Source organism: Xenopus laevis, chromosome 8S (genome assembly GCF_017654675.1).
Source record: "Xenopus laevis strain J_2021 chromosome 8S, Xenopus_laevis_v10.1, whole genome shotgun sequence".
NCBI classification, from domain to species: domain Eukaryota; kingdom Metazoa; phylum Chordata; class Amphibia; order Anura; family Pipidae; genus Xenopus; species Xenopus laevis.
In genome coordinates, this window is record NC_054386.1 from 3,726,576 (window position 1) to 3,851,438 (window position 124,863).

General features: G+C 40.8%; 6 protein-coding genes across 10 annotated transcripts; 2 read left to right on the forward strand and 4 right to left on the reverse strand.

Annotated features, from left to right (window-relative positions):
• Positions 1-19,476: 19,476 nt before the first annotated feature.
• On the reverse strand, positions 19,477-23,256 carry chst9l.1.S (carbohydrate sulfotransferase 9-like gene 1 S homeolog). Its single transcript, XM_018233819.2, has 2 exons — positions 22,424-23,256; positions 19,477-20,567 (listed from the first exon to the last, which is right to left on the reverse strand). Exons 1-2 carry the CDS (start codon positions 22,500-22,502, stop codon positions 19,747-19,749), a joined length of 900 nt encoding a protein of 299 aa, XP_018089308.1. The 5' UTR covers positions 22,503-23,256; the 3' UTR covers positions 19,477-19,746.
• Positions 23,257-31,746: 8,490 nt separating this feature from the next.
• On the reverse strand, positions 31,747-58,408 carry rab15.S (RAB15, member RAS oncogene family S homeolog). 3 transcript variants are annotated; one of them, XM_018231921.2, is made up of 7 exons: positions 57,410-58,398; positions 53,871-53,931; positions 50,377-50,437; positions 48,215-48,292; positions 45,799-45,888; positions 33,906-33,971; positions 31,747-32,132 (listed from the first exon to the last, which is right to left on the reverse strand). In XM_018231921.2, the coding sequence occupies exons 1-7, from the start codon at positions 57,531-57,533 to the stop codon at positions 31,974-31,976; spliced, it is 639 nt and encodes a 212-aa protein (XP_018087410.1). In that variant the 5' UTR covers positions 57,534-58,398; the 3' UTR covers positions 31,747-31,973. The 3 variants fall into 3 exon arrangements, with proteins under 3 accessions (XP_018087410.1, XP_041430593.1, XP_041430592.1); XM_041574659.1 differs by lacking the exon at positions 57,410-58,398 and adding an exon at positions 54,668-54,694; XM_041574658.1 differs by lacking the exons at positions 31,747-32,132; positions 33,906-33,971 and adding an exon at positions 40,525-41,516 and having other exon boundaries at positions 57,410-58,408.
• A 3,309-nt stretch (positions 58,409-61,717) lies between these two features.
• fntb.S (farnesyltransferase, CAAX box, beta S homeolog) lies at positions 61,718-79,497 on the forward strand. 2 transcript variants are annotated; one of them, XM_018232224.2, is made up of 12 exons: positions 61,718-61,883; positions 63,983-64,047; positions 66,408-66,480; positions 69,311-69,402; positions 69,607-69,753; positions 70,810-70,893; positions 72,213-72,299; positions 72,524-72,653; positions 73,969-74,101; positions 77,253-77,364; positions 77,446-77,560; positions 79,085-79,497. In XM_018232224.2, the coding sequence occupies exons 1-12, from the start codon at positions 61,785-61,787 to the stop codon at positions 79,190-79,192; spliced, it is 1,245 nt and encodes a 414-aa protein (XP_018087713.1). In that variant the 5' UTR covers positions 61,718-61,784; the 3' UTR covers positions 79,193-79,497. The 2 variants fall into 2 exon arrangements, with proteins under 2 accessions (XP_018087713.1, XP_018087714.1); XM_018232225.2 differs by lacking the exon at positions 61,718-61,883 and adding an exon at positions 62,612-62,938.
• Positions 79,498-81,841: 2,344 nt separating this feature from the next.
• Positions 81,842-90,774, reverse strand: churc1.S (churchill domain containing 1 S homeolog). The gene is given in 4 exon segments (NM_001085739.1): positions 81,842-82,919; positions 86,056-86,126; positions 87,878-88,013; positions 90,648-90,774. Coding segments are annotated over 4 exon segments (339 nt in total). The 5' UTR covers positions 90,687-90,774; the 3' UTR covers positions 81,842-82,826.
• Positions 90,775-96,100: 5,326 nt separating this feature from the next.
• On the reverse strand, positions 96,101-101,165 carry gpx2.S (glutathione peroxidase 2 S homeolog). Its single transcript, NM_001353523.2, has 2 exons — positions 100,403-101,165; positions 96,101-98,040 (listed from the first exon to the last, which is right to left on the reverse strand). The coding sequence occupies exons 1-2, from the start codon at positions 100,622-100,624 to the stop codon at positions 97,690-97,692; spliced, it is 573 nt and encodes a 190-aa protein (NP_001340452.1). The 5' UTR covers positions 100,625-101,165; the 3' UTR covers positions 96,101-97,689.
• Positions 101,166-106,426: 5,261 nt separating this feature from the next.
• On the forward strand, positions 106,427-112,016 carry srsf5.S (serine/arginine-rich splicing factor 5 S homeolog). 2 transcript variants are annotated; one of them, XM_018231970.1, is made up of 8 exons: positions 106,427-106,607; positions 107,145-107,294; positions 108,904-108,974; positions 109,062-109,193; positions 109,668-109,734; positions 110,712-110,785; positions 111,021-111,131; positions 111,383-112,016. In XM_018231970.1, the coding sequence occupies exons 2-8, from the start codon at positions 107,169-107,171 to the stop codon at positions 111,642-111,644; spliced, it is 843 nt and encodes a 280-aa protein (XP_018087459.1). In that variant the 5' UTR covers positions 106,427-106,607; positions 107,145-107,168; the 3' UTR covers positions 111,645-112,016. The 2 variants fall into 2 exon arrangements, with proteins under 2 accessions (XP_018087459.1, XP_018087461.1); XM_018231972.1 differs by lacking the exon at positions 106,427-106,607 and adding an exon at positions 106,656-106,763.
• The last annotated feature ends 12,847 nt before the right edge of the window (positions 112,017-124,863 follow it).

Consider the following 124,863-nt stretch of genomic DNA (forward strand, 5'->3'; position numbering starts at 1 on the left):
TTTGAGGGGAGAGGGCCCGAGAGGGGGGCCCAGGTGCCCATCCTGTAGAAGGGCTTGCCGGCGAGTAGTTACGCCACTATCCAGAAAACAGATACCACATTATGATATGGAGGCTCCATTTCTCTTGCCCCGCCGTCAAGTGCAGGAGTGAAGTAGTGCGCCTCTTAATGTTAATTCATTCCCAACTTGAGTTCCACACTGCGCCTTTTCCCAGATTTAAAATCTCCCTGGAGCCTACTTGCCCCCCATCCGTCCCCATGAATCCAGTTCAGCTTGTATTCAGCAGAGTGTATTCATGAAGTCATATGCAGATCTTTGTTCTCCAACAATGAGAATAACCTTTATGAGGGTATAATAATATTTCTGTTGTATAGTTCACCCTTGCTTTTGCAGAGCTCTCTACAAAATTATTTTACCTCTAATCTTCCTAATCTCCTCCTGTGGTCAGTCATTCTGTGCGATATGTAATAATTCTGTTGAATTGATGACCAGTGGAGTAACTAGTAGCCTTTAACCTAGGACATGTAAAGGCAAGAAATTAATGAAAAAGAAACATATCTCTAATATACTTTAATTAAAAAATGTCTACCGTTTTTATAAGAAACCTGACTGTATTCAGTGAAATTCTCCCTTCATTTATTGCTGTGGATAGGAATTGTCAGATGGTCCCTAACTGCTCTGCAGGGAAACAATCATACTTATGAACAGCAGGGGGAGCCCCCGCCTTACTTCCCAGCCATGCAGAACTCAAGCAGCTTTGTTTGTTTCCCTGTAGAGCAGTCGGCGACTGTGTAGAGATTTGTATTGGATTTTATTTTTGCCTTTACATCCCCTTTACTGTTTGCAACTCCAGCTGCAGGGACAAAGATCATGGAGCCAGATTTAAACAGATAAACTGGGATTCTATTTGGAGGATTATTTTGCTGCAGCCACTGGTTCTGCAGAGTTGGAGAAAGTTTGTATTAAACAATACAAAAACTATAAAATCCACATTAGATTACATGACAACACAGGACCCAGTGCAGTCTGTATATTCTGATTATTAATCAGTCTTGTTGTATCGACTTCTGGCAGATATTATTTGAATTGTGCTGTTTTGATCATTTATGATGATCCCTAAGCAGCCCAGATCACACTGAGCATGTGCACAGTCTTGGTCTTGCAAAGATGTATAACAAAGTTACAAGATGGTGACCCCTTGTGGCCAACTTTGAAAGCATAAATCATTTGTTTGATTAGGCTTGTGGTGCAGTAAGTTCATGTTTATGTTTAGTATACAAAATACAGCATTTCTAGCCTTATTCTATTTTAGACTTTACTTCCCCTTTAATTTGGATGTGGACCCCTTTCCTTGCCATACCACACCCACACCCCTCTCTGTGTCATTTTCATAATCCCCAACCCTTTCTTCCAACACAAACGCACTGTAGCCCTAACACTGAGATTTTTCCTATGAAATTTTGTGTCCATAGAATGAAGACCTATACATCCCATGTAGATACTCCCCTGCTAATGGCTAGATATCCAGAGAGTTAACCATAGGGAAGCTTTATTCTTCCTAGTTAGACTTCAAATGAACAGTGTGGCACATAGGACAAAGCTGTAAACACTGCCCAAGAGAATATAAGTTATGTCAATGCATAACAAATTGGCAGTTCCACTTGAACCATTACAGTGCTCTCCAGTAGACCATACCCCAAGATATGTTGAACTCCATTTAAAAGGACTGCGTGTCAATCATTTTTGCAAAGTGCTCAGTGTCGGACTGGCCCACCAGGATACCAGGAAAACTCCCGGCGGGCCCAGGTGTCAGTGGCCCCTCATGCTGCTAAACATTTGGCCTATTTCATGGCCATTACCGATTTCTATGAGAACAAAGAGGCTAAATAGATGGAATAATAGATTATAGTATGTAAAGAACAGAGACTCGGAGAATAGAGGTTGAGTGAGGAGATGAAGAATAATAATACTGAGAGTGGCCCCTGGTCTAAGGTTTTATGGTGGACCCCTGGTATCCCAGTCCGACACTGAATGTGCATGATCCTTACTGGGCTGTGTGCTAGTGGAATGATGATATTTCCTGTAAAGGAGAAACAAACCCTTTATTAAAAAAAGCCTTACCCCCAAACCCACATAGACCCCCTCCCTCCTCCCCCTCAGCCTAGCTATTACCCCAGGCAAATGCCCCTAACTTTTTACTTACTCTTTCAGGGATTCAGGGATTGGAGTTTACGGCAGCAATCTTCCGGGTCAGCAATTTCCATCCATTTCGGTGAATGCGCAGTTGTGATAAACCGGGAAATTGCTCCAACTGCGCATGCGCCGCTCTGCCGGTTACATTTTCAGATTAGCGAAGACCCGGAAGATGTCTGCCGTGAACTCTGATCCCTGAATCTGCACCGAGGGATAAGTAAAAAGTCAGGGGCATTTGCCTGGGGTAATAGCTTGGCTGAGGGGGAAGAGGGAGGGGGTCTATGTGGGGTAGGGTTTTTTAATAAGGGGTTTGTTTCTCCTTTAAGTCAAGTGAATGCATTTTGAGCTGTGTTTGATTAAATGCCTTTTCAAACTATTGGATAGTAACATAATAACATAGTAAGTTAGGTTGAACAAAGACACATGTCCATCAAATTCAACCTTTTGACTTTTTTTAACCTACCTATCTGCCAGTTGATCCAGAGGAAGGCAAAAAAACCCATCTGAAGCCTCTCCAATTTGCCTCAGAGGGGGAAAAATTCCTTCCTGACTCCAAAATGGCAATGGGACCAGTCCCTGGATCAACTTGTACTATGAGCTATCTCCCATATCCCTGTATTCCCTAGTAGAGTTGAGTAGCATATGTCATAGGCTTTTACTAGCCAATACAATGTCTATCGTTGGGATATGAGAGTACATACACCTTCGCTGTTTTAAACACTTCAGCTTTTTATACTATCCTCTATTGGGAGGGCAATAAAAAAACGATAAGAAAAACCTCAAAAAAAAAACCGTTTACAGATCGTATCCGTTTTCTTTACGTAGATGCTCCTCATACAGTACGTGTCTACCTTCCCCATATAGCCTAAGGCATGTAGATGACTAGCAATGATAATAATGGAGAAATCTGCTGAGGAAGGTGTGAAGGCTGTATGTCTGTGTTCATTGTGAGAATACACACAACATTTCGAGGTGGAGCTCTTCCTAAAGTGTGACGTATTGTTATGCTTGAAGAAACATGGTGTTTAGCTTCACATTAACCACAGGCCTTTTTTTATCTTCTTTAGCAGCCTTGTCCTTTATTCCTATTCATCTCTATAGCTAAAAAAAAGATTTGCTGCTCCTCTGTAAATACAATAGGGCTGCATCAAACAGATTTTAGTATATAAAAGTAGGGGTGTTTGCTATGTAGGCACAAGTCTCTTGTATCAAGCTAGTGTTGTAGTTTAATAACCCCTTTACATCATTTATCAAAATCCAAAGTTCTCACTATTTTCTGAAAACTACTCCGAGCAAATCCGCACAGACTTTTTCCCAACCTATTTATCAATACATTTTCAGAACTTTTATCTTGTGCGGAAAAAGTCAAGATAAAATCATTGAGAAAACATCTGAATTGTATGAATTTTTCACATTTAGGGGCAGATTTATCAAGGGTCGAATTTCAAAGTAATGGGAGTTTTTTTGAACTCCCATAACTTCGAAAATCGATTTAAAAAAGACCAATCGAAATTTATCAAAAAATCTAAGGTTTTTTTTTTTTTGGTCGAATAGGGACGTTTTCGAATCCGAATCGTACGAATCGAATTAACAGCATGTTCGATCGAATTTGATTCGCAGTTTTCCAAAAAAACTTTGATTTTTCCAATTCCACCAATTGACTCCAAATGGGTTCTATGAGCTCCCCCCATAGGCTAAAACAGCAATTCGGCAGGTTTTAGATGGCAAATGGTCAAAGTCGAATTTCTAAAGAGAGAGATAAATTTCGATATTCAAATTTTCTAATTGTTTTCAAATTCAAATCGAATTTGGACTATTCCCTAGTTGAAGTACACAAAAATTTGCTCGAAATTCAAATTTTTTTAATTAGAATTTTCACTTCGACCTTTGATAAATCTGCCCCTTGATAAATCTGCTCAAAACCTATGAAAAAATCACCCGAAAGCTACAATTTTGTCAGGAACCCAGTGAAAATCTTCAAGTTGTTAACTGTACATCTGCTATTTACATGTCTTCGGAGGGTCTGCGTTCTTCCAAAGTTTCCTCGTCGGGCAGCTTCGGAAAACGAATCACTCCGAGTACCATCCCTGGCAGGAGAGATTAGCCGTCCAGAAGAAGAGGAGATTTGTCGCCGGGCTACTAATCTCCCCGAATCTGCCTGTGTGCCCTGACCCTAAATCTCTTCTGTGTGATTTGGCTAAATGTGAATCCAACATATAGGGCCCCATTTACTTAGCTCGAGTGAAGGAATAGAATAAAAACCTACTTTGACCATCGAATTGGCTACTTCGACCTTCGACTACGACTTCGACTTCGAATTGAACGATTCGAGCTAAATATCATTCGAATAGTCAACCATTCGATAGTCGAAGTACTGTCTCTTTAAAAAAACTTCGACCCCCTAGTTCGCCACCTAAAACCTACCGAGGTGCCATGTTAGCCTATGGGGAAGGTAATTATGTGTATTAATTACTAATCAGCCTTATATTGTGACATTTCTATTCTATGTGTACTGTATATTGTGAGTGGCTCCCTAAGCTCAGTAAGTGACAGCAGCACAGAGCATGTGCAGTGAATCAGCAGAAAAGAAGATGGGGAGCTACTGGGGCATCTTTGGAGACACAGATCTTTACTGCTAAAGGGCTGTGGTTGCCTTGGGCTGGTACAGAATCACAACACATCATGTACAACATTTCTAGCTACTTCTTTAGTTAGGCTTTAGTTCTCCTTTAAATAGCAATAGCTCTGATGAGTTTTGTGTATTTGATCGCAAATTGTTTCATTAACTGTATGGTATACTCCATGGTATATTAAAGTTAAAGGGATACTGTCATGGGAAAAAAAAAAATTTCAAAATGAATCAGTTAATAGTGCTGTTACAGCAGAATTCTGCGCTGAAATCCATTTCTCAAAAGAGCAAACAGATTTTTTTATATTCAATTTTGAAATCTGACATGGGGCTAGACATTTTGTCAATTTCCCAGCTGCCCCTGGTCATGTGACTTGTGCCTGCACTTTAGGAGAGAAATGCTTTCTGGCAGGCTGCTGTTTTTCCTTCTCAATGTAACTGAATGTGTCTCAGTGGGACATGGGTTTTTACTATTGAGTGTTGTTCTTAGATCTACCAGGCAGCTGTTATCTTGTGTTAGGGAGCTGCTATCTGGTTACCTTCCCATTGTTCTTTTGTTTGGCTGCTGGGGGAAAAAGGGAGGTGGGTGATATCACTCCAACTTGCAGTACAGCAGTAAAGAGTGATTGAAGTTTATCAGAGCACAAGTCACATGACTGGGGGCAGCTGGGAAATTGACAATATGTCTAGCCCCATGTCAGATTTCAAAATTGAATATAAAAAAATCTGTTTCCTCTTTTGAGAAATGGATTTCAGGGCAGAATTCTGCTGGAGCAGCACTATTAACTGATTCATTTTGAAAAAAAATTTTTCTCCCATGACAGTATCCCTTTAAGTTACTTTAAATATAATGTGCCAGAGCCCTAACAGTAATATCTTCTATTATTCTCCATGGGGCCAAGATTACCTGTTCTTCTCTACACTGCCTCAAGAGAGACAATACAGTTAAAACTTGGGCAAATATCCCTGGAACAGGCCACAGACACCTCTTCTCAGCCTCCCGTGTGATCGATAGGGTCACAACTGATACCCAATGAAAGTAAAGTATACAATTCCCCAGGTTCTGCTTCATTTAGCATTCTGTAACTGATTCATTGTTTCCTTTGTTAATATCTAACTCTATAAAGTTCTATACCGCAGCCTGGCAAACTGTTAGTGTTCACACATTGTTAAATGTTTGGATCAGTGATTTTTAATAAGAACATCAGGGGAAATCAGCCATAACAAGACATTTTATCAGGTTTGTGGGAGAATAACAAGCCAGGGATCAGTGATTTTTATTCTTTCGGCATCAAACAAATCCCATAATCCAAACTCTTCCATGAAAATACAAACATTTATTCAAAACGTCATGTACAGGGGCGTAACTATAGAGGAAGCAGACCCTGCGGCTGCAGGGGGGCCCAGGAGGTATAGGGGCCCCATGAGGCCCTAATTCATATACAATTTCAATAAATATTGGAGAAATAAGTCAACCTCTAAACATTTCGGGGGCCTGAAAAATAATTTGCTGTGGGGCCTAGTAATATCTAGTTACGCCACTGGTCATGTAAAAAAAATATACAGACAGACCCCTTGGTATTGCGCGGACTATAGTGGTAATGTGCATCAGCATTCTTTCAGGAGTTGGACTTTTCTAAAGAAACACCAGCACGTGGGGAAAACCTCAATGTTACAAGTTACTTGTTTAAAGTGGACCTGTCCCCTACACATAAAAAACTGCATAATGGAAGTCCTTTCCAAATTAAATATGAAACCCCAAATAATTTTTTTCATTAAAACATCCATACCTGTTATAAAGGTGTTTAAATATCTAAACTGTCAATCAAATATTACATGCCCCGCCTCTATGCCTGAGACGGGGCAGTCAATTACTTTCACTTTCCGTTTAGCACTTCCTACATGTCACTGCTCTCCCCACATTCCCCCTTCCCTCCTCAGGCTCTATAATTGTTTAGGGCACTGCACATGGACATTACATCCCTCATTCTGGTTCATACACAAGATTTTGGGGTGATACACAATTTCCCTTCATAACCGTGTCCACAAAATGGCAGCCGCCTGCTGGCTGTGATTGTATAATTCCAAAACAGAAGGAAACAAAATTTAAATAATAAATACAGTGTAAGTAAGGTTTAACTAACATGATAGAAAAGAATTTGAAATTATTTCTTAGGGTGACAGGTCCCCTTTAATGAATGCTCAAAACCCACAGCTCATACAATAATGAGCCCCATCATCCCGGCACTTTTCTCAAGCACAAGAAGGTCCCACCCAATAAGAAAATGTGACCATGGGGAATAATTATGACCACAATACTGGGTTGACATCATATTATCTAATTATCTAATGCCTCGAATTTGAGTTTACCAGTTAAAGACTCAAATTGAAAAAATACTTCATCTTCACTTCAATTTTGTCTAGGACAACTTCCATTGACTTTTTAGCTTGTAGATGACAAATTCTGAAAAATGAAATTTTGGAAATTCTAATTTGATGTTGTGAGATTTAGCTCAATAAAACTTGAATTGCGGCAACAAAAACCTCGTTGATAAATCACCCTTTGTCTTTATTTTTTAATTTAGCCTTCATCTCAAGGTTCCCTGGCCATTGACCTCATCTTCATCATCATCATCATTATTGTTTATATATTGTTGGCGGCTTCTGCAGCACTTTACAGTAACGTTATAGCCGACAGCTCATATTGATCGTCAGTGGAATTGAGATGGAGGATGTGGAAGTAGAAACAGTACAATTCCTATTTCACACACTTTTTCATGATGACTTATATTAGTTGCTGAAAAAACATAATGGCAACATATGTCGCAGATGTACCGAGGCTGTACAGTCACTGAGCCATTGTATTACAAGCCATTTTCCTACGACATGTGTTCATTGTAATTCAGAATTGCTCTCATTACAAAAAAAGATTGACTCGCTTTCACCCATGATGCTAATGAAACATTTCCAGGCCTTGTTTTCTTTAGTGTCTGACCTCTCGAAATGCACAGGGACTTTGCCAGGTATTAATGCCTCAATCCTTCTTCTATACTTAACTCAGAGCTTCTTCCACAGCCATTACAGCCGTGTAGCAACCCTTTATCCAGAAGCATCTGCTTCCCATAGCCTTCATTCTGATCACTTGATTCCCACATTCAGATGCAGCTTTTTAAGGTGAAAATTCGCCAACGACGGCTTCGCACACATCGCAACACTTCGCCAGGGGAAAATTTGCTCAGACAAAATGCAAAGTTGCATCCAGGGCGCCGAACGCTGGCGAATTTACGCTAGCGTTATATCGGCAATCAAAGCGAAGATGCGCTAGAGTTCAATTATGCCTAGCGCAACTTCGTTAGAGGTCTTCGCTCAGGCTAATTTGCATACGGAGGGAAATGATAAAGTTGAATGGACGTATATGTTGCAGCAAATACATTACATTACACAAGTCCAGGGAACCTTAATAAAGACAATAGAGTTGTTATATTGCCCTACACATGAGCCCACTGTATAGTTTATGTGACATATGTTAGAAAATAAATGTAGGGGGGAACCCGGTTATCGGAAAAAAAAATTAAGGACTTTTGCAGCCTATCACTCTGAAAAAAGGAAAAGTCGCCAGTGTTTTTTGGACTTTTTGAACTTTTTCCACTAAAAATTGAGGAAGATCTATTCACTCCAATGCACTTCTCCTGGTCTGAGCTGGTGACGGCAAGTCTGGCGAAAGAGGTAACGTTCAGTAATATCCGCATCTTAGTGAATTTGCGGAGTAATGTCCATTCACCAGAGCAAACATTTGCCTGGTGATAGAGTGCGAATGACCGCTAGCATCTGTCTCTTTCGCTAGAGAAGTTACGCCTGCGCCCATTAGTAAATTGGCGAAGTGTCTGAATGACGTCACGCTGGCGCCAGCAATAGTCACTTCGCCCTTTAGCAAATCTGCCCCTAAGTGTTCTTATCTACTCCAATATATCTAGAGAGTAAATGAGAATGTGATTTGGTACAAAATCCAGTATGGTTTTTTTGACCACACCCATTTCTGTGGCCACACCCCCAAATTACCATGATCATTTTACAAAATTTGGTAGGTTATGAAAGTTTGAGCACATTTCTGTGGGGTTTTTTTATGTGTTATTATAGTTCTGCTAATGAAGGTGAATTGCCCTTTAAGCTGCAAGACCTGCTTATCTTAAATTGTTACAATTGTTTCTTTGCTTATCTTAAATTGTTACAAAAGTATCCACTTATTCTGGGCTCTCTGCCAAAAGCCAATTGAGTTTTAGAAACTTTGTATCTTTTTCTGGCTGTTCAGTGCAGGAGATCAATGAGAAAGTCGGGACATTTCAGTAACAATCGGGGACTGCAGGTTGAGCTGTTAAAATTGGGACTGTCCCATGAAAAAAGGGACATTTGGAAAGTATGTCATTTCTTTCTACACTCCAAAAACACGTAAGCAGTGTATTTTGCTTCTGATTAATACAACTCTTCTGTGCCCCTTACGTAAATAAGACTTGGAAACCCACAGTGTGGTAGGGACCAAAGTGAATGGTGGCCAATCTCAGTCAAAAGTGTATACTAAAAGTGTTGGACCCATATATATATAAAATCCCAAAATCACAGCACTCTTGATAATCAGTCTCTCGTTGCCTGGGTGCATGCATGAAAGAAACATAATAACGGGTGACTAATTATCAGAGTGATTAGACAAATTGTAGCATTTTACACTTTATGTATGTGCCGGTGTTTTTGAAGTTTATATCTGTAGGATGAATTTGATTAAGAGGAACACGTCAGAAGGGGAGGGTACTGGGATTTCACGCCATTGACTTGGAATTTAGGGGAGGTCTGCGTTGCATTTTGTAACTTTGACAAAGGCTGAGATGCAGCCAAAACGTTCGTTTCTTAATAAATTCTTTATACCTTTGGATAACACCTGTGAGTGCGTATATATATATATATATATATATATATTTATATATATATATATATATATATATATATATATATATATATATATATATATATATGTACAGTCAGGACCAGATTTAGTCTGCTGGTGCCCCAAGGCCGACAGCATTCACAACCTGCCTACACCCGCGCTCCTGCAACCCTCAGGATTGCGTGTATGCATAGGGGTGGGATGCACAGCCAGGTATCCGCCATTGCAGTGTCACCCTCCCACAACGCACAAGCGCAATCAGTTGCAGAGGGGTCTGGACAGGCCCGGACTTGTGGAGAGGCCACCAAGGCATGGGCCTATGGTTGCAGGATTTTAGGGGGCAGTATGCTGCCCAACCACAGCCACATTAGTTCAAAATCACTGGGGATTCCCAACCAGTAGCCCGTGAGTAACATGTTGTTCCCCAACTCCTTGGATGTTGCTCCCAGTGGCCTCAAAGCAGGAGCTTATTTTTAAATTCCAGGCTTGGAGACAAGTTTTGTTGCATAAAAACGGTGTGCTTTGCCAACCAGAGTCCCCTGTAGGCCACCAAATAGGGGCTATCAATAGCCAATGACTTTGTGAATGCTTATGTTGCTCGCCAACATTTTTTACGTTTGAATGTGGCTCACGGGTAAAAAAGGTTGGGGACCCCTGACATAGCTTTTTCAGGAGCCCCCACACCCCCCCTGGGCCCCCCTCCCCAGCCGCAACCCCCCTCCGGTTTAGCATTTTCTAAACCTTTTCTTTCTTTCCACCCCATATATAATTTTCTTTTTTTGCCTAGTAACCATATTATTATTATTTCTCTCTTAAACTCGTATGCCCTTTCCTTTCCCTTTGCACTTAAAACAACAAGTGGCCTCTCATCACATTTCCACTTACGTACAAGTGCAGTCCTCACCCTGTTCACTATTATTGAACTAACCCTGACAGTTGGGGAACCTAAGAAATATCTGGATGTTTGGAGCTAAAGAGGTTCCCCATCCTTGATGATTAGTGCAACACGTCTCTTGTCTATATTTAGCCTTTAGAGCCTCTTCTTCCTCCTATTGTAGCATGAATGACGTAAAGGGAGAATGACGTAAGGGAGTTCACTTTGGGTACATTTAGTATTTTGGCTTTTGTATGTAAGTTTAAATTTGTAACCTGTCGAGCTTAAATGTCTTCTTGTTCCTCTGGTTTGGCCTTCAGTGTCCAGAACATTGCGGAATTATCACAAGAACAGGTTGGATGGCCTTAAGCCTTGAATGTCTCATCCAATAGATTCAGTCACATTCACCTCTTAAGACAAGGGTTCATGTCAACACATTTGTGCGACAAATAACGTTTTTTTTAGTCTTCGGCTTATTGATTAATTTCGTCTTGAATTTAATATGTGATTAACAAAGTTAATTTGTGGTCATTTTTTTCTGGCCATCCTGTGCCGGTTGCTCTTTCCATTGTGTTTATATTATGAACTGCGCGTGCGATTATTTATTATCTGTGTTATAATCCCAGTTAATATCATATCTAGTGATGGGCGAATAAATGCGGCAGGCGGGGAATTTCCGCAGATTTCATAGGCGGAAAAAATTTTTGGACGTGCAACGGAAAAGTCGCTTGCGTCAAAACCGTCGCGCATCAACATTATTCGGACTCCCATTGACTTTAACGATCTGCGTCAGAATTGACGTGGGCATCAAAATTTGCGTTAAGCAAATTTTTCTCCGTTTCCAGAATTTCGCTGAAAATTCGCAAATTTTTCATTGAAGCAAAAAATTTCGCCCAACACTAATCTAGGGATGCATCGAATCCACTTTTTTGGATTCAGCCGAACCCCAAAATTTGCATATGCAAATTAGGGGTGGGAAGGGGAAAATGTTTTACTTCCTTGTTTTCTGACAAAAAGTCACGCAATTTCCCTCCCCACCCCTAATTTGCATATTCAATTAGGATTCGGATTTGATTTGGCCGGGCAGAAGGATTCGGCCGAATCCGAATCCTGCCGAATATTAATTTGCCTATACCAATGCAAATTAGGGATGGGAAGGGGAAAACATTTTTTACTTCCTTGTTTTGTGACAAAAAGTCACTTGATTTCCCTCCCTGCCACTAATTTGCATATGCAAATTCGGATTCGGTTCGGCCAGGCAGAAGGATTGGGCCGAATCCGAATCCTGCTGAGAAAGGTCGAATCCTGGCTGAATCCCAAACAGAATCCTGGATTCGGTGCATCCCTACCTAATTTGCATATGCAAATTAGGGTTGGGAAGGGGAAAACATTTTTTACTTCCTTGTTTTGTGACAAAAAGTCACGCAGTTTCCCTCCCCACCCCTAATTTGCATATTCAATTCGGATTCGATTCGGCCGGGCAGAAGGATTCGGCCGAATGGATGACCAAGTACTGTATATGATATTCTAAATACTGAGTTGTGCCGTTTAAAGGTAAAAGACGTGATAAAAATAGTTTCTGTGAAGCATTCAAAGAATGTTACCCTTATCCTTTCCTGTGTCTTGTACAGTGAATGCGACTGAACTACGAGTCACACTTGCACCTTTCATAGTCAATGACTGTATCCACCACTTTGTCTCATTATTACGCACTCACACCGCTCACACCTCTGTGCTAGGGAGGAACAATGGTGAAAAAAGACCCAAAATTTTCTTTGAGTCCATGAATGATACTCCGTTTCCATAAATGACTACAAAACAATCATTTTACCCATATAAAAGATTTTGATGGGATGCCCAGAAAAGTTCAGCTCTATCTTTGAAGCTCAGAAAAAAACAAAGTAATTATTATATTGTCTTCTGTGTTATCGAAACGTATGGTAATGTATTTGCATTTACTTACGTAGCGGTGAGAAGTCATTCACTTTGTACTCAGGGGCGTAACTATAGAGGAAGCAGACCCTGCGGCTGCAGGGGGGCCCAGGAGGTATAGGGGCCCCATGAGGCCCTAATTCATATAAAATTTCAATAAATATTGGAGAAACAAGTCAACCCCAAAACATTTTGGGGGCCTGAAAAATAATTTGCTGTGGGGCCCAGTAATATCTAGTTACACCACTGTTTGTACTTGTGTAGAGGGGGAGAACGAGCCTTCGGCAGGGCCATTGAGCTTTGATGCAAGTTGAGAATGTGGCACTTTACCTTTAGTAAATTTGCACTTTAGAGGGATTGCGCTGCTGCCTAAACTGCCAGAGGAATCACTATTGGGAGCACCGTGCGGAGGCTGGAATGGTCTGAGAGTCAGCTGGTCAGGTCAGGAGTAGTGATGGGTGAATAAATTCGCCAGGCATAAATGTACAGCGAATTTCCGTGTTTTGACGCCGGCCAATGTTTTCACGTCAAAATTGGCGTGTGCATAAAAAATTTGCACTCGTCAAAATTATTCGGACATCCATTGACTTTAATGCATTTGGACAAAATAGTTGGGCGTATAAAAATTGTCGCTCGTGTCAAAATTAGTTTGATGCCCATTGACATCAATGCGTTCTGTGAATTTTTTCGTTGTTTCGTGAATTTTTCGGCGTAGCGGAACGGGACAGATTCGCCCATCACTAGTCAGGGATGTTCCAGGCGCTGCTTCCACCTGAACTATCACCCGCTGCACTTTCCTCACTTGCATTGGATTGGTTTGAGGGGGGGGGGTTGCATTAGTAGTGAACTGCTCTACAGGGCAAATTTACTAAAGGGCAAAGTGACTAACGCTGGCGAAAACTCGACAGTGTGAAGTCATTTGGCAACTTCGCAAATTTCGCCAGCGATGATGATAGCCTAGCGCCTTAGCACCCTAACACTGGCAACAGTGGGAAAATACCCAGTGGGCCCCCGCCGGGCCAGACCCCCTCTCCCAAACAGTTTTTTTTTTTTTTAAAAAAAAAAAAAAAGATTTTTTTTCCGGCTAATCGCAAGTATGCCGAGCGGCGCTTCGCCTAACAGTAGGTAGCGGGGGCCCTGCACAGCAGTCCCAGTGGGCCCGGGCCCCCAGTCCGCCCCTGACTGGCGAAGTCGCACTCTGGCGAAGGGGGCGAAAGTATGCAAATTTACTAACATTGGTCTTTTTCTGAACGTGACCTCCTTCTCCAGAGTTTACTTCGCCAGGTTAGAGCAGGCGAATTGCAATATAGGAGTTATAAATAAAAAAAAGTCCCAAAATAGTTTAATTTTGCGGCTTGCAAGTGCCCTGTGTGAATTGCCATAGTGCGTTTTCCATTAGTTTCAGTGGTAGTGCAGTTTATGCGTATTTACGCCTGGCGGAGCTTTTTTAAAAATGCAGCGTAAAAATACCACGTCTGGCCTTGCCCTTAAGCTCCCCATGGACGCGACAATTCTTCTTGCCGAACGACCGATTTTAGCGAAGTCCGACCAATCCTTCGAAATTATCGTGCGGTTAGTGGTATTCGAACGATCGTACATCTTACGATTTTTCGGCCGACAACTGTCAGGAAATTGATCGGCCAGGTCAAAAAATCTTTATCAGTCCCAGTGCAATGTATCTATGTTTGCAGGGCCAGGCAGCTCCCCTTTGTTTTCCTGCCAAATTGGTCTTTTTAGTTGATGGGCAATTCGTACGATCGTTCAGAGAAAATCGTGGTCTCACGATGAGGATCTGATCTTTTAAAAATCTCAACATCTATGGCCAGATTTAGGGGCAAATTCACTAAGTGCCGAATCGCCGAACGCTAGCGTTAATTCGCTAGCGTTTGGCATTTTCGTTACTGCGCAAATCCACTAACGAACGCTGGCGTAGATTCGCTAGTGTTACTTCGCACCCTTATGCCTGGCGAATTTTCGCTACGGACGTAACTACGCAAATTCACTAACGCGCGCAGTGTACTGAACACTACCTTTTACGCTAGAGTTCCTTCGCCACCTCAGACCAGGCGAAGCGCAATAGAGTAGATAGGGATTGTTTCAAAAAAAGTCAAAATTTTTTCTAAGTCCCAAAAAACGCTGGCGTGTTTTCTATATTATGGGTGATAGGCTGAAAAAGATCGAAATTTTTTTTGGGGCTCCCCTCCTTCCCTCCCCTACATTTCCTGACTCATGGCAACTTACCTATACAGTGGGCACATGTGTAGGGCAAAATAACATTTTTATTTGATGTTTTGAAGGTTTTCTAGCCATTTGTAGTGATTCTACGTATTCCTCCATTGAAATTTGAATTTGGCGCCATATGCAAATTAACCTTCGCTAGCGTAACTTCGCTTTACTTAGCGAATCAACGCTAGCGCAACTTCGCAATCTTACGCTACCCCTGTGCGCAAGTTCGGATTTTAGTGAATTTGCGGAGCGCTGGCGAAACTACACCTGGCGAAGTGTGGCGTAGTGTGGCGAAGTTACGCCTGGCGCAACTACGAATCTTAGTGAATTTGCCCCTTAGAGTGAACAACATGTAAGATATTCTGTCCCATTTATTGGCATCGTCTTCAACTGCGCTGGATTCAGTTCATCAGCAAAAGAGATTCGAGAGCTTCCCAGCTCCCTCTGGTGGACTATAAGGATTAGTACCGGGTTTTTGACAACCTGATGTTAAATTGCAATTCAGTCACTTTAGAGAAATCAGTATAAATAACAAAAAGAGATATTATTAAGTAGTGGAAAGAAAGTAAGAAAATGGGGCGAGTAAATCTTTGTCGGAGGACAAAGACTTAGGGCTCTTACACACGGCCGTTATTTCCTGCGATCCCCTGCGTTACGCTTTCTTCCGTTCAGCCACAGGAAATTGCAGGAGTAGACGCATTAAGGGTCCATTTCGAGCTAATTTTTGTGTACTTTGACTAGAGAATAGTCCAAATTTGATTTGAATTTGAAAAAAATTCGAATATCGAAATTTATCACGTACTGTTTCTTTAAAAATTCGACCTTTCGTCATTTAAAACCTGCCGAATTGCTGTTTTAGCCTATGGGGGACCTCCTAGAACCTATTAAAAGACAGAGCTTTGTCTGTTAATTGGCTCATGTGACCTAACATGTTTGGTATGTTTGTGTGCACAGTGAATTGTAGGATCCCAGGGGGCGGCCCTTATTTTTTAAAATGGCAATTTTCGATTCATGATTACCCAATGGCATGTATTTCTGAAAAAAAGTATATTATTATGAAATTGGTTTATTTACATGAAGCACGGTTTTACATATGAGCTGTTTTATGCAATATCTTTTTATAGAGACCTACATTGTCGGGGGGTATAGTTTTCCTTTAATGTAGAACTCAAACCAGGAGAGAGAGATAATTACCATATTAATCTTCCATTTCATGTTTGTTATGTGCAGGGAGAGTGACTAAGCAGTGATAACATAAGGAAACAGCCTACAGCATAATTTAGAGGTTGTGAAATGTATTTACTTTCAGAGGGAAGCATAATAGGTGTGTTTGTGCATTTCTAGTGCAATTCTTGTGCAAGACTATGTTTAAATCTATTTAATCGCTCGTAGGAACATCCATTGTATCAACTATAGGATTTCATGTTCATAGCCACTGGTGGTCTTCCCTTGGCTGCCGGCTTTATTCCCTGATGTTATTGGTTATAGAATTCAAATTCTTCTCCTTATTCAAATTGCCATGCGGTCTGTACAGTTCACCACTCCTATATCTCTTGGTTAAAGGGATACTGTCATGGGAAAAAATGTTTTATTCCAAACACATCAGTTAATAGTGCTGCTCCAGCAGAATTCTGCACTGAAATCCATTTCTCAAAAGAGCAAACTGATTTTTTTATATTTAATTTTGACATGGGGCTAGACATATTGTCAGTTTCCCAGCTGCCCCCAGTCATGTGACTTGTGCTCTGATAAACTTCAATCACTCTTTACTGCTGTACTGCAAGTTGGAGTGATATCACCTCCTCCCTTTCCCCCCAGAAGCCAAACAACAGAACAATGGGAAGGTAACCATATAGCAGCTCTCTAACACAAGATAACAGCTGTCTGGTAGATCTAAGAACAACACTCATTAGTAAAATCCAGGTCCCACTGAGACACATTCAGTTACATTGAGTAGGAGAAACAACAGCCTGCCAGAAAGCAGTTCCATCCTAAAGTGCTGGCTCTTTCTGAAAGCACATGACCAGGAAAAATGACCTACACTGTAAGACGCGCCGGGAGATCCGCTCCTTCTCTTACCTCCCGGCGCATCTCTCTGCGATCGCGGGTGCGCAGGCGCTCATTTCTGGGGTTGGGTCCTCTTGACGCTGGCGTTCGACCCCGAGAGTCTTGACGCCCATTGGTTCCAGTTTTACTGTTCCTGCCGAAGCGTTTGTTTGTGAACTAAATTCCTGTTTTTTGACTCCCGTCTGACTTTTTGACTCCGATTATTGCCGCCCGCCTTGAACCTCTTGCCTGATTCTCAACTACGTCTCCTCTGTATCCTTGCCGGTACCTCGTTTACGGACTTGTTGTTGTCACGCACTCTTCCTTGTGTTTTCTGCAGCAGAAAGCCTGGGCCCCAAAAGGGCGTCCGGGAACACCGGAATCCGCAGGGATACCCTGTGCATTGTGAGTGTACCCGCCGTCAATCAAGATTCCCGATAACGAGATTGATTCAAACACACCAATATTACAACTTAAATACAGTTGCTGGTTCAGGAATGACATTTTATATTGTAGAGTGAATTATTTGCAGTGTAAACGGCGTCATTTAGAATTAAAAATTACATAATTTATTTTTAATTTCCACCATGTATCATTCCCTCCTCTTTAACCTGATCATATTTAAATTCCTTCTTCCCAATGCTCCTTCTTTACCTCCTCAGTTCATCCAAGTGGCTGTTATCAGGAGGTAGGAGGGAAGGTAAAACTAGGGGAATAGAAGGCAGGAACAGGACCGATGATCAGAGGGGAAGCAGTATTGGAACAGGGTGGTGGTTGTAATATCACAGAGGACCAATATGAATCCAGGATCTGCATTTAGAGCAGAAATTGCTTTTTGTGGGTGGGCACAGGAATGAGAATAAATGAAGAATGGAACAGTATACATAGATTTTGTTTTGCTACTGCTTGACTAAGCTTGATTATTCTGCTATGAGACTCTTGGGTGCCCTGCCTTTAGTTTCACTCCCTTATTTCATTGTGTTCCTTAGGTCTCTGAGCTCTATTAGGCAAAGGAGTTGCACACGCACACCTGGCCTCTCCCAATAATTAAGTACGGTGCCTGGGGTATAGGAGGACGGCCCCTCCAACATTAATGAACATAAAATAACTCCAGCACACGTAGCATGCTCAAGGGATTGCTCCCGTGTTTAATGTCAATCCAACAATACAACGTTTCGGGGGCGTGCCTGACGAAGGGGCACGCCCCCGAAACGTTGTATTGTTGGATTGACATTAAACACGGGAGCAATCCCTTGAGCATGCTACGTGTGCTGGAGTTATTTTATGTTCGTCTCTGAGCTCTAACCATAATCTACCACTGATTGCCACCATGGAGCTCTTTCTCTAGAATATTAGACTCGTTTTTGGGGATTATTTGGTTGATTGAGCACCTGTTGTCTCAGAGGGAGACTCTGTTATCAATTCTATTTAGATCTAACGTATAACCACTATATCTTGTCTCTGGGCCTTGACACTGGTGGATTGACAAATAAGGGTAGGGACACACTGGACGATTTGTCGCCAACGTTTTTAAAAAGCAAATCGCGGCGACATATCGCTCGTTTTGTCTCTGAACAAAACCAAATGAAAGACGCCAGCTCCTGTGCCCACAGCGCGTTTGTGAATCGCCTGTAGCTCCAAAACGCACTGAGACCCTTTTCCGAGCGATTTATCAGAAATAACATGTACTTAGAAAAGCACTGAAATCTCCTAGACACGCACACACATACAGATAAGTAGCAGCAATTGTATTCAAATTACAATGCGAACGCAATGACGCAAGAACGCAAGCACGTAAAGACGCCAGGTTACAGCGGGAAGCACAAACCGTTTCCGGTTTGGGTGGAGCACGTACCGCACAGAGTAATGGGATACAAATCGCTCTGTGCCAATAGTCGCTGTGAATCGTCTGTTCAAAAAAGACGATCGTCTTGTCGCCGCGATTTACTTTTTTAAAACGTTGGCGACAAATCGTCCAGTGTGTCCTTACCCTAAGGGTCTGAAAATAGAGGACAACAAACTGAACTTGAGACTCTGAAGATACACATAAGGTGATCTGTGTTTGTGTGTTGTGGAGTCTCGTTGAACAGTTCCAAGGATACAGGTGCCTGTAGGTTGAGTTTTGTAGAGCAAATGAAAACATGATGAAAGGTAAATACAGCATAGTGATGGGCGAATTTGTCATAATTTGCGAAACGGCAAAAAAAACCGTAATTCCTTCACCAGCGACAATTTGATGCACATTAAAGTCAATGGGCGCCTTTAATTGTCGTTGGTGTCAGAATAGTCGGAATTGTTGCCAGCATCAAAAAATTTTGAAGCCGGCAAAACATATGCGCCTGACGAATCAGTTTGCCCATCACTAACAGCAAGTTTAAGAAATGATAAAGGGTAGAACTACTCAGAAGACTTGCAAGCGATTTTGGCGGATCCAACGCACTGCCCCACATGCAGGCGTCAAATCGGATGCAACCGAAATGTTGTCCACCATGCATGCGTCTGCATCCGATAGTCGTGTCATGTCAGATGAACAATGCGACAACATCCGACATTTGTATTTCTTACCTTATTTTCCGTTTCATCCGATTTGGCGCCTACGTTTGGCGCATTGCGTCGGATCCGCCGAAATCGCTTGCAAGTCATCCGTGTGGTTCTACCCAAAAAAACAAGGATTCTCAGTCTTCAACCACCTGCTGTAACAGGTTTTCTGATTTGTACAATAGTGAATTCAAAAACAAAATGTCAATCTGTGGGAAATGGATACTTCTTAAATAAAATTTATAATCATTGATGGGGGTTTCTTTTTCAAAATAGCCATTGCTAAATAAGTAGAAATCACGAATGAATAAGCTATGGAATGACAATTAAAGTCAACTATTATCTGTGCGTGCATCCCATTCTTATAGTCATTTATAATTTTAAGAGAGGGCTGTATTCAAACATGGAGAAGTCAAATCTGTAAATGTGTATTAGTTTTTCATATAATGTTCTGGGAAGGGATCTGAAATATTGCATTGTTATTAAGTCATTGGTCCTGGTTTCATTGGAGTAATGCTTAATATCGGGGTACACCAGGTCCTTTGGTGCTCTGATTGATCTCAGCACATAGGCAGCGTCTTCTTTGATGGTTTCAAACTTGCCCACAATGTCGTAGTGGATATTGCACGGGTCACATAGTTCCAACATGGGCTTCCAGTGACTGTCTCTATAATTTGGGTTTTCTGAGACAATGAAGCGCACAAACTCTTCGAAACTGATCCTTCCGGGTGAATTTACATTCCTCCTTACAACTTTCTTGATTAGATTAGAAAACGATCTACTGTAGAATGTTGTATCATCATGGAGGAACTTGTCTCTGTAAGCTGAAACCAGTCTCTCTAAAGGGTGTCGGGTGAACATCACCGTGGTGTAATTATTGAGGAGCTCCACTTGCTCAGCAGGGCGATACGAGCTCAGCTTCTTCAGATATGGAGATGTGTGGACCACACGAGGTGCAAGTTCATCTGCAGTCAGTTTGAGGCTGCTGTTTAAAAGCAAAATGATCCTCTTCCAGTTGGAACAGCCCACTTTTGGCACTTCACAGTAAATAAACTTATGGCTGTGCACCACATACAGCTGCTTTGCAATAGAAGGTTTTATTCGGTGTGAGTAGACTGTGAGATTGTTTTGACGACAGGTAACTCTCACATCATCTCTACGTTGGTTTTGAGTCATGACAGTCTGCTCAAAAACTGCAAAACATGTAAAATATTTGCATTATAAATTTGCCGATGCGAGAGCACCTAGAATTCCAACAAAACTTGCTCACTATTAAAAAAAAAAAAAACTAGACTGTGAAGGACTTCCTATAGCAATTGGGAGCATATACTTATACAATAAAATCTACTAAGACAATGGTTGGATGCACTGGCCCACCAGGATCAGGGCAGCCATCAGGGGGGACAGGGGGAGAGTTGTAGGGGGCCCCGAGGGTATGGGGGGCCCCGGCCATGCCACACTTACTTGATTAGCCGGGCCCCCCATCTTTCTGAGAGGTGCTGACTTCGGGAAGGCATGGACGTTTAAGGGGCCCTGGCCACCAATTTTCTTATAATGTGGGAGGGGGGGGCCCTGGCCACCAATTTTGGCCACCAATTTTTTTTTCTCATGTGGGGTCCTAGCCACCAATATTTTTTAATGGTGGGGCCCTGGTCACAAATTTTTTTTTATGGGGGGCCCTGACCACCAATATCTTTTTTATTAACATGTGGGAACCCTAGCCACCAATATTTTTTTTGTTTTTTTTACTGTGTGGTGGGCTGACCTGTAGGTGGGGCTTGCGGTGGGCACAGCCCAGGGGGCCCAGGAAATTTTGTCGTATGGGGCCCTGCGATTTCTGATGGCGGTCCTGACCAGGATACCAGGAAAACTCCCGGTGGGCCCAGGTGTCAGTGGTCCCTCCTGCTTCCAAACATTAAGCCTATTTCATGGCCATTCCCATTTCTATGAGAACAAAGATGCTAAATAGATGAAATAATAGATTATAGTATGTAAAGAACAGAGACTAGGAGAATAGAGGTTGAGTGAGGAGAGGAAGAATAATAATACTGAGAGTGGCCCCTGGTCTAAGGTTTTTTTCATGGGTCCCTGGTGTCCCAGTCCGATACTGGTCGGATGGCCACTAGTATTATCTACACATGTATAATTCTGCAGTCACACTAACTAAATAAATACCATCATGGCATCCTGTAACATATCAGGGCATTCCAATAGTATGATCTAATATTAGGACATTTTACTTTGGGACCATCTAACCAACAACATGACTAATAAGAAGGACTAATAAGGGCAGAGACACACGCTCAGATTCAGGGAGACTATTTGCCCAGCGAAAAATCTCCTCTTCTTTGGGGCGACTAATCCCCCCCACAGAATGTAAATCGCCGGCAGGATGGCAGCGTTTTGTTTTCTGAAGTCGCCCAAAGTTGGCTCACAAGGAAACTTCAGACGACTTTCGGAAAACAAAGCTCATCCCGCCTGCAATTTAGATTCTAGCCAACAGGAGGCAGTTCAGGGAGATTAGTTGCCCTGAAGAAGAGGCGATTTATTGCCGGGCGACTAAATCTCCCCGAATCTGAGTGTGTGTCACTGCCCTTAGAAGGCGGCTCAGATTGTTTATCTATAGTCCCATTATCCCCAATCAACGGTTTTCATTTAAAACGTAAGCACTTAAATAGGGTTCTGTAATACAAAGTACAAAGTTTGCTTTTGGTCACCTAACAGTAGGTAACATTTTCTGTTTACCTGTTTAAAATTAGCTATTTTTAGTGTACTTCGACTATTGGATAATTTTTGGGGCAAATACTTCAATTCGAATTCGATGGAATGTGGTAAAACTTTAATTCGAACGATTCGAATACAGCCTAATCACCCGAAGTTAAAAACTTTTTTAATAAATTTCAATTGGTCCTCTTATATTCAATTTTGGGTTGATGGGAGTTTAGAAAAAACTCCCTTTGCCTCGAAATTCGACCCTTGATAAATCTGCCCCTTAGTACTGTAGTATATATTTGCATTTACTCAAAGTCACTGACAATATTCCACCCACCTTTGAGATGAAACAGAAATCCAGAAATTCCGCAGACGAGGACAAGAAGAATAAAAATCTTGGGTTTGAGCTTGTGCATTGCTTGGGATTTCCACTGGTTAATGACAGAGCAAAGGATTGAAAGTCAAATTGCAGCTTCTGTGCAGAGAAAATATGTGAATGTTTAACTCTGAAACAGACTCTTCATAGACAATTGAGTTAAATGAATTCCTAAATCACTTGAGTAGATATCTGCAGCTGTCAACCTTTAGCTTTTTCTCATCCAGGTAAAAATCAATATTTATCTATAACATCTGAATCCAAGTGCATCTTGAATATATTCATTGCTAAAAGAGAACTAATACTATCCAGTTGGGGTGAGGTTATTTGTCACCATTACTTAACACACTGAAATTTTTGTTTGCTGGTGCAGAAATGTCAGCCATGACAGTCATAATGCACAATTCATATTTTTGGGGCAGTAGATAACACATATTTTATATATATATATATAGGAAACTGGCAGGTATTGTGATTCATAAAAGCTGATAATTTAAGAAGAGTCAAAATATTTCCAAAGGGATATATACATTATATTTATGGGATGATTCACTTTCAATTAATTGCTAACTGCTAAAGGTTTGAGCACCGACCTTGCGCTAGTAAAGAAACCCAAAATATAACATGCAGAATTTTTAGCCTGCTTACAGTTCTTCAAAGATTGAGAAACTATTGTATCATTTATTCAGAAGAAGCATATCGGGTTATCAAATGGTCTGACATCTAGGGGCCGATTCACTAATATTGAAGTCGAAGGATTTAGCGCAGATAGTACGATCGAAGGATTATTCCTTCGATCGAACGTTTAAATCCTTCGAATCGAACGATTCGAAGGATTTAAATCCAACGATCGAAGGAATATCCTTCTATCAAAAAAAGTTAGCCAAGCCATATGCTAACATTGACTTCGGTAGCTTTTAGATGGCAAACTAGGGGGTCGAAGTTTTTTTTAAAGAGACAGTACTTCGACTATCGAATGGTCGAATAGTCGAACGATTTCTAGTTCGAATCCTTCGATTCGAAGTCGTAGTCGAAGGTCGAAGTAGCCCATTCGATGGTCGAAGTAGCCCAAAAAAACCTTCGAAATTCGAAGTTTTTTTACTTCGAATCCTTCACTCGAATAAGTGAATCGGCCCCTTACTGTATATTTGATTCCAAAGTCAGGAACCCTTAACTTTGCCAACAATTTGAAAACAACTTTGAAAACAATGAACAGAAATAATTGTTAGTCAAAGCTCTACCATATTGCCAAGGGCCCTTTTTTCAGTTACACTGAGTCAGCTATTGAAACCAGATTCCGTTAATAATGAAAGCTTCGTTCATCAAACAGGTCCCTACAGCCCTCAAAATACAGCAGAAAATGAATTTTCCTTACATTTCCCACCCACACTGCCCCTATTCAAAGCACAATGACACGGCATAGGATACACAGACATACACAGAGGCAAAGAGATACTTACAGTAAGTACCTACCTCACAATGTAGACCATACAGTGCTATGTCCTTTATGCCTCATATACATGACATATACATGATATCAGATATGTGTGTCCTGGTGTTTATAAAATTCTTTAATAATGGCCAATCCTCCTCACTTGTTTTGGAGTTTATGTTTCCAGTTATAGCTCACCTGCATCATTACTACTCAATAAATAACTCCACACCCAGAGTAATTACATTACATTAAGAGTCATTATACATTGCAGCAGATCTTGAGCCTGAAACCCGACATTCACTTTATTTCATTAGAATAGTTTGTTAATTCATGCTTTACTACCATGATAATTTTAGCTCCTCAAGGGCTGTCCTTCAGATCATAAATTGGAGCATTATCTTCTCTGCTAAAACACAGAACAGAAATGGTTGTCATTTAAAATTATATTAAATCGTTACCGTACTCAATGTATTCTTTTAAGAAGTAAATGTAGAACCACCCTATGTGACTTAATATAATAGTAAAGTAGTGAATAGTTAATAGGAAAACTACAAGTCTGTGGGGACAGAAGCTACATTTAATGAATATAAATAATATAATCAATATTGAAAAAGAGCAACCAGGAAGGCAAAGATAGAAAATGAGGAGTGCATTGATGCAGAGGCTAAGTCTAACCCAAAAATGTTTTTTAAGTATATTAATGATAAAAAGATGCGGGATGAGAGTGTTGCCCCTTTAAATTAAAAGTTACCAGTATGGTTGTAACAGATACTGAAAATGCACATATGCTAAATCAGTTCTTTTCTTCACTGTATACAATAGAGGAGTCCGAGTTCCAAGACCCACCTCATAGCTGCACTGATGGCACACCTCAACCAGTTAGTTACTGACTAAGGATGTGGTTTGCAAAGGTTTACAAAAAATGAATGTGAACAAGGCACCAGGGCCAGATGGAATACACACTCGGGTACTAAGATAGCTTAGTTCAATTTTAGACAGGCTTTTATTTCTGATTTTCTCTCTTTCATCTAGGATGGAGCTGAAGGAAAGCTGCTGCACATGTTCGTAGTAAGCCTAACATTAATCTACACAGAACCCAGTGCTTCAATGAAAACATAATAAATGTATTTTCCAGCAAATTATACAGTGGCTGTAGGGACTGGGTCAAAGCAGGTTACAGTAAATATATATGTACTGTGCACTTTTAAACGGTAGATATCAAAATGATGGAAGCCCTTCTATTATATTGTTTTTGAATATTGGATTTACGCTGTCTGCCTTCCTCTAGATCAATTTGAATTATGTTTTGAAAACGTCAAACCTGACGTATGACTTGTTCTCGGTTTACAGGCTAATAGGCCAATGTTGCAAAACAGTTGAATGGCAGGTTGTAATAACCAATTATTCACTGAAATTATAATTAGTGCATTAGGGTGTGGCATTTGATCAAATACACAAATTTATTGTGAATTAGGCAGGGTGGAAATTGATTAAAAAAAATTAGGCATTGCTTTTTTTCACTTTTCATCTGGTCCATTGGATGAGCAGCCAGAGATGAAGGTCCAAAAAAAGTATAGGGGGCCTATTTATTAATTGTCAAATATCAATTTTTTTAGAAATTAAATTTTTTTCTTTAATCAGACTTTTAGGGTTTTTGGATTTTATCTTGCATGTAATTGCCCAAAAAAAACCTAATTCTTAGAGGTTTTAAAGGTGCTGGTGACCCCTAACTTGGGTCAAGGTGAAATCCAATGAAGTGCTGGCTCCATCTCAAAGCTCAGAGTCAGGCACAATGCACTGTGATGGCTGCCTCCACACAATACTACAGCTAAAAAATATACATTTGTTGGTTCAAGAATAAAAGTTTAAATGGAAGCGTAAATTATTTGCAATGAAAACCATAAAATCATGACAGAATTTCTTGAAATGATGAGAAATGCGAGGCTATGCACTTGGGCAGAAATAATATCAATGTGAGTTATACACTAAATAGTAGTTTGCTCACTGTGCTGGGTTATCCTTAACTAAGAAGGATCTGGGGATTTTTGTAGATAACATTGTGTAAATCTAGGTAGTGGCAAATAAAGTAATTTAAAGTAATGCTACAAAATAGCATTAAAGGTCCCTAGTAAGGCCTCACCTAGAGTATGCAGTGCCGTTTTGGTCTCCAGTCCTTAAGGATGATTCTAATGAGCTGGAGAAAGTGCACAGATGTGCAACTAAACTGATTGGTGGGATGGAACATTTGAAATTTTGAGGAAAAACTGTCAAGGATGGGATTGCAAGAGGATATTATAACTCTTTGCAAGTACTTTAGAGAACATTATAGCCAGATAGTGGGTGATCTTTAACTTGAAGCATCATGAGTGGTTCTTCACAGTGAGGGCAGTGAGGTTGGGGAATGCACTGCCGGGTGATGTTGTGATGCTGATTCTGTTAATGACTTGGATGATTTCTTGGACAAGCATATAAGTGAATGTAAAATTGACGACGGGGCTATTCCAAGGACTTTTGCAATGTACATTCATTATTTATTCTGTTTTTATTGCGAGATATTAAGGGATACATGTACTGTTAATATGAATGAATTTTGTTACAACAGCGCCACCTGCTGGTCAGTTTCCCACCAGTCTGACCACCAAGTAGTCAAGGAAGTTGTCTGCTCTGATGTTCTTATGCTTATTTCTTAGGGAACAAAAATAAGAAACCTTTCTCAAATCTTTCCTAAGCAGAAGAACATCAGAGCAGTCTCTTTCTTTCCCCTGACAACTTCCTTGACTACTTGCTGGTCAGACTGGTGGGAAACTGACCAGCAGGTGGCGCTGTTGGAACAAAATTCATTTATATTAACAGTACAGGTATCCCTTAATATCTTGGAATTTAAAAATGATAAATAATGAATGTACATTGCAAATGTGCTTAGAATAGCCCCCTCATCAATTTAACATTCACTTATTTTAAGCGTTTACTTATCCTGTGCCTCAGATACCTCCTGCCCCCTGCGTGTGCTCGCCCCTACGTTTTCTGGCTCTGCAAAGCAGCCAGTGCAGGAGCAGGTCTGGGCCAGTGGGGCCCAAAAGAGTTGGGGCCCATCGGATTTTTTCAACAGTCCGACCCTGTATACAGTTGTGTTCAGAATAATAGCAGTTTTACTTCACTAAGCTGATAAATCCCTATCAATAAAATACCTAGGGAAGTGAACATTACTAAAAGTAAACATATTGAATTGTAGGACTGAGGTGACAATACAGATGTCAGATTAAAGGAGAACTAAAGCTTAACTAAAAAAGTAGGATAGAAATTTTGTTTATTATGTGTTGGGCTTCTGTACAGCCCAAGGCAACCACAGCCCTTTAGCAGTTAAGATCTGTATCTCCAAAGATGCCACAGTAGCTCCCCATCTTCTTTTCTGCTGATTCACTGATTCACATGCTCTGTGCTGCTGTCACTTACTGAGCTTAGGGAGCCACTCACAATATACAGTACACATAGAATAGAAATGTCACAATATAAGGCTGATTAGTAATTCATACACATAATTACTACATGGCAGCACAGAAACCAGTGCAATTAGCATCAGAATTGAATAATCAGCAAACCTGTAGCATCAGCTTATATTACAGCCAGGGAAGGTCATTTTCTGCTGGATAATTAGTGACGAGCCCTAAGCTTAGCTTCTCAACAGCCAATCAGAGCCCACTGAGCATGTGAGTGTCACAGACACTTTCCAAGATGGTGACCCCCTGTGACAAGTTTGAAGTCCTGGATCATTGCTGCTATTGACAAGCTCAAACTTTAGCCTCGTGCAATAAGTTCACTATATAAATATGACATTTTTAGACACTCGTTTTTAGGGTTTAGTTCTCCTTTAAGGCTACCACATTTTCATAGTAAAATCCATTAGCTTCATAAGTCACAGCCACTTTTTGCTTCTCTCCTATTAACTGTGCCTTTTTCACATTTTTTCACCCTTGTAGTGACTGTGGTTTAATGCAATTTTGTCCATAATACAACTAAGCAGTATTTTCAAGCTTTCATAGCAGCAGTCCACTAAAAATGCCTCTGTAAACAAACTGCTTATCATCTGAAAACCTACCAGGCTGCAGTCGCAGATAAAGACATTTGTTTATACAGAGGGCTTCTAAGTGGTGATTTGTTTCAGTTTTGCTCATATGAACAGGAAGTAGAATGGGCCTGTCCTTTCAGTTGCGATTAGCAAAGTAATTATTAAAACCCACAGCTTTGAAATAAGACATTTATTTATAGATCAGATGTTGCCAATGTTCTTATGACTCAAGTTTGTGGATTTTTTTTCCTTCCAAACACTGTAGGCAAAATATTATTATCATGCTTAATAATAATAATAATAATGCTATCAATAATGATAACAATAATAATAATATATTTTTCTATAAACATGCTGACAAAAAGTATTGTCTCTATGTCCAAATGATCTACAGCAGGACGGTATAAAACTTCATTTAATTAAGAATCAAAGCACAGCAAGTACCAATTACATAGGATTGAGGAGGTTATTCATGGGAAACACCTTTTCACAATTGACTACAAACACTTTATTGTTTTTATTTATTGAGTTTTAAAAGCCACAGTTCCAGGAGGGGGAAAAAAAAAGCACATAACCATGTTGCCACCAGTGTTTAGACAGGCAGTTATACTGATTATTATACTGATTATTATACTGATTATTATACTGATTATAACTGGGATATGTGAAAAGTATATTTCTGGTGGTTCACACACGGTGGTTTTTCCTGCGTTGCTCTGCGTTTTCTTCCGTTCAGTCGCAGGGGAGCGCAGGAGTAGACGCAGTCATTTATTGTGAAGGGGGCTGTACTTACACAGATTCATGTATGCGCCGAACGCAGCCTGCGGCTGAACGGAAGAAAGCGCAATGCAGGGGAGCGCAGGAAAAACCGCCCGTGTTTAAGAGCCCTTAAGGTATTTTAGTATGTTATACAGGGCCGGATTTAGATAGCGGACGCCCATAGGCCCACTGCCATTTGTCGCCCCTGTCCCCTCCCCTTTATTCGTGCAAATTTTCATGGAGATTGTATCTCCTGTGCATCCCCAATGTTTTTGAACCAATGTGGGTGTGGTTGGGCAGCATGCCGCCCCCCTTAAATCCTGCCGCCCTAGGCCCGGGCCTAGGTGGCCTTCCCACAAATCCGGGCCTGATGTTATAGAATGGAGAATACTAAGCAACTTTTAAATCGGTCTTCATTATTTATTTTTATAGTTTTATAGTTATTTGCCTTTTTCTTATGACTCTTGCAGCTTTGAAATGGCCGTCGCTGACCCCTTCTAAAAGCAAATGCTTCTGTAAGGGTTTAAGCACACGGGCAGATTCTGGGAGATTTAGTCGCCTGGCTACTAATCACCTCTTCTGCGGGGCGACAATCTCCCCGAACTGTCTTCCCCGTGCCTGCCGCCTGCTATAATGACAAAACACCAGCGCCAATACACTCGCGGCACTTCGATTTCCGAAGTCGCCTCACGAGGAACTTCAGACGACTTTGGAAATTGAAGTGCCGCGATTGCATTGGTGCTGGCATTTTGTCATTATAGCAGGCGGCAGGCACAGGGAAGGCAGTTCAGGGAGACTGTCGCCCCGCAGAAGAGGTGATTAGTCGCCAGGCGACTAAAACTCCCCGAATCTGCCCTTGTGATAGCTCCCTAAGGCTACAAATTATTGTTATTGCTACTTTTTATTCCTCATCTTTCTATTCAGCTCCTCTCCTATTCATATTCCTGTTTCTTATTCAAACCAATGCATGGTTGCTCGGGGAATTTGCACCCTAGCAACCAGATTGCTTAAAATGCAAATTGGAGAGTTGCTGAATAAAAAGCTAAATAACTCAAAAACCTGAAATAATCAACAATGAAAACCAATTGCAAAGTGTCTCAGAATTTCCCTCTCTACGTCTTACTAAAAGTTATCTCAAAAGTGAACAAACCTTTTAAAAGCCATTGTGAATAATGGACAGCTGGGCCAATCTGTTAGAGATTATGGAAAGATTGAGCGCCCAGAGTTCATAATCAGGCATTAAAAGTTAATAAATTGCAATTTTTGCTATTGATAGTCCTAGATACAAATGTAATCATTATCAACTCTTTATAGCTCAAACAGCAGCGATGGATTGTGCTAAAGGTTTTCTATACCATCCAGTGCACCAATCACTGCTCTTTGTACCATATATTAGAGGTTCCCATCATTCCCCAATGGCATAGTGTGCCTCAGTCAGGCCCGCCCCCCAAAAAAAGTTAGGGTCCTAAACTGTAATCAGCTCCTCCTGCCACATTCACACTTAGGGGCAGATTTATCAAAGATTAGAACTCAACACAGAAAAACTCACTCACTTTCTATTCATTCCTATGGAATTCACCATTTATTAAATATGCTTTTAAAAATCCCATTGATTCGAAGGTAAGTGAGTTGTATTGTGGCGACTTCTAAATCTGCCCCTAACTGTCCCACCCCTCCTACTAATGTCACTGTCCTGTTCCAGGAATGCACCAGGTACTAAATGTGATGATGGAGGTACCAATGGACTTTTCAACGTCTTATATATTTTATTTATAGAATGATATTTGTCATCTCATGTGATTGCACCAAAATTAAATGGCTAAAATTGAACCCCACTCCAGTTTGGTGGCATGGACCAACTGTAATATTTCAAATACCTTACAGGTTGGATCATGCATCAATCCAACAGATCAGTTTGTTTTGCATATTCTTTTACATCTCCAGTGTGTTCCAGAACCAAAACATTCAATAATTCACCCAATTTCTTGTTGGAAACAATTGATTTAGAATATTTCTGCTTGATCATTACTGCTATAAAATTACACTGAACTTTAGAAGCTACTGTGAGTTCCTTAAAGGAGAAGGAAGGGCTAAAAGTAAGTAAGCTTTATCAGAAAGGTCTATATAAATACATCAGTAAACCCTCAAAGTAATGCTGCTCTGAGTCCTCTGTCAAAAGAAACAGCACATTTCTTTCCTTCTATTGTGTACTCATGGGCTTCTGTATCAGACTAACTGTTTTCAGCTTAAACCTCCAGGGCTTGGGCTTGAGCATGCTCAGTTTGTTCCTCTCTCCCTTCCTGCTGTAATCTGAGCCCAGAGCTATGAGTGAGCAGGGAGAGACTCAGGCAGGAAGTGATGTCACACCAAACTAATATGGCAGCTGCTATCCTAAACAAACAGAAAGCTTCTATAGCTGTTTACTCAGGTATGGTAAAGCATTCTGCAGAATAAGTACAGTGTTATAGCTTGCACTATTATGGCTAATCTATTGGCAATAAACTGCTTCTGTAACTTTTTTTTCCAGTGACTGACAAATTTCACATTTTCAAAAAATAATTAGGCATCCACTACACTTTCAATACAGCTGAATGAAGGAAAGCTAGGCCAAGCTGTGACCGATTATGGAAAGATTGATCACCCAGAGTTCAGCATCCGCTAACATGGTTAACAGCCAATGATGAACACTCCCTACTGTCTGCATGTTAATCGCTCAGCCAATCCCCTGCAAATTCTACAGGTAAGCTGCTGCCTACCTATTAACTTTATTACTGACACTTAGGGTATCCCTTTAAATCCTCTTTTTGTCCCTTCCGATATCACTGTGTGAGTAAAAGTTGATGAAGGCTTGCCTTGAGGTGGGAATATAAAAAAAACATTGTTGGGAATCTCAATTTTTTGGAAGTCAGGATGAAACAACTGCCCCCTCTTGCAGACACCCATAACTTGTACTTTTTGTTTAAAATAAATATGTGCTTGAGATTCAGATCGTGGCTGAAGGAAACACAAACAAGGCCAGGAGCATACAGAATAAGGATGGCTGTTTTTGGTAAAGTGCAAATGGTTATGCCAAATCTCTAACATACATTCCTGTTCTGTTGTCACATTTTTTTCTCTCTGTTGCTTTAAAAGATGCGTTAATATTATAACAGTAGCAAGATTTCCAAGAGTGGTCCATCCACATTTCCGGCTGCCCAGGTAATGCACTCAAAAAAACATACGCCTCTTTCTGGTGAATTTTTACACATTTTCTAGCACCAACAGGATTTCGAGGAGTTTTCCATTCCATTTGATTTACTGCCATCGTTTTCAAGTTCAGCGAGATTCAGTTCATCAGCAGAAGACATTCGCAAACCCTCCAGCTCCCTCTTGTGAGCCATCAGGACCAGCTCTGTCAGACGAGTGAAAGACTATAGTTTGTAAAAAAAAAAAAAAGAAAAAAAAGAAAGAACTTTATTATAATGTAATGAAGAAACTAATTTAAATCCTGAAACAAACCTGCTCACTCTAGTGCAGGGATCCCCAACCTTTTTCACCCGTGAGCAACATTCAGAAGAAAAAGGAGTTAGGGAGCAACACTAGCAAGAAAAATGTTCCTGGGTGCCAAATAAGGGCTGTGATTGGCCATTTAGTAGCCCCTATGTGGATTGTCAACCTACATTGAGACTCTGTTTGGCAGTACACCTGGTTTTTATCCAACCAAAACTTGCCTCCAAGCCTGGAATTCAAAAATAATCTCCTGCTTTGAGGCCACTGGGAGCAACATCCAAGGGGTTGGAGAGCAACATGTTACTCACGAGCTACTGGTTGGGGATCACTGCTCTAGTGGCTGGTTTATAGTATTGCAATACTAAATTAAATTCATAAAGGTGAATATTTATACATACACATGTTTGCATATATAATAAATGACAACTTTTTATTTTAGGTACATCCAGGAACCTACTAGTAAAGAAGCTCTTTGGATCTGGTAATAACTAAAAATACTGAACTCATCTCTAGCATTTGCAAGGGTGAGCATTTAGGGAATAGTGATCATAACATGTCTCCTTTGACATTATGTTAAATAGACATCTCCAATTAAGACACACAATTTTAGACTGCAGCGTTTCACAGTATAAGGTCATCTCTGCCATATATTAAATGAGAAAGACATTTCTCATGGTTATACCTAAAAGGAAAATGGAATGTCTTTAAAATGCTGCTTAGCAAATATACATGTCAGTATATTCCCCTAGTAAGCAAGGAAAGATGTAGCAAAGCTAAAGCTTTATGGTTTGATAGAGGTGTTAGCATTGAGGTTGTTAGGAACATGCATTTAAAGGAAAACTATACCCCCAAAATGAACACTTAAGCAACAGATAGTTCATATCATATTAAGTGGCATATTAAAGAATCTTACCAAACTGGAATATATATTTAAGTAAATATTGCCCTTTTACATCTCTTGCCTTGAGCCACCATTTCGTGATGGTCTCTGTGTTGCCTCAGAGATCACCTGACCAGAAATACTGCAGCTCTAACTGTAACAGGAAGAGATCACCTGACCAGAAATACTGCAGCTCTAACTGTAACAGGAAGAGATCACATGACCAGAAATACTGCAGCTCTAACTGTAACAGGAAGAGATCACCTGACCAGAAATACTGCAGCTCTAACTGTAACAGGAAAAGATCACCTGACCAGAAATACTGCAGCGCTAACTGTAACAGGAAGAGATCACCTGACCAGAAATACTGCAGCTCTAACTGTAACAGGAAGAGATCACCTGACCAGAAATACTGCAGCTCTAACTGTAACAGGAAGTGTGGAAGCAAAAGACAGAACTCTGTCTGTTAATTGGCTCATGTGACTTAACAAGTATGGTTTGTTGGTATTTTTTTGAGTACAGTGAATCATACGATCCCAGGGGGCGGTCCTTATTTTTTAAAATGGCAATTTTCTATTTATGATTACCCAATGGCACATACTACTAGAAAAGTATATTATTATGAAAATGGTTTATTTATATGAAGCAGGATTTTACATATGAGTTGTTTTATACAATATCTTTGTATAGAGACCTACATTGTTTGGGGGGTATTGTTTTCCTTTAAGGTTTGTGATTCCTAATGGCGGCCCTGCTTCCAAGTACCCCATGGACCATTATGTCAGCACACAGCTACTATTCTAGTTTTATTTACCTCCTTTATATTGTAATTAGTGCAGGCACTTGTCTCAAAGAAGTCCATCCCATACTCCTCTGCGAGCTGATGGAAGAAAATAAGTCATTAACATACAAGAATACATACAGTAATGCTACAAAGATTATGATGTAGTAGATTTGCTTTCCATATTTCACAGGCCAAACAAATCTTCTACAAATTCTTCTAAACCATACAACGGGGTTTTAATTATTTATATTAGATTAAGGAGTTTAAGGTCAATTTATGTACTTGATCATACACGGTTCATGCCTATTTTTGAACCAAGAAGCCAGAGCTTTAGAAGTGAATTGTATTGTAGTAAATATAGTCTATAATACTAGAGGAATGGAAGAAATTGGTCACCCTGAAATGTGATGTCAATTTATGGAGGGTTTCTGGCATGTAAACATTTCCATTAAGAGGCTAAGATTGTTTTATATATGTCATTTGTGTTCTAAATGAGGCTGATGAAAAGGTCAATCCTCGTGATGCAACTTCAGGTGATTTCGGAAAACGAAGGGCAGGGGGAAGGCAGTTCGGGGAGATTGGCCCCCTGAAGAAGAGGAGATTTGTCACTGGGGTGACTAATCTCCCCTAATCTGCTCGTGTGGTCAGACCCTTACCAGTGTCCCTTTAAACTGTGGTTCTAGCCTGCTGACGTTTTGGATAACGGACTTAAGTTGGCGTTGAAAGACAAACCAGGAATCACGGTTCATTTTACACAATAAAAGCTAAAAACTGCTTATCAAAATGTCAAATACTTATCTGTGCGTACATACATTTCCTCCTTTAGTTCATGGTCCAATCAATATGCTGTTCAATGTTTGAACATTGCCTGTAAAATAAAATAAAGGGTTAATATATATATATCTACATACGCAGAAGAGTTTTCTTAGTGTTCAGAATGACAGACCCTCTGTCCGGTGTTATTTAATGGAATAAAATTCTGATTCACAAGTCAGAAGCCTTGGCATAAGCTCTGGTTCTGATAGCAACTGGTAACGATCAACAGATTTACACACATTCATATAGAAACTGAATTTAAACTTTTTTAAAACCTATATAGATTATAGATGCCTTTAATGTCAAGATGTCACTCGTCTGCAGCATTAGTTTGCTCAGTCATTATATTGTAACAATTTATAAAAGATCTATGGGGATAGGATAGTGTATATCCATGAAAAAATAAAACAAATGGATAGACATCAGGTCAAGAATCAAAATTTGTAAAAATTTATTTTGCTTTTTGTATTTTATTTTTTTAGATCTGGCAAAAGATAATTTTAAGATTATCCCAAAGGATGATCACGTCCTTTGGTATAATCAGCCAGGTATCACATGTGGATGGCTAACACAGGTCCAGGGGACCAGTCCAATAGGTAAACATGCTGGTAGTGCAGTTCTGGACTGACAGACGACCCCCACAATACATACTATGGCACTGGCTTTTTTGTTTTTTGCTTTTTTCTGTGACCACCATTTAGTGCAGGAGTGCCCATACTTTACTAATGCGGAGTCTACTTCTAGGGGCAGATTTATCAATGGTCAAGGTGAATTTTCAAATTCGATTTAGCTATTTTTTGCGTACTTCGACTAGGGAATAGTCTAAATTCGATTTGAATTTGAAAAAAATTGTCTCTTTAAAAATTCGACTTCAACCATTCGCCATTACTGTTTTAGCTTATGGGGGACCTCCTAGAACCTATTTGGAGTTTGGTGGACTTTGAAAAATGTAAGGTTTTTTTTGGGAAAAACTTAGATTCAAATTCGATTGAATGCGCTATTTATTACTTCAATTCATACGATTCAAATTCGGCCGAATATGGACCGATTCGATCGAAAAAGGACCTATGTGGCCAAAAAAAACTTCAACTTGGTCTCTTTGAATTCGTATTTCGAAGTTTTTCAAATTCGACCCTTGATAAATATGACCCCTAGTGATAGTCCCATTATGATCTACATCCATAAAAGCAGTGTTAGCATTCTGTTCCATGGGAAATATTACTTAAATATTGATTCATGAGAATAAAAATGTATAGTGTTCTATTTAAACATCTATTTATTATGTAACCTTAATGTAATAAATATCTGAATGAAATAGGAGTGTCTTGAGGTCTACTGATCACCAGCTAAAGGTCTACTGCTAGATCCTGATCTACCTTTTTGGGCTCCCCTGATTTAGTTTACCGTATATACTCGCGTATAAGCCGAGTTTTTCAGCACCCAAAACAAGCTGAAAAACGCTGCCTCGGCTTATACGCGGGTCAGTTACTGATGCGCTTCCAACCGGCAGCTTCTGACCTGCAGAACCCCGGAAGTATGCTTAAAGCGATTCTGACACGTTACTATAAAAATCATAGGAACGTGTCAGTATGAAGAAAATGCTGCACATAAAATATTTCTGCAATATTATGCTGCACATACCGGTAAAATATTTCCTGCAAAGGCCCCCCCCCGCAAATCCGCCCCCAGCCCTGCGCACCTTTCTCAGCCGAATCGGTTCCTGCACTGACTGATCTTCCGGGTTGCTTCACTGACGCAGGGCTGGGGGCGGAGCGATCCTTCCATAGGCTGAGCACATACCGGTAAAATATTTCCTGCAAAGGCCCCCCCCGCAAATCCGCCCCCAGCCCTGCGCACCTTTCTCAGCCGAATCGTTCCTGCACTGACTGATCTTCCGGGTTGCTTCACTGACGCAGGGCTGGGGGCGGAGCGATCCTTCCATATAAGGATCGCTCCGCCCCCAGCCCTGCGTCAGTGTATGGTATGTGCAGCATAATATTGCAGAAATATTTTATGTGCAGCATTTTCTTCATACTGACACGTTCCTATGATTTTTATAGGAACGTGTCAGAATCGCTTTAAGCATACTTAAGCATACTTAAGGGAGCCGGCAGTGGAGTCCCTTACCTGTACCTCACCAACATGGAGATCTCTGTACAGGACCTGCAGGTGAGGAGGGGGAGGGGAGTCACATGACTCTGAGAGCTGTCACTGAAGTGTTGTTTCAGTGAGCACAGCACACAGAAGTGAGACACAGAGAGTCTTTAGCTTTATTTCTCACCCTAGGCTTATACGCGAGTCAATAAGTTTTCCCAGTTTTTGTAGGTAAAATTAGGTACCTCGGCTTATACACGGGTCGGCTTATACACGAGTATATACGGTAAACATAGGTTAATTTACTTAATTCCATGCATTCAATCTAAAGGACACATATAAGCTTTCTTTGAATGTAAAACATTCTATCAATCCAATAACTTGAGAACCTCAACATGTTGTCTCAAGAATTCTCAAGAGTTGCTTTACTACCAGAGGCTACAGAAACTTTGCTCAGTTTAAGAAAAATGTTCTCAAGTGTTTTCACATTCAAGCTACGAATAAAAACGACCCCATGTCATCTTCTGATTTTTCAGCATGTTAGCTGAATTGAGAAAACACAAGAAAGGTCTCAGATTGGTTCCTATCAATCCAATCAGCACCAAACATTATCCAATTAGCATGAAATTTGCCATCTGGGTGTCACCAATCCAATGGACAGTGTTGTGTATGTCCGTTTTAATTCTTCAAATTATGTTTTATGCATGTGCCATTACCACAGAATGTACTCAAGAGAATTCACATCCATTGACTCTATGGGGTATATTTATCAAAGAGTGAAGTTAATAGTGAAGTTCCGCCACTAGAGTGAAATTCCGCCACTCTCCATTCATTTCTATGGGATTTTTATAGGCGTATTTATCAAAGGGTGAACTTTCACTTTCACCCATTGAGAAATACGCCTTTCAAAATCCCATAGAAATGAATTGAGAGCTGCGGAATTTCACTCTAGTGGCGGAACTTCACCCCAGTGATAAATTTACCCCAGTGACTCTTCCTTGAGAAAAATATTCTGTATACCAATAGTCTTAATGACAAGTCTCAAATGTCCTGTCTATGGAAGAGAAAGGCCTTTCAACCCACTGCAGTGAGAATTGGCCACATGATCGAGATAGAATCCAAAGCCACAGTTGCTTCATTTTTTTATGAAGATTTTAATGAAAATGTTATGCCTCCAGTTACATATCATTATAGAGCATTGGATACAAGTGTTTGTGATGTTTTAGGAAAGTAAATGATGTAGGAATTTGAAGGCTTTAAGTGATAACTATTCCCATTACTCCGTCTACCACCTTTAGGTCTTTTACTCAACATTTAGGGGCCCATTTACTTAGCTCGAGTGAAGGAATAGAGGAAAAATAGTTTGAATTTCGAATGTTTTTTTTGGCTACTTCGACCATCGAATGGGCTACTTCGAATCGAACGATTCGAAATAAAGATCGTTCGACTATTCGATAGTGGAAGTACTGTCTCTTTAAAAAAATCGATATTCGAAGTCAAAGGATTTTACTTCAACGGTCGAATATCGAGGGTTAATTAACCCTCGATTTTCGTCCCTAGGTAAATGTGCCCCTTAGCCTCAACAATCTCGCTTCAATCAGTAGACCAGTAATGCATAAAAATGATTGTACAGATTCTAAAATCCAGAGCAAGAAGTAATATATCAATCAATAATTCACTAATCCAGGCCGGGATGCAATACTGTGCATACTCTGGTTTCAGTGCTCAAGCTACACTATATACGACACACATCTATACGGTTGATATCAAATTAGCTGGAAACCAGTGTGGATATAGAGACTCTAACACATGGGGGTAAATTCACTATGCGCCGAAGCGCCTAACGCTAGCGTCAATTCGCTAGCGTTGGTCATTTTTGTTACTTCGCAAAATCTGGCGTAACGTCGCACCCTTACGCCTGGTGAATTTGCGCAACGGACGTAACTACGCAAACTCACTAACGCACGCATTGTACTGAATGCTACCTTTTACGCCAGACTTCCTTCGCCACCTCAGACCAGGCGAAGCGCAATAGAGTAGATAAGGATTTCTTCAAAAAAAGTTACAATTTTTTCTAAGTCCCAAAAAACGCTGGCATTGTTTCTATATTATGGGTGATAGGCTGAAAAAGATCGAAAAAATTTTGGGGCTCCCCTCCTTCCCCCCTACATTTCCTAACTCATGGCAACTTAACTATACAGTGGGCACATGTGTAGGGCAAAATAAACATTTTATTTGATGTTTTGAAGGTTTCCCAGGCTTGTGTAGTGCTGCTACATATTCCTCCATTGAAATTTGAATTTGGCGCCGTATGCAAATTAACCATCACTAGCGTAACTTTGCTTCACTTAGCGAATCAACGCTAGCGCAACTTCACAACCTTACGCTACCTCTGAGCGCAACTTTGGATTTTAGTGAATTTGCGAAGCGCTGGCGAAACTACGCCTGGCGAAGTGCGGCAAAGTTACGCCTGGCGCAACTACGAATCTTAGTGAATTTGCCCCTTGGGCTGATTTAACATAGATACCAAAATGTGTGGTCAAAGCTGGTGGAACCACAATAGATTACACAACTCTGTTTTTTTTCTCTGGCCATCAAAAAGAAGGCAGTTAACAACACACGCCTACAAAATCCCATCAAATTTACAAATAAAAAGATAAAATGGAAACAATTTATTATTTGGTGCAAATCTGTTGTCAGTTACCAGTCATATTTTGGTGAATTCTGAGCAAAGTTTAGCCTTTTTGGGTATTACACAAGAGGCCCCTATAATGTTTGCTTTTGAGAATGTATTCACTGAACACCAAGATACATCGTTGAATGCATATGTAGATATATATATATATTTGTATCCCTTTAATTTCGATTTTAGATTTCAGACAATGCTAACATTTGCACATAACTCCAGGACCATCAACATCACAGACATTGTAGAATCGTAACACTTTATTCATAACATCAACATTTACCTGTTTTTATTTCATTTTACATATAAAGGCAGAATTAATTGCTCAGTGGAACGATATTTTAGTTCACACACATATAATAAAGGATAACAATTATGAAATGGAGAATAACTGTCCACGTCGTCAGCTCAACCAAAATGAAATATCACTTAGCAATGTTCTTATAGGGCCTACATTTGCATCAAACACAAAAAAAGCAGTCAGTTTTGAGTACACCATAAGTATACATCATCTCATCTAGGATCATAGGATAAATCTAGAAGACATTTAGATAAAATAAAGTTTAGTCTTATTTTAAAGGATAAGTAAACCTTTAAAATAAGTGAATTTAAAATTGACGGGGGTGCTATTCTAAGAAATTTTGCAATGCACATTTATTATTTATTTAGTTTTTATTTCAAGATATTAAGGGATACATGTACTGTTAATATGAATGAAGTGTGTTACAACAGCGCCACCTGCTGGTCAGTTTCCCACCAGTCTGACCACCAAGTAGTCAAGGAAGTTGTCAGGAGAAAGAAAGAGGCTGATGTTCTTCTGCTTAGGAAAGATGTGAGAAAAGTTTCTAATTTTATTCCTAAGCAGAAGAACATCAGCCTCTTTCTTTCTCCTGACAACTTCCTTGACTACTTGGCAGCCTGGTGGGAAACTGACCAGCAGGTGGCGCTGTTGTAACAAAACCTATTCATATTAACAGTAAATGTATCCCTTCATATCTTGGAATAAAAACAAAATAAATAATAAATGTAAATGGCAAAAGTGCTCAGAATATCACCCTCATCATTTTAAATTCACTTATTTTTAAGGTTTACTTATCCTTTAATGCATGTGAGTCATAGTTTGGATAATCTATATATTTTTTTTTAAACAATGAAGCTGAAGTGCTAATAAATGCTAGAGACGCGGAATAAATTCTTAAAACTGGGTGCACACAATGATTAAGCCAAATAATCAGATTACGAGTTAATTTGGTGGAAAATATTGTAAACTGAAATGGTCATGAGTCTGGTCTTCCGTCGGCAATTTGGCTAAATCAGATGCAGGGGCCAGCATATCCCTTTGAAATAAGATCATTTACATGAGCCAACACACTATGGGGGTTATTTACTAAACTATGAATGCAAAAATCATGAAAAATTTGTGATTTTTTTAATATAAAATTGTACTTTTAAAAAATCACGATTTTTTTGGGGAATTTATTAAACCCAGAGGATAGAAAAGTCAGAATCAGAAAATCCAGCATCTAAGACTTGTCGAGGTTGCATAGAATATGAAGAAGATCAGCAAGCACTCCGGAGACCTCTCTTTAGGTAAAATTCAGCTTTTTATTTCAACAGGTTAAAACCATTACATCCTGAACGATTCGTACTCATAGGCATGTACGTATCTTCTTCATATTGTGATGCACCCGGACCACTTGACTCGTCGGGCGAGTGTTTTCCCGTCCTCTGGCGGCTTTCTTTCATTGTGATTTACGCTGAAGCGTCTAACCTGGGGTTTCTACACCCAGGTCATAGTTGTTACAGGGTGAGAAAGTGATAAAGCCAATACAATTTTGTTTAGCATTATGAGATGCTTACAATTAACACCCTATGAACTATTATCAATCACTGTAGGACCGTGCAGCTTTAATTGTTGCATATAAGTCAATGGGAGTGGTCCCAATGATTTTTTGATGTGCGCTGGGTTTTTGGCAATAGCCTGAAGTTTTCGGCAAAGATTCTAAGTTTACGGATGAAAAAATCTTGAAAATCGGATGAAAAATCTGAAAAAATATTGAAAATCGAATTTTTCACTTTTTTTATTTTTTTGGATTTTTTCCAGCAAGTTTTCGGAAAAGTGTATTAATAAATTAGCCCAAAAAAACCCTTGCGGATTTGGTTGGTTGGAAAATATTGAGATAAATTCGGACTATCCCCCTATATATTTACAATAATAAATGATTTTTAACTAAAATAGTAAAATGTTTTTTGTTTTTAGGAACAGAGACGGATGTTTGACAATTTAGTGACAAATTACCCAAACCGGGTGACTTTATCTGCCAGTATATACCCATCTAAGGCTAGGGGCACACGGCGCGATTTCGCCGCGATTCTGCGCTGGGCGAGTTGTCGCTGCGTTTTTTAAGCCGAAATAGCTTTGCTAACTTTGGCGCTGGCGTCAATGCAAATCGCGGCGAAATCGCTGCGCTAATTCACACGCGGCGATTCTTTTTCTACTGTCGCCCGGAAACGCCCAGCGAGGCAACTTCGGACGACAATAGAAAACGAATCGCCGCGTGTGAATTAGCGCAGCGATTTCGCCGCGATTTGCATTGACGCCAGCGCCAAAGTTAGCAAAGCTATTTCGGCTTAAAAAACGCAGCGACAACTCGCTTAGCGCAGAATCGCGGCGAAATCGCGCCGTGTGCCCCTACCCTAAAGATGTGTCCGTCCTTGAGATTCATGACATTTAATTCAACCAGAAAATCGCAAAGCCTGTCCCAACCATTAACTGCACAGAACCAATTTTGTTTAGTCTTCTTTAATCTAAATATAATTCCGAATATTTGAACTTTAAATGTGTCATCTTAGGCACATTACAAGAAAATACGTGACCTTTTGCAGCTATTATTAACATTTATTTATATAGCGCCAACATATTTTGCAGCAATCTGCTATTACAATGGGTTACACAAAGCAATTTAAAGGTAATATGCATGCTTTCATGTTCCCGAGTGACATATTATACCTTGGATGTAATTGTACCTTAACTTCCTCTTTAAATACCTTGAATGCAGTAATCTTATTATTTGAATATAATCCCCTAAACGATAACATTAATTAATATAGATATACCTTGTATGTGAAACTACTTAACTGACAAAAGTATAGGTGCGAGAAGAAGAAAATCAATTTTTCCTTCCAAAAAAGGAAAAGGAGTACAAACGGCTCATAGCCCCATGCGGCCATTACACTTTTCTATTTCAAGAAAGAAAAAAGAAACCGTGTACAGATTGACACAATGGAGAAAACAATTTTATGTGACTCTTTATTGTGACTTTTTGGTTAGTCGTCATTTAAAACCACTTTACAGTGATTTGTAGCCCAACCACACCACTGACCAATTATGGACTTAGAAAATAGATATGTGCTATGGTTCTACAGGTATGGGACCTGTTATCCAGAATTCTTGGGACCTGGGGTTTTCTGGATAACAGATCTTTCTGTAATTTGGATCTTCATACTTTAAGTCTACAGAAAAATCATGTAAACATTAAACAAACCCAAAAGGCTGGTTTTGCTTCCAATAAGGATTAATTATATCTTAGTTGGGATCAAGTACAAGCGACTGTTTTATTATTACACAGAAAAAGGAAATCATTTTTAAAAATCTGGATTATTTGGATAAAATGTAGACTATAGGAGGCGGCCTTTCCGTAATTCGGAGCTTTCTGGATAACGGGTTTCCGAATAACGGATCCCATACCCGTACTTGCTAAGTAAAGGTGGCCACAGGCCTATGTATGGGGCCCTCTGGATTCAATTGGGTGAGGACTGAATCATTGGGTCCAAAGGTCCATAGTATTATCCTGTGATTGAACCCGATTTGGCTAAAGGTGGCCATACACTGGCCGATAAAAGCTGCCGACAGACCGAGTCGGCAGCTTATTGGCCTGAGTATGGGGCCCTCCAACAGGCTTCCCCGATTGATATCTGTACGAAAGTCAGCCAGACGTCGAACGGGCAGGGTTAAAAATGGATTTGGATCGTGGGCGCATCTGTGTGTTGATGCGGCCCGTTTACCCTTCGTTAAGATCTGATCGCCGGCAATTTTGATTCTAGCCAGTGGGAAGGCTTTTCAGGGAGATTAGTCGACCGAAGAAGGGGAGATTAGTTGCTGTATCCAAAGGGTGTGAGGGTCTCCAAAAATAAAGAAACAAATGTAAAAAGTAGAACAATTTATTAGGACATGAAGACCTAACGCGTTTCGTGCCTATAGGGGCACTTACTCATAGGCTATGAGTAAGTGCCCCTATAGGCACGAAACGCGTTAGGTCTTCATGTCCTAATAAATTTTTCTACTTTTTACATTTGTTTCTTTATTTTTGGAGACCCTCACAGCCTTTGGATACAGTGTTTTTTGGTTTTTGCACCTTGGGACTGAGGTGAACTGTGAGTGTTTTTCTCCTTATTATTTCTTCTATTATACATTTTTGTATGTTTACTCATTTAATATTTATTTGTTGAGTGGTACCATAGATACTTTTTTGTGGCAGTAGCACAAACCAAAGTATTTTGAGATTAGTTGCTGGGCAACTAAATCTTCCCGAATCTTAGCGTATGCCCTAACCCTAACAGGAAAAAAAAGGACAATGCAAAATTAACAATTAGGAATAATATCACTTTAACATGTTGTAGAACCTTCCAACATAGTTTAGCTGTTAATACATTTAATCCGTGGCTTTTTTTTTTTTTAATGATGGGGTCATCAAATTTGAAAGGGTGGTTGGTGATTCCTGTTTTGACGCTAACCTTAGAGTTCAGAATACCCAGATGTATACTGTAATGAGTATTCAATTTACTGCCGCTAATGACCTTAAAGGCCATGCACTGTGGGTCACTAAATCACTTAAGATGTCAGCAGCAAAGCTGTTCAGCAGTGATGACAATTTACTGAGTGTATGTGCCTCTATTGGTTGCATGGTGACATAAACCTTAATATCATTTAAGTGTATATCTTTCTAGAAAGCTCTTCATTGACATGAGAAAATCTTCAGGTTAATTAACCTTAGCTTTGTGCTCCTGTGGTTACAGACAATATAACTCTGCAATCACAAATATCAGTGCTTCCCATGGGAAAGCTTTGACGTAAATGGCACAGGATAGAGGCAAATGTGCAGAGACTTTATGAGGTTGTGCGTAGGGCAAGCGCTCGGCCATTTTGGAAAAACAAAACAACTGAAGCAGTTTTCCTTCTATTGGTATAAAGCTAATGATGTCTCCTCGTCTGTCCATTGTCCCAAGAGATTGAGATTTTTCTTTTACTGTAGGGTGAAGAAGTTAGAGGATTGTCTATCCCCTGAAGGTAATTCAAAGACTGTTGCCATAGCAACTGCATCCACCAATGCTTGTTTAAAGGAGAACCAAACTATTTATATTAAAATCCCCTAACCCTCTACCCTACATAGAACCCCCTCCCTGCTCCCCCCCCGCCTAGGTGTTACCGTTGGTAAATGCCCCTAACTCTTTACTTACTCCACGTTGCAGATTCAGCACATTGTAGTTCAAGGGCGCCATTTTCTTCTCTTTAGTAATCTTCGAGTCTTCTTCCGGCTCTTAAGCAATTTCCGTCACTTTTGGCGCATGCCCAGTTGTCAAAAACCAGAAGACTGCTCCAACTGCGCATGCGTCGATACAGCGCTTACTTCACGAAGATTACCGAAGAGAAGAAGATGGTGCCCGTGAACTCTGATGCGCTGAATCAGCAATGAGGGGTAAGTAAAGAGTTAGGGGCAATTTCCCAGCAGTAGGCACCCAGGTACAGAGACCTTGGACCTTCATTGCACCAAAGGAGAAATGTTGCTTGAGGGTTTCTGGACTGTAATGATATCAATGAAATAAATGTAATCAAGCTCTCCCCTAACAGACCCATCAACCCACTTTGAACTACTAATGGAAGGCCAGCTTCTCAACTGGGTCCACATTTCATCACTGTTGAAGAACAACCCATTAGCAGGCAATACAGTGAATAAAAGCTCTATTATGGATGGATCAGGCAACACAGAGCAACATTATGCAGAACATCACTGTTTTCTGTTTTAGGAACAAAGGTATGAGAAGTTCTTCTGGGTTGGGTTTAATGCCCCAAGAATGCCTAAATGTATCTGTACGTGGATAAGTGTTGAGGGAAGACTGGCATACGGGGGAGGTTCTTTGTAGGGCAAATCCAAATGGATCACTGTATTATCTCAAGAGGACTTACCTTATAACAATGCACATAAATAAAATAGCAATAGTAGGAGGCAGGTTCTAGAATACCAACAAACATTTTCGTACATGCCATACCTTTAACCCCTGATTTTTTCCAACCTGTCGTTTTTGTTCTTCATCAGCTTTGTTCCCAATTAAAATTTTCTGAACTCCGTCCGGTGCATACTGGAAAACAAAAAAAAAAAAAAAGAGAAGATTATGTCATAGTGAGACTCCATAGCGAAGAAATTACCTTATAGATTCATAAGAATTATATTACTGGATTCTGGAGAAAGCCTAAGACATGGTTAAACTTTACGAACAGCCACTGGCAATATAAGCAACAAAAATACACATTTCGACGAATACAAAAGTAACATTGAAACATCCTTGAAAATTTAATTTTAGCTGAATCATTGCACATGGATGCAGAATACCCGTGTGTTGCTTCATTTCCTTCTACCACAGTGTCGGACTGGCCCACCGGGATATCAGGAAAACCCAGGTGACAGTGGGCCCTCTTGCTTCTAACCATTTAGTCATTTAATATTTCTTTAAGGAAAAACATGCTTAATAATGGATGAATATAGTACGTAGATATAAACAACTAGGAGAATAAAAAGGTTGAGTAAGGAGAGGAGGAATAATAGTTTGGAAAGTGGGCCCACGGCATAAGGTTTTCTAGTCCCCTGGAATCCCAGACCGACACTGACTAGACTTGCCTGGGGCACGGGCTAATAGGAGACGGAGGTCCATACAATTCCATTTATAGGGTCACCGTTCATGGAATATCATGTAGAAGACGTAAGGCAAAAAGTTGCTGATACATTTTAGTAGATCTTTCACAGGCACATAACTCAACATTTTTTCCTTATTGGATTAAATTAAGTGTTTGGAGTTACGGTATGGACGTGGGAATAAAAAATGGATAAAGCCCCCAAGCTTGAAAAGACTCTCAGTTTGACACATTGGGGCAAATTCACTAAGATTCGTATTTGCACCAGCGTCCGATTCGCCGCACTTCGCCAGGCGTATTTTCACCAGCGCTATGCAAATTCACTAAAATCCGAAGTTGCGCTCAGGGGAAGCGTAAGGTTGCGAAGTTGCGCTAGCGTTAATTCGCCAAGCAAAGCAAAGTTACGCTAGTGATGCTTAATTTGCATACGGCGCCAAATTGAAGTTACAATGGAGGAATATGTAGCAGCACTACACAAGCCTGGGAAACCTTCAAAACAGCAAATAAAATGTTTATTTTGCCCTACACATGTGCCCACTGTATAGTTAAGGTGCCATGAGTTAGGAAATGTAGGGGGGAAGGAGTGTAGCCCCCAAAAAAATTTTTGATCTTTTTCAGCCTATCACCCATAAAAAAGGGACTTTTTTGTCGTACGGGTAAACTGAAGCGCCATAATAAGGTCTGGAATCCTTGGCTAGCCTATAGAGGCATCCGCAACGAATAATTTTTTTTTTTATTATTGTTTTTTATTTTTTCGGGCGTATCTCCTAATGTCTTTGTAGTCCCGGAGGGTTCAACTGTACTCTCCGCCACAGCTCACCCATGCTTTCTCTTTTTCTCCTTATTCTTTGTTTCAGACAGCAATTTTTTTTTTTTTTTTGTGTTTTGTTTTGTTTATACTTTATTTATTGTTGTTGCTTGTTTTGTATTATGTAATATGTATCACATCTTTCGTTCTCTCATAGCACTTCACATTGCTTGTCATTGTGTTTTGCTACAATGGAAAGAACTTATTTTTTTCCGGATTTCATGTTATACTCAGGAATATTTGCTTATTTACCACTGAACATGCAATGCGGACTGGGTAGTCCAGTCACCGCTTTTTCCTGTATTTTGCAACTTGTTTCTTTATTAAAATAAAAAGATATATACAAAAAAAAAAAAGGGACTTTTTTTTGAAGCAATCCCTATCTACTCTATTGCACTTCGCCTGGTCTGAGGTGGCGAAGGAAGTCTGGTGTAAAAGGTAGCGTTCAGAAAAATTTGCGTAGTTAAGTCCGTTGCGCAAATTCGCCAAGCGAGGTAACAGTAGCGAATTTACGCCAGCGTTAGTGAATCGGCGAATTAACGAAAATGCGCTACGCTAGCGAATTAACGCTAGCGTTAGGTGCTTCGTCCTTTAGTGAATTTGCCCCATTGTGTGATATATGTATAACTCATCAGAACAAGCAGGTCCATATAATGCAAACATATTAAAAAAATGAGACACCCAGTGGGGCCATTCCATTTGCCATATATATTGATAAGTTGCTTAACTTTATAACAAAAAAGAAAGCCTCCAGCTGGAGAGACAAAAAAGGAGGAAGCAAAAACACCTATACAAAGAATATTTGGCGACAGTTCAAAAGAAATAAACAAAAGAAATATTATTCAAGTCCCCATGCGATGCTCATTATGAATGTATATCTTTATGGTCCCAGACATCTCTGTATTTGTCTTCTACAAACATACAGTATACTGTATATTATCCACACACTTACAAAACTTTTTACTTACCTCATCTACATCACTTGCCCATTTCATGATATGCTGGTAGGAACGTTCACTTGTTATATCATAGACTAGGAATATACCCTTCAAAGCAGAAAGAAACTGATCATTAATAGGAACTTGAGCAACAGGAAATGTTATATTAACATAAACAACACCCACAAATTTACATACAAAATATTTCATCATTGGCTTAACAGTTATGGCTTATGGAACCCGGCTGATTATTCAGCAAGCTTCAATTAGACATGTTAAAGTAATAAAATGGGTTTTTGCTATGCAACAGTTTACAAAAAGCTATGTTATGTTTTTATCAATTAAAATGTCTCCCATAAACAAGGGTGTGACAACCAAGATGAACTGCCAACAATGTGCTATGAAGTGTAGATCAGGGGTGTGAGTTCAAGTTTTACAAAATGTATTACATCAGGTTCTACTCCCCCAACAATTATGGAAACTGCCATGGAAAATCCATGTAATGTTAACTACCCAGATGAATGATCTAATGGAATGGGTTGTGGACAATGTTGGGTTTCCCTGATCTTGTGTTCAGCACCTCAAGATCCAACGTATGTCCCTAAATCTGTCCATTGGCATCACCAGCAGTGCATGTGTTCTGCATATTCACAAAGCACTTTATCTGCATCATAAGAGCATGAGCTGTTGTGCAAGATTCATCTGTGATACCAATCGGTTCCTTGTACTGCTAGGAGAATACTCAGAAGGAACCCCATTATCTAGTTATATCTCAGTTATTTTGACTGACTCACTTTGCCCAATCACACAGATGCTGCTAAGGTTCTAAGTGCTCTATATCCCCTTGTATACAGGGTTGGACTGGGGGGCCTGGGGCCCACCAGGGCTGCTGTTGCATAGCCCCCTCCACTGCCAGACCCCCCTGCATGCACCGCCCAGCGCTGCGCGTATGTGCGTACATGTAAACGCGCAAGCGTACTGTGCTGGGATGTTTGCCGGCTGCAGAAAAAGATAGCTCAGGGTGTGGATCTGGGCTGGCGGGGCCCACCGGGTTTTTCCCCCGTGTCCAGCCGGCCCACTCCGACCCTGCTTGGTTATATCAGTCACCTGGGGTACCAAATACGAAGGGCAGGAAATCCAGTAATACCCATTTAGGTGTATATGTATGTAGCGGATTTTACTGAAATAGATGTAGTTTTCCACCCTTCAAGTGTTACTACTTATTTAGTAGATAGGAAATAACTAAAAGAAGTGTTGTTCTACACAGTTGGTGAAGCATTTACACAGCTAGGATTTTCATGGGGAAATTCAGTGTCAACAAAATGTCCACAGTTGAGGCCATTGCTTTTCGCCATTGTCATTAGAAAGCTTGAAGCTTTTGGCATAAGGGTGAAATTATTCTAATCTTCGGCGCACCAATTTCTTGTGTTCAGGGCCGGAAATAGGGGTAGGCAGAAGAGGCAGCTGCCTAGGGCGCATCTACCTCTATAAATTGTCCTTTGCCTACCCCTAGTCCGCACTCCTCAGTCTTCCTTCCCTCCTGTGAACCTCCTCTCCATCGCTGTTCCCTCCCTCGCTCACCCCTTCCCCTCTCTTGCCCCTCTGAGTCGCGCTTGCCGGCTCCCTCCCTGATCTCTGTTCGCTCTCTCCTCTGTCAGTCATGCTGGCCGAATCCCTCCCTCCTCTCTGTTCCCTCCCCTCATCTCTGAGTCGCGTTGGCCGGCCCCCTCCCTCCTCCTAGTTCCCTCCCTCTTCTGTCAGTCATGCCGGCCGGCTCTCTCTCTGCTCTCAGTTCCCTCCCCTTATCTTGGGGTGACGCTGGCCTGCTCCCTCCCTGCTCTCTGATTGCTCTCAACTCTCTCAGTCACACCTGGACACGAAAGCACGCGCGCGGGGGGTTGCCTAGGGCGCCTACCTGGCCTGGCCCTGCTTGTGTTCTTAGGGTGCATTCAATCCCAGGCCACTTCCAAGCCAACAGTAACAACTATATTTCAATTCGTTAAGAAGCACTCCACCCTACTTCATCTCTTGCCTTTAAAACATTTATTGCAGCAGAAACGTGGAGCAAGCGTTCAGGGAACAACCCCTTCCTCGGATGCAATGAGGAACCTGAGAAATGGGTTGTTCTCTGAAAGCTTATGGCACGGTAGATGAACAAAGAAAGAGATCCATAGCTACAAACGTGTGCTTACCTGTGCTCTTCTATAGTACTGTTTGGTAATTGTCTGGTATCTTTCTTGACCAGCTGTGTCCCTGCAAAAAAAAAAAAAAGGTTAGACAGCTACAAAATCTAGCAATAAAGTAATCAAGTGTAGCTATTGATTTAACATCAACCCACTGATGTTCAATCGAGCAACATGGTTATAATTACATGAGCTATTTCAAGTCTAACCAAGATGTTTTTTGATCACTATGTGATGATTCAGAAAGTGTAATACCAAGCCGTTTGGCTTTAGATCATATCTTCCTTTGCACAAGAACTGGATGAGCCTGAAAGATTGATACTTTTTTTCCCATCTCATCCCAGTGCGATGTCTAGACAGAAGCTTGATAGGAAATTAGACCGTTGTGCCATCTAAATGCATTTTCTACACCCAATGGATATTTACAACGAGGCCTCAATACACGGAAACTGGATTAAAAAAAACACAGTTGGGCTAAATGATCAGCAGATTGGTTGAGCAGCAACACAGAACACTAAAATAACAAATTAATCAGTCACTGAACAGCCTGGCAGATGGATCTCACCCATAAAAATACATGTTGTGCAAATATGCAGTGAGCATGAAATGCATGAAATGCAATGTTACAGAAGTAGCACACGAGGAAGTATTATACATTGGATGGTTTAATAAAAAGGTTGAACTTGATGGACGAGTATCTTTTTTCAACCTAACTTAATATGTTACTATGTGTGACAGTATACATTAAAAAAAACATTAATATTAAAGGGATTCTGTCATGATTTTTATGATGTCATTTTTATTTGTAAATTACACTGCAAATAATTCACTCTACAATATAAAATGTAATTCCTGAACCAGCAAGTGTATTTAGTTGTAATATTGGTGTGTAGGTGCATCTCAGGTCATTTTGCCTGGTCATGTGCTTTCAGAAAGAGCCAGCACTTTAGGATGGAACTGCTTTCTGGCAGCCTGTTGTTTCTCCTACTCAATGTAACTGAATGTGTCTCAGTGGGACCTGGATTTTACTATTGAGTGCTGTTCTTAGATCTACCGGGCAGCTGTTATCTTGTGTTAGGGAGCTGTTATCTGGTTACCTTCCCATTGTTCTTTTGTTTGGCTGCTGGAGAGGGATGATATCACTCCAACTTGCAGTACAGCAGTAAAGAGTGACTGAAGTTTATCAGAGCACAAGTCACAGGACTGGGGGCAGCTGGGAAACTGACAATATGTCTAGCCCCATGTCAGAATTCAAAATTAAATATAAAAAAATCTGTTTGTGCTTTTGAGAAACAGATTTCAGTGCAGAATTCTGCTGGAGCAGCACTATTAACTGACGCGTTTTCCCATGACAGTATCCCTTTTCACCTTAAAATGTTCAGGTTTATAGCTTTGGAACAGTGGAAGCAGAGCCAAAACATTAGGTACCACCAAGGGAGCTGCACCAATGAGTAGAGCCCCACAAATTACCAGGACAGCAAAATGCCGCTCCTGGTAACTTTACGAGCTGAATTTAAATTTATAAGTGGAAGTATGGCTCTTTTAGTGTGCAAGAGAGTGCAATTGTGCTCTCTGCACTAGCATTACAGAGCCCCCTGGACAACCCCCGAAAGTTGAGCATGGGGTGGAGGGGACAGCAGCACGGAAGCCACATCAGGCGGCATGGCAGTGAGAATCAACCCTGGATACCACCAGCATGAAACTACAAAAGCATCCATATGGAAGTATAAAATAAGGGGCAGATTTATCAAAGGTCGTGGTGAATTTTTGAATTAAAAAAATTTGAATTTCAAGAAGCTATTTTTAGTGTACTTCGAAAAATTTGAACATAGAAATTTATCATGTACTGTCTCGTTAAAAATTAGACTTTGACCATTCGCCATCTAAATCCTGCTGAATTGCTGTTTTAGCCTATGGGGGACGTCCTAGAATCTATTTGGTGTCAGTTGGTGGACTTTGAAAAATGTAAAGGTTTTTTTGGGGAAAACTTCAATTCGAATTCGATCCTATTCAGCCAAAAAAAAAAAAACTTCAACTTAATTTCGGTTGGTCTTTTTGAATTTCGAAGTTTTTCAAATTCGACCCTTGATAAATATGCCCCTTAGTATACTCAACTATCAAGAAATGTATTACTGCAGATTTTCCCTCCAGAGGTACAAAATGTGGGGGTGGCTGGGAGTAATTTACAATGGTGGTGAAAATAGAGCCCTAAATGCACTAAGAATTGTTCTACTAAATTCATCCACAGCTATTTATCCACAGTTTTTATCCACAGCTATTTACTAGAAAGAAATCTTTAGACCCATGGTGCTCCATTAGTTCATAGTAAAGACTTTTCATTACAGTAAATTGCTTTGTTGCTCTTAAAGATGACTGACAACTATGGCATTGGTTTCTATTGCAACATCTAAGGATTCAAGAGAGATGAGGTCCCGCTTCTAATGAGGCCACAGCTTCAACTGCCCTTTAAGGGCCACTATACTCTTAAATTCTCCTAGCAGTACTATTCTAGGTACAGAGGTTTAACTTCTATGTGCTTGCATTAACCTAGTCTGGGGGTCCCCAACCTTTTGTACTTGTGAGCCGCATTCATATGTAAAAAGAGTTAGGGAGCAACACAAGCATTTAAAATGTTCCTGTAGGTGCCATTAAATGATATGATTGGCTATTTGGTAGCCCTATGGGGATTGGCAGTCTACAGGAGGTTCTATTTGCCCAAATATCTGTTTTTTTAAAGGCAAAAACTTGCCTCCAAGCCAAGAATTTAAAACAAAGCACTTACCTCAAAGCTTCTGGGAGCAACATCCAATGGGTGTGTGATCAACATGACAAGTCTCTGGTTGGGGACCACTGAGCTAGACTATCTCACTGTACATACAATAAGGAAACCCAGGAAATTGTACCTTGTATGACGAATGCTATTTAAAGTTGTGTTTGGCTGTCATGCCCCAATGATGTCATACCATGCCCCAATAATGTCATACCATCCCCCAATGATGTCATACCATGCCCCAATGATGTCATACCATGCCCCAATGATGTCATACCATGCCTCCTTGGTCATCAGGCTACATAACAATCCTTACTGGCTTCTAGTAATAGCAATGTAACCACCATAATACTGTTTGTCCTTGCTGGTTTGCCATGGCCAAACTACTGGAAATTCGCCCAGACACTTGTTTCAAATACACTACAGGAATTTACACAAGCGGATGCATTTAGATACTTTTAGACATTTAGCAAATTGATTGGTAGAGGCATTAGGGGGGATTAGTCTGTTTATAACTGGGAATTAACAATGCAGGGCCTTATTTTCCTATAAGAACCATCTTGTAGGGCATCCAGAAGAAAACACTTAACATATTAACATGTTGGTTTTTGTTTTTTATCCGGTTTAAGGGAAAGCCATTTCCATTCCCCCAGACTAAAGTAGAGCAATTTCCAGGTGTTGTAACCTTTTTTTTTTTTTTTTTATTAAAAAAAAAAAAAAAGAAGATACTTACCAGATTTGTATTCGTACTTTGATCCCATCAACCTCTATTGTCTTCATTTTGAAATCAACTCCTGAAATTAAAGAATTAAAAGTTGATTGAAAGTGTACATATTATGCAGAATGATTCAGATTGAGAAAAAATAGATTTCCCTTTTCTCTTTCATAATAAAATATAATATTTTTCCAGAAAGTTGCAAATTACGGGAGGGCCGTCTCCCACAGACTCCGTTTTAATCAAATCATTCAATTTTTTAAAAAGCATTTCCCCTTTCCCTGTAATAAGATACTGTAATAATAATATTGAATACATAAATTGTGTTGAATTCATGTTTAAAGGAGAACTAAAGCCTAACTAAAGAAGTAGGTAGAAATGTTGTACATTATGTTTTGTGCCCACTGAGCATGTGAGTGTCACAGACACTTTCCAAGATGGTGACCCCCTGTGACAAGTTTGAAGTCCTGGATCATTGCTGCTATTGACAAGCTGAAAGTTTAGCCTGGGACACACTGTACAAGTCACAGCATGGTGTCGCCAGCATTTACCCAGGCACTCGCACGGTCAAAAGATGGAGTTACCAGCATTCTAGAAGGTTTATTAATATGAGAAGCAAAGCAGAATGTAGCTATACCAAGAAGACGCAACATTTCTGCCAGGCAGACATTTCCACTGTGGAGTCCAATGATCGAAACTTGAGAAAGATCATAATGAATTGCGATGTAAATAGTAACAAGCAATTCTAGAAACTGAGCCTCAGAAAGGACCTACATAAGTGGAAAATATTGAAGGTTGAGGGAGACAAAAGTTACCTTTTCTGACCTACTGATCTGACATACAAGGAAGGAAAACATTAATCTGATAATATCTTGCTTAGCTGAACTGCCAAGGGTATTTGCAATGGAATAAAAAACAATTTGAGGATATTTCCCCATTAGTTATCTTGCTTCTTATTCTCCTTACTTAGTTAAAAGTATTTTTTTTGGTATTTCTTGGTATTTCTTGAGCTCAACAGAACAAACATAATCATTTACTAAAGTGTCTCTTATCTGCTGTATAACAGCCATGGCACTTCTGGGAATAAAGCCATCACTGTGGCAGCTGCCAATGGCTGTTATCTCTGGCTATAAGAAGAAACAAAAATTAATTACGTCTTAATATGTATAGATACCCAGACTCTCCAGCCACTCAATGCATACCTCCCAACATTTTGGAAGTAAAAAGAGGGACAAAAAATTTTTTTTCGCATGTAGCGCAGCAATTTTTTGACCACACCTCTTTCTGTGGCCACACCCCCTAATTACCATGTTTGTTTTACAAAATTTGGCAGGTTATGAAAGTTTGAAAATATTTCTCCTTATCTAAACTGTGTTTTTGTGTCTCAAAATTGTTACAAAGTATCTTATTTGCACCTGTTAGCTGTTCTGGGCTCTCTGCTAAAAGCCAATTAAGTGAGAAACTTTGTTTCTTTTTCTGGCTGTTCAGTGCAGAGAAAAGAGGGACTTTCCAGTACAAATGAGGGACTGCGGGTTGAGCTGTCAAAAGAGGGACTGTCCCTCCGAAAAAGGGACAGTTGGGAGGTATGCTCAATGAGTATTATTGGAGTTTTAAAAAAGAAAGAGAAAGAAAAGAACCTTGTTTGTGACTGGATAAAATTCACCAAACCTCATATATTTAATATATAAATTCATTGCGTTTTAGCACTGGCTTCTTATCTCTAATGTCTCTAGAGACAAGAAGCCAGTGCTAAAATGCAATGAATTTATTTATTTATTTCAAATGTTAAAATATTGAAGTAATGTTGATCTTTCACTTGTTAAAATGCCATTTGCAGCAAAAGGGTTAATATGCCCAGATTGTTTTCACTTAATTGCCGAGATCCTGTCCGGAGTTTCGGTTTAAAAAGCCGTTGGCCGCATGTGTATGTAATACCTATGACAACGTATCGGTGGATACGAAACGCGTCAGGGAATGGATGATTTTAATATGCTGAAATAAACATTTACTTCTTTTGATTCAACGGGTGAATGGAGAGCTCGTCAAATCTTATATACCCTGATGCTTCCTTAATTAGCTGTATTATCCAATGTTCAAAGATAGACTGGAATGTCTGATAGATCTGCTGCAACAACTGTCAGACAGATTCTTTCCTGCATAGAATAATCACTATTATATATATATATGTATATATATATATGTATATATATATATATATATATATATATATATATATATATATATATACATATATATATATACATATATATATATATTTTTTTTTTTTTTTTTTTTAATGTGACTGGTCCTCTACAGCTGCTCCCTGATACCCTCCTGCTATAAGGGTAGAAGTGAATTTGAGGGAATTTTCGAAGAAAAAACTTCAAAATTCAAAGTCATTTTTTTGGATACTTCGACCCTTGAATAGGATACTACGACTTCGATTCGAAGTAAAATCGTTCGAATATCTGACCATTTGATAATCGAAGTACTGTCTCTTTAAAAAAAACTTCAACTTGAATACTTCGCCAAACCCTCTAGAGCATTTTTCTACGTTTTTTGAAGTCGAAGAAAAATTGTTCGATCGATGGATGAAAGTTCGATTCGAAAGATTTCATCGTTCGATCGAACGATTTTGCTTCGACTGCAAAACGGTCAAATTCGGTGAAAAAAACTTCGATATTCGAAGTCGAAGTAAAGCCATTCGATGGTCGAATTTCGAAGTATTTATCACTTCGAAATTTGAACCTTGATAAATCTGCCCCTTAATGTTCGTAGATAAAGGGGCACACCAGGGTTTTCAAAAAAGTTAAAAGTCCATTTAAAAGAACCGGCCAACGTTTTAGTCGGTCTTGATAAAGGTCTTAAGAGTCAGACCGAAACGCTGGCCAGCTCTTTCAAATTCAATTAATAAACATGGAATTTTAACTTTTTTGAAAATCCTGGTGTGCCCCTTTATCTTTGAACATTATATAGTGAATAAAGTAGCCCCTCTTGTAAAATACAAGGATGTGATAAGTCACCGAGGAGTTTCGTGACTGGGGATACTTTATTTATTATAATACACAAGTTTCAGTGAGTCATGTGACAGAAATGACATCAGAACTCACCGTTTATAACTGATGACATCAGAACTCACCGTTTATAACTGATGACATCAGAACTCACCGTTTATAACTGATGACATCACTACTCACCTTTTATAAGGATATAATTTACAGGATATTCATGGCTTTTGTGTATTATATAAATACACACACACACATATATGTGTATATATATAAACATACACACAGGTATAGCAGGAGGATATCAGGGAGCAGCTGTAGAGGATCAGTCACAGTAATATATTTATATATAATAGTAATAATTCTATTTATTCTATGCAGGAATGAATGTGTCAGACATGTGAGTAAACAAGGAGCTCTCACGTTCTCATTTAAATGAGCAGGTTATTAAATAGACTGGTGTTTCCAACAACAGGGGCAGGGGATGTTTACACAGAGGTCACAGCAGCAGCAGCAGCAGCAAGTGAGCGCACCGTGTCTGTTCCTTACCTATAGTGGAGATGTGGGAAGGGTGGAATTCATTGTCGGTGAATCTGCACAACAAACAGGTCTTGCCGACCCCGGAGTCCCCGATGAGGAGCAGCCGGAACAGAACATCGTATTGTTTAGCCATTGTCAGTGTCAGGCTGGGAATAAAGAGCCGCCGGGGAGCAGAGCGGGAGGAGGAGGAGTCACACCATGGCTGCTCTCCGCTTACTCACACGATCTTCTGCTGCGTCTCCTTTGTCTCCCTCTGACCCAAACTGAGACCCACACAGACAGACCGTGAGAAAAGCCCAGATGCAGCGGAGGTTCGTGTGACAATGATTGGACAGGGGGAGGAGACTCACTGACTCCGCCTTATGCAGCAGAGACTGGTCCGGCAGCAAATTCACCTCAGCCGAGAAACCGGCAGCAAATTCACCTCAGCCGAGAAACCGGCAACAAATTCACCTCAGCCGAGAAACCGGCGGCAAATTAACCTCAGCCGAGAAACCGGCGGCAAATTCACCTCAGCCGATAAACCGGCGCCAAATTCACCTCAGCCGAGAAACCGGCAGCAAATTCACCTCAGCCGAGAAACTGTCAGGAGACACAGGGGAAGGAGGGACACAACTATATTGGGCTCTTCTTATAAACCAAATTCCTCTCAGTACCTAGTGCTCCATTACACCACACAGTTCCCTTTCTCACTCACACACAACAGGTTATACTCGTTACTCCTGTGCCAACAACATCCTGGGAACTGTTATAGTGGCAGATGAGAGATTTTAGCTACCAGCAATGAAAAATTAACCCCCAACCACTTCTGTGGCTTTGTGTCAGGGCAGCATCGGACTGGGGCATCTTCTGCCACTTGCCACCTTAGGGGCCCCCACACATGGGGGGAATTCACAAAAGTGGAAAGCAACCATTCGTTGTAGTAAAAGTGGTGGTAAATTGGTGTAAAATACTGGCGCAACCGGGATCCTGGAGCTAAGGCAGAAGTGAAGGGAGCGGGTCTGGGCCAGCAGGGCCCACCAGGTTTTTTCCCGGTGCCCCACCGGCCCAGTCCGACCCTGGACTACCCCATCTCCCGACCTGCCACTAACTATTCCGATCAAATAAAGTAGTTAAACAACAGATCAGACGATGTTCTGTCCCTGACAGCAATTGTACGAAAGTTATGTCCGAAAAAAGCTGGTGAGACTCCCACTGATATCGTCAGATCGGCAATACACGCAGAGATATTATCGGCAGCCGACAGGAATCTTTTAACCTGTCCGATCAACCAAACGACCGATCTCCGTGGGACGAAAAATGCCGGGACACTCCACACACGGTCCGAAAATCGGATCTTTGCGTCTATGGCCACTTAACTCTTCCCCGTGTGTCAGATCAATTCTGAATTCATTTGCTCTGCTTTAGTTCAGCCAATCTTCATTTCACACCCCTTGTAGGTGCTCCATTGGGGAATTATTATCATATTAATAGGGATTACAATTTTATAGTCAGGGCACAAGTTTGTGTCTAACCCTATAGGTGTAAACCCCTCATTAACAAAACAAGTAAAACACTGATTAAACAAAAAATTGTACTTTATATAATTTGATATGTAAAAAGTTTTTAACTCACACTTGCATTATTTTATTAGTTTTGACTTAATGAATGAGTTAATATTGGTAATTTGAGTGAATATATTATCTAAAGTAAAAGTAAAGCTTCCCAGCCATTTTTTTTTAGTTTTAGCCACAATTAGACATTTATATATAATAACATATTTACACACAAATCTGATACAAATCCCCAAATTATGCAAAATGTCTTGTATTTAGACCCTTTTATCTTGTTACAGAATTGGAATTACACAAACATGTAGGCAGATTTAGAAAGCCCAGGTTATCCTGAAAGTAATGATGTATAATATTCCCAGGTACAATAAACTCCTCCCCCAAAATGTCTAATTTAATGTCTGACTGACAGGTTTAGTAAGAACTAAAGACAAATTCAGAAAAAAATGATGTTACCATGTCGTGCAAAATACAAAATCTGAAAACTGTCTGTTTAAAAGACAAATTCACAAAAGTGGAGATAGAGGTTTGTGAATTTGGTGGGAAATCCGACACTTTTATCTCCGATTTTCTTTTGTATCAAAATATCACCAGTTTTGTGAATTCCCCCCATAGGGTTGCCACCTTTTCTGGAAAAAAATAACTGCCTTTCTATATATTTATCTTTTTTCCCTATTCATAACATTGGGATCAACCATCATTTTCACCGGCCAGGCTGGTAAAATACCGGCCAGGTGGCAACCCCAACAGAAAGGCTTGGGGGGCCCCCTAGACAACGTGCTTCTGGTTGGCCAGGGCCAGGGCTGGGTGGGCAAATTGTGCCAAGTCTTTTTACCTCTCTCTCTCTGTCTCTCTCTCTCCAATTGACCTGCATGGCATTTCATGGCACCATGTGGCCCACAACCCCTGTTTACTGATACAGGGTTGGACTGGGCCAGCGGGGCACTGGGAAAAACCCGGTGGGCCCCACTGGCCCGGACCCGCACCCTGTCGAATCTTCCGCTATCCCTTTAACGGGCAGGTCGTGGTAAATACAAACCCGGCAGGGGACCTGGAGGGAAGCCCTGCAACAGCTGCCCAGTGGGCCCCGGACTCCCAGTTTGACCCTGTACTGATACACAATTATATTTTATATATATATATATAGAGAGAGAGAGAGGGGGGAAATAGGGGCACATTGGTTAGAGAGAGAGAGGGAAGAAATAAGGACGCAAGGGGATCCCCTTTTCTTCCGTGACATCTGAGACAGAGACCAGGAGTGTGGAGAGCAAAACCAACAAATACCACTTTCAGTTGTGATTACATTTATAAATAAGAAATGACAGGTATAGGCGTTTCCAGCAGAGAAATAACCTATGGGGTAAAGCATCAATATTTGTGCGTATATCCATGTCCATGGAGTAAGAAAACTCTTTCAAGCTGTTGCACAAGAACAACGTTTAACCAAGTTGATCTTTTGACTGCGAGAGTCATACCCTTACCCTCTTCTTCCCCCAATAGGTTACAAAAGGTTCCCATACCCATTTATTTTTCTTGAGTTTTGAGATCAAAGTGTTGATTAAAAAAGACACAGATCAGTTGCTTGACCAGGTCATTTGGGAGACTGGCAAATGTATCTTGCCCTGCATTAGCCACTTTGTCCAACCAGCCTGGCTAAAGGAACAGATCTCCCCATGAATATTCTATAGGCACTGTTAGTGCAAGTAAAATGCATTATTTTTTATTCAGCAGCTCTCCAGTTTGCAATTTCAACGGTCTGGTTGCTAGGTACAAATCATCCTAGCAACCATGCATTATTTGAATAAGATACTGGAATATGAAGGAGAGGACTTGAATATAAATATGAATCATAAAAAGTAGCAATAACAATACACTGGTAGCCTTAAAGAACATTTGTTTGTTTTTTTTTAGATGGGGGTCAGTGACCCCCATTTGAAAGCTGGAAAGAGTCAGAAGAATAGTGCACATCATTTTAAAAAAAAATATAAGACTTACTGAAAATATGCTTAAAACAGGCTATTCTATAACATAATAAAAGTTAAAGGTGAACCACTTATCTGTTATCTACTGTGTATCCTGTGCTTGAATGGCTGCCCCCATGGCTACACAGCAGCTTGTTTATATAAACTATAGTAGTACTTATCTGTTATCTACTGTGTATCCTCTGCTTGAATGGCTGCCCCCATGGCTACACAGCAGCTTGTTTATATAAACTATAGTAGTACTTATCTGTTATCTACTGTGTATCCTGTGCTTGAATGGCTGCCCCCATGGCTACACAGCAGCTTGTTTATATAAACTATAGTAGTACTTATCTGTTATCTACTGTGTATCCTCTGCTTGAATGGCTGCCCCCATGGCTACACAGCAGCTTGTTTATATAAACTATAGTAGTACTTATCTGTTATCTACTGTGTATCCTGTGCTTGAATGGCTGCCCCCATGGCTACACAGCAGCTTGTTTATATAAACTATAGTAGTACTTTTCTGTTATCTACTGTGTATCCTGTGCTTGAATGGCTGCCCCCATGGCTACACAGCAGCTTGTTTATATAAACTATAGTAGTACTTATCTGTTATCTACTGTGTATCCTGTGCTTGAATGGCTGCCCCCATGGCTACACAGCAGCTTGTTTCATTTTTGGGTGTTACAATACGTATAGGGATACAGCGCCCCCAAACGTTTCTGAGATTTTACACCAGGCAAAAAAAGACAAATGACAGGAGGGCGTGGCCACGAAGGCGATTGACGTTCTCCGCGCCTTTCGGTCCCGCCAGGCACCCGTACGTTTAAGGTTTAGTCAGAAGAGTGGGCGTGCAGGTGCGGCGCAAACATGGCGGATCCCACGGAGTTGCTGAGATGTGTGCGTGAGAGACATAGAACTGAGCACTTACAGGAGGACTCCGTGCCCACTGAGACTTCTGCTGAGCAGGTTCGGGGCAGGGTTATTTTGCCTTTAGCCAAGTAATGTACGAGCCATTAGCCGCTGTCATTCCGGTACCAGCTGCGGCTCACTGGCGTCTGGGGAGTTTCTTGCTGTTTAGTGCCCGAGAGCATGCCGGGAATTACACGAGAGAATGCTGGGAATTGTAGTTTTAGTGGCTGCCTGTGGAACAAACGTTGTGCGTGCGGTGCTGCTGCTGGGAGGGAAAGTGTGGGACTGGATTCAGGGTGGGTCAGAGGGTCTCACAGTTAGAAAATACAGATTGAAAGAAAAGGCGGGTGTGAGGGCGATAAATTCATTCCATTTACTACTTGTCAATATCAGCCAATAAGATCTTTGCTTCAGTTTTCTTCCTGCTGGTGACTGATCATTCATTACTCACTGGTTACTATAGACTCCTGCATTTATTCTATTCACTGCCTGTTGTGTGTTATTTACTTCCTGTTGTGTATTATTTACATCCTGCTGTGTATTATTTACATCCTGTTGTGTATTAATTACATCCTGTTGTGTATTAATTACATCCTGTTGTGTGTTGTTTACTTCCTGTTGTGTATTATTTACCGTCTGTTGTGTATTATTTACCGTCTGTTGTGTGTTATTTACCGTCTGTTGTGTATTATTTACCGTCTGTTGTGTATTATTTACCGTCTGTTGTGTGTGTGTGTGTGTTTACTTGTGTTTACTTCCTGTTGTGTGTGTTTACTTCCTGTTGTGTGTATGTAGTGCCTGTTGTGTATTTAGTGCCTATATGAGCCCCTCTATGTAGCTGCAGCTGTTGGGGATGTATCTATATTGACTTTCATTGTTCTGGGGAAGAAGATTCTATAGGAGGCCATACACGGAGAGATGTTTGGCAATGTCGCCAGACGAGCGGATCTCTCCCCCATATGCCCACCTTTAACTGAGCCTTGTGTTGTGTTGCACCAACTTTCCTTCTGTACAAACTCCGCTCATTTAGTCTGCCTCTTGTATCACTTGTTGGTTGTTTTTGTATGGAATTCTGTGTGCTAATTGTACAGACCCATTTATTATACAGCTCTGTAAGTATTTATGTTGGTGCTTTATAAATACTTTATGGTAATATGTCCGTGCATGGAACAGCTGCAGACATGTATAAAGTTTAGATCTACAGCACAAACACACAGACACACACACACACACACACACACACACACACACACACAGCCTCAATAACATGAACGTCTTTGACTTTCTGTTGTGTAGTTAGGTGGGTAGTACAGTCATGAGCAGGTGGGCTAAAGTTGCCCATACACAGACCAGTAAAAACTGCTGGCCCGTCCATGCAGGGGGCATTGGGAGAATCTAGCCAAATATTGTTAGTTAGAAACACCACATTAGCGTATTATTCCTTACTCCATGGATCTACCTATTCAACCCTATGCAAACGGTCCAATCAAACTGACGAAATCAGGTTGCCAATTTGGTATTCTGGACCTTTAACATGTGGGTCTGTTATAGAAAATGCAGTGTAGAACAAGTAGCCCACCTTGCTAACAAATATCCCTGTATAGAAGAGTAAAAATTGCATTTTTGTATGTTACATAATAGTGTAATTGTTGCATCTTTCATAATAGTGTAATTGTTGTGTCTTTCATAATAGTGTAATTGTTGTGCTGGGGAGGAGGTGGTGATGCTGCTGGTCAAGACATTGGTGTCATTAGTCTGGTCTGAAAATCTGAACTAATTCTTTTATATTATTCCTGCTAATCCTATAGCCACTGACTGTCTCTGATTCTCTGCAAATGTTCATTCTTCTGCCTATAGTAAATGTATTTATTGTTAAACTTAAAAAATAAGTTTGGTTTTTCCCTTACACAAGACTCCCATAAAGTGCATGTGCCCTGTACCCCTACTTGATGTGTGTCCCTAGTGCCTTTATTTGCCAAGAAATATCTGATTTACAGGTGCTGGATAGTCTTTCAATCAAACATTCACTTCATGGGGCCACTGTCTCTTTAGAAATAAAGAATACTTAGCACAAGTTTTAGTTGCTCTTTAAATCTATGTTTTAATTCTTTCATTATATGTGAGTCATGACTCATTTCTTTTCCTCTTTCACCCAGAAAAAAGTGGAGAATAATGTCGGTGCTCTGTTCGATGCCTGCAAGAAAAACCAAGGAAAGATCCAGTGAGTGGTTTGTTATTGCAGATTTTCTCTGGACTTTTCAGTGATCTCAAATAACAGTTTAGTGTAAATCACCTATGTAGCCTATTAGTCTGGAAGAACTGATGAGGGGGAAGTTTTTATAGCTTAAGGGATACTGTCATGGGAAAAAATTTTTTTTTCAAAATGAATCAGTTAATAGTGCTGCTCCAGCAGAATTCTGCACTGAAATCCATTTCTCAAAAGAGCAAACAGATTTTTTTATATTCAATTTTAAAATCTGACATGGGGCTAGACATTTTGTCAATTTCCCAGCTGCCCCTGGTCATGTGACTTGTGCCTGCACTTTAGGAGAGAAATGCTTTCTGGCAGGCTGCTGTTTTTCCTTCTCAATGTACAAGAGAGCAGAAGTCAGCACTCCGCAATGGAAACTTTTGCAGTTGGGGTGCACGTCCCAGGTAGCCACTTCCACCTTAATATTCAGTATTTACAGGTAGACAGCACCACACATCCAGTCAGGTTTGAGGAAAGGCTGATGTCGGCCTGAAACGTCGCTGTATTTCTGTCTTGCTAAAGCCATTTTTCTAATAAAGGCTTTCCTTCTCAATGTAACTGAATGTGTCTCAGTGGGACATGGGTGTTTACTATTGAGTGTTGTTCTTAGATCTACCAGGCAGCTGTTATCTTGTGTTAGGGAGCTGCTATCTGGTTACCTTCCCATTGTTCTTTTGTTTGGCTGCTGGGGGGAAAGGGAGGGGGTGATTTTGCAGTACAGCAGTAAAGAGTGATTTTAGTTTATCAGAGCACAAGTCACATGACTTGGGGCAGCTGGGAAATTGACAATATGTCTAGCCCCATGTCAGATTTCAAAATTGAATATAAAAAAATCTGTTTGCTCTTTTGAGAAATGGATTTCAGTGCAGAATTCTGCTGGAGCAGCACTATTAACTGATTCATTTTGAAATTTTTTTTTTTCCCCATGACAGTATCCCTTTACTACTAAGGAATAAGAGGAAGGTGGAGGTGCTACTCCAATAAACCTGGACTGGGGATCTATTATCCACTGCTGATGACCAGGGGCTCTATATGGCTTATATTTGCACACTGTAGGGGTTATGTAATAAAAGGGACAGCAACCCAGCAGGTAGAATTTACTGGTCACCTGTTTAAAAGCAAGCATCTTGTTAGTTGCTATGGGTTACTGCTACTGGGCAAACTTAAAGGGGTTGTTCACCTTTCAATGAAATTTTAGTATGGTGTAGAGATTGATATTCTGATTCAATTTGCTATTTTTAGTAATCTGGTTGCTAGGGTCCAAATTACCCTAGCAACCATGCGTTGATTTGAATCCGAGGCAGGAATATGAATTGGAGAGGGGCTGAACAGAAAGACGAGTAATAAGGAGTAGCAATAACAATAAATGTGTAGCCTTACAGAGCGTTTGTTTTTTAGATGGGATTAGATGGGGTGAGTGACCCCCATTTGAAAGCTGGAAAGAGTCAGAAGAATAAAGCAAATAATTCAAAAACTAGAAGAAATAAGTTGCTTAGAATTAGCCATTCTAAAACATACTAAAAGTTAACTAAAAAGGTAAACCACCCCTTTAATGCCCTTTGTTACATATGGAGGTTTTATGAGTCTGAGGAGTGTAGGAGAATAGAGAATGCAGCTTTGCACTGGCTGCTCACAGAATAGCTTCATCTTCTATCCTAAAACTTGTAAGCATTGGATAATTAAAGCTTAAACTTTGAGATCTGTTCATGGCTTGGTGAAGTGTATTACCATTTTGTTTGGACAATATAAACAAGGATGACCACGAAAAATGCGGATGGGTTGACAGTTCTGTATGCTGGACAAGACAAATACTCTGAATGAAAACTGGTGTAGCTGGTAGTGTAGTGTAGCTAGTTGTGTAGCTACCGTATATACTCGGGGATAAGCCGAGTTTTTCAGCACCCAAAATATGCTGAAGAATAGTCGCCGCCATCCAAAAACGAGACGCCGGCACCTCCAATGGGAGCAGAAACCCTCAATTTTTTGATTGAAACTTACCAGAAGCTGCTGCATTTCTCACCCTAGGCTTATACTCGAGTCAATAAGCTTTCCCAGTTTTTGGAGGTAAAATTAGGTACCTCGGCTTATACTCGGGACGGCTTATACACGAGTATACACGGTACTTCGATTTGAAGTTCCCCCCCAAAAAACTTAGATCTCTCAAAATCCACCACTTAGACGGCTTATACTCGAGTATATACGGTAGTTGTGTTTTCTTGTTAGAGGAAGATGAATAGAAGTAGTACAGTGTGCAAACAATGTTTCTCTCTCTTACTAAACATATACAGATGTATGGAAATGAGAGCTATACCATCTGCTTGCTATTTTAGGCTGGTTTTGGAGAGAGAGCCACACACCCATTACTTAAGGAAGGGCCTACGGTACCTGTCAGACTCCTATGAGGTAACTTTGCAACCGCATCAAATCAAAAAGCTTAAAGGGACAGCAAACTGACTGGTTCAGCATGAGTTTGTTTAATAGGGCTTGTGCTGAACATACTTTGTTTCCTATTGTTTTAAAGGAGAAGGAAAGCAACCTACGCAGTTTATTGCCAATGGATTAGCCACAATAGTGCAGCTATAACACTATATTTATTCTGCAGAATGCTTTACCATAACTGAGTAAACAGCTCTAGAAGCTCTCTCTCTCTTGTTTAGTATAGCAGCTGCCATATTAGCTTGGTGTGACATCACATCCTGCCTGAGTCTCTCCCTGCTCACTCATAGCTCTGGGCTCAGATTACAGCAGGGAGGGGAGGAGGGAGGGGAACAAACTGAGCATGCTCAAGCCCTAGCCCTGGAGGTTGATGCTGGAAACAGTAAGTCTGATACAGAAGCCCATGAGTACACAATAGAAGGAAAGAAATGTGCTGTTTCTTTTGACAGAGGACTCAGAGCAGCATTACTTTGAGGGTTTACTGGTGTATTTATATAGACCTTTCTGATAAAACTTACTTAAAGTCGACCTGTCACCCAGACACACAAAGCTGTATAATAAAAGTCCTTTTCAAATTAAACATGAAATCCAATTTCTATTTTTATTAAAGAATTCATAGCTGTTGTAAGCTCATTTAAACATCTCAGCTGTCAATCAAATATTGTCTGCCCCTCCTCTATGCCCTGGGCAATTACTCTTCACACATTCCCCAGTTCTCTTCACCATTTAATTGTGTAACCAGGACATGGGGATGGACATCAGGTCCCCCATTCTGGTGCACAAACAAGATTCTAAAATGATACAAGGCTTGTCTTATTAACAGTGTCCACAAGATTCAAATAATTTATATAGTGTAATTAAAGTTCATTTTACTTGACTAATGTGATAAAATAGGATTATGAATAATTTTTTTGGGTGACGGGTCCCCATAAATTTTAGTCTTCCCTTCTCCTTTAACACAATAGCTAAACAGGATAAACAGGGAAACTGAAGCTCCTCCATGTTTGGTTCTTGCGAGGAAGATGATGAAATTCTCTGCCTGTATAATGAGTCAACAAACCTAACAAAACAGTCACAACAAAGGGGTAAAGGATGGGGTTAAACACTTTAATCTAATTGCCTAGAAGCACAAAACATCATGTACAACATTCTAGCCTACTTTGTTGAGCTTTATTTAGCACTGTTCCTTTAACTCCTTTTATTGTTCCCCTCTTTTGCATGTATAATAGCTGGCTTTCCTACACCTGCATCCTACGGCTGATCAGTAGTGTGGTTTCTATGAAAGTAAATTGGGGGTTGGTGGCTTCGCTGAACTAAAAGTCGCAGTAACACCAAAAATGAAGATGTTTTAAAAGAATTACAATAAAATGTAGTGTTTGTTGCCCTGTACTTATAAAACTGGTGTGTTTGCTTCAGAAACTCTACATAGTTTATATAAACAAACTGCTGTGTAGCCATGGGGGCAGCCATACAAGCACAGGATACACAGTAGATAACAGATAAGTACTACTATAGTTTATATAAACAAGCTGCTGTGTAGCCATGGGGGCAGCCATTCAAGCACAGGATACACAGTAGATAACAGATAAGTACTACTATAGTTTATATAAACAAACTGCTGTGTAGCCATGGGGGCAGCCATACAAGCACAGGATACACAGTAGATAACAGATAAGTACTACTATAGTTTATATAAACAAGCTGCTGTGTAGCCATGGGGGCAGCCATTCAAGCACAGGATACACAGTAGATAACAGATAAGTACTACTATAGTTTATATAAACAAGCTGCTGTGTAGCCATGGGGGCAGCCATTCAAGCACAGGATACACAGTAGATAACAGATAAGTATTACTATAGTTTATATAAACAAGCTGCTGTGTAGCCATGGGGGCAGCCATTCAAGCACAGGATACACAGTAGATAACAGATAAGTACTACTATAGTTTATATAAACAAGCTGCTGTGTAGCCATGGGGGCAGCCATTCAAGCACAGGATACACAGTAGATAACAGATAAGTATTACTATAGTTTATATAAACAAGTTGCTGTGTAGCCATGGGGGCAGCCATTCAAGCACAGGATACACAGTAGATAACAGATAAGTACTACTATAGTTTATATAAACAAGCTGCTGTGTAGCCATGGGGGCAGCCATTCAAGCACAGGATACACAGTAGATAACAGATAAGTACTACTATAGTTTATATAAACAAGCTGCTGTGTAGCCATGGGGCAGCCATTCAAGCACAGGATACACAGTAGGTAACCGATAAGCTCTGTAGTATACAATGGGATTCTTCAGAACTTATCTATCTACTGTGTATCTTGTGCTTGAATGGCTGCCCCCATGGCTACACAGCAGCTTGTTTATATAAACTATAGTAGTACTTATCTGTTATCTACTGTGTATCCTGTGCTTGAATGGCTGCCCCATGGCTACACAGCATCTTGTTTATATAAACTATAGTAGTGTTTCTGAAGCAAACATACAAGTTTTCCCATTGCAGGGTAACACTACAATATATTGTCGTTCCTTTAAAACACTTTCATTTTTTGGTGTTCCTGTCTGCTACTATTTGTATCCTGGATCCTTATACTTTGAAATTCTAACAGCAAACATTGACTTACAGCCACCCTGGGTGCACTGGGACTCAGTGAGAAGCAGATAACCTGATGTCTATACCTACAAATAAATAGAATAAAATGTGTTTTTTATGCAGAGGAAGTTGGAGGGATATTGGTGCTTAAAGCCAATGCTTGGAATGTTTCTCTCATTTGTAAATATTTTTTTAAGTGTCTGGATTCCAGTCGGCCCTGGATATGTTATTGGATAGTACATAGTATGGCATTGCTAGATGAGCCCATTCCTGAGCCGTTGGCATCTGAGTAAGTACTTTCTCTTCTCTTTCTCTTCACCACATTCACTATTGATTTTTAGGAAAATGCTCAGATCCCTTTATTTTTTTTAACGATGGGATCTGAGCATTATATAATTGATAATCAATCAAAGCTAGTCACCTATGAATAAAGGTTTTTGACCTGTCTGGTAGGAAATCCTGAGAATATTTACCATTTTTGTACCTGCTGTAGTGTTTGCCAATTCCTCACACGGTGTCAGGACCCCAATGGTGGATTCTGTGGAGGTCCTGGGCAACAGTCCCACCTTGCTCCCACATTTGCAGCCGTCAATGCCCTGTGCACTATTGGAACAGAAGAGGCCTTTGACGTCATTAACAGGTAAGTGCTGCTGCATAAGTACAAAAAGGTCATTGATTTTTCTCTTTTGCCTGAATACATATAGATTCTTTTCCCTAGGCTGTAGTGTTGCATTATTCATAACAAATACTTAGTGTGTTGTCTGGAAAGGAATAGCAATAACATCTAAAGAGCTTAAAGCACTACAAATTAAAAAATCACTGTGGTACCATTGTGACATTAGGGCAGCTAGTTACATAGAGAGTTTAAAGGGATACGGTCATGGGAAAAAGTGTTTTTTTTTTTTTTTGTTGTTTTTTTTTCCAAAATGAATCAGTTAATAGTGCTGCTCCAGAATTCTGCACTGAAATCCGTTTCTCAAAAGAGCAAACAGATTTTTTTTATATTTAATTCTGACATGGGGCTAGACATATTGTCAGTTTCCCAGCTGCCCCCAGTCATATGACTTGTGCTCTGATAAACTCCAGTCACTCTTTACTGCTGTACTGCAAGTTGGAGTGATATTACCCCCCCCCCCCAGCAGCCAAACAACAGAACAATGGGAAGGTAACCAGATAGCAGCCCCCATAACACAAGATAACAGCTGCCTGGTAGATCTAAGAACAGCACTCAATAGTAAAATCCAGGTCCCACTGAGACACATTCAGTTACATTGAGAAGGAAAAACAACAGGCTGCCAGAAAGCAGTTCCATCCTAAAGTGCTGGCTCTTTCTGAAATCACATGACCAGGCAAAATGACCTGAGATGCACCTACACACCAATATTACAACTAAATACACTTGCTGGTTCAGGAATTAAATTTTCTATTGTAGCGTAGAAATAAAAACAACAGTGTCATTTAGAAATAAAAACAACATCCTAAAAATCATGACAGAATCCTTAAAGGAGAAGTTACTTAGTAAAGCAATTTGGTGCTTGTGTGAACTTTAGCCAACCTCACTGGATTGGTCTATGTGCATTGTTGTGCCATGATTACTAGTAACATTTTCCAAATTCTTCATCTGTATCAGTTACTTGTATGTATGCGTTGGTGCAGGACTTGACAGATGTTCAGTTTTTGGTTCTGTATCTGACAGGGAAAAGCTGTTGGCGTTCTTGTGGTCACTGAAACAACCGGATGGCTCTTTCACTATGCACATCGGCGGGGAAGTTGATGTCAGGTCCAGTACTTTTGCTTATTTATAACACTAAGGAGCTACGCAGAACCATCTCAATAATCCTTATCCTTTTATTACAGTTAAAGATGCAGATGTTGGGTGTATTTCTGATATACATTTTTTGTATTTTTAAAAGAAGGAGTAAAATCAGCAAATGATGCTCTTACTTTGGCATAATGGGGCAGATTTATAATTCCAAATTCAAATTTTTGACTAATTCGACTAGGGAGTTATTGAAATTCAAATCTAATTTGATTTTCGAGATTTATCATACTCTGGCCCTTAATGAACTCAAATTCGACTATTTGCCACTTAAAACCTGTCGAATTGCTGTTTAAGTCAATGGGGAAGGTCCAGGGATCAATTTGGAGTTGTTTGCAGCCTTCCTGACATTCGAGTTTTTTTTCGGAGAATCGAATAGAATTTGAGTTTTCTAATTCATCCGAGTTGTAAAAATTAGACTTGTCAAATAAGTTTTGATTGGTCGAATTTATGGGAGTTTAGGAAAGTTTTTGAAATTCGACCTTTGATAAATGTGCCTCAATGTGTGCTGTTCTGCTGAAGACTGAACTCTCCAAATTATCTAACTATGACCTCGGATGGATCTTTGAGATCATGCTCGTAACTCCAATGACGGAATTTTGGCTGATTTCAGTCTGAGTCCATTTTTGAGTGGAAACTTGAAATCCAAGTTGTTAGTAACCGTTTGGCAAATGTGGCTAGTATTGCCAAGTAAACAGCAGCTTTCAAAGCACCAGCCTCCCTAATTGCTCTCATCTAAGTACCTTGTCTAAGGGTAGAGACACACACACACTCAGATTCAGGGAGATTAATCGCGCAGCGGCAAATCTCCTCCTCCTCTTCGGGGCGACTAATCTCCCCGAACTGCCTCCCACCGGCTACAATCGAAATCACCGGCTGGATGACAATCTGAGTGATTCGTTTTCCGAAGTTTCCTTGTGAGCCAACTTCGGGGCAACTTCGAAAAAGGAAGCGCACACCGACGCCATCCGCCGGCGATTTACATTCTAGCCGACGGGAGGCAGTTCAGGGAGATTAGTGGCCCGGAAGAAGAGGTGATTTGTCGCTGGGCGACTAATCTCCCCGAATCTGAATGCGTGTCTGTGCCCTAAATTAAAAATGGCTTGAGTCTTGTTTGAATACACACTTTTAAAAATTAACGGTCCTATGTATAGTTGGACTGTTTTAATTATGATTTTTTTTTTTTCTTGGGAAGATGCATGCCCAAACCGTTTCTTGCAAATCAGACATTGCTTGGGGAGTCTGATATTACTGTTATACTAATGTCTGTCCTATTATAGAAGTGCCTACTGTGCTGCCTCTGTCGCATCACTCACCAACATCATGACCTCTGAGCTGTTTGACGGCACTGCTGAATGGATTGCAAGGTAAAAAAGCTGTGTTCTACATTTCTACACTAGTTAAGGCTTGTGCCTTATTATATGTATAAGTCTTAAAGGCAAAATGTATTGTGAAAAAGAACCTTTAAATCCCGTTTGTGCCAATGTAACCCCTGGGAGCAACGTGGGGAATTTTGAGCTTGGTGCAGTGTCTAGTTGTTTGCGATGTGTATAATTGTGTAACCAAATACCTGTGCCTGTTGTTTACTTAGGTGTCAAAACTGGGAAGGTGGCTTTGGTGGGGTCCCAGGCATGGAAGCACATGGTGGATATACATTTTGTGGACTGGCTGCATTGGTTATTTTACAAAGGGTTCACCTGCTGGATCTGAGAAGCTTACTGGTAAGAATATAACGGTGCCACTGTTTATTAGTCAGCTGTACTAACAGTGTCATGTTTAAACCCACCAACACCAAGAAACAGTCTGTGCTTTAGAAATGAAATAGAGAGAATAGAAGCATGGCTGCAGCTCAGGAGCAGTACAGACAAGGTACTACTGGTGCAGCTAAATAATGTAATGTACCCTTTTATTGTAGCATTATATACTTATTAGCACTCCATTATTGTCAAGCCGAAAAATATATGTATGTATATATAATTTTATTTGTATAGCGCTCCTTGAGGGCAAAGCACTGTACAGCAAAACAATAAATTAGTAGTAACAAACAAGAGGTCACTGCAATAATAAGGAACAATAAGTGCATTAGAAATAAAATAAACATAAATATAAAATATAATTACAATACAGATGAAGTGCTCAGTGTCAAGGAGACAAAAGGATGGAGGACCCTACCCCGTAGGGCTTACAGTCTAAATGGGAGGGTAACTTATATACATAAGACCTACCGTATATACTCAAGTATAAGCTGAGTTTTTCAGCATCCAAAATGTGCTGAAAAAGTCTATCTCGGCTTATACTCGAGTCAGTGGGCAGTAGCTGAGATTGCAGTCACTTTTAATCATTCCTATACCAACAGTTTGCTTGGGGAGAGACTGCAATATCACACAGCGCCCTCTGTTGGTTATATGAAAGAATAACAGTGACTGCAATATCACACAGCGCCCTCTGTTGGTTATATGAAGGATTAACAGTGACTGCAATATCACACAGCACCCTCTGTTGATATAGGAAAGATTAACAGTGATGGCAATATCACACAGCACCCTCGGTTGGTTATATGAAAGAATAACAGTGATGGCAATATCACACAGCGCCCTCTGCACATGGTAGTGGGACAGTGGGACAATGCACACAGTAATCCGTTTGGCAATTCTCTGTCACCATCAACTTTGCACATTAGCAGAATGTGCGCTGCTGGGAGACAGGGCTGTAGTTATGTCTAGGCTTATACTCGAGTCAATAAGTTTTCCTAGGTAAAATTAGGTACCTCGGCTTATACTCGGGTCGGCTTATACTTGAGTATATACGGCATGTTGTGGCCATTTGTAACCTTTTTTTTTTTTTTTTTTTCCCCGCAAACTGGAGCTATAAGAAAGTAGCCATTACTTATGTAAACAAATATATTAAATAAATTTATGAATTCATGTTTTATCGATGCTACAGGTCCTATAATAAGGCTTTACATTTTAGGAACAGTATTGTGCTAATTATGGAGGCTTTTGTTCCCTAATTGTGGCATTGTGTTTCCTTTGCTAGCGATGGGTTACTTGCAGACAAATGAGGTTTGAAGGTGGATTCCAGGGTCGCTGTAATAAGCTGGTGGACGGGTGCTACTCATTTTGGCAAGGTGGATTGTTGCCTCTTCTTCACAGAACTCTCCATGCTGAAGGTAATCATTATTATTTATTATTATTTATCATTATTATGAATTCAGGTCAGTTTGCCACTGTTTAGGTTCAACAGAAGTCACTCTATAAAACAGCCTTCCACAAATACTGTTTTTTTCATTCATTTGGCACAAAAGTGTTTGTTTTATATAAAGTGCCAGTGTTCAAATAGGCTAGAGGTGTAGAAGTAATCTTATTTACCTACAGTCCATAGTTCTTGAGTGCTAGGATCTTGTTGCATCCTGCATAAAGCAGCACTATACCCCCTTGTTCAACATGAGGGCAATGATTAGGGCTTGTGCCAAACAAACCTTTGTCTGTTTTAATGACAGGAAAATGTGTCGTTTTTGGGACTCCTTGAGCTTAGTTTCATGGAAATTAAAACTACTCCTTGTTTTAGCCCTTGAGGTAGATCATTAAATTACGAATGCATTCCTTCTAACAAAACAAAAGATATTGATGTGATGGGGGCTGTAAAGTGTTAATCTTCTAGTTTCAGTTTCCCTGTGCTGTTAGGCCATACTAGTGGACAGAACTATCTGCATGTTTAAGGGTAAGGACACACTGGCAGATTCGGGAAGATTAGTCGCCCCGGTGACAAATCACCTCTTCTTCTCCCCGAACTGCCTTCCCCTACCTTTCCGCCGGCTATAATGAAAGATCGCCAGCGGGATGACGCTCGCGGCGCTTCGTTTTCCGAAGTTGCCTCACAAGGAAACTTCGGAAAACAAAGCGCCTCGAGTGCCATCCTGCTGACTATTTTTCGTTATAGCCGGCGGGAAGGTAGGGGAAGGCAGTTCGGGGAGATTGTCACCCTGAAGAGGCGATTTGTCGACAGGGCGACTTATCTCCCCTAATCTGGCCGTGTGTCCTTACCCTAAAGTGTAGCTGCATCCATAACATTGATAACTGTGTTCATTATAGTCCAGACCATTACTGGCTGGAACACTGATAGGGAACCATGTAATAAAGGCTCAATGTTCACACTGTTTAGTAACTGTATCTACAAATCAGTTGTTTGCTTTCAATCACAGGCTTAATAAACCTGTAGCAAACTTGCATATCCCTGCTTTGTTTTAGTGTTAGTTTTGCTTAATATCATTCATTGGACCCAAAATGCCCATCTTGTCTACCATTATATCCCACATCGTTTTCCCAAGCTCCTACCTTTGTTATTCTATCAAGTTAATTTAATTATTCTAAAGATATATTTGTGTTAGGCTGCTCAGAAGCAAGAATAGGGAACAACTGAGGCATCCTTAAGATGTTTGTCTTATATTCAGATCTATCTAGGGCCCAAAGCTGTACCCCATAATTCCTGTGTCCCCCACGACACTGAAGAGAAAGAAACTGAATAATGAATATCAGAAAAAGTCCCTTTTGAATAAGTTTATCCTAAATCGGATATGACTGGCAACTGCCAGTTAGAGTCCTGCACGGGTCCATTTTTTGGGACCCGGACCCGCAACCCGCATTCTTACCTGCTTGGAACCGCTACCTGACCCTACCCGCAAGTACCTTATCCACAACCCGGACCCCCGACCCGCTGACCATCATGAATCAGGAAGTGCTGTCATTGTAAACCGGAAGTGACGTCATCAGAAGTAGCCGTGACCAGAAAAAAGGAGTAAATATAGTTATTGAGAAGACCCGTGACCCGCAGAACCGCCGACCCTCGTCTTTACCCGCACCCAGAACTTCTCCCCTCAACCCGCAAGGTACCACAGGTTTTTGCGTGTACCCGCCGGTACCTGACCCGCTGCAGGACTCTACTACTAGTTATCCTAACTGGCAGTTTCCATACATTAAGGTCTAGGCTGTTTTTTAGGCCATAATATTTTGCTGATGTCTGCAGCTTGGGCTCAGACTGCAAAGTGATTAGTAAAGTCATGTGACTTCAACTGCAGCTGCGTGCAGGGCCGCCATTAGAAATCACGGGGCCCGTACAACAAAATTTTTGGGGCCCCTTGGGCCCCGCCCGCACTGATGACCAAGCTCCACCCCATATCCCACCCACTCCACATCGCAGTTAAAAGACCACACAGACATCAGCGCTAAAAAAGTAACCCCCCCCCCACAAGTTGTAAAAGCTATTGATGGTCAGGGCCCCCTTATAAAAAAATTGGGGCCCCAAAAACATTGGTGGCAGGGGCCCCCTTATAAGTTAAAAAAAACTTGGGGCCCCAACAAAAAAAAATAAAAAATAAACAAAAATTGGTGGCAGGGGCCCCCTTATAAGTTAAAAACAAATTGGGGCCCCAAAAAAAAATTTGAAAAAAAATTTTTTTTTGAAAAAAACCCCAAAAACTGGTGGCAGGGGCCCCCTTACAAGTTAAAAAAATTTAGGGCCACCAAAAAGAAAATTAATTTTTAAAAAAAAGAAAACAATGGTGGCAAGGGGCCCCTTACGAGTTAAAAAAAAAAAATTGGGGCCCCAAAAAAAAAGTTTTAAAAAAAAAGATTGGTGGCAGGGGCCTATAGAATATTAAAATAATACATTGGTGGCCAGGGGATTAAAAAAAAAAAAAAAAAACACAAACTGGTGTTCAGTAGAATTGAACTCATGGCTTCAGTACTTCAACTTCGCCTCCTTTCGTGACTTCGGGTCTTTTCACCGCTTCAGGACTTCGGCTTCGGCTGTTTTCGTGACTTCGGGTCTTTTCGGCGCTTCGTGACTTCGGCTTTTTCCGTGACTTCGGGTCTTTTCGGCGCTTCGGCTTTTCGGCACTTCCGCAAGAGGCACGCAAGAGACAAGACGTACGGCTCGGGCGCTCGTAAGGGGGGCCCGGATCTTCAAAAAATGCAGCGCTGCCGGGCCCCCCTTCATGCCCAGGCCTGGTACGCTTGTCCCCCCTGTCCCCCCCCCTGATGGCGGCCCTGGCTGCGTGTGACAATTTATTGTCCACAGATGATGCGATTTTTGCGAATCTGTTACAGTTAAATATGCAAATTAGGGTTTTGCAGTCTGTTTGCTGATCAGAGGAATTCAGAGAAAAGCATTGATCACAAGACACGGACTTCAAGTGTCGATTCCCATTTATTTATGCTACTGTCAAAGTGGCTTATCCATAGCACAACACTTTTGCGTAGTTTTAGTTCAACAGAAGATTGTCAGCTGATTATCAGCTCTAATAGCGTTGGTTTCTTCATTAGGTGACTCTGCAATCAGTCTAGCCAACTGGATGTTTGATCAGCAAGCGCTGCAAGAATATATATTACTGTGCTGCCAGTGCCCCAGTGGTGGCTTGCTTGATAAACCTGGCAAGTAAGTTCTTCTTGGAATTCCCAAAATCTACTGTAATTGCCTCTATCTGTTCACTTATTGCTTGTCTTTGTTTTCTTTTAGATCTAGAGACTTTTACCATACTTGCTACTGTCTAAGTGGCTTATCCATAGCACAACATTTTGGCAGTGGGGACATCTTACATGAAGTCATAGTCGGAGTACCAGAAAACCGCTTGGTAATTGCAACCCTTTCTGCCTTATTAATGATCTGCAGTACTGTGTGACCCATACAAATGGATGCACCGAATCCGCTATTTTGGAATCGGCCGAACCCCTGAATCCTTCGAGAAAGATTCTGGCAAATATCGAACCGCATCCTAATTTGCATAGAGAGAGAGAATGAATCTCAGAATGGATGCTTCAAGACCATATGATTTTGAACACTAAGGTGCCCGCTTGGTGTATCAGCTAAACTGGATATGCTGCCAGGTTGTGTATAAAGACTTTAACTGTCCCAGACATTTCTTATCTCCAAGTATTTACGCACCACACCTTCCATAGTATAATTGAAGACCTACTAAAGGCTTCTCCCATTAGCTGATCATATGTATGCCTTCAGGACTTCTCCAGAGCTGTACAGTTTTTCTGGAATTCCCTCCCATATTCATATCACTTGATTAACCTAAATCGAAGATATCCAGTATATGCTCTTGTCCCAAAAGTAATCTTAACCCCCGCTTTATTCATTTTTCTAAGACTTAACCATAACCTTTTTTGCAAAATGGTATTCAACTAATTTATAAAACCACCACTGGTGCATCACTAATTACGCACTTTCTTGATTTAGAGCACATTTTATTCAGATATAGAGAGAGAGAGAGAGAGAGAGAGAGAGTGCAGTCCTAGTTTGGTGCAGATATATATATTTTTTTATAGAAATTTAGGTTGAAAAAAAAGACACCTCTAGCCTTTTGGCCTAAATAAAACCTGTCTAACGTCTTGCTGATACAAAGGAAGGAGAACAACCCCTTCTAAAGCTTCTCCAATTTGCTTTCTTGTTTTTCCCTTGCAAGATGTTGTAAGCCTGTAGTGTTTGGATTAAAATTCTGTTTATACTGCCATACACACTTCTTTAATCTCTAGTGTGTATCCCCATGTCCTTGGTATCTCACGGGCTGCCAAATAATACTTAAAAAATACGTCTCTTGCCGATCGCGCACCTGTCTATTCAGAGAGCCATTTCGCGCTTCTCTACGTACTTCACGTTGCTCCCGAAACTGCCCAATCACGCTGTGCGAGTAAAGTTGCAGAGCAGGAAGAACTCAGTAAAGTGAATCGGTTTTCGTTTTTTATTTAGACAGGAGCACAATCAGCAAGAGGCTAATTCTACACAAATGTGAAACTGGGTTTGGAAATTTTGGGGTGGCCAAGGGCCCCCGAAACCCCCCCGGTTCCGACATTTATCATTATCAAGATAATTAAAATGAATTAGAGCGAGGGCCTAGGGGCCCACCAAGGCTGGGGCCCACTGTGTTTTTTCCCTGGATCCCGGCAGGCCAGTCCAACCCTGATTAGGACAGTATGTCTATTCGACCTGAGTAGCATACAGGTCAGTTTGTAATAAGCCTACTTAAGGTAAATCATTTAATGATTGTATAAACATTTTCTTGCGTTTCACCTATAAACAGAATAAGCTTGTGTTTTCCTATAGTTCTACATTAGATTAACATGTTCCTTTCCTCGTTTCATTGCTCCAACAGCAACCGACACATCCCGTGTACAACATTGGTCCTGATAAAGTCGCTCGGGCAGTCGTGCACTTCATGAAGATGAAAGTTCCAGAGGCAACAAACTCCAGTAAAAACTAGAGGAATATTGGTAGAGCAAGAGAAACAAAGGAAACCCACTAGCGTCAGCCAACATCACAAGGGCCGTACATCCTATGCAATAAGGCAGCTACAGTAGCAGCAAAAAAGGTTCTATAGTGTCTTATAGCATGTCCTTCTGTTGGCAGAAAGGTCGGCACATGAGAGGTTTCCTAGGATTTGTACTAGTAACTTAATAAATGCTTCACTGTGTGTAAAAGTATTTGTATTTGGAAGGATGCAACACCCAAGACCCGCAGGGACTAACACGTTTACATATGTTTAATACTGAAATGACATTTGCTTATTGCAGGTTTACATAATTATTTCTTTAGAATGATGTGACCTTGTACTGGTTCATCTTTTTCAAGCGCTCCGAAGAACAGCAGAAGTGTCCAGATAAAGAATTATTAAATTTAGCACTTATGTAGTTGAAGGATTCCTGATAGATGTTAAACTCTGCAGCAGCTTGACACCCTCACACACACAGAGACAGACACACACACAGACAGACACACACACAGAGACAGAGACACACACAGAGACAGAGACACACACAGAGACAGAGACACACACAGAGACAGAGACACACACAGAGACAGAGACACACACAGAGACAGAGACACACACAGAGACAGAGACACACACAGAGACAGAGACACACACAGAGACAGAGACACACACAGAGACAGAGACACACACAGAGACAGAGACACACACAGAGACACACACACAGACAGAGACACACACACAGACAGAGACACACACAGACAGAGACACACACAGACAGAGACACACACAGACAGAGACACACACAGACAGAGACACACACAGACAGAGACACACACAGACAGAGACACACACAGACAGAGACACACACAGACAGAGACACACACAGACAGAGACACACACAGACAGAGACACACACAGACAGACACACAGACAGACAGACAGACAGACAGACAGAGACAGACACAGACAGACAGACAGAAACACACAGACAGACAGAAACACACACACAGACAGAAACACACACACAGACAGAAACACACACACAGACAGAAACACACACACAGACATTATGTATACCGTAAGAAACCCCTTTACTTGGATTATACAACTGGCAGAGTGTGTTTATATATAATAAAAGCAGTTATTGTGCAACTGCAATTGCCGCTACCTAAGTGTGTGTGTGACATGATTGAAGCTGTAGTTCTGCAGAAGCGGGGATGGTACTGGCTGCCAGTAATGTTGCAAAATATGTCATTATATTAATGTGTTGATGGGGATTCTTTTTCCGCATTGTCCTCATCAGACTACGACATGGTTTAACTTTCAGTAATGCAGCACTATTCCTAGGGCCCAAAAAACGCAGACTACTCATTGATTCAATCTAAAAAACAAATGCACTGTAAGCATGTAAAATTACTGTAATGGCTACTTTTTATTACTTTTCCTTTTATTCAGGCCCTCTCCTATTCATATTCAATCTCTTCCATGCATGGTTGCTAGGGTCATTTGGATACAGGAGAGCTGCTGAATAAAAAGCTAAATAACTAAAAAAACACACCAAATAAAAAGTGAAAATCAATTGCAAATTGTCTCTGAATGTCACTCATCATACTAATGTCTTTTAAAGGGGAACAACCCCAGACAAAATGGATTGGCAAATATTTATAAAAATTGAAGACCAACTGACCACAACCACAAAATATTCTGTGTGATTCCCCTTTAAGCATTTATGTCTTCTCCTCTGATGTTTCTAGAAAAGGCCTGATATAATACAAGATTCCAGTGATTAGGGCGAGAGAGGTCTCTGATTACCGTATATACTCGAATATAAGTTTGACCCGAGTATAAGCCGAGGTACCTAATTTTACCTACAAAAACTGGGAAACCGTATTGACTCGAATATAAGCCTAGGGTGAGAAATGCAGCAGCTTCTGGCAAGTTTTCCTAAATTTGGCCACAACAAAAATCTAATCAATGAAATGCCTCACTACATTCTTTACATACCTCTTACTCCGGTCTCTGAAAAGCAAACAGCCCAGCTGCTTCATTCATTTGTTCTTCTTGCTTCTGTCCTGCTCGCTCAGCCCGTCCCTTCAAAATTTTACTTATAGCAGGACTGCAATTGAAGAGTTAATAATAATAACATACCAACATCTTTTTTTTTTTTTTTTTAATAAATGTAAGTAATGCAGAGCTTTCTCTCTTTCAATTGAGCTTCATTTCACTTGTTGAAGACTAAACTTGGGACAGAAAGGCTACAAACAGCAAGTGAAAGAAGCGGCTGCAGTAAAGACCTGGCAGAGCATTAAACAGGAGCAAACCCAGAATCTGCTGATGTCCATGAGTTCAACACTTCAGCCTGTCATTGCCAGCAAAGGCTTTTCAATCAACTATTAGAAATGAACATTTTATTTTCAAGGTTTTAGTTCGTCGCATTTTTATACAATCTTTTTGTTTAACCCTCTGAATTAAAGCTGAAAGTCTGCAGTTCAACTGCATCTTAGTTGTTTCATTTAAAATTCATTGTGGTCATGTACAGAACCAAAATTAGAAAAAAGTTGTCTCTGTCCAAAGATTTATGGGCCTACCTGTAGATCCTACTGAAAAAAAAAAAAAAAATGAACTTGAAAAAACACCAAGCCAAATAAATAAATACATGTTTATGGTCATTGCAGCTTGAAATAGAAAAAAAAAAGACTGAGCAATGGTGTATGTAATATCATTGTGTTTGAATTTTGCAATGTTCATTTTGTATGTAGATTTTGAGCAATATCAAAAAACAAATATCTGATAAATGTTTTTTTTCTAGAACACTATAATGTTATGCATTATGAAACAAAAGGCCATAAAAGCTCATATTTCTGTTATAACGCTATACAGAGGTTTAATACTTAAAGGGATCCTGTCATCGGAAAACATGTTATTTTCAAAATGAATCAGTTAATAGTGCTGCTCCAGCAGAATTCTGCACTGAAATCCATTTCTCAAAAGAGCAAACAGATTTTTTTATATTCAGTTTTGAAATCTGACAGGCTAGACATATTGTCAATTTCCCAGCTCCCCAAGTCATGTGAGTTGTGCCTGCACTTTAGGAGAGAAATGCTTTCTGGCAGGCTGCTGTTTTTCCTTCTCAATGTAACTGAATGTGTCTCAGTGAGACATGGGTTTTTACTATTGAGTGTTGTTCTTAGATCTACCAGGCAGCTGTTATCTTGTGTTAGGGAGCTGCTATCTGGTTACCTTCCCATTGTTCTTTTGTTTGGCTGCTGGGGGGGGAAAAGGGAGGGGTGATATCACTCCAACTTGCAGTACAGCAGTAAAGAGTGATTGAAGTTTATCAGAGCACAAGTCACATGACTGGGGGCAGCTGGGAAATTGACAATATGTCTAGCCCCATGTCAGATTTCAAAATTGAATTTAAAAAAAATCTGTTTGCTCTTTTGAGAAATGGATTTCAGTGCAAAATTCTGCTGGAGCAGCACTATTAACTGATTCATTTTGTAAACATTTTTTTCCCCATGACAGTATCCCTTTAAATGGTTTGAGTAGTCAGGGTTTTATGTGAAACAATTGCAGGAATAGTATTAAACAGAATAAAGGTGTGTGGGCGAGCAATATGGTCACTTTAGAAAAGTGGAGCCATCTGTCGTGGGTCATCGGGTAGAACACTGACAGAGTCCTCAGCTCTTCCGCACAGCATGCACAGCATGGTATATTCCTAAAATAAAAATGTAAAAGAGGCAATTATAATAAAACCAAAAAGTACACAGGCCTCATTAATTAACAGATGTGAGTCTGTGTAACTTTTTACATGAAGTGGGGTGATGATACAGTGCAAGAGTCCTGTGAAGTGCTTGAGGGGATTATTAAAATAGTTTGGAGGGTCAGATCAGACCAACAAGACTCCATTTGGACTAGGGATGCACCGAATCCAGGATTCAGTTCGGGATTAGGGCGTTCTCAGCAGGATTCGGATTTGGCTGAATCCTTCTGCCCGGCCGAGCTAAATCTGAATCCCAATTTGAATATGTAAATTAGGGGCGGGGAGGGAAATTACAACTTTTTGTCACAAAACAAGTAAAAAAGGTTTTCCTTCCCACCCATGTGATGCATATGCGAATTAGGATTTGGTTCTCTGATTCTGTGCATCCCTAATTTGGACTGCCCCGCTATAACTCAAAGCAAACAATCAGAAAATATAATGGGTTGATTCAGTCTACTTTTCTTAGCAAAGAAGTAGTCTTGAAACGCTGCTGGAGATTCTATAGCAGCACAAGGCAACAACACCCTTTATCATGGAAGATTTCTGCCTCTGAAGATGTGTGCCCCCATTAACTCCAGAAACCAGTGCAATTAGCATCACATTTAATAATCAGCCCTGTAGCACCAGCCTCTATGACTGCTGCACCTCATTTAACTAAACCCTAAAAATTAGTAGGGCTAAAATGTCATATTTTATATAGTGAACTTATTGCACGAGGCTAAAGTTTGAGCTTGTCAATAGCAGCAATGATCCAGGACTTCAAACTTGTCACAGGGGGTCACCATCTTGGAAAGTGTCTGTGACACTCACATGCTCAGTGGGCTCTGATTGGCTGTTGAGAAGCTAAGCTTAGGGCTCGTCACTAATTATCCAGCAGAAAATGAGCTTCCCTGGCTGTAATATAAGCTGATGCTACAGGTTTGCTGATTATTCAATTCTGATGCTAATTGCACTGGTTTCTGTGCTGCCATGTAGTAATTATGTGTATTAATTACTAATCAGCCTTATATTGTGACATTTCTATTCTACGTGTACTGTATATTGTGAGTGGCTCCCTAAGCTCAGTAAGTGACAGCAGCACAGAGCATGTGAATCAGTGAATCAGCAGAAAAGAAGATGGGGAGCTACTGGGGCATCTTTGGAGACACAGATCTTTACTGCTAAAGGGCTGTGGTTGCCTTGGGCTGGTACAGAAGCACAAAACATAACTTTCCTTGTCCTTTAAAAGGGTCCTCACTCCTGCTGCTAATATTTATTTAATAATAATATTTATTTTATTTGAAATGTGATATTACTCCCGTCCTCAAGCTCGCTGTAATAAAACATATAGATTTTAATAAAGGTGCTATGTGTTAACACAATCAATCTTTTAAAGGGGAAATGTAATATGTCATTAGCGCTTAAAACGTTTGCAAAGTCGACCCTGTTTTTGACCGATTAAAGAGCTCCACGACTTCCTTGCAACGTTTGCGACCAAATTGCTTTGGCGAACGTTTGCAGTGTATGGAATAAAATGTTGCAATTGCAAACCGTTTTTTGCGACAACAAAACTTCAGAACTGGTGTTAAAGGGTTACAATGCGCAATTAAGATAACGAATTTTTTTATACCGAGACAGACAAAGTTTTACTCTTGGAGAATTTTATTAAAGGGGTGGTTCACCTTTAAGTAAACTTTTAGTATGTAATAGAATGACCAATTCTAAGCAACTTTTCCATTGGTTTTCATTATATTTTTTTTTTTATATAGTTTTATAATAATTTGCCTTTTTCAAAGGCGTCGCTGACCCCATGTAAAAAGCAAATGCTCTGTAAGGCTACAAATGTATCGTTGTTGATCATTTTTATTTCTCTTCTTTCTAGTAAGGTCCTCTCCTATTCATATTCCAGTCTCTTATTCAAATCGATGCATGGTTACTAGGGTAATGTGGACCCTAGCAACCAGATTGTTTATAATGGAAACTGAAGAGCTGCCAAATAAAAAGCTAAATACCTGAAAAACCACAAATACCGTATATACTCGAGTATAAGCCGAGTTTTTCAGCCCCCAAAATATGCTGAAAAACTCTACCTCGGCTTATACTCGGGTCAAGCGCAAAAACGGTCGCCGGCATCTAAGAATAGTGGCCGGCGCCTAAGAATAGTCGCCGGCGTCCAAAAACGAGACGCCGGCACCTCTAATGGGAGCAGAAACCCTCAAATTTTTGATTGAAACTTACCAGAAGCTGCAGCATTTCTCACCCTCGGCTTATACTCGAGTCAATAAGCTTTCCCAGTTTTTGGAGGTAAAATTAGGTACCTCGGCTTATACTCGGGACGGCTTATACTCGAGTATATACGGTAATGAAAAATGAAAACCAATTGCAAATTGTCTCAGAATATCCCTCTCTACATCATACTAACCGTTAACGCAAAGGTGAGCGACCCTTTAAATGTCCCCCTAAGTGTCTATTTCATTTTCACAATCTTATGGTGTAAAAGGTTAAGACTTGGTAAGTGGTTCTTTTCGTGAATGTGAAAATCGAATGATATGAAAATTAACCCTTTGTACAATGTTGATCCAGGAAGTACCTTTAGGAATCAGAAAGGATTGTTTCCTCTTTCTGAGTATAGAAAGTTTTGGATTGTGTTTTCCCACCTTCTCTGAACTGTAATCTAGGCAGATTTACTTCGACATAATTATGAGCTTGATTAAAATGTGTCCTTGCAATTACTTAGTTAGTAGTAAAGGTATGGGACCCATTATCCAGAATGCTCGGGACCTGGGGTTTTCCGGATAACAGATCTTTTAGTAATTTGGGTCTTTATGCCTTAGGTCTACTAGAAAATCATATAAACATTAAATAAAGCCAATAGGCTGGTTTTGCTTCCAATAAGGATTAATTATATCTTAGTTGGGATCAAGTACAAGATACTGTTTTATTATTACACAGAAAAAGGAAATCATTTTTAAAACTTTGGATTATTTGGATAAAATGGAGTCTATGGGAGCCATCCATTCCGTAATTCTGAGCTTTCTGGATATCGGGTTTCCGGATAAGGGATCCTATACCTGTAGTAGTAAAACCACAGAATGATGAACATTTTCTTTACCTGGTAGTCATCAACCACACTAAAGGTATATTCATGTTTTGCAATCACATGGTGACAGTTTTTGCACATATCTAAAATATATTAAAAAAAGAAAATCAGGATTATATTCTTACAATCACAGACTCACTGAACTGGCTGCTTCCATAATGATAATCTGTTATTTATAGAATGAGACTGAGGCTGATTTCGTAACATAAGTTCTAAATTGCTGTTACTTGTAGCAATGCATATTAAGTTAGAAAATGAAATTAAAGATTTGGGAAACTGCATTGGTGAAATATTGAACCTATGCTAGTAACTCATCTCCATAACGTCCTTTGAATCTTTATCATATGTTATAATATAGAAAAGATAATATCGATTTTTCAGCACAGCTGCCTTTTAAGTTTAATTCCGTTCAGGGAACTAGCCACTGGTTTGTTAGGGTTGTATGTTCTTTTCTAGTTCAATAACTCATAGGCAAATCAGACTGTAAGCTCCACTAGAACAAGGCATGAAAAGAATGATTAAAGGAAAACAATACCCCTCAAACAATGTAGGTCTCTATAAAAAGATATTACATAAAACAGCTCATATGTAAAATCCTGCTTCATGTAAATAAACCATTTTCATAATAATATACTTTTCTAGTAGTATGTGCCATTGGGTAATCATAAATAGAAAATTGCCATTTTAAGAAATAAGGATCGTATGATTCACTGTGCACCTAAACAAACTATACATGTTAGGTCACATGAGCCAATTAACAGACAGAGTTGTATCTTTTTGCTTGAACACTTGCAGTATTTCTGGTCAGGTGATCTCTTCCTGTTACAGTTAGAGCTGCAGTATTTCTGGTCAGGTGATCTCTTCCTGTTACAGTTAGAGCTGCAGTATTTCTGGTCAGGTGATCTCTTCCTGTTACAGTTAGAGCTGCAGTATTTCTGGTCAGGTGATCTCTTCCTGTTACAGTTAGAGCTGCAGTATTTCTGGTCAGCTGATCTCGTCCTGTTACAGTTAGAGCTGCAGTATTTCTGGTCAGGTGATCTCTTCCTGTTACAGTTAGAGCTGCAGTATTTCTGGTTAGGTGATCTCTTCCTGTTACAGTTAGAGCTGCAGTATTTCTGGTCAGGTGATCTCTGAGGCAGCACACAGACCATCATGAAATGGGGGTATTTTACTTAAATATATAGACCAGTTTGGTAAGATTCTTTAATATTCCACTTAATATGATGTAAACTAACTGTTGTTTAAGTGTTCATTTTGGGGTTATAGTTTTCGTTTAAACAATCTGTAAAGTGCTGCATATTCCTTCATCACTATATAAAGATTACCAACAATAATCCTTAAAATTAGCCCATACTGTTTATTTATTTTTTTCTTCATTTTTAAAAAAATATTTTTTTTAAAAAAAAAAGCTCTCTACATAACTAAATGATTAATTTTACTAACAATAATCCTCAAAATGTACCCATAGTGGATGACACAACATTGGGACCCTATATTGATCTGTCTTTCCAACTAGACACTTAAAAGATTGATTGCTGAAATTGCCAGTGTTTGCATATGCAAATTAGGGGCGGGAGGGAAATTGCGTGACTTTTTGTCACAAAACAAGGAAGTAAAAAATATTTTCCCCTTCTCGCCCCTAATTTGCATATGCAAATTACAATTCCGATTTGGTTCGGTATTCGGCCCAGTCTTTCGGGAAGGATTTGGGGGTGAGGCCGAATCCAAAATAGTGGATTCTGTGTATCCCTAATATGTACCATGCACTTTATATTAATAGTGTTTTTATAAGATTACATTACATCAGTCCAAAACAAAAAGAAAAAATGCTTACGGTCATAAGTGATAATCTCTTCCCCATCCTCTTCTGCTGCTGTTTTATTCACTATGAGAACAAAGTCTCTCTTATTGCACTGAACGCAGCTCACATAGTTTAACAAGTATGAACCTGTCTCCAAGCATGTGCTCCCCTAAAAAAAAGAGATTGAAATCAGACATATTTTCAAAGGATAAATATAAACTGGTCACTGAAATTGCAATTTCCAATGTTTGCATATATGTTTGGTGCCAACCCAATGTTTCTAAAAAGCATTTACTTTTTCTTTTTCACTACAGCAAAACACCACATGTAAAAAAATTCCTTTATCAATGTGCCAAATTGCCATATGGGCCACTTTTGAAAAGGATGGAGAAGACATTAATTAAGAGAGTAACTTAACTAGAAAATAATATTTCTAAAAGTGCAAATTGCATAAAATGTTGCGGGCTATCTATATATATTTGCAGTACAGATATTCATAGTGGGAATATTCAACCTATGACCCTGTATGTTATTAAAGGGGAAGTAAAGTCTAAAATAGAATAAGGCTAGAAATGCTGTATTTTGTATACTAAACATAAACATGAACTTACTGCACCACAAGCCTAATCAAACAAATGATTTATGCTTTCAAAGTTGGCCACAGGGGGTCACCATCTTGTAACTTTGTTAAACATCTTTTGCTGACAATCCCTTGATAATCCCACACGAACAGAGGTAACAGTGGGACCTTATACTTTCCTCCAGAGCTTGTCTCATGGGGGTTTAATCATAAGACAGTAGTAGCCCACTGGCTGCCCAGACCTAAGAGCATGGCCAACCTTACTAATAAACATTTTAAAGAAAGCAGCAGTGTGTGAGTGTAACAGGGCAGATTCCCTAAAGTTTATTGCCTGTATGCTTAGAAACCATGATATCTATGTATGACACTTACCAAGCCCCATTCAGCAAAATAAGATGTGCCCACTTTTGACTATGGGAAGACTCTAGGGCAGAGCTTTTCATGTAGAGAGCTAATTAACTTTTACATCACGTAATGGAGAGCAGGACTTTGATAGAAAGATGCCTAGTTGGCCAGACCTACACAGAAATGGAGTGCTCAAACCTTGTGCACAATCCTTTGTGATTAGCCCAACCTACCTCGGGTCAAGGGAATACTATGCATTATCCAGTAACTGCAGCACTCTGATAATTATTCCATATTGTAATTTTATTGGCTCATTAGCTCATGTAGACAAAAATGGCAACGTTTCAGGCCTCACAGGGCCCTTTATCACGCGTGATAACACTATCTCAAGCTATATTCTGCTTGGTGATTAAGCCCAATCCTTTAGTTACAGGTATGAGATCTATTATACAGAAATCAGTTATCCAGAAAGCTCTGAAATACAGCAATGCTAATTTAGAAAAAACATTCCAATTTTTGATTGATTTGGTTTTTTTTGTATTTGTAATAATAGGAAATGAACTGTACTTGACAATAACTAAAGGTGGCCATAGACACACAGATCTGATCGTACGAATCGAGGATTCGTACAATTTTCGGATTGTGTGTGGCGTGTGCCGACATCTTTCGTCCGGCGGACAGCGATCCCGCCAGAGCTCATGGCACATCATAATCTGATCGTTCGGCCATACGGCCAAACAATCAGATTACCCCCGATATAGCCATGCCTGTTAATGGCATATCGGGGAAATATCCGCTTGTTTGACAACATCGCCAAACGAGCTGATCTTTGCATCTATGGCCACCTTAAGCCATGTTGAGGTAGCTTAGTATTTAAATGCTTTTTATGTATTGGCCAGATTATTGTTCGGGTTCGGTATTCAGGCCGAATACCGAACAGAAAGTTCAGACCTGAACAGGCCTTACAAAAACCGAACTCTTCGGGTCAAAACCGAACAGGTGGCAAACCTAATTGGTAGACACAAGCTTAGCACATTAGGGCAACGAAAAACTTCCAAAGTACAAACCAGCCAAAGGCCCAAAAAGTAGCCCAAATCTGTACCATGGCTAGTTTGTATTTTCAAAACCCACCTGAGCTTTAAATTAGTAGCCCAAGTTGGCTGGAAACCTGCCACCCAGTTTCAGGGGCGGGGTCATGGAGTTTTGACAGGACGGGACGGCAGTAGTAGGGTTGCCGCTTTTTCGGTTAGGGTCGGCATATGGTTGCCACCTGGGCAGTATTTCACCAGCCTGGCCAGTATTTTACCTGATGGCTGATCCCAATGTTATTAAGAGGGAAAAAAGATAAATATATAGAAAGGCCGGTATTTTTTTCTTCAGAAAAGGTGGCAACCCTAATTGTAATTGTAAATTTGTAATACCGGCCCCGGCCTTGGCTGGTAGTTTACCCGGCCAGGTGGCAACTGTACCTGAGGTAGTAACTCTTATTTGCTTTGTGATAACACTTGTATAATTTCTGAGTGGAAACAGGAGTTTTATAGAGATAAAAATAATAATAATGGGACAGTTGAGGCTGCAGTGGAGGAGGAGCAAGTGAACAGATGTCATTAGCTGGTTATTTAGTCAGATACTGACTGCCGAGCGTATTTACAGTAGGTGCATCAGAGCACAATGGCGGACACTGAATGATTACACGTCAGTTATGTATAGTTTTAGTCACACATTGGCGCGCAAACAACCTCACAGTCCGATTGGTCCGCACACCGCGTGACGTTATCACCACAGGGTGGATTCTCGCGCCACCTCCCATGACTCTCGCGCTGTAAATAAACATTTGATCGGCCCGGGAGGAAATACAAAAAAGCCTGCGCCGCTCACCCGGTCCGGGTACTCCTGCTGGACGCAGCCTCCGCACATGTCGCGCTCCTAACTACGGATACCGGGGAACAGTCAAACAAATCCCCGCTCTCGGGAGGGAAAAGCAGAATCGTGCTTTAGGGGCGCAGTCCTTTTCCGGAAAATGAAATCTCGCGATGTCAGGAAGTAACTTCGGCTGCGCTGTGGGTTACAGTTGTCACTTACGGCGGGAAGTTATCGTGACTAAAAATCTATTTCTTTGGAGCAACTTCTCCAGTCAACTTTTAACGCTGAATCAAGTGTATTTCCATTAATCCACGATTTACCCTATTGGAAATATATATTTAAAGTATTTATAAAGTATATGCCGTGCTCATAAAAACCAAATAAAGTTATGAAGAAACCAGAGAGGCCTTTCCAAAAGAACTTACAGTCCATTACTGGGACTATTGAAACACATCAGTATCACTCAACTCTGTGCTTAAAGGAGAACTAAACCCTCATCACTCCCAACATTTTGGAAGTAAAAAGAGGGACAAAAATGTTTTTCCCGCACGTAGCGCAGCAATTTTTTGACCACACCCCTTTCTGTGGCCACACCCCCTAATTACCATGTTCGTTTTACAAAATTTGGCAGGTTATGAAAGTTTGAAAATATTTCTCCTTATCTAAACTGTGTTTTTGTGTCTCAAAATTGTTACAAATTATCTTATTTGCACCTGTTAGCTGTTCTGGGCTCTCTGCTAAAAGCCAATTAAGTGAGAAACTTTGTTTCTTTTTCTGGCTGTTCAGTGCAGAGAAAAGAGGGACTTTCCAGTACAAATGAGGGACTGCGGGTTGAGCTGTCAAAAGAGGGACTGTCCCTCCGAAAAAGGGACAGTTGGGAGGTATGAACCCTAACAATGAATAGGGCTAAAAATAGTGAACTTAGGCACCCCCAAGTGATTATATTTACTTATATGACACCCCGGGCAGGTGCTCCTTTTAGCAGAAATCTGCAGCGGCCCGGGTTATTCCAGCGAGCTCCACAGACAGATCCTCCTCCTCCTTCTTTGGTTTTCAAATTTCCCGGGTCAGACACATGCGCAGTAGAAAGAAATGGCTGGCTTTTTCGTTAAAGTTCAGCTTTTCACTCTAATGCACATGCGCAGCCACGAGAAGAGCGAGGAAGACGGAAGAGGATCGATCCGTGGTGCTCGCTGGAAGAACCCCGGGCTCGTCCAGTTTTCTGCTGATAGGAGCACTGGCCTGGGGTGTCAGGTAAGTAAATATAATCACTTGGGGTGCCTAACTTTTGTAATTTCGTTCGCCTTTAAGGCAAAAGCAGCAACTTTATAAAATTATTTTTAATTAATGACTATATCACTGTTACAGATTACCAATGAAGACGTTGAATAGAGCGGGGTTTTTAAATGCTAGACATGTGCCTTGCCCATAGCAAGCAATCGGTATTCTCCTTATGACACTAGACTAATGCTCATATCACATGTTGCCTTTATAGATGGATACAAATTGGCTCTATTTTGTCCCACAGGGAAAACTACACAAGAAAACAAAAAGTGCCATTATTTGCCTCCAACAGAAAACAATGTAACGCATTTTGGCAGTTGCAGTAGAGCTGGTGGGACAAAGGTTGTATTGTTGTATCAGCAACACTACAATCAAATCACACTGAACCAGTTTTTCTATTCACTCATTGTCTATTATGAATTGGAAGGGGTTTGGCAACACCGTATTTCAAAGAGCTGATAAACTGATAACAAGAGTGCCAGTGTTGTGCTAGTAGAGAAACATGTTCATCAAGTTCATCAGGATCTGATATGGAAAGTCTCATGCTAATGCCAGATACACTACTACCTTAACTGACATTTGCTCTTCTTCAAATTGTTGCAGTTGTTTTTTATTTTTTTTTAATCATAATTTTAATCCCTTGTAAAACAAAGTCAATGGGACTGACAAAGAAGATATTCTTAGGCTAGGGTCAGACCAGTTGGATCTTGGCCAACGGAGAAACGCAGGCCTAGAATCAGCTCTTCGGCTGCTGCTGTGCTCTCAGTTGTGCTTGCATCCGGAAAAATTGCTTTCACACAGGTGCAGACAGATGCAGTGAAATTCGGCACTAAAATGTGAGATTTCATGCTAAAGCTGCCTGCCCCCATCCTGAGGCAATGCGTTTGGGTGGCAGCAGAGGAGCGGATTCTCAGCCTGTGTTTCTCTGCAGTCCAAGATCCGACTGTTCTGGCCCTAGCCTAATGGAAAAAGCAATGCAACTTTGTTTTTTAACTTATTTTTAATTAATGACTATTTAACTGTTACAGATTACGAAGAGGCAGTGAAAACAGCTGTATATGTCTAGGGTCACATGACATAGATCTTGGCCTGTGGTGAAACACAGGCTGAGAGTCCGCTGCTCCTATTCTGCTGTGGTGCTTGTACCCTGAGGATTTCGCTGCTGAAACACAAGATTTTGAATTTTGCTCCAAAATCCGCCACACCTGTCTGCATACGATTGAAGGTAATAATTCCGGGGTGCACAAGGGAAGGCAGGTGCGAGGACATACAAGACAGAAATCCAAGCATGAAAATAAGTGCTGTTATTGGCTATTTAGTAGCCCCTATGTGGACTGGCAGCCTACTGTTTGGCAGTACGCCTGGGTTTTATACAACCAAAACTTGCCTCCAAGCCAGGAATCCAAAAATAAGCACCTTCTTATGAGCCACTGATTGGGAATCACCGATACACTAGATTCAGGGCAAACAAAACCATACCTTTAAAGCCATGGGAACTGAATGCAACATCTTTTTTATTTAAATGTTCAAATTACTGTAGGTTTTAGATTCCCATTGGTATTTAAATATTTTGCCAAGAAAGATTGCCTTCAGATAGGGCACTGGTGATGGCAGAAACAATGGGTTTCTGTATAAGACCTCTAGGGTGTTTATAAACTATTAATAAACTATTAATTTGCTCACACTAGTGTACTGTAGATAAATAATTAAGAGCTGCACTCTTGTCCAGAAGCTAGCCACAGTAAAAAAGAAAAAAGGTACGCACAACAGAATTACACTATGACAATAGTCTTCAAAGAAAGGCCAGGAGCCTAGTTCACAGTATTACTTAATTACAATAAATCATTGCCATAGATTGAGCCGTTGAAGTGTGCTGAATGTACTGTGCAGATATACTGTAAAGAGGCAAGGTGCAAAGTATTCAGTAATCATGGGGATATGGAGAAGTTAGAATGGATAGAGGAGGATATGGAAAAATTGGAATACTCAGAGAACACTCTCAAACAAGGTTACAGATGGAAGGTGGGATGGGGTAAAGGTCAATTAAAGTAGTTAAACGTTTACTTTGAATGGTAATTGTTGCCAGGTTACTGATTAACAGTGTGTGTGCGCCATAAATGTACAGCTGGTGGGGTGTATGGGTCTGGCAGAAGAGGCAGCAGCCTAGGGAACAATTATTGGGGGATACTGGGCAGGTACCCTTAAAAAGCCTTCTGCTTATCCCTAGTCTGAGATTTCCTGCTGCTGTTGGCTCTCCTCAACTTTGCTCTCTTCCCCCGGTGATGTTACTACGTGTGTGCATACACGTTTGTGTGAGCAGGGTCGGACTGGGCCGGCGGGGCTTCGGGAAAAAACCCAGTGGGAGTGCAATGCAATGTTTTGGGGTAACCCCCTTTGTCAAGCATGCTTGATAAAGGTGGTTTACCCCGAAATGTTGCATTGCACTCCGCTTCAATAAATCATTGAAATTTTCACGCAGACCTGAGTGCCGTGAGGTTTCTCTACACTGTTTCATTGGGAGGTTGCCGAGCCTCCACCCAAGTGCACCAGGCAAATCTTTATCTATCGTAAAGGAGGGTGTGCGAATCCACACTAAATTGGTTGGGCTCCTTAAGCAACAGGGCCCCCAGTCCGACACTGTGCGTGAGCATGCACAGGGAGGGGTCAGGTGGCTAGTCAGCTTGGCCTGCCCCTGGGATCTGGTAACTGCATTTATAATAGAATAAAACATACAGCAGATTAAAGGTGGTCATACACAAGCAGATCCGATCTAAAGGACCCAAATTGGCATCTCATCTGCCTGTGTATGGTGCCTTCCAACAAACTTCCCCAACCGATATCGGGCCAAAAATCATCCAGATGTCACTAGGGGAGGTTTAATTTTTCCCCTTTGTTCGAGGACCGCATCAACAAGTTGATGCAGTCCTCGTTCTGTCTGTACCTATTCCCATCACTGTAATCTGATCATTTCACCCTAGGGCCAAAGGATCGGATTAGCCCGATATCATCCTGCCTTTGATGGGCATATCCGGAAGATTTTATTTCACTCTTCTTGTTTCATGTTCCGAATCCTTGTCTCAGTTACGCCGTAACAAACATGTGACTTTGCATTTCGAACTGAAATCCATTGAGTGTGTTCGCACCGGAGACGACACAAGGCTTCCAGACTCGAAAGAAGAAGATGAGGGCCTGATTTTGGCCCAGTCTGGCCCTAGCCTAAGGGAAAGTCAAGTCATCAGCTTTATCATCCCATGTATGGCCAACTTTAGTTATCCTACCAGTCTGTATTTGGATTGGAGAAGGGAACTGGAGTACCTGGAGAAAACCCACATAAACTGAAAGAGAAAATAAAAATTTAATTTAAGGTGGTATAATATAGGAATTCTAATTTCAGGGCTACCATGCATAATCTGCTATGTACTAAATACAAGTTCCTTTTGTAAGGGATAGTTACCGGCGGTGTCAAAGCATGCCACATGGAAATCCTGGGTGCCGCCATCTTGTCCATGGCGCCGGAGTGGACTGGAAAGCCAGTAACTTACAGTAAGAAAAATAGTCAAGTCCAGGCAAAGGTCAATTCAGGCAGCAAGCTAAGTAAATCACACCCAGGAACACAATAAGTTGAACCTATAATTGGGCAAGATCTGCAAGGCTCTGGAGTCATTTATAGGTACATTTTCGTGCCAAACGAGCGTGATGACGTCACGCACTGACGTTCTGCATTTTGACGCGCCAGCGTCATGACGCTGCGCACGTTTGACAAACTTGCGTCATGATGCTTTGCATGTTTTGACGCATTGGCATCAGAATGTGCCACGTATAAATACTGGTCGCCACCATCTTGTCCTTGGCGCCAGAGCAGAGCAGAACACTGGTAACTATCCCTTACACCAGGGGTCCCCAACCTTTTTAACCTGTGAGCCACATTCAAATGTAAAAAGAGTTGGGGAGCAACGCAATCATGAAAAAGTTCCTTGGGGTTGCCAAATAAGGGCTATGATTGGCTATTTGGTAGCCCCTATGTGGACTGGCAGCCTACAAGAGGCTCTACTTGCCATTATATTTAGTTTTTATGCAATTAAAATTAGCTTTCAAGCTTGAAATTCAAAAATAAGCACATGTTTTGAGGACCCTGAGAGCAACATCCAAGGGGTTGGAGAGCAACATGTTACTCACGAGCTACTGGTTGGGGATCACTGCCTTACACCTTTCTACACGGTCTGAGTTAATTTACAAGGTAATAAAAGTTGATTTTAAGGTAATAACTTCCCTATAAAATGTCACCCAAGAATTAAAACATGTATCCTATATTTGCCAGTTGCTCTGTACCTTTGAAGGTTACTACAATGTCTTGGCCTGAGCTACTACATAGTTACAGGGAAATGAAAACTGAAAGCCCCAATCATCTTAAATGCTCTAAAATGATTACATCTGTCACACTGGCAAGAAAACACATGGAACGGAGATATCAGCCCTATAGATCTCTTAGTTCATCCTCTAACTCCCAATAGTGACATGCTTCATAAATGGGAAAATGAGGCCCTGTGATAATAAGGTGCTAACTTTATTCCTCTCTACAGAAGTTATTTGTTAATTCCAAAAAAAGGCTATTGCAGCACATATGATGTTTATTTGAGTTCATACAGGGCACAATACAGCAGTGTCCAGACACAGTCCTGCAATAATACTCATGTATCCTTCTAACAGGTTTTTCAAAGAATACAGTCATCAAGAACAAGGCTTACATCTGAATACTGATAATCTGCTCATCCTGCAACCCACGGAAATGTAGTGCCTTAAAGGGATACTGTCATGGGAAAAAGATTTTTTTGCAAAACACATCAGTTAATAGAGCTGCTCCAGCAGAATTCTGCACTGAAATCCATTTCTCAAAAGAGCAAACAGATTTTTTTATATTCAATTTTGAAATCTGACATGGGGCTAGACATATTGTCAATTTCCCAGCTGCCCCAAGTCATGTGTCTTGTGCTCTGATAAACTTCAATGACTCTTTACTGCTGTACTGCAAGTTGGCCTTTTAGTAAATCTGCCGCTGTGTGTGTTTTTGCAGAACCAATGCTCAGTATTGTGTAAGGCAGGGTATTTTCTGCAGTTCAATAAGTGCCCCCTGAGCCCAGAAATTGCCAGTATAACTGCAGTAAGTTCTGTGTGACATTAACTGCATCTCTAAGCACAAGATAATTGGTGGTCCTGTCAAGATGTAGATGAGTAACCTAGCTTTAATTTATCATATTCTCTCTGCTTTCACTTCACTTATCCAAAACTATCATGGCTTCAGTTAAACGGGCAGTTGACCTTTAAGTTAACTGTTAGTATGTTATAGAAAGGCTAATTCTAATTAACTTTTCAATCGGCCTTCATTTTTTCTTTGTTATAGTTTTTGAATGATTTGCCTTCTTCTTCTTCTGACTTTCCAGCTTTCAAATAGGGGTCACTGACCCCATCTAAAAAAACAAAAGCTCTATAAGGCTACAAATTCATAGTTATTGCTACATTGTATTACTTATCCTTTTATTCAGGCCCTCTCCTATTCAAATTCCAGTCTCCAATTCATATCAATGTATGGATGCTAGGGTAATATGGACTAGATGGCTGAAATTCTCAACTAGAGAACGACTTAATAAAAAGTGAAATAACTCAAAAAACACAAATAACAAAAATTAAAAACAATTGCAAAATATCCCTTTCTACATCATACTAAGTGAAAACCCCTTTAAATATCCACACTAATGACCTAGAAGCATTGGATGTGTTATTTAGTGAGCTTGAGAAGTCTCTGGATGTCAGGTTCTATACTGAGGGTTTGGAAATTTTTGCTGTATCTCTTGAATGGTTCTCCTTCAGGGCCAATAAGAAACTTCTCAAAGTTCCAGGAAACGTCAGACCGATGTACTGGATTCCATACAATGTATCTGGGGTCACTAATAAGGGCTGCAGGCTCATTGTCAGGGGCTGGTAGTTTGTCCTTTAAATAAGCAAATACAGGGTGAGTGGCTTTTCCATTCACATCACATTTCTGGAAAAGGGTAAATCCTGGTTCAAAGCCGTTTCCGGGTCGGACATATTTTAAGGAATTGAGAATCTCTTCATTTTTACAGTTTTCCTATGGATAAATTAAAATGAATATGTTATGGTTTATTGAAACGATTAGCAATTTTATTGTATGTCTTTAAGAAACCTATACAAATGTACACAGAAAAAAACGTCTTGTTTAATATTTCTATGTATTTATTGGGGATAGTATAATTACATAATGGCAAAGCCACCCATTGGCTTTTACAGATACTGGGGGTCATTTATAAACACTGGGCAAATTTGCCCCTGGACAGTAACCCTTGGCAGCCAATCAAATGCTTGCATTCATTGTTTAACTAGCAGCTGGCTAAAAAAAGCTAATAACTGATTGGTTGGATTTAGAACAAGCTGGAATGGTTTATTAGTGGATAAGCATCTATGAAAATCCCAACTATCTTCACACCTACATTTCTCAATTCACACGAATACAGATTTTCTTTTTTTATGTTCAAATAATGCCCTTTATTGTATGTTTTTCTATATTATGCTTATCTTTTCTGAATCTTTACCCCATTTAGGACTAGCTGGTGTGGGCTGGCATTGGTTGCTATGGTTCCATTTATAATATAGGTATGGGATCCGTTATCTGGAAACTCGTAATCCAGAAAGCTCCGAATTACGGAAAGGCTGTCTCCCATAGACTCCATTTTAACCAAATAAACCAAATTTTAAAAAATTTCTTTTTTATATTCACCAACAAAACAGTACCTTGTACTTAATTCTAGGGATGCACCAAATCCACTATTTTGAATTTAGCCGAACCCCCGAATCCTTTGCGAAAGATTCGGCCGAATACTGAACCAAATCCTAATTTGCATATCCAAATTAGGGGTGGGAAGGGGGAAACATTTTTTTTTACTTTCTTGTTTTGTGACAAAAAGTCACGCAATTTCCCCTCCCAGCCCCTAGTTTGCATATGCAAATTAGGATTCTGATTCGGTTCGGCCAGGCAGAAGGATTCGGCGGAATTCCAAATCCTGCTGAAAAAGGCAGATTCCTGGCCGAATCCCTAATTAGTTCAAACTAATATATAAATAATCCCTATTGAAAGCAGAACCAGCCCATTGGGTTTATTTAATGTTTATATAATTTTCTAACAGACGTAAGGTACGTAGATCCAAATGACGGAAAGATCCATAATCTGGAAAGCCCCAGGTCCCGAGTATTCTGGATAAGAGGTCCCACACCTGTACTTATCAATGAGTATATAGCTTTATATAGTATGAGTTTTATATACTAAACCTAAGCCATTCTGTCTCATGTAATGCAGATGAAGGGTCATTTGAATAGTAAGTATACAGAGGCAATGCACAACAAATGTACAGATAAAATTCAATGTATTAAGTGAAATATCTCCTAGAACATATTATACAATTTTTCAGTTGCAGCATTCACTCTCAACTATGACTGCCCCATGTCCCACTTGTCCTCTATTGCCACCAAGGAAGAAGTTGAAGCACAGAGGAAACATTGGATAATGAGCTGTCTGGAAGATCTGGTGTGGCACCTTTAATGGCCCTTATGGTCTACAGTTTCCTCAACGACTCCAAAGACTTTGTAATTAAAATTATCATTTTAATATAATCCAGTCCCAGAGCATGCATTATTGCTGTATGACAAATCCCCCTTACTAAATGTAAAATATTGGACTGTATTAAGCAAATAGATTCCATCTCAAAGGTCTTACTCAAAGACTAGTTAAAAGGATACTGTCATGGGAAAAAAAAAATTCAAAATGAATCAGTTAATAGTGCTGCTCCAGAATTCTGCAATGAAATCCATTTTTCAAAAGAGCAAACAGATTTTTTTATATTCAATTTTGAAATCTGACATGGGGCTAGACATTTTGTCAATTTCCCAGCTGCCCCCAGTCATGTGACTTGTGCCTGCACTTTAGGAGAGAAATGCTTTCTGGCAGGCTGCTGTTTTTCCTTCTCAATGTAACTGAATGTGTCTCAGTGGGACATGGGTTTTTACTATTGAGTGTTGTTCTTAGATCTACCAGGCAGCTGTTATCTTGTGTTCGGGAGCTGTTATCTGGTTACCTTCCCATTGTTCTGTTGTTTGGCTGCTGGGGGGGGGGAAGGGAGGGGGTGATATCACTCCAACTTGCAGAACAGCAGTAAAGACTGATTGAAGTTTATCAGAGCACAAGTCACATGACTTGGGGCAGCTGGGAAATTGACAATATATCTAGCCCCATGTCAGATTTCAAAATTGAATATAAAAAAATCCGTTTGCTCTTTTGAGAAATGGATTTCAGTGCAGAATTCTGCTGGAGCAGCACTATTAACTGATTCATTTTGAAAAAAAATGTTTTTTCCCCATGACAGTATCCCTTTAAAGACCCAATTCATTCTATATCTACCTTTAATGATAGCGTCACTTACCTGATAGCCAAACTGATTGCATGGGAAACCCAGCACCACAAGCCGCCGCGGATACTTAGTCTGCAGCTCATTAAGCTGGGTATAATCCCTGACTGTGGTGTCTCAAAGCGAAGCCACATTTTCTATCAAAATCACCCTTCCTCTAAACACATTGAAGTCGACTTTCTCCCCATCTAGGTTTGTAGCATAAAGGTCATAGAAAGACTTTGCAATGTAAGCCATTGTTTTCTCCAGGCACATAAGAGTGATCTGCTGGCAGAACGGGTGATTTAAGACCTTTTATTTGGTGATCATGTGACTGTCCTTCAGTGATGTTTATCTGCCAGGTATACTTTACCGAAAAAAGATATGGGTGCGTAACTGATACTTCCCTTTGTTCACTTGTAAAGCGCAGCAATTGTATCAGTTCAGTCTGTGGCTGCCCTTCATAAATGATGCAAACAGCGGGCCAGTTAGGATACATTACTTATTTTTACAGTACATTGATATCTATATGATTTTAAAGTGATATTTGAACTGGAGCTTTGCCACTTTACTAATGCTGTAGTGCTATTTTTTTTTAAATCAAGTGAACTAGATTATTAAATACATAAACAATAACACGTTTGTTTTAGTGGGCAGTTAAATAACAGACGTTATTCCATAACAGACTTGTAATCCTAGTAAAGATCCAGGCCTAGCAAAACTGCAGCTGAAATTCTTCCCTAACTAATTTTAAAATGCTAAGGGCTCTTACAGACGAGCGTTTGAAGCTGCGATCCCCTGCGTGCCGTTTTTATGCGTTCAGCCGCAGGAGTAGACGCTTTCAGTTTTTTTCAGTGGGGCTGTACTCACACAGGCGCAGGTTGAGACGCAACATGCTTCATTTTTCCTGCGTTCGGCGCCTACATGCGCCTGTGTGAGTTCAGCCCCCCTGAATGCGTCTACTCCTGCGCTCCCCTGCGGCTGAACGCATAAAAACGGAACGCAGGGGAGGGCAGCTTCAAACGCTCGTCTGTAAGAGCCCTTATTGTGCCTGGTTGTATCTAATTACAGCTACATCCAATGCAGATCGTTAGACCTTCAAAGTAAAGAAGATTGGTAATTGTATATTCATCTTAACAGCAGTTGTGGGACCCCTTTATTTATTGCATCACTAAATTTGTTTTGTTGTTTTAAACACATTTTTCATGAAACAAAGAGCGAAATCGGTCTAGCCACCCTATAGGGTTGACCAGCTGCTATTTGGTTTTCAGTAGCTTGGTACAGGCATGGGATCCTCCCATAGACTCCATTTTGTCCAAATAATCCAAATTCTTAAAAAGCATTTTCTTTTTATCCGTAATAATAAAACAGTACCTAAACTTAAGATATTATTGATCCCTATTAGAAGTAAAACCAGCTTATTGGGTTTATTCAATGGTTAAATGATTTTCTAGTAGGTTAAAGGTATTAGGATCTAAGGGTAGGAATACACGGACGTTTTCGGCGCGATACAACGCGCTGCAACAAAACGCTGGCGACAAATCGCATGCGACGGAAATAAGGTAAGTGCGACGGAAATAAGGTAAGTGAATGCATTGTCGGATGATATATGCTTATTATTTTCTCATATTCTTCCCATTGCCCCACGTTTTCCTCCATGGTATAAAGGGGAAATAACATAAAAGCTATATTTACAGTACATATGTTGTATATAAGCTCCTTTAAAGAGGTTACATCAGATACAATGGCACTGCTCTCATCTGCCTTCATGGCGGCAGGAGTGAATAAAGCTGTTTTTCCTGTGTTGTTCCCTAGGGCCTAATTTCCTGGAGATGACACTTGTTTACTTTGAAAACACAGAATTGTCAGTGGTACAGCTGCCCAAACTTCTAGGTGTGTTGTGTAGACAGACAGGGTTGTTCTAAGACAATTTTCAGCTGATTTTCTGTTGTGCAGCTGCCAGGTTTGGAATTTTAACAGCTCTCTGGTTGCAAGGGCTTAATTACCATACCAACCAGGAGGTGCTTTGGAGTCAGAATGGAGACTGAATAGCAGATGGCCTGACTAACAATATAAGCAATAAAAAAAGAAGAAAAAAGTCACAGTCGATCTGTTTTTGAGGTCAGTTGACCCAGTGTCAAATTGGGGTATTTAGGGCCCATCCAGGGTCATCACTCCATGACCCACCACTTTAGCAGTGTAGGCCTCCACCCTCATTGCAAAGTACCAGTTGTGGCCACCATGAACTGATCCCCCACCTAGGGTTGCCACCTGGCCGGTATTTTACCGGCCTGGCCAGTAGAAATGATGGCTGATACCAATGTGATTAATTGGGAAAAAAGGTAAATATATAGGAAGGCTGGAATTTTTTTCAGGAAAAGGTGGCAACCCTACCCCCACCCCAGGCCCTGAAATGCAGATGGACAGCAATTTGCTGCATCAGATGGTTTTGTGCAGCACAATGAATACGGAAACTCTAGAAAACAATGGGCTGCATAAACTCATGTGTTCCTTTGCAGTGGAACGCATAACAAAGCCACTGCAGAAGAACACAGGAAAAAACAGTTGTGTCTAAGAGCCAAGAAAATATATACTGTGGCTCTTCCTGTAATGTCCTTAAAGGCACAAAGCACAATAAAGAAAATACACATTTTACTGTCGTCCATGTTTTTCTAGTATTATTTGTGTATAGATTCTATTCATGTTACTGTAAACATATATATTCATGTGTAAATGCTGTTTAAGTTCGTGTAAATAAGATATTTGCATATGGATCTTTAAAGGTGGTGATAGCTGGGAGGCAAGAGAGTCTGTTTTCAACAACTGGGTGCCAGACAATCTCAGAATGGATTAGGGGGAACAAAGGAGAGTGACTATTGAAGGACCTTTGAGTGCAATTTACTGTAATTACCACTTAGTCAAGGACAGATGGTAAACTAAACCTCTTTTTTGTAAACTTGTCTAAGGGAAATATAACAATGCAAACACTCTAAATTAGAATTGTTTTTTGTAATGTGCTGGTGGTGCTGTTTAGTTATATATTTGATTGTAAGCTCCAGGGGGCAGGGACATCCTTCTTTCCTTACCACTATGTAATAATAATAATAATAATACTACTGTGTCTCTTAAACCACATGGAACTTAATATACTGAATTATATATTCTTAAGTTGGCCATAGATGCAATAATATAGTCGTATAAACGAAGATTCGTATGACTTTTGAAATGTGTCTGGAGTGTCCCGATGGGGATTGGTCGTTTAGTCGATCGGACCGGTTATAAGATTTATGTCGGTTACTGCTAAGATCTCTGCATGTATTGCAGGTCTCTGAGGATGTGCGTAGCCACAAAAGGCGCCAGACCTCGGACGCTATTTTTGTAAATCAGATGTGAAAATAAAGATTGTCAACTTTTACCTGTGATCTGGAAGTGTGCAGTTCTTCACAGTGGGTCCGGAGTGCACTGCCGAGGCGGTTGATGTGCTGATAACGTTCTTCTTAGTGACCGACTCAGGGCAACGGAACCCAGGTCACAACGGCGAGGGGTAAGACTCGTTTTGTATTTATCTAGACACATGTCCTATGTGTGGGGAGATCGGGTGGATTGTACCGGCTCCAAGGTTTACACGAGGGGTCCAGGGCGAGAGGCAAACAGACCAAAAGTGCTTAACGGTGAGCAGCATGCAGGCTCATTTAGAAAATTGGAGTCGGATCCCATTTCTTGCATTTATATGGCCAAAGAGAAGCCCGGGCAGGGTCGGACTGGGGAGCTTGGGGCCCACTGCGGCTGCTGGCCCAGGGCCCCCTCCGCCATGCCGGGTTTGTGGGTATGCAGGCAGCGCAAGGTTTGTGCACACGCTCAAAAAAAAATATCCGTTTTTTCCGCCGGCATTAAGAAGCGGATCTGGCCCAGTGGAGCCCACAAGAGCCCGGGCCCACCCGGTGTCCTGCAGGCCAGTCCGACCCTGAGCCCAGGAGTAGCGCTGGATGCACATGCTCTGTTGCATAAGTGTCTGCATAATTAATTTCCTCAATTTCAGACAATTTTGGGGCAAAAATCCGCTGGCCACCAAAATGTCTGGAGGTTGACCTGTTACAAGTTAAAAAAATTGGGGCCCTAAAAATTTATTTTTAAAAAAACATTGGCGCTAGGGCCCCCCCTTACAAGTTAAAAAAAAATTGGGGCCCCAAAAAATATATTTAAAAAAAGACATTGGTGGCAGGGGCCTATAGAATATTAAAATAATACATTGGTGGCCAGGGGATTAAAAAAAACCCCAAAAACCACAAATTGGTGTTCAGTGGAATTGAACTCGTGGCTTCAGGATTTCAACTTCGCCTCCTTTCGTGACTTCGGGTCTTTTCGCAGCTTCAGGACTTCAATTTCGTCTGTTTTCGTGACTTCGGGTCTTTTCGACCACTTCAGGACTTCGGCTATTTCCGTGGCTTCGGGTTGTTTTGCCGCTTCGGGAGTTCGGCTGTTCAGCTTTTCGGCACTTCCGTATTTTAGGCTGTTCAGCTGTTCGTGATGGCCGGAAATCTTCGGCGCTGGCAAGGGGGGCCTGACTCTTTCTAAACTGCAGCACTGCTGGGCCCCCCTTCATGCCCAGGCAGGCCTGGACTGGCAATCTGTGGGTTCTGGCAAATACCAGAGGGGCTGCTATTAGGTGCCATAGAAAGTCAGTATTTAGTGGGCTGGTGGGGGCTGTATGGGCCTCTTTGTGGGCTGATTGGGCCTCTGTGTACCTGAAAAGCCAGGGCCTATTTTAATTCTCAGTCCGGATCTGTGCCCAGGACACTTGCCCCTTATGGTGACCCTGGGGTCGAGCACAATTTTTACCGGTCAGGCCGGTAAAATACTGGCCAGGTGGCAACTAGGGTTGCCTCCTTTTAAAAAAATTTCCACAGGCCGGTGGAGGGGGCAGGAATAAAAAGGCAGGCAGTGACGTCAAAAGAGGCGGGGTGTGACGGCGAAAGGAGCGGAGCCACAGTGCGCGATCGGATGGGGCGGGTCGTGCCGCCAAAGGGGACAGAGCCACGCTAGTCGCAAGAAGCTGGGAAAAGAGTTTTCACCAGACTGGGGGGCAGGCCACGGGCTTTTGTTAGGTGTATTACAAATTTACCGACTGCTACATTGCCGGTAAATTTGGAATACCAGCCCCGGCCTTGGCAGGTGTTTTATCGGCTAGGCAACCCTGCCTGTAAAAATGATGTTTGATCCCAATAGGGAAAAAAAGATAAATATAAAGGAAGGCCGGAATTTTTTCCCAGAAAAGGTGGCAACTCTAATGCTACTACTTGAGACAAATGGACAGGACGGGAGTTGTACAAATGCTGCTAGGGCCACAGAACAAAAAGGCAAATGTCCGACTTGCAGCTGTCTGTCTGTCTGGGGGAGGGTTGAGAGTTGTAGTTAATGAACAGCTGCAGTAAAACAACCACCAGGACGTTTATTGTAAATATTAACACCTGTTACACAATGACACCGTCACATAAGCTGCTGCTAGTTCCCTAACACAAACCCAGCTTTGCCCAATCTGCTTCTTCGTGAAACAATGAACTCCCCCGGCTCGTCGTTACTTATAAACCCCGCGCCATTTTGAATTCACGACCACGTCGTGTCATGTAGTGAAATAATCGGCTGCCCCATAAGATACGTTTCATTTTCCTCAAACACAAACAGGAAGGCCAGAAAGGGACGACGCGTCTGCTTTGCTGATGCAAAAACATGGCAACACGGGCAGGGCCGCAGCCTCATACACATTATTGTGTGCTGTTACTGTGAGACACTTGTGTGGAATAATTCCACTTGTAAATACGCTACAGACACCGGCCAACGCTCTATATTAGGCAGAGGGGATCATGAACCGTCTACATCATGGCAAGCTATTCATACAGCTACGTATTTTTATAATGTTCGTCTAAAAAAATAAATCCGCCATTTTGTGCACGTGTTTTGACGTCACGTACCTTCCCTTTCCCTCCCCCCTCATGAATCACCGGTGTCTGGAAAAAAAAAAAAAGCTCCACCCCCTGTGGGCGAGTCATTCAAAGAGATTTCGGCTTCCCCGCCATTTTAAGAGCAAAGAACAAAGAGCGGACCAATCGTCTTCTTGGGTTTAACCCCCCGCCTTCTTTGTTGCGTACGCCTCTTCCTAAGCGCCTCCCACTCCTTCTCCATTTTGTACTGCAGTTTCTGGTGAGCTGCGTCATTCGGTGAAGGATTTGCAGAGGGGTAAGAGGTAGGTCGTCTGGTTGTGGTTTATTTCTGCCGCTTTGTTGCAAATATCTGTTTATATGGACGGACTTGCGAAGTTCCTTAGGTTTTATATTCATTATACAAATTTTTTAAAATAAGTTAAATAAATTCGCGATTGCCTTAAGTGTTGAGGGGGTCGGTGAGTATTTATTAAGTATAGGTCGTTTTTTTTCCCTATTCATCATGTTAATCTTATTCCCTCGTTGTTCGAGTTCTCGTCTTTGCTCCAACATGTCCAGTCCCCGCCCACAGACTTGTTTGTCGGCGCCATTTTAGTGACTGTCGCATCGTGTGGCTTTAATTCGACACGATCTCCATTTACCTGTAAGAATCGGGTTTTCTTCGGGCAAATGGATAATTATTTTGGAAAATAAACTTTTTTTCTTTTGTAGTTAATATACTTTAAGTGAATTTTAAATTCTCAGTAACTGTACATTAGATTTAGAGTGTGGGATTGATCTTCCCTTCATTGGTTCCTGTTAATAATCACTTTTTTTCTTTTTTTTTTTTTTCTTCAAAGGTTTATTTTTAAATCAGTGAAACCATGAGTGGCTGCAGAGTGTTTATTGGCAGGCTCAACCCAGCTGCCAGGGAGAAAGATGTCGAGCGCTTCTTCAAGGGTTACGGGCGTATCCGCGATATCGACTTGAAAAGAGGCTTTGGATTTGTGGTAAGTGGGCCTTGGTACGCATGGCTTTTCATTGCAGTGGAAAAACTGGCAATTGTGCAATCCGTTATACTTTCATTGGAATTTTTTTCTCCCAAAATGAATCGGTTAATAGTGCTACTCCAGCAGAATTCTGCACTGAAATCCATTTCTCAAAAGAGCAAACAGATTTTTTTATATTCAATTTTGAAATCCGACATGGGGCTAGACATAAGGTGGCCATAGACGTAACCGTTACGGTGTTTCCAAGAGAGATCACTAATTTCAGTACACATGTAAAACTGAATCGTCGGATATACAGGTAAAAAGTAGGGGTGCACTGAATTCAGGATTCAGCAGCATTCAGGTTCACCCGAGTCCAAAGCCTAATTTGCAAATTAGGGGCGGGCAGGGAAATCACTTGACCTTTTGTCACAAAACCAGTAATTTGCATATGAAAATTAGTGTTCAATATTCGGCCTGATCTTCCATGAAGGATTCTGGGGTTTGGCTGAATCCAAAATGGTGGATTCAGTGCATCCCTAGTAGAAATAATAGAATTCTACCTGTATCTGACAATTCGGCACCAACAATGGGGTCCTTGCAAAGTCCGAATCCTGGTTTCTGCCTTTTTCAGCAGGATTCGGCCGGGTCATTCTGCCTGGTCAACTGAATCCGAATCTTAATTTGCATATGTTAATTATGTGTGGGCTGACAAAACATGACTTTAAGTTGCAAAAAATGACTAGACAATTTCTCTTTTCCTGGCCCTAATTTGCATATGCAAATTATGATTCGCTTCAGTATTCGCCAGATTCTTTCACCAAGGATTTGGCCGAATCCCAAATAGTGGATTTTGTGCATCCCCACTTCAACGAACTGGACTGATACCTAAGTTTTCTGCCCATATCCGGCGGCTCTTCCCACCATACACAGACTATCGTACGATATTGTCTATGGCCACATATATTGTCCATTTCCCAGCTGCTGCTGTGCTGCAAGTTGGAGTGATATCACCCCCCACACACACAGCCTAATAAAAGAACAATGGGGGAGGGTAACCAGATAGCTCCCTAACACAAGTTACAGCTGCCTGGTAAGAAAAACACACAATAGTAAAATCCAGGTCCCACTGAGACACATTCGGTTACATTGAGTAGGAGAAACAACAGCCTGCCAGAAAGCAGTTCAATCCTAAAGTGCTGGCTCTTTCTGAAAGCACATGACTAGGTAAAATTGACTTGATACAATTAGTTGATACATTTCTGGGCAGTATCTGTGGAATATTAGGAGTTATTGTATCAATTCTAGCAGCTGCCTTTAATGAAACTGGTTCTCCTCAGCAGGATAAATGTATCAAATCTTATCTTGTTGCACCAGCTCAAAGAGTGCAGAGCTTTCTACTTTGTTGCTTCCTCTAAATGTGTTGTGAGCCACCTAAAGTAGAAGTAAACTGCTCACCCCACAGCACTTGGTGTTATATTTTTTTGCTAAGATTAATGTATATTCTATGGGCTACCGGAATAGTGGATTAGTATTTAATTGCAATTTTTCAAGTAATAGTATATTGTGGCTTATGCAGCATATTTCATATATTGAATGAATTCAAATTTTTTTTTTTTTTAACCTGTAGGAGTTTGATGATGCCAGAGATGCAGATGATGCAGTCTATGAGCTTGATGGCAAAGAGCTGTGTAATGAGAGGTGAGTTTTCTTTTTAGGGGTTTCACAAAGCTTGTTCCCCCCTTCAATTTGGACTTGACACTAACAACATTTTTGTTTTAAAACCAGAGTTACAATTGAACATGCTCGTCTTCGTTCTCGAGGGGGAGGAGGAGGAGGTGGTGGTGGTGGTCCAAGGGGAATGGGCAGAGGAAGATACAATGACCGTTTCAGTAGTCGCCGACCCCGTGGAGATAGAAGGTAAGGGTTTTGTTTTAACTACATGTCCCTGAAGCGCAAATTTTACATTTTAAATATTTTGAACATGGGTAAAAGTGATAACTATAGCATTTATGAAACCAATGTCTGCCTATGATGTGTTAGGTTGGGGTATGTTTGTTCATAACCTGTCATTTCATATAAAATCTCCCTCTGGCACATAGAAGTAACTGCTACTTTCTCTAGAAACTTGTGTTATCATTGGTAGTTCTAGAACTGGGTGTTGATAGTAAGAACTCACTGCCCTTAATTTATAGGCCTAGTTACATCATTACATTAATGTAATGGGCCGTGTCCTGTATAGTTAGTGGAAAGTTTTAATGGTGAGGTGTTGGAGGTTTTTATCTGTACTTGTTATATTTTTAGACCAATAAAAGATTCTATAACTATGAAAGCTTAAGTAAATTGTAAACCTTGTAACCCATTGACTTTTTTTTTTTTTTTCTCCTGTTTTAGTGCTCCACCAATAAGGACAGAGAATCGCCTTATAGTAGAAAATCTGTCCTCAAGAGTCAGCTGGCAGGTTTGTCAATCCATAATAATGCATGGGGATGTCTTGACTTGTTTTCAAAAGTGCACAGAATTAAATCTTTTTCTTTAATGTCTAAAGTGGGTTTTAGCACTGTTGGGTAATTGGACTCTTATTTTTGTTTATCTTAATTTTAACCAAATATTAAAACCTTTATTTGCCAGCCTATCTGTGTGTCGTTGGCCTTGTAACGAGGAGCGGCTGTTGGTTATCGCTCTGGTCATGGTCACTTTTGGTTGGGCCAGGTTGAATTTGCCAGTCAGCTCCTACATTGAGTTTGCCATCTAGATCCATTGCTGGTCTAGACATTATCGCAGCGCTTCCTTAAAGTGCCAGGTTGCAGTGACCCCCTGAGCGTTAACAAGATCTGATGCTTAAGTTGGGAGCTCTTCCTCCTGTAAAGATTCCGAATAAGAGGTCGTGATGGCACAGTTGAAAGATACGCACATTAGGTGGTCGTTGGAATCCTGGTCGCAATAAAGTCCTTGCTAACTCCACAAGAATAGAAAATGATGGCCATCGTCCATAGTCCTTATAGGGAGGGTCGTTCGATTTAAAGGCTTCCATCACTTGGGTAGCCCACAAGTGGGTGGTGAAGAGCCAATCGGGCTTGTGTCGTGACGGTATCTCCGATCGCTTAATGCAATTTGATTGACTAGCCTAGGGAGTTGTAATTGAAGGTAATGTAATCTCATTTTTAATAATGATTGGGCACCAATTAACCTGTGTAAAACTTAATCTCTAATTCATGGTTTTTATGTAAAGCCTATATTCCCATTATGTTAAAACACCACATTCTGCTTTATCTTGGCAGATGGCATTTCCACTTTGTGCCCAATTGTAGTCTTCCTTTACTGAAGCCTGATTGGTGAAATTAGTCGGCCCTCCTGTCTAACGCATTGAATTCTTTTCAGTGTTCTCTAAACACATCAATGTTAGTGTGTTCATTCAACAGTGTCTTCTCATAATAGGACTTGAAGGATTTCATGAGACAAGCTGGAGAAGTTACATTTGCAGACGCACACCGACCAAAGCTTAATGAAGGGTAATGTTTGCATTTATCTTCTCCAAAAAAGTGATATATCTGTTGTGGAGGGCCCAAACATAATCCGTGCACTCAATATGAAGGGGCTGAATCCACCGCCTAAATCTTCTGTATAGTCAGTGATTATAATGAGCTGGACTTCCATTGTGTGGGTTGGGCAATGTACAGAAGCGTTTTTTTTTTTTTTTTTTAGTTTCATAGATTTGCTAATTTACTTTGTGCTTTTTTATTTTAGGGTTGTTGAATTTGCATCCTACAGTGATTTAAAAAATGCCATTGAGAAGCTTTCTGGGAAGGAGATTAATGGCAGAAAAATAAAGCTAATTGAAGGAAATAAAAGACACAGGTATGCCTACATTATTTATTTTTTAAAAAACATTTTATATATAGATATCCAGTTGTGCGTTATCTGAGTGCCATCAGTATTTAATGTTCAAGTGGTAGAGGCATTTATAAGGTTCTTGTCTTTTCTGAAGACACTGTATGCCTTGGATGCAGTTTTTTTCCCCCTTCCATTAGAATAGTAACAAATAGGCTTGGTGTGGAATTGGCTAGGCTGTGCTACTGTGTAATGTGCAATATTTTTGTTTTACTTAGTCGGTCAAGGAGCAGATCACGTTCCCGCAGCAGAAGTTCATCCAGGTCCCGAAGCCGCTCCCGCTCCAGGAGCCGAAAGTCTTACAGCCGATCCCGTAGCCGCAGTCGTACTCCCCGCAGCAACCGTAGCAAATCCAGGTCTGTGAGTAGGTCACCTGTTCCTGAGAAGAGCCAGAAATCAAGAAGCCCATCCAAATCACCCGCATCAGTTGATAGGCAGAAATCTCGATCCAGATCTCGGTCTGCTGATAGTAGAAACTGAACTTTAAATACTTAAACCCCACTTTCCCTTTTTGAAAGACGTACTTGCTAACTTCTGTGGTAAGTTATTTGTCATGGATTAAAGGCAGGAATGGATCTTACATTTTTTTAACTCCTTCACCAATCCAGTTGTGGACCATCAACAAACAAGCTGCTGGGACAGTTTTGATTAAACACATTCTGCTTTAGTCCAAGTTGTATAGTTTGTGTAACAAAAGCTTAGGGCCCTATTTGTAAGAGCAATTCAAGTTGGGGTGTGTAAATTGTTGGCTGTATATAGGCATTGTTTTTTTGTGTAACTTCCCCTATCCTTCACTTCTCCCCTCATTGTTCTGAGTTGTGAATATTACCAATAAAACAAATAAAACTCTGAGCCTTGGTCGTATAATTGTATTTTATTTTTTTTAGAATTTTAGTTTTTGTGTAACGTATTGTCACTTGAGTAGCAGTTACACTGAGGCTTACCAAGAGCGGTTATCTGGTTACCTTCCCATTGTTCTTTTGTTTGGCTGCTGGGAGGGAGGGGGGTGATATCACTCCAACTTGCAGTACAGAGTGAAGTTTATCAGAGCACAAGTCACATGACCAGGGGCAGCTGGGAAATTGACAATGTCTATCCCCATGTCAGATTTCAAAATTGAATATAAAAACTGCTTTTTTTGCGAAATGGATTTCAGTGCAGAATTCTGCTGGAGCAGCACTATTAACTGATGTGTTTTGAAAAAAATGTTTTTTCTGATGACAGTATCCCTTTAAAGGAAATGTCAATCCTATTTCAGCTTACATGGTGTCAGCATCGGGTGCCTTACTCCCACCTAAACTGCATTATTTTCGTGCCCCAATTCCACTCCTATGTCCTGTACTGCATCTTCATCGCTACGTTAAGAGTTTCACCCAGAAGCCATTTCCCTCGACCTGACGTCATCTTTTCCCTTCTTGCTTTTCTTAATGCGCATGTGTGCATAGCCCCTCCCGTCTGACCTCTCGAAGCAGACATATCTCTCGTCTGCTCGACTCAACTGACGCAAACTGAGTATTGTCGCCAAGCGCCAAGGAGAATTCTGAAGGGAGGGGGAAGAGGGACTTGAGAGAACAAGGAAACTAAGCAGCTTTCCTGTTTACTCTTCAGCGACCTGGAGTGGCAAGTATTTCAAGAATTCAGTGAGACCTTTCACTGATAAGATTTTCATTTGGGGGGTTGACATGTCCTTTAAAGGTGAACCACCCCTTTAAATAAATCTCAAATTTTTAGTTTTAGAGAAAATAAAAAAATATGAATTTTTAAATAACATAATAGCCAGAACGCTACTTCCTGTTTTCAGCTCTCTAACTCTGAGTTAGTCAGTGACTATAAGGTGGGCCACATGGGACATAACTGTTCAGTGAGTTTCTTAATTGATCCTCAGCATTCAGCTCAGATTCAAAAGCAACAGTTATGTCCCATGTGCCCCCTCAAGTCTCTCATTGGTTACTGCCTGGTAACCAATCACTGTAAAGCAAGAGAGCTGCAAAGCAGGAAGTAGTGTTCTGGCTATTTTACACATCCACTCACTCCAGCCTTTATACATTACATTTTTGCCTAACTATATTAGATACTTTATTTATTTTGCACAGCCTATCTATTTACCCAGTTTTTATTTTTATACTGAACTGTTCCTTTAAAGTAGCAGGGAATCTCTTCTCTGAAGGGCACAATATATACACAATATACAGTACACATAGAATAGAAATGTCACACTATAAGGCTGATTAGTAATTAATACACATAATTACTACATGGCAGCACAGAAACCAGTGCAATTAGCATCAGAATTGAATAATCAGCAAACCTGTAGCATCAGCTTATATTACAGCCAGGGATAATTAGTGACGAGCCCTAAGCTTAGCTTCTCAACAGCCAATCAGAGCCCACTGAGCATGTGAGTGTCACAGACACTTTCCAAGATGGTGACCCCCTGTGACAAGTTTGAAGTCCTGGATCATTGCTGCTATTGACAAGCTCAAACTTTAGCCTCGTGCAGTAAGTTCACTATAGAAAATAGGACATTTTTAAACACTCATTTTTAGGGTTTAGTTCTCCTTTAAAGGGGGGTTGTTCACTTTTGAGTTAACTGTTAGGAGAGGCCTGAATAGACGGATGAGTAGTCGAAAGTAACCATAACAATACATTTGTAGCCTTACAGAGCATTTGTTTTTCAGATGGGGGTCAGTGACCCAATTTGAAAGCTGGAAAGAGTCAGACAAAGGCAACAAATTATTCAAACCTATTAAAAAAATAAAGCCAATTGAAAAGTTGCTTCCAGTTCATTCTATAACATACTGAAAGTTAACTTAAAGGAGAAACAAACCCTTTACCAAAAAAAAACCCTACCTAACCTCCCCCCCAGCCTAGCTGCCCCCGGGGAAATGCCCCTAACTTTTTACTTACCCCTCGGAGCAGAATCACAGCATCGCAGTTCACGGCAGCCGTCTTACGGATCTTCGGGAAGCTGAGAATGAGACCAGTGAAGCGACACATGCGCAGTTTGGACCAATTTACTGGTTCGCAGCAACATGCGCCGAAATGGGTGGAAATTGCCGAAGCGCCGGAAGAAGTCACGAAGACCCGTAAGACGGCTGGCGTGAACTGCGATGCTGTGACTCTGCTCCGAGGGGTAAGTAAAAAGTTAGGGGCATTTCCCGGGGGGGGGGGTCTACGTGGGGTGGGGGTAGGGTTTGTGTCTCCTTTAAAGGTGCTCCCAGTGGCCTCAAAGTAGGTGATTATTTTTGAATTCCAGACTTGGAGGCAAGTTTTGGTTTAAAGGACAAGGAAAGGCAAAAAAATAAAATCCCATTTTTATTTCTTTAATGAAAAAGAAACCTATCTCCAATATACTTTAATTAAAAAATGTGTACCGTTTTTATAAGAAACCTGACGGTATGCAGTGAAATTCTCCCTTCATTTACTGCTGTGGATAGGAATTGTCAGACGGTCCCTAACTGCTCTGCAGGGAAACAATCATACTTATGTACAGCAGGGGGAGCCCCCGCCTTACTTCCCAGCCATGCAGAACTCAAGCAGCTTTGTTTATGATGATCCCTAAGCAGCCCAGACCACACTGAGCATGTGCACAGTCTTGGTCTTGCAAAGATGTATAACAAAGTTACAAGATGGTGACCCCCTGTGGCCAACTTTGAAAGCATAAATCATTTGTTTGATTAGACTTGTGGTGCAGTAAGTTCATGTTTATGTTTAGTATACAAAATACAGCATTTCTAGCCTTATTCTATTTTACACTTTCCTTGTCCTTTAATAAAAACTAGGTGTACTGCCCAACAGAGTCTCCTATGGGTTTTCATTCCATATAGGAGCTACCAAACAGCCAATCACAGCCCTTATTTGAAATACTCATAGGCTTTTCATTGCTCCCCAACTCTTCTTACATTTACATGTGGCTCACCGGTAAAAATAGATTGGGGACCCCTGAGCTAGAGGTTTTAAAAAATGACAGAAAAGCACCAGTAGGTGTCACTAAAATACATGGATTGTAAAATATTATGATCCTTTTTTATCCGGAGTACATGAACACACCCTCCTATATATGTGTATGTATATATATATATATATATTATTATACAAAAGTGACAGTAATAGTTTAAAGTTCTACTATGGAACGAATTAAATAATCAATATAAAATGTGAATGTGGCTGCGGTGCCTGGGATGTGATGCAGAACCTTTGGACATCTATCAGGTGCCACGAAGGCTGCGCTTTATTCTCTTATTTAATAATAATTGTAGAGGAAGCCCCAGGAGCAGCGCCGATTCAGGGGAAAACGCCGCCTGAGGCGGCTCCTGCAATGCCTCCCCCATCCCCGGTTTACCAGTCGGGAGGGGAGGCAGGAACTCTAATGCGGAGAGCGCTATTGCGCTCTCTCGCATTAGTAAAGCCGAATTTAAAACCCGGAAATCCGGCTCTTAAAGGTACCAGGAGCGTCTTTTTGCCGCCCCTGGAAACCTCTCCGGCGTGCCGCCTGAGGCGAGTTTCTCAACTCGCCTCGTTGGCGGCGCGCCCCTGCCCAGGAGCCACACAGACTTACGAATCGAGTAGGTCCCTGTATAAGAGTAGTTTTTCATGATATCAACCTGGGGAGAACGTTTTTCTATCAGTCCCATTATATTCAACGCCTGCATTTTGCCTCAGCACAACAGATCCGACAAGAATCGTTCTATTATAAAACACTCACCTCTGCCCTTACTGAACTTACTTCTGACAGACCATGGCACACAACGGGGCAAATTTACTAACCTCCGAATATTTGCCAGCGACAGCGCAACACTTCGCCAGGCGTAGATTCACCAGGACAACACTAATTCACTAAAATCAGAAGTTGTGTCCAGGGCCCTGAACGTTGGCGAATTTTCACTAGCGTTACTGCGGCAAGCAAAGCGAAGTTGCGCTAGCGTTGCCTAATTTTCATACAGCGGGAAATGATAAAGTTGAATGGACGTATATGTTGCAGCAAATACATTACATTACACAAGTCCAGGGAACCTTAAAGGGATACTGTCATGGGAAAAGAATTTTTTTTCAAAATGAATCAGTTAATAGCGCTGCTCCAGCAGAATTCTGCACTGAAATCCATTTCTCAAAAGAGCAAACAGATTTTTTTATATTCAATTTTGAAATCTGACATGGGGCTAGACATATTGTCAATTTCCCAGCTGCCCCCAGTCATGTGACTTGTGCTCTGATAAACTTCAATCACTCTTTACTGCTGTACTGCAAGTTGGAGTGATATCACCCCCTCCCTTTCCCCCCAGCAGCCAAACAAAAGAACAATGGGAAGGTAACCAGATAGCAGCTCCCTAACACAAGATAACAGCTGCCTGGTAGATCTAAGAACAGCACTCAATAGTAAAATCCAGGTCCCACTGAGACACATTCAGTTACATTGAGAAGGAAAAACAGCAGCCTGCCAGAAAGCATTTCTCTCCTAAAGTGCAGGCACGAGTCACATGACCAGGGGCAGCTGGGAAATTGACAATATGTCTAGCCCCATGTCAGATTTCACAATTGAATATAAAAAAATCAGTTTGCTCTTTTGAGAAATGGATTTCAGTGCAGAATTCTGCTGGAGTAGCACTATTAACTGATTCATTTTGAAAAAAACATGTTTTCTGATGACAGGATCCCTTTAATAAAGACAATAGATTTGTTATATTGCCCTACACATGAGCCCAGAAAACTGATGAATATTTACTATATAAATTCTACTCTTTCTAGTTTCAATTGTCTATAATTAACTTTTTCTCCATGCCAGCACTTCACATTCACCAGCAACGCTATTAACACGGAGAAAGACGGGAAAGGGAGGGTGCTGGAGTTCCAAAAACTTAATTGAATCACAGAGGCGTACGCTCAATTTAACATACACAAGAGCCCTGTGCAATGGGAGGGCAATCACTGGAGCGTCGTTGTAAAGAATTAATTGTGAAAGAATTAATTGTGTAAACAATGGGGTTGAATAGCCGCGCAGGTGTGACACATAAGGACCATATTGAGAATTTGTTCACACGAATTTCATCTCCTTCACTGCTGACCTGCTCCCTCGAACGTGATTAGTGTCGGCATTAGAAATCCGTCGAGGGTGTGAAGATTTGGCACATATTAACTAGCTGTGTCCAGGGCAAGAGCGGGGAGCAATGGGAGCTTGGAAAATAAATGTGCGGTCAAAAAGGCATGTGTTGTGGAGAGTGCTAAAACCTGGACTGGTGCGTTAGACGGCCTTGGGGTATCTATGTACATGCAGATTTATGTTTTTAATTCATGTACATCTGTATAAAAGAAAAGAACAGACTGAATTTATACCTTATACTCAATTTGACATTTAAACTAAAATGTAACTCTTCATGGTTCTTACACGATATATTATAACTGCTGATATAAGCTGGACCCAAGCTGCAATGCATTTTCGGTTTGAGGTCTAAACTAAATCCACTATTTTGGATTCGGCCGAACCCCCGAATCCTTTGCGAAAGATTTGGCCGAATTCTGAATCCTAATTTGCATATGGAATACTACTATGGAATAATTTGCATATGCAAATTTGGGGTGGGAAGGAGAAAATATTTTTTACTTCCTTGTTTTGTGACAAAAAGTCAAACGATCTCCTCCCGCCCCTAAATTGCATATGCAAATTAGGATTTGGATTCGGTTCGGCGGGGCAGAAGGACTCGGCCGAATCCGAATCCTGCTGAAAAAGGCGGAATCCTGGATTCGGTGCATCCCTAGTCTAAACATTTCAGATCAGTGTCAGACTGGGCCAGCGGGACACTGGGAAAAAAAAGGTGGGTCCCTTCTGGCCCTGACCTGTTCCCCCAATGGGGCACCCTAAAAAAAAAAACACTTGCGCCGATGCACCTCCACACAGGTGCACAGTGTGGCGGCTTTTGCTCAGACGCGCACCGGGGTTCATGTAGGCGCACACGCAGAGGTAAGCCGGACGGGGGTCCTCAGTGGCTGCCTGGAGGGCCCTTCATGTGTCAGTCCCGATGGGCCCCCTTTGCTCCAGTCCAACCCTGTTTCAGAGAGGGCATTTTTTAAACAAAAGTGATAGGTTTCTAAAATTCCTTCTGCTTTGTACTAGGAACTAGGGCCATTTTGGGATGTAAATGCAAAACATCCTAAGGACTGTTACAAAGTCACACTGTAATTTATGTTAAAAAAATGCCTATGCTGAGCCTCAGAATAACAACAGGAAAATGACTTTCGGATAAATCACTACTTTTTCAAACACATATAGGTACATTGCATTCTATAGCATCTATAAATATCATTATGAACTCTGGAATCTGTAAAGATTGTTACTTACAACCTCGGCACAAATTAAATTAAATCCATAATTTTTTCCATCCATCTTGGATTTTGCTTTCGTTTCCGTTTCACCTAAAAATTTGTGAATTTCCCACAAAATTAGCAAAACTAAAAACAGGCGCGTGTAGGCGCCGAACGCAGGTTGAGACGCAACATGCTGCATTTTTCCTGCGTTCGGTGCCTGTGTGAGTACAGCCCCATTGAAAAAAGCTAAATGCGTCTTTTCCTGCGCTCCCCTGCAGCTGAACGCAGAAAAACGGAACGCAGGGGAGCGCAGCTTCAACCACTCGTCAGTAAGAGCCATAAATAGGGTCGATCCTTACGTCATATTCTTTTAACATGTTTGAATTCTTGTAACGGTTTGTCTGTATTTGTGCCGATGATTACGTAGCAGTAGATACGAAACGCGTTAGGACATGTATTTTTTGTAGTATGGAATAAATTCAAGTTTTAACTTCACCGACTGACTCCAGGAGTGCGTGTTTGTTTCTTCTTCATTCGGTGGGATCTGTACAAAATGCTAATTTGCCAAATGATCTTTACTTTGAATACTTGCTATGACTATAATAAATATCATTGGCTAATGCAACTTAACTTGTGTCTGTGCCCTTGGTTTGTGCGTGAGCATAGCACCTCATACGCTGGAGTATAATGCTCGAGATTAACCACATAATATTAGAAAAGCGTATTTCCATGAAACGTATATGAAACAGTGAGGCTCATTTATCAACACTGGCCAAATTTGCCCAAGGGCGGTTACCTATAGCAACCAATCAATGATTAGCCTTTTAAAGCCAGCTGCAAATAGAACAATGAATGCAGCAATTTGATTGGTTGCCATGGTTTACTGCCCACGGGCAAATTTGCCCAGTATTGATAAATGACCCCCAGTGTTTCACAAATGGGCTGTTTAGGTTATTTATTTCTATAGAGACCTGTAATGTTTAGGGGAATTGTTTAAGTTGCAAAACCCACCAGCACTCCCTGGCCTCTCCGGTATAAGCTGGCCCGGTGCACAGTTGAAAGGGATCGGCAACCCTTAAAGGGATACTGTCATCAGAAAATTTGTTTTTTTCAAAACGCACCAGTTAATAGTGCTACTCCAGCAGACTTCTGCACTGAAATTAATTTCTCAAAAGAGCAAACAGATTTTTTTTTATTCAATTTTGAAATCTGACATGGGGCTAGACATTTTGTCAATTTCCCAGCTGCCCCAGGTCATGTGACTTGTGCCTGCACTTCAGGAGAGAAATGCTTTCTGGCAGGCTGCTGTTTTTCCTTATCAATGTAACTGAATGTGTCTCAGTGGGACCTGGATTTTACTATTGAGTGTTGTTCTTAGATCTACCAGGCAGCTGTTATCTTGTGTTAGGGAGCTGCTATCTGGTTACCTTCCCATTGTTCTTTTGTTTGGCTGCTGGGGGAGAAAGGGAGGGGGTGATATCACTCCAACTTGCAGTACAGCAGTAAAGAGTGATTGAAGTTTATCAGAGCACAAGTCACATGACTGGGGGCAGCTGGGAAATTGACAATATGTCTAGCCCCATGTCAGATTTCAAAATTGAATATAAAAAAATCTGTTTGCTCTTTTGAGAAATGGATTTCAGTGCAGAATTCTGCTGGAGCAGCACTATTAACTGACTCATTTTGAAAAAAAAAATTTTCCCATGACAGTATCCCTTTAATGAAACACGTTAGCAAGAAGAAAACCGACACTCAGAGCTCAATGCATGCGGGCAAAGCCCTGCGCGTTTATTGCACCGTTACGTTTCGGGGGCGTGCCCCCTATCTGACGGAGGGGCACGCCCCCGATACGTAACGTTGCAATAAACATGCAGGGCTTTGCCCGCATGCATTGAGCTCTGAGTGCCGGTTTTCTTCTTGCTAGGGGAATTGTTTCCCTTTAATAACACAAGCAAAACACAATAAAAGCATAATCCCTATAATTGGGTTTAAACTGAGCAATCACTGCATTTTAATTTAAAAGTTAGAGTTCTCCACCAGTAGAGAGGCTGTTACACTACTGCATAGTCATCTGTGACTTGCTAATTGATGGCTTTTTATGCCTTTCTTTTTTTTCTCTGTTCAAGTGGCAGTAAAATGCTTCAATTTCAAATTTATTGTTTAATTAAAGCGAGTGCGAAGGGAAGGTTTTGTTGAGACCGCAGCAGTGAACAATCAGGGCTTTCATGTTGGCGAAAACACACATGCAGCAATCACCAATGTTTGCATTAATTGTGCCAATTCAGACGTCTAAATAGCTCTAATTGAAATTGTCTCTGCAGAGCAAACTATTACACAAAACAAAAACGGTAACCCAAGCAAGTAGGTGACTGGAACAGTGAGTTGGCTGCAAGTAGAATTAAATAGATTAGAGCATCCGAAAAAAGTACATCTTATTAAACGGTGCCTCGGATTCTGGCAAGGGTCACATACATGCAGGGGCACAGCAATGGGGATCTTGGCAACCTCAATCAAGACAAATCCAATAAACCCTCGTCCAGTGTTAACTTGTTCCTGAATGCAAAAAACTCAGGTCAGGCCAAAATAAATCCTTGATTTGGTAAAGTTTACCAACATTCATGATGACCACTGGGTTAAGTGGGACAATAACCTAATAAAAAATGCCTAAAAAACTATGCAGCACTCCAGAAAAACAGATTGCCCTTTGCCTCATTTAAGGGGCACATTCATTAGTGCCTTATTGGTTCCTCTACACTCCTGGACCCTGCTGGGACCTTTACACTCCTGCCCCTGCAGCCACAGGGTCTGTGTAAGGAACTTACCCTGGTGGTCTAGCGGCAGCGGGGTCCTCGGCTTCCTTCTCCTGTGCCGGCTTCCTCTACGGCGCCCGTCATTTAAAGGTGCAGTCGCGCTGGCATCATGATGACGCCAGCGCGTAATTGGCGCGAAATTCAAAGGTATATAAAGCCCATTTAGATTACAGGACCTTGCCCGTTGTTAGGTTCAATTAGCTTGTTCCTGGGTGTTATTACTGTGATTCCTGTCTTGATCTACTGTGTTTGACCCTTGCCTGTCTGAAACTACGTTGACCTCTCCAATCCTGAAACCTTTGCCTGTCCTCTGACTATTCTAACTGCTTGTGCTGGCCCGGCCTGCCGATTCCTGGTGGCTTCCTATCTTCCAGCATCCTTGTAAACAGTCGTGCCCCATTGCCTGCCAGAACTTACGCCTTGCACCTCTCATTAAGTCCAGGTGGCATCTGAGTAAGCCGAGGGCTCCTCCCGAGGCCAAAGGCGGTCACTTAACTGGTGAAGTCCAGCCAAGACCAGGGTGCTTGGCATCTGTTCTGGTGTAGGGTGCTGACCGTGACAGTCTGCTTGTTACTCCCCTGCAAGACGTACTGTATTGACTTACACAAGCTGCAAGAAAGTAAGCTGGAACTACACGGTGCACGCTCTTCAGATCTGATGAGAAAGCGCAGACGGCACATTGGATGCACCAAATATAATGTAAGTAATACAAATGTCGCATCTACAAACTGAGTGCATCCGACATGACACGACTGGAAGATGCGAAAGTCGCATGTTGCATCTTCATCCGACAGTCGTGCGGTGTCGGATGCACTCAGTTTGTAGATGCGACATTTGTATTACTTAGGGTACAACTACATGAGCGTCTTCAACGAGATTCCGGCAGGTCAGGTGTGAGCGTAGACAAGTTCAGGCAAGAGTTCAATAAGTGAGGCAGCAAGGGTCAGAATCAGGGACTAGCAGTGGGTCAGGAATCCAGGAACAATTTAGGAAACCCAGGAACACAAGTCAGCAATTCCTATGGCATTGAACCGGCGTCCTTTTATTTTGAATTTGGCACCAAAACATGGCGTTGTGCCGTCACACGTTTGTGTGCTGATGTCAACGCACCGGCGCCTGAACCCACGTGGTGATGGCAGCATCAAAATTCCCGTTTCACTTATTCTTCAACGTTTTGCAAATTTTTAAGGAAATTCTGAATTTTTCGGCAAAATGGGACAAATTCGCCCATCACTAGTTCAAATTTCAGTGATTTTTTATTGCTTTTTGTTTAAGTCTGCAATAACAAACAGCAACAGAAAATTGGGAAGAAATAATTTGTGCTATTTTTTGCGAAAGCCTGATGTAGTAGTTGCTATATGATATCCTCAAGGCTCCAACTGCATTACACTAGCACAGGACCTAAGAGCAGAAAATGAACCTCATCCCAAATTTGCCTCAAATGACTTAGTTCCTTCTCTTCCACAGGAAAAATCCCAGTGGCAGAGGGAGGTTGGGAACAAAGTAAAAGTACTTGAATGGTTTCGCTTTATTACACTGACAGATACAGTTATTGCCATTTCCAACACTGAAATGTATCTATGGTGTTGGTGTTATCACAAGCAAATAAACAACCTTCCAGTTGACTTGGCTTGATGGATAAAGCCATAGAAGCTGCACATGGTTATAGCAGCAGTACATAAAACGTTGTTATACTGTAGAGATTGCATTTAAGTAATATAGAGCTTGGCTTTGGAATTAGATTTGTTTCATAGCTTCATGCGCATCTGACCCTGACCTCATCAAAGTAACACCTGCAAAGCAAAGACGGAGAGTTTCTGGTTACCAAACACATGGAATAAAGGTTAGCCTTAACATCTGCTAAAAGAACCCGCACAAAAGTCTTCTTATCCCCCCTCCACGAATCCATGCACTTATTTTCTGATGTCCAGCAAATCTCTCGCCTCTATACCATAAATAACTCACCAATCATTTTAATTGCTTTCATATTTGTTACTCTCAAGTCTTAACCTTTACTCCCCGGGGACCATTTTTGAGGCAAGTTTTGCCCACAGTGTGAGACCAAAAGCCTGGACTTTATACAGCTGGGCCAAGTGTTTAAAGTTGTAATAAAACCTTACAGAAGGTTTCTGCACTGCCAGTCCCTCTAACAGCCTAAAGACCTTCTGGATGTTGCTAATTCCTTATCACCGCATCCATTGTTTGTATCAAAGAGAAGTACAGGTGCCAAATTACTACAAATTTGTTGCGCCCCGAAAGTGCCCCCTTTTCCCCAAATGCTTCGCTTCTGAGCCTGAACAGTCTAAACACTGAGAAACTTTCATAAGGCATAGTTCAAAGGCAATGTACCTGTTTACTGCCCAACACATTTCTTCTCATTGGGGATACCAGCTTAAATCATTTTTATTTATTATAGTGGTACATGTAGTCACAACCAGGAAAAATAAATCATATAATTATTCAGAAAATAACGTAACAAAATGATTAAACAGCAAAAGAACCAAAGGGGTTGTTCATCTTTAAAGGGGAACGCCACACAAACATAACTTAAGCTTTTTGAAAAGTAAACATAATTTCAAGCAACTTTGCAATATACATCAATTTAAAAATATGCAGATTTTTCATGATTTTTAATGGTTTCTGACAGTTCCCTAAGCCTAGCCCCCTGCTCTCCTGCTGATCTGTCTGACTACTTTGCTGAGCTGACTGACTACTGTTACTTTGTATCAACAGCCATCTGTCCTCAGCCTGCATCCTCCAAACCCCACAATTCCCTGCACATGTGATTTCAATAAGGAAAGGAACATCCCAGTGCAATGCATTGTGGGTTATGTAGTTCCTGCATGCTGTCTGTAAGTACAATGTGTAACATAAGTGTTTAGTCCCTCCTTCCCTGCCAGGATTTCAAATGATGCAGAAAGAGAAGAACTGTTACACAGCTGGATTTCAGCATAGAAAATGGCTTTTATTCAGACTTTTTGAAGGAAAAGGCAACTGTGATGGGTATATTAGGGGTTTCTGTGTTATATATTAAATTTTGGTTTGGAAGCCGGAGTTCCCCTTTAAGTTAACTTTTAGTTTGCAGTAGAAAGTGATATTCTGAGACAATTTGCAATTGTTTTTCATTTTTATCCAGTTTGTAATCTCAGCAATCCGGTTGCATGGAATATGTATAGGAGAGGTCTGAATAGAGAGACGAGTAATAAAAAGTAGCAATAACAATACATTTGTAGCCTTACAGAGCATTTGTTTTTAGATGGGTCAATTAGTTGGGGAATTAAACAACAAACATAGCAAAGCTTATTCCAGAAAATATTTCAGCAGCACTCTGATTTAGTGACAAATTGTAATTTATTTATTTATACAAACCTTGATAAAGGGCTAGGTAAGCTCAAAACTTCGCTTAGCTTGAGGCACAAATAAAATACAATTTTTTCACTGAATCGGAGTGCTGCTGAAATATGTTCTGGAATATGGACCGGACCTGAGCAGACCGAGTCACAGTCAGCAGCCGACGCTACAAAAATCGGTGAGAGTGTTTGAGTAGCTCTACTCTATTATTTGTTTGGGATAGCAGAGCCTATTGTTAT

Coding starts and splice junctions, on each gene's coding strand:
- rab15.S (XM_018231921.2), bottom strand. CDS start 57,533: ATGGCTAAACAATACGATGTTCTGTTCCGGCTGCTCCTCATCGGGGAC. Junction 45,889..48,214: donor GGGCAAGTGATGTAGATGAG/GTAAGTAAAAAG, acceptor TTTGTTTTCCAG/TATGCACCGGACGGAGTTCA. Junction 33,972..45,798: donor GAAAAAATCAGGGGTTAAAG/GTATGGCATGTA, acceptor TTCTTCCATCAG/CTCGCAGAGGAGTATGGGAT.
- srsf5.S (XM_018231970.1), top strand. CDS start 107,169: ATGAGTGGCTGCAGAGTGTTTATTGGCAGGCTCAACCCAGCTGCCAGG. Junction 108,975..109,061: donor AAAGAGCTGTGTAATGAGAG/GTGAGTTTTCTT, acceptor TTTTAAAACCAG/AGTTACAATTGAACATGCTC. Junction 109,194..109,667: donor CGACCCCGTGGAGATAGAAG/GTAAGGGTTTTG, acceptor CTCCTGTTTTAG/TGCTCCACCAATAAGGACAG.
- fntb.S (XM_018232224.2), top strand. CDS start 61,785: ATGGCGGATCCCACGGAGTTGCTGAGATGTGTGCGTGAGAGACATAGA. Junction 69,754..70,809: donor GCCTTTGACGTCATTAACAG/GTAAGTGCTGCT, acceptor TGTATCTGACAG/GGAAAAGCTGTTGGCGTTCT. Junction 70,894..72,212: donor GGCGGGGAAGTTGATGTCAG/GTCCAGTACTTT, acceptor GTCCTATTATAG/AAGTGCCTACTGTGCTGCCT.
- chst9l.1.S (XM_018233819.2), bottom strand. CDS start 22,502: ATGCACAAGCTCAAACCCAAGATTTTTATTCTTCTTGTCCTCGTCTGC. Junction 20,568..22,423: donor ATTTCTGTTTCATCTCAAAG/GTGGGTGGAATA, acceptor CATGTTTTGCAG/TTTTTGAGCAGACTGTCATG.